General features: G+C 45.6%; 2 protein-coding genes across 2 annotated transcripts in view; both read right to left on the bottom strand.

Moving 5' to 3' along the window:
• Window positions 1-5649: 5649 nt before the first annotated feature.
• Window positions 5650-116941, bottom strand: LOC143960199 (uncharacterized). Its single transcript, XM_077468524.1, has 7 exons — window positions 116813-116941; window positions 84769-85122; window positions 44637-44735; window positions 37968-38038; window positions 37765-37876; window positions 32926-32956; window positions 5650-11012 (listed from the first exon to the last, which is right to left on the bottom strand). The coding sequence occupies exons 1-7, from the start codon at window positions 116859-116861 to the stop codon at window positions 10943-10945; spliced, it is 786 nt and encodes a 261-aa protein (XP_077324650.1). The 5' UTR covers window positions 116862-116941; the 3' UTR covers window positions 5650-10942.
• Window positions 116942-138662: 21721 nt separating this feature from the next.
• LOC143962229 (sialic acid-binding Ig-like lectin 12) overlaps window positions 138663-144179 on the bottom strand; it is a 124543-nt gene continuing 119026 nt past the window's right edge. The window contains exon 8 of the mRNA XM_077471560.1: window positions 138663-139010. Within this exon, the coding sequence (XP_077327686.1) occupies window positions 138956-139010 (55 nt within the window). The 3' untranslated portion in view covers window positions 138663-138955. The remainder of the gene's footprint in view (window positions 139011-144179) is intronic.

Below are 144179 nucleotides of genomic sequence, written 5' to 3' on the forward strand. Positions count from 1 at the left end.
CACTGACTTTTAAAAGTTCCTTGGTGTGGGCCTTTTTCAACATGTGTGCAGCAGATCACACCATTGTTGTTTGCAACCTATGTCTGAAGCGGATCAAGCGTGGCCAGAACAGCAGCCGCTTGGGTACCACATGCATGACCAGACATATGACGACCTGCCATGCAGTCCATTGGCAACAGCACTTGAAAGACCCACATCAAAGAAAAAGGAAGACTTCTCCTTGCTTCTCATCTGGGATCTCCAACTCTACTATACCTCCAGTCCTCTCAAAAACCTGCACTGAGAGCAATGAAGGTATAGCAATAGGTGTCTCAAGTACTTGCAGCCAATCTGCTAGCAGTACACCACCATCTGATTTTAGCAGGCAAATTTCCCTACCCCAGTTGCTGAACCGTAAAAAGAAATTCGGTCCCAGCCATCCACATGCACAGCATCTGAATGCTAGCTTGGCCAAATTGCTAGCACTGCAACTGCTGCCTTTTTAGCTGGTAGACTCTGCCCCTTTCGTGAATTTGTGGAATCTGCTATACCTCAGTGGCAGGTTCCAAAACGCCATTTCTTTTTACGTCTCTCTACTGGTATGTGGAAGGCAATGTTTTGGCCTCGTTGGACAGGACCATTAGGAGTAGGGTGCATATTACCCCTGACTCATGGTCCAGCAGACATGGGCAGGGACATTAGCTTTCCTTCATGACGCACTGGGTAACTTTGCTGGCAGCTGGGAATGATGCAGGACAGGGTTCATAAGAGTTGGAGCTTGTTCCGCCACCACGCCTCCAAAATGCTAGTGGTGATTCTGCCACAGCTCTCTCCTCCACCCCCTCCTCTTCTTCTTCCTCTATGGCCTCTTCTGCAGATTTGTCCCCTGAACCAGCGGTGCTTCGTAAGGTTTCAAGGGGCTATGCAAGCAGTCAGGCAAAAAGATGCCATGCGGTGCTTGAGTTGGTCTGCTTAGGGGAAAGGAGCCACACTGTGGCAGAGATTCTGTCAGCTCTGCAGGGGCAGGCTCAGAGGTGGTTGCAGCTTCAGCCAGGAATGGTTGTATGCGACAGTGGCACCAAGCTTCTCTTGGCCCTCCAAAAGGGACACTTGACCCATGTTCCATGTTTGGAACACATCTTGAATTTGGTGCCGCAATGGTTCTTGAGCAGGTACCCAGGCTTACAGGATCTCCTGAGGTAGACCAGAAAAGTCTGTGTTCATTTCTGCTGGTCATGCCAGTGCTCGGCTGGCTGACATTCAAAGGGAATGCAACCTGCCCACCAACCGCCAATTTGTGACATGCCCACCAGATGGAACTCAACGTTGGCAATGCTGCAGCTGCTGCATGTGCAGCAGAGGGTCATCAATGAGTGCATGTGTGAGTATGGCACCAGGACGGGGTCAGGGGAGCTTGGCTTCTTTTTGCCACACCAGTGGCTACTGATGAAGGATGCATGCACTGTTCTTTCACTATTTAAGGAGGCCACAAGGATGGTAAGCAGCGACAAAGCATGCATCAGTGACAATATTCCTCTAGCCTTCCTGTTGGAGCACAAACTTGGTGGAATAATGGACAGGGCATTTGAGGCAGAACAGCGAGAGGAAGAGGAGGACTTCCTTACCTCTCAAGGCCCTCTTTATCCAGATAGCATTCCTGCGGGCCCGCCAAACACAAACAGCAGCAGTCTTCAAGGGATCGTTTTCTGTCCCCAGAAACCCAAGGAGTTGTACGTGGCTGGGAGGAGGTTGTAATGGATCATGTGATCATTAGTGACCCAGAGGACTCAGAATTGAATGCCTCTGCAAATGTACGCATGACCTCCCCAATTCTGCAAAGCCTGCGAAAAGACCCTAGGATTTGTGGTATCAGGGAGAGGGATCATTACTGGCTGGCAACCCTTCTTGATCTACGTTACAAGGGTAAGGTTGCTTCCTGCCTTCGCAGAGGGAGCAGAGGATGAGAAATCTTCAGGAGGCCTTAAAGAAAGGTTTGTGCAATGCATTTCCAGACCCTGGGAGGTTACAATTTCCTGGTGCTAGACAACGTGTTGCTGAGGCTTTGTTTAGTCAGAGGAAGAGCGGTGGAGAAGGTGGCCGGCTGACTGATGCCTTTAAACAATTTTTCAGTCCTCAGCGCCAAGGTCTGATCGGTTCAAGCAACCATCGCCAGCACCTGCATTACATGGTGCAGAAATATCTAGGGACTGCATTATTCAATATGTAATTGAGCTACTGGCCTGTCCTGCATCCAGCGTTCTTTCTGAATGCACATTCAGTGCTGCTGGAAGGTTTATAACGGATCCTAGAGTGCACCTGTCCACAGACTCCGTTGATAGGCTCACATTCATAAAAATTAATCAATCTTGGCTCAGCAGCTATCAAGCACCTGATGCTGATGAAACTGATTGGATTTTCTATAGATGTGGAATCCCTTGAAGACTGCCTATGCTGACTATCCTATTCCTCCTCAATCTTGATGATGCTATCTTCCAACAATATTTTTGGATTAGGGTACCACCACCACCACCCAAGGGCCAATTTTTCTGCCCCTGTTTAATGGAGCATGTAATTAAAATTTTTGATCTAATATTTCACAGCAGCACCCATTCTTGCACCCAACAAGAGTATCTGTGAGAGGGTTACAGTGTTGTGGCACCACCACCACGGCCCAATTTTTCTGCCACTGTTTAACAGGGGCGTGTAATTAAAATGTTTGATATAATATTTCAACTTAGGGCCTGTTCCTGCACCCCAATAAGAGTATCTGTGAGGGGTTACAGTGTTGTGGCACCACCACCACTACCACCACCCATGGCCCAATTTTACTGCCCCTGTTTAACAGGGGCATGTAATTACAATCCTTGATATAATATTTCACAGCGGGGCCCCGTTTTTGCGCCCAACAAGATTAACTGTGAGGGCTTACAGTGTTCTGGTACCACTACCACCAAAGGCCCAATTTTTCTGCCCCTGTTTAACAGGGGCATGTAATTACAATTTTTGATATAGTATTTCACAGCAGGGCCAGTTCCTGCACTCACCAAGAGTAACTGTGAAGGCTTACAGTGTTCTGGTACCACCAACACCTAAGGCTCAATTTTCTGCAGAGCATATAGGGCAGGCTGTATAGTATATATACTGCTGTTCAGAGTATATAGTGCCTGGGGGCCCCCCACACCATATTTTTTTTAAATTTGGGTGTGGGGTTCCCCTTAATATGCATACCAGACCCAAAGGACCTGGTAATGGACTGGGGGGGAAGACCCAATGACGTTTTTTTCAATGATTTTCATCTATGTTGCCGAAACCCGACAATACATTACAACCATGAGCAGTTTTAAATTACTTTTTTTTCCTTTAGAAATATTGTTCTAAACACAAGAAAATTTAGCTACTTTGCAGGCACACTATAGACACCCCCCAGGCACAATATTTAAAGGAATATTTCATTTTTATTGTTTCACTTTAAGCATTAATAAAAAAATCACTGCTCCCGAAAAAACTGACATTTTTAAAACTTTTTTTTGCATTGATATATGTCCCCTGGGGCAGGACACGGGTCCCCAAACACTTTTTATGGCAATAACTTGCATATAAGTCTTTAAAATTAGCACTTTTGATTTTTCAGGTTTGTGTCCCATGACTTTAACGGTGTTCGTGTGTTTGAACAAATGTTTTACCTGTTTGCATGTTCTGCGGCGAACCGAACCAGGGGGTGTTCAGCTCATCTCTACTGAAGAACTAGACACAGTAATAATACATCAGCAATTCATCCAAGAGTTTCTTTTTTTTGTCAACTATTTTTTTCTGTCAAATGTTCTGCTTGTTCCCCATGCAAAAGTTTAAAGTGCATGTCAGAACAAAATTTAACATATTCAGTTCACCTCTGCAATATATGTATTTTTTTCCCAGATACAGTAAGCATTGTCACCCCATAACTGGTAGTGCCTGAATAAGGACCTTCATGGCAGGATCACCAGGTATTACTTTAATAAAAAATGTGTATTTAAAAAGATTGTAATAAAGCTTTTGAAATACTGTAACATTATTTATATCAAAGATTAAAGCAAAAAAACCAGAAAGATAAAAAAGAGCTGGTTATATTAATAAATGCACGAAATATAACAGGACATTAACATTTACTGATAACTACAGAAGAGATTGTTGATCCAGGGAATATCTGATTGCCTCCTGGGGAAATCAGAAAGGAATTCCCTCCCATTGCAACAAATTGGACCATGCCTATTAGGTGTTTTTGCCTTGCTCTGGATCAATTTTGGTTATAAGCAGGGCTTGAGTCCTGCGGGAACGTGTGGGAACGGCGTCCCTGCACTTTTTCACAGCGGGAACGCTGTTCCCTTTGCAGGACTAGAGCCGCATGTGCCGAATGAGATGTATGCAGAGTAGCGCAGGAAGCGCCTGTTTGTAATAGGTTCTTTCTCTTGTCACTCAGCGCTGTTCGCTCCCTGGCGGCCCCTCCTCTCTTCTTGTCTATCCCCATTGGCTTGTGATATCATCTGGGATAGACGAGAAGAGAGGAGGGGCCGCCGGGGAGCGAACAGCGCTGAGTGACAAGAGAGAGAACCTATTACAGACAGGCGCTGCGTGATATGAGAGAGAGAACTTACTACAGACAGGCGCTGCGTGATATGAGAGAGAGAACTTACTACAGACAGGCGCTTCCTGCACTACTCTGCATACTGGCAAGTAAGATCCCCCCATGTGCCCCCTGATGTGCCCCGTGCCCTGAGTGCTATGTGCCCCATGCCCTGATGTGCTATGTGCCCCATAATGTGCCCTGATGTGCTATGTGCCCTGATGTGCCATGTGCCCTTATGTGCTATGTGCCCTGATGTGCTATGTGCCCCGTAATGTGTCCTGATGTGCCCCATAATGTGCCATAATGTACCCCAATGTGCCATGTGCCCCGTGCTCCCTGATGTGTCATGTGCCCTAATGTGTCCCATGCCCTGATGTGCTATGTGCCCCATGCCCTGATGTGCTATGTGACCCATAATATGCCCTGATGTGCTATATGCCCCATAATGTGCCCTGAAGTGCCCCATACCCTGATGTGCTATGTGCCCCGTGCCCTGATGTACTATGTGCCCCAATGTGCCTCATAATATGCCCTGATGTGCTATGTGCCCCAATGTGCCCTGATAAGCTATGTGCCCTAATGTGCCATGTGGCCTGATGTGCCCCACGCCCTTATGTGTCCTGTGCCCTGATGTGCCCCATGCCCTGATGTGCTATGTGCCCCATAACGTGCCCTGATGTGCCCTAATGTGCCCCATGCCCTGATGTGCTATGTGCCCCGTGCCCTTATGTGCCCCATGCCCTTATGTGCCCCGTGCCCTGATGTGCTACGTGCCCCATAATGTGCCCTGATGTGCAATAATGTGCTCCGATGTGCCATGTGCCCTGTGCCCTGATGTGCTATGTGGTCTGATGTGTCCCATGCCCTGAGGTGCCCCGTGCCCTGATGTGGCCCAATGTCCAATTTTTTTTTTTGGTGGGGAAGTGGATCTTGGGTGGGAGTTCCCACACTTTTTTCCCCAAGACTTGACCCCTGGTTATAAGGTTCACAGTATGGAGGTTTTCTATTTATTTATTTGTTCTATTGGTTGAACTAGAAGGACTTCATTGTCTTAATTTTAGCCTGACTAAACACAACATACGTGTTACATATGTAACTATATAATATTTAGGTATATGATGACTTAGTTTACATCTACAATAATTGTGCCTGTTTATGAATCATAGTGTGTAGTAAGGGTTTCCTTATATTATATAAGTGTTATGCCGCGTACACACGGGCGGACTGTATGGCGTACTTAGTCCGTCATACAATCCGACGGACAGTCCGTCATACTTTCGACTGAACGGACTTGACCACACACGGATGCACAAACAGTCCGTCGAAAGCTTGCGCGATGACGTGTACAGCACGTACGACGGGACTAGAAATATGAAGTCCAATACACAGCAAAGCACCCTTCCGCCGTGTAAATCCTTTCTGAGCATGCGCCATTCTTAGTCCGTCGAACTAGCCTACTGACGAGCGGATTGTCCGAAAAATTTTGAAAGTACGGCGGACAAAATTTGGAAAAATCCGAAATACTTAGTACGCCAGACTGCACGCTGAAAAAGTCCGCTGAAGCCCACACACGAGCGGACTGTCCGCTGAAATGTGTTTCGACGGACTAAGTACGCCATACAGTCCGCCCGTGTGTACGCGGCATTAGATTCAGAACATATTTACCGGTAATTCATATTTATTGTTTGTTATGTAATTGTTATTGGATAGCGTAATCCTTTCCAACGCCCTGATTACCAAGGACCACATTTTTTTTTATCCCATTTAACACTGAGAATACAGAAAAATACCAGTTGGTCTACAAGAAATCTAGTGTGCTCCAAACTTCCTGTTTACGATGACAACACAATGGCATTTCTGCACTGAAATATTAACCAGCATTGTCAGCCCTGACTGTTGAACTACAGAACTAAAACAAACAAAATCTGGAGGGGGTAAAATAGGTTTGGGGGTAAATTTGGGCAATGCCTGGAAATACACTTTAGTTGCCAGTTGGAATTCTGTCTTCACTTTTCTTCTTCTTCAAAGTATAACTTCATATATAAAAAATTAAAAAAAAATTTTTTGGGCAGAGAATTGAAAAAAAAATCAGTAAACACAGATTAAATACACATAGGGATCGATTAAAAAAACACTGTTGGACAAATGTGACAAGCATTTGACCATACTAGTTGAATTCTGATCGTATTGCCCCTAATACAGTGATTTCCTATGATTGCCAGCTTCAGCTAGTGGCCACATGGGGTATCTTTTACCTGAAATACCTCGCTCAGAAAAATACCGCATTATGGGCACTAGATGGAGCTGGCTGCCTAATTAAACAAAATACAGTCAGAATATGTCAAAGATGGGCAAAGATTTGTCACATTCATCCAAAGCATTTTTTTTTATAAATAGACCCCATAGTATAATTAACTGAAATGTGTCTCTATTTATTTATTACAGGTACTTATATAGTGCAGTCAATTTACGTAGGGTTTTACATTTGTATTGTACATTCAAGTCAGTCCCTGCCCTCAAGGAGCTTATAATCTAAGGTCCCTAAGTCACATTCATACATACACATAGAAACAATTTAGACAGGAGCCACTTAACCTACCAGAGTGCGGGAGGTAACCAGAGTACCCGGAGGAAACCCACGCAGGCACTTTGAATTTCTGTTTTTCTTGTAACAAAGTAAGATTTCACAGATAATTATCATTTCCATCCAATCTTCTTTTCCCATTGACAGAAAATTCTGGGATAACATTACAGTATGACAATGCAGAGTTTTGCAGTATAATAAATACCCTGTGCCCTGCTACCAGAAATATTTCTAAAGTGGGTATTTTGTTGCCAAATACTGAAAAGAGTTTATATTAAAAAAGACAATCTTTATAGATTGTATTTCTTTCCAAGTAGTATGTGACCAAAACATTGTTTCTGCATTTGGGCATGTGGATAGTGACAACAGTGGACAATTCCTGTCTAAAGTGTGTTGAAACCATCACTTGTAGTCCCCAGCAGAAGTCATGTGACAACACAGAAGCACAAGCTGAGACAAAGTATACCTTACAATATTTTCAATATGACGCTAAGATCAAGAATACTGGGGCATGACCTTAAACTAGCAGGAGGAAGGTTCACTCGTCTTAGAAAGTATTATTTTACCAAAAGCGTTATTGATGCTTGGAATAGACTTCCAGGAGAGGTGGTGAGTCAGTCATCAGTAAGTGGATTCAAACATGCTTGGGATTAACATAGATCTTTACTCAGACAAAAACAGTAAAAAAAAAAAAAAAAAAAAAAAAAAAAAAACTAAAATAAAAATGAAATCAAACCAGAAAAAAATTAAAAAAGGGTTGAGTGGATGGATGACTTGATCTTCTTCTTCTTCTTCCATCACCCTTTTAGAGCAGGAAACACCTGAAGAAGGACTTTCATGACCATGTATGATAGTGGAAGCTTAGTTTAGCATGCTAACTTAAGTGATTAGGTTTACATTTACTTTAACTATTTTTCTGTGGTGACCCAAGACCCAAGACCGTTTTTTTGGCCAATATAAAGGTAACGTTGGTGTGAAAATCTGCAGGACTTTTGTACTTCATTGAGCTTTAACTTAAGCACCCATAATCTCTATCTAGAACCACATTTTTGTTCAGTGAGGTGAACGGCGTTCACATCAAACAGAACACTGGTGCTTCGGGGAAGTTTGAGAACTTACTGAAAAATACATGTGAAAGCACATGCTGAAAAACATTGGATTCACAGTGAGTCACAGCGTTGTGCAACACAATCTATAGTCTTTTGTGAGAAAAAGGACAGTTCTCTTTTTCATATAATTTTACTGACAAAACTGTCTTCTTTTCTTTTTTTAAGAGATCCTGTAATCAACTTAAAAAAAATGCAGGTAAAATCATAGAAAAATTAAGTATTGTGCCTCTGAACCTAGCAAAATTGAATAGTCAGTTCCCTAGCACAGCCCTATCCCTCCTTGCATGTCATAGCCCTCACCTCTTCTGGAAGTGTTTAATTACTGTCTGTGCTGACCCAGCTCCTCACCTCCTTACATAACTGTTAATGTAACAGTTGGGCAAGGAGCAAATAGGAATACTATAGACAGGGCCATCTTTAAGGCAGGGCAAAAGGGGCAGCTGCCCTGGGCCCTGTCATTGTTGTGGGGCCCAAAGCAGGTGTCTAATACTTGCCAACTAACCTGGTTTAAATTCCTTTGTTCCTAGTAACTTCCTCATGGATCCCCTTTCTGTGTTTCTAGGAAGTGAGGGGAAATATTTTAATGGCCACACAGACATTTACAGAGTCCTCACTCTTTTCCAGAGGCGTTTTTGTGTTGGGTGGAGCCTTGCCCCACTCCACCTGTCCAGCTGCTGTCACGATTAGAGCTAGCAATTGTGGGTGTGCTAGGTATTCGCCAGAAGGAGTGGGCCATGGGCGAAGATCATTGCTTTGGGTGGCAGGCTGTGCACTTCCTCGGCCAAGAACCAGGCTTCCTGCATGCCATTTTCAAACCACTCCTCCACAAGCCGCTGTGTACTATCGGGAAAAATCTGGTAATAAAATACTGTTTGCAAAGCTTGTTTTTCTATTTCATCCCAGGGTGCCCCAGGTCTTTCATAATCCTAGTCATTCTCACATTGTGTTTTTAGATTTTAATTGTAAAGCCAATAAAAGACTTGTTATAAGTATTGCTAATGTTTACATATTGCTTATACTGTTTAAATATTGATTGTCTCAGTTTGTAATAGGCGTTTCTGTCATATTTCAGGATGCCAGTAAAAAATGTGCCCCATCAGTACATTTTTCAAGTTTTGTCAGTACAAAGAGATGGGAGGTTTACAGCAAGAAGGAGTGGGAAGCGCCACCATCTAAGTGCAGTTAAAGCACAGTTCCGCCCACATTTTTTTTTTGGCACCTGTTCTGCTGCTATGAATTAAATACTCAAAAGCGTGTTAGTAATAAATTTGCCGTTCAAGTACATCTTTTTTTAAATGCACTTACCTTTGTTTTCTGCTTCCTGAGTGCTTCCATCTTGACTGTGGGCATGTGAAGCCCACTAGAACTCTGTTCTGGGACAAGGTGCTGCTGGGTACCCAGCATGCACCTCCCGATCTCACGCTTGCATATTCTACACAGGGTATAGCACAGGAATAGTATCTTGTTGCCATCACAATGGGTGGCGATGGAGGAAGTACCCACCTCATTGTTATGGCAATGCAATCCTGTGACGATGCCCACTGACTCCTGGAAATGATGACACGCATTTCCAAGGAGCAGAGGCGCCGATGGAAATGAAGTACATCGCCACGGATCCGAAGGGAGGCAGAATACAGGAGACACCCTAGCAACAAGCCACAAACAGTAAGCAAACAAAATAAATAAAAAAAGTTGCCAAATGTTGCCCAACTTGCAGGAATGTACTGACTGAGATAAAGATTAAATTATGGGTGGAATTCCGCTTTAATCTGAAGTAAAAACAAGGATGTACCATATAAAGGTTGCACTCACGTTAATTACAAGTGTTAAAAGCATGTTGACAGCCCTTGAAGTATGTGCATGAGGGAAGCACGGAGGGTCGGACCAAGGCTGGTGCCAGCATGAGGCTGCTTGGGCAGCCAACTTAAGGCACGATGGAGGGGAGGGGGAAGTAAAATGCACATTCGTCTGTGTAGACAAAATTCCTTGCACCGGCCCTGACTAGGAGGGTATTGGTGCATCCTGGCACCTTAAAGCGGAGTGCCAGCCTTTGAAAAAAAAAGTAAAAGTCAGAAGTTACAAATACTGTAGCTGCTGACTTTAAATATAAGGACAATTACCTGTCCGTGGATCCCACAATGTCAGCCCCCCCGAAGCTGATTCATCCAGTGGCTCGCGCTGTGGTTTCTGAACTGCCCCATCATCTACTGGGGCGAACACAGGTCCCAGAAGCCAGTGGGGGGGAGGGGCCGATGCAAATGAGGAGATGACGTACTTTGCCACGGTGGGGTTATGACAGAAGACCTGCAGAAAACCCAAAAAATTACAAAGCGGCAAATACAAAAAAGAATATCCAAAAATGGGGGGGGGGGTTGCTCAATTTAGCCTCTGCTTTAAGTTGGTTACCTAAGCAGCCTCATGCTGGCACTGGCCCTGGTCAGACCCTCCATGCTTCCCTCACACATGCACATACTTCTAGAGCTGTCAGCCTCCCATCTCTTTGTACTGACAAAACTTGGAAAAATTACTAAATGGAGCATATTTTTTACTGACATCCTAAAATAAGACAGAAACGCTTTCACCATCTTGTGGAAGCCTGGAGAATATGTTTAATACTATCTGAGTGAGCAGAAGTTTATTTCAGCAAAGGATTCTGGGGAATGTCCATCAATCTTCAGTATAAATGTTCTCCTCTGCCGTGATCCCTGAAGCAGCCAGTTCTGTCATTGGTCCAGCACTGTAAAGGGAGAGGGACACTATGTATTACATGTACACTCAGAATGAATTTGTGTTTGTTTTTTTCACAGTTGCTTTAATGTTATCAGTTTCCATATTCACTCCTTAAAGAGGAAGTAAACCCTTTCAAACCACTTTGACCTACAGGTAAGCCTAGATTAAGGCTTACCTGTAGGTCCAAGCAATATCTCCTAAACCTATATGGTTTAGGAGATATTTGCCCGAAAATGGGCACCGCTGTCTACGGCGCATGCGCCGTAGACAGCGGCGCGCAGGCGCACTAAATGCGGCAAGTCCAAGAATGGATTTGCCTAATTTGTCGACTCCCGTGCGCATGCGCTGGAGTGACGTCATCGCGGCTTCGCCGAATGGCAGCGGCGGAGCTGCGAGACGCGACTCCCGTGCGCATGCGCAGGAGTGACGGCTTCGCCGCTGTGATTCGTCGGAGCTGCGAGACGCCACCAGCAAGATGGATGCGGCGGACTACAGGGGACAGCGGCGACTTCGCTGGCTCCTGTGTCAGGTAAGTGGCACATAATGAGCTACTATGCGATGCATAGTAGTCCATTATGCTTTACCTTTGCAGGGAAAAAAAGAGGAAGTAAACCCATCAGGGTTTACTTCCTCTTTAAAGTGGTTGTAAACCCATTACAACAACTTTATGCAACAGGTAAGCCTATAATAACATATCCCCTGTCCCTTGCATGTGCCGATTACATTGGGACATGCGCACTGGGGCAAACTGAAGCAATGGGACGTATGTGCCGTTGCTTCAGTCTGTGTGCCGTTACCGGTGGCTCCCATGCACATGCGTGGGAGTGACATCATCACGGCTCCGGCCAATCATAGCGCTGGAGCCACGATGCCCGGAAGTAAGCCCCAGGATAGATGTTACTGGCTGGAGGGGGAGACGAGGACTGCTGTAGGGGCTTTGTTCTCGGGTAAGTAATTCATAATGAGCTAGTATGCTATGCATACTAGTTCATTATGCCTTTGTCTTGCAGGGTTTATTTTTTTTATTTTTTTTTACCAGGGTTTACAACCACTTCAAAGCTGACTGTACAGAAATAAGTAGCAGCATAGCATTGTGCTTTAACACCTGGCTGCCACACATATGTGTACAATCAACACTGCTGTTTTGCACTGGGATTGCATTCATTTGGCACAGTAACTATGCTGTCACCAACAGATCCAGGTCACTGTTTAAGTTTGGAAACTGTGAATATACTCCTGATCATATGATCTGATCAATTTTAGGAACAATATATAGTATCTGCTAAAAATGTATCCAAATTTTCCGGTCCAACCAAAGACTAGAGCCCTTGTTGGCTTTTTACTACTATTCTGGGCTCCATTAGAGTAATGTACGCTCAATTTCTGTTATTATCTTGGATGCTATGTCTTTACCAGACGAGAAGTAAGGGAACATTCCCAACATTAAGCCCTGGTTCACACTTATTCAGGCTTACCCATGGTGCCAAAAGCACACTAACTCCCTTCTACAGGCATTCACAGACAGGAGGTGGATCTTATAGCATTTAATAGGATCCTAGTTTTATTATCTAACCTGCAGCAGAAAAAGAATTAGAATCTGATCAGTTGCTATGGGTAAACCTCTGCTGTCCTTAAGGCTAGGTGCACACTCGCAGCATTTCCTCTTGATAGAAAATATGAAATAGTGCTGGCAGCATATATTATTCAATACACATCTTGATTAGTGCCATATACATCAATGTGTTTGTGTAATACAGAATCAAAATACAAAATGATATATAATATAATATGCACAAATCTATAAAGTGCTTGGTGCTTATATGAAAAAAAGTGCAATGGTGCTCCAAATTTTGCAAAATGTGAGGTGACTCCTGCTTCGGTGACCCCACTCAAAGAAACAATGGACCCTCAGCTTCTCAGTCTGGGATCAAAAAGGCAGTGATATATTGATGTGGGGATGTGTAGGATGGTTCCTCAAAAATACTCTTCCAAGAGGTTACTTTACAACAGAAAGGATACGCCACACTTGAGTGCTGCCATGATGGACTACAAGGGAAGGTAATCCACAAAAAACACCAGCAGGCACAGTGTGAACGATGCAACCAAAGGCACGTCTCAGCAGGATCAAGTCAGAGGCAACAGGTGTCCTTCCAACATCAAGCTCTCTTCAGCTCTGATAGCAACACCCATAAGCAAGCAGGAAGCAGCATTATGTCACTTCCTGAAGACGCCAATCATGGCGAAACATATGTCGGAGCAGAGGATCCGTCACTTCCTGGTCCTAACTTGATACTCCATACTATGCTTTGTCCTCTGGAGCAAGACGTGAAACGCACCCCTTCCCCAAGGGATTAGCTGACTCACACACGCTGATTACACCTAGTGCCAGCCCAGGCACTTCAACATGTGAGTGTAACTGCTATTGTTGCTGCTGTTTCATTTTGTTTATTAAAAATTAATACACTATGGGACTTTTATCCATGTCTCCTGTGGAGTAATTTTTTACATCCTAGTTCCGCCGTGAGCGATCAGTGGAGTGGATTTATGCTATTAGTGGAACCAATCTGGTGTTCCAAAAGTACTTTTTGACCATACTGTAAAAAGGGGTCAAACATCTCTGGTGAATTGCCTGTATACTGAGCACTTGTGGTGAAAGAACTAGAAGTTTTATCTCAGAGCATTTCGATTTGGTGTTGGGATTTATGACTTATGGACTTTTTGCTTGCTTTTATGACAATTCATTTCACTAGTGTACACATTTATGATTGATGTATTGCCATATATTCTTTGTGAAAAGTTTTGTATGAACATGTATAGCGTTGTATCCTTTATTCCAATATTTTACACAGTTTAGTGATTTGTTCACTTTTAAAGGGGCAGCTGTTATATGTTCTTATCCCCACAGGGTACCATTATTGGTACATATTTTTAATTTACATCTCTTTTCTATTTTGTATAGGGAGTCACCTTTAGGCTGCCAATCCTTTTTTCTCCTTTCTTCACACATTGCTGGTCACTTCATAATTTATCATGGAGGTGTTAATTACATTACCAATAGAGATATTAACTTGCATCAGTGTTTTCAAGAGACCTTGGCACAAAGTATAGACCTTGATTCTGCATTCAAGCAGATATTCAAAGTCATAAAGAAACAAATACAAATTTGGTGGGGCCTCACCACATTAGAATAATACCTCAAAGAGGAAATCACCCCAAAAAGCCTCAGATGCTTTGGAGGATGAAAATCGAATCAAAGAATGGAGCCAGTTTTTCAATCAGTGTGAAAAGAAGTTAATGGGAATTATAATTGGTAGAAGGAAATACAAATTACACTTATTGGAACCAGCTGAACACACTTAAAGATAGGGTGGCACCTTTCTCTGATACCCCAGAGTATTTAGCTAAAACTGAAAAACTTCAGCATTATCTTAATAAGCAAGATAATGAAACTAAGAACAAAAACATTTAAAAATATCAATGAGATATGAAGGACTATAAAGATAATAGGATCTATAAATGGCAGGATTCCACCATACCCAATGGGGGGAGATGAGGGGACCCTCCAACTACCATCCACTTCTGGTACTGGTCCCTACCCAGGTAAAATACAGGGAAAGAAAGGGAATAAAAAAGCTATGAAGGTACATTATCCACAAACATCTTATTGTGGGGAAGGAGAGGCAGAACCCAAATTTTGGGGAAAGACCTCACCTCGTACTCCCCAATATAGAGTTCCCACCGACAACTACTATGCACCTTATTATGACACCTATGCGTCTAGGTCTAGACCGTATCAAGATAGTCAGAGGGGAATTTTGAGGGGGCATGGTAAAGGTAGAGGAAGGCCGCCCTATAATACACACTATACCCAAGGGGGAGGGGGTGGAGGGAGTGGAGAGAACCATTCAAAATTGTGCAGTCATAACATCCACAGAGGGGGAATCACCATCCCCACCCACAGAGGGGGAGCCAGTACTCCCACCCCTTCCCGAGCACCCCTCGTCCGGCCGAACACGCAGGAGAGGATACAGAGGGGCAGAAAAGAAAAGAAAAAGAGAGGTCTAACTACGGGCATTTTCAAACTCACCGATATTTCATTCACTGAGGAGGAACTTCTCATTCTCAATGAGGGTTTTAAATTTGCTCCAGCCAAGTTTTTGGATAAGTTTGAAGCATTCATTGACCTGGAAAAGATTGCCAGGAAATTGAAAGTCACATTTTTTTTTTAAGAACATTCCAGTTCCGACAACACAATGGTTCGGCGGTGTCACACCCATGAATTCGCTTTTAATCCCAAAAACATATCCCATAGGTTTATAAAAGTCTTCAAGCACATGGTACAAGAGGATATAAGGAATATCCCTTTTACCAAAAAAATAAACAGTCTAGAGACGCCATCTCGAAATTAGAACAAAACAGGAATATAGTTATTAGACCGTTGGTCAAGGAGGGGTTTGGTTATCCTAAAAATGGAGGATTATATTGCAGAAATGCAACAAATAGTACAGGATACAGCCACTAACAAAAAAACTCCCGGGTGATCCAACAGGTAAATTAAAAGCCCTCCCTTTCCAAGCTGATAGAGAAAGTGTCTTCAAAAGGTACATTTAATAAGAAAGAAGCAAAATATTTATTACCCAGAGTCCCAAAATCCTGGTTATCTATCAAATTTCCAAGATGCATAAGGATAGGTTTACTCCCCTAGGCAGACCCATTGTCAGTGGGAGCGATTCCCTTTACTCTCAGTTAGGCTAATATATCAATATTTTTTTACAGCCTATAGCCACTAGGAGTAAAGCATACCTAAAGGATAGTAAAGATCTTATTAATAAGATTAAGGAAATGGTGATAGGAGAGCACATGTTGTTGGTCACAGTGTATGTTGAATCCCTATATAACAACATCATACAGTAGGATACCCTCAATGCCGTGTTATGGGCATTGAAGAAGTATTCTCTCCTTAAAACCCCCCAAAGAAAATTCTTTGTGGAGGCTTATTGAGGCCGTGTGTGTGCTAGTCTGCCGTACTTTTGAAATGAATGGACTTTTCCCGCACGGAACAGACTTTTCCTGTTCATTTCGAGCGCGGCTCCAGGTAGCCGGGACCAGCGAAGGAAGCGTCGCTGGCCCCGTCACCTGGACTTAAAGGGGAAGCCCTACGCCTAAAAAATGGCGTGGGGGTCCCCCCAGGTTCATATCAGACTCTTATCCGAGCACGCAACCCGGCCGGTCAGGAAAGGGGGTGGGGGCGAGTGAGCACCCCCCTCCTGAGCTGTACCAGGCCGCGTTCCCTCAACATGGGGGGGTGCTTTGGGGAAGGGGGGGCCGTGCGGCCCCCCCACCCCAAAGCACCTTGTCCCCATGTTGATGAGGACAAGGGCCTCTTCCCGACAACCCTGGCCGTTGGTTGTTGGGGTCTGTGGGCAGGGGGCTTATCGGAATCCGGGAGCCCCCTTTAATAAGGGGGCCCCCAGATCCCGGCCACCCAAACCTATGTGAATGAGCATAGGGTTACGATGTACCCCTACCCATTCACCTGTGAAAAAAATCTTCGTCATGCCTGCTTGTCATTGTGGCCAGAGACAGCGACGAGGCAACAGCCCAAGAAGAGAAGAACAGAAGGCGGCGGCGACAGAAGACTGGGCCACCACTTGTAAAAGAGCTAGAAGAAGGCGCGGAGGCCAGGCAAGAAGAACCGAAGAGGGGGACAAGACCCCCGAAGAGGGGGACAAGACCCTCGAAGTCGGAAGAAGAGGGGGCGAAGAAGAAGAAAGCCGGGCTCCTCCGCTAGTAAAAGAGCTAGCAAAAGAGCTAGCAAAAGAGCAGAAGATAGCGGAGGAGTCTGGCGAGAAGACCCCCGAAGACGGAAGAAGACCCCCGGAGCTGTGCAATAAACTATTTTAACCCTTGTGTGTTGTGTTTTTTTTTACAATTTTTTCACAGGTGAATGGGTAGGGGTACATTGTACCCCATATTCATTCACATAGGGTGGGGGGCCAGGATCCGGGGGCCCCCTTATCAAAGGGGGCTCACGGATTCCGATAAGCCCCCCGCCCGCAGACCCCGACAACCAACGGCCAGGGTTGTCAGGAAGAGGCCCTTGTCCTCATCAACATGGGGACAAGGTGCTTTGGGGTGGGGGGGCCGCGGGTTGGAGAACAAGGCATGCTAAATACCAATAGGGAAAGGATCAGCTGCAGAGATACTATAATCAATACTGGTGACTAGTCCTTTGCCCTCTGTTGGCCAATTGCAGTCCCCTTTAAAGTAGAAGGAAAGACTACATAATAAAATACCTATAAAATGATCCTTCTCCTTTGCTCTGATTCTCTCTAGGGATGAGCTTGGGTTAGGTCCCAACCAGGTTCTGTTATAGAATAGAATAGATATGTAGGCAGTATATTCAATACCCAGTAGCTGCGCGCATAATACATAGCTATATTAGCTCAGTGATGTTGACCTAACATGGCCATGTGCCCATATTAAGTAGTGAAAAATCTCCCACCAACAGCTCATTGGCCTAGCAATGCTGGTACCTTCCAGAGAGAAAACTGTGTTTGGACCTAACTTAAGCTTACCACTAGGAATGAGCTTGAACATTGGGTGTTCGCCCGCTCACCAAATTTAGAACATTATGGGGTGTTCGTGGGAAATTTGAGGGCCCGCTGAACACCCCATAATGAACGGCGAGACCATCAATGCACTGCGAGATCGCAGTGCATTGATGGCTCCTGACCTGCATGCTTTGGCTAATCACAGTGCGCTCTGCTGTGAGAGTCCACACCTCACACTATGTTAGGCTTCTTACATAGCAGTCGTACATAGTTTTATGAATGAGAGCAGCAAAATGACATTTGTAAAGGAAAAAAATGTAATTTAAAGCTGCTCATTACTGTACTGTATTACCGGATCCCGGCAATATAGATAAAAATAATTGACAAAAATGGCATGGGTTTCCTCTTCATTCTATTACCAGGCCCTTTGCATGGAAGAAGAAAGGAAGAAAAACCCACCAGGGTTTACTTCCTCTTTAATAGCCCACTTAAATTGGCAAGCATTGTGGAGGGATGCAAAAAAAACTATTTGGAGATGTCCTTTTGTATTCAAGAAACTCACTTTCATGCTTGCAAAGCTTCAAATTGTTCCCATAAGCTTTTCGGCATATTTTTACGGCAAATGCTGATGTTAAAAAGTGGGATGTCCTAGTTTCAATTAAAAACGTTGTGTCCTTTAGGCTGCATGGATCCCCATGGAAGATACACTTAGGTCCATATATATTTGGGCACAGGCACAATTTTCATACTTTTGGCTCTGTATGCCACCAAAATAAAATTAAAACAAAACAATCCAAATGAATTTGAAGTACAGACTTTCAGCTTTCACATCAAGGGTGTGAACATAAATATCAAGTACAAATGTTAGGAACTGCAACTATAATTATACACAGTCACTCCATTTTCAGGGGCTCAAATGTAGTTGGAAAAATGAATATAATCATAAATAAAATATTCATTTTAATATTTTGTTGAGAATCTTTTACTGACAATGAATGCCTGAAGACATGATTTTTTTACCTTACCAAAGCTGGAATACTTACCTTTTTCTGACAATTTGCACACATGGAGACACCCCAAATATCCACTGGAGCACCTGTGTGGGACACCTTAAATAGTTTTTGTTCTGGTGTCCCACACTAGTGCTCCTGAGTCCAGATGTATAAACAGCTGCTGAGTGTCCTCTCCTTACATTACACTGAATCAAGCTTGAATTTCATTCTAGTTACAAACACATGTAGGCAGCAATGTCCCCAGCTTATTTTTACACAAATAGGCATGACCAAATGTATTTAAGCTGTATCTGCCAAAACATCCTATTTAATGAGCGAACGATGTTTACGATTACTGATTACTGTGCCCACGAACATGAAAGTCGTCATTTTAATCTGTACAACAGTAAAGAAAATCACATGGCGCAGCATGCAAGTAATAATCATAATAGTAACACAGGACAAATATTACTTTTTAGAAACACTTCCTTGATCCTTCTATACTGATCCTGCTCAGGTCTGACCAGCGTTTCCTCGATTGCTCCTTGGATCGTTGTACCCCAAAATTCCTATGCAGACTCTTCACAACTGTAGTCATGATCTTGGCCTTTCTCACATTACACCTATACCAGTCCTTAAAAGGACCTTTATGGACCTAATAGTAGCTAGCTAGTAGCTAGTGAAATGCAGACTGTCCCTGCTCCAAACACCAAACTGTCCCTCCCTAACGACAGCTGCAGAATCGGTCAGCAGCACTGCATGCAGTGCACTATAATATGATTTCTATATTTGAAAGAAAGCATATTATAAGTGTATTACAACCCTATATACTGTACACCTATACCAGTTCTTAAAAGGACTTTTGGGGACCTAATAGTCCCTGCTCCACACAGCGTCCTTTCCCTACACTGACAAAAGACAGAATGTAAAATGGCCACCAGATCAAGTCTATTTATAAGGTAGGGGGTATGTCCATGTGCTGAAATGTCTCAATTGGCTGTCCTGTACTCCATGATGGATGTGTCATGGGTCAAAGTTCTTCACAATGTAAACGAATATGTCTGCCGCGAACAGCGCCTGAAGTCCACCAGTTTGGCGAATCGCGAACGAGCAAAGTTCGCCGCAAAACCGTCCGCCGGGCGAACCGCAAGGCCATCTCTAGTCCTGATCTCTGGGAGTCCTGGACCCGATTGTGATCACTATTATATGGACTCCTCGGGATTCCCACAGACATGATGTGTGTCCTGGGGGCAAAAAACCTTCGCAAATTCCAAAAGTTTCTACAACGTTGCCTTCATATTTATTTTGTTACAAAGAATAAATGGATATTTTATTTTCGGAAAATACTGGCCAATGTGTTTTTCTTCAAAAAGGACAATTTGTTTGTGAGTAGGCAGGTACATTTCAAAAAGACAATGTCAAATTAACAAGGGACACCAACCAGCCTCCTTGAGGTTAAAAAATACAAGATAATAATGTTATTGCGGTAACTTGACACACAAAAAATAAATAAAAAAATAGGGAGATCAATAGAAACTAATTTTGCAATAATCCCCCCCAAAAAAGGAGATCTTGATGAAATAAAAAAAGAATAATAAAAAAAAGATGACTCTAAAAAATAATTCTAAACATTATTCTGGAGATCTGGCTTTAAAAAAATAAAAGATTATTCATTTATATGAGATCACGAGAAATAATAAAGAAATACGTTTGTGAGAAAACAACTTCATTATTCGAGCATTATAAAGCACAAAAGAATGCGCTGCATTAAAAGATCACAGAATTTGCAGCGTGAGGAATGTGCTATCTCCATTCTGAATGCTAGTTTTACCAGACCGAGCACTTCTGTCTTGTACTTGCTTCTGCACAAGCATAGTTTTTGGTACGTCGGAACAGTATACAGACGAGCGGGTTTCTCGATAGTAATTAGTTCCGTCAGAGAAAATTAGAACATGTTCTCTAAGTCCATCTGAATTTTCAATGGAAAAGTCAGATGGGCATACACGCGGTCGGAATATACGATGAAAAACTCCCATTGGACTTTTTCTGACGGACATTCCGCTCATGTGTAAGCGGCATAAGTGTATTGAAGTGGATTCTACTATATAGTGTTTGCTCACTAAATTGACATCCAGTAAGGGGGGAATCTCCTGGTTTTACAACTACTTGCAACCTAAGGGTTATTTCTCTAAAACATCTCATATGTTAAAATGGGAAAAAGACCATAGCATATGTAGCGGCCATAACCCGTTGCAGGGCAGCCTTGACTTATTGTGCTTACCAGTTACCTTCTCTTGGCCTGCTCTTCTTCTGCTCTTTGTCTAGGGGTTCCCAGGGCTGATACCCAATGACTTGAACACTGACACAGATGAAGTCCTCTTTAAAAGGGTTTATTTTGCAGCAACAATTTTCAATAACAGTCTCTTAGGGAACAGAGGGCATGGGTGAAGAACTCAGGCACCTTGAACTGCAGGTGTAGCAAAGTCTCTATTTCCACCCAGAGAGTAGCCACTCGCAGCTGGGTACTTCAAGCCTTAACAGATCTCTAGCCAGAGATCATGGCAGTCAGTACGTTGACTCAAAACTTGAACAATCAACTAAGGGTGAACAGGAACCTTTTTCCTCCGTACCTGGAACGTTTTCCATCTCCTCAATGGTACTGGAAAATTCTGAATTCGTCAATGTCCTTCCCAACTCAGTAACCAGGTACTTCCCAGGATGCCACTTGCCGGCCCTCCTCCAAAGAGTCCTCCCCCGGTCACTTCCATGAGCTGTGGTGCCTCTCTAAGCCAAGAGCAAACCCCTGACTAGGGATGAGCCGAACACCCCCCGGTTCGGTTCGCACCAGAACTTTCGAACGGACCCCAAATTCGAACGAACTTTAGAACCCCATTGAAGTCTATGGGACTCGAACGTTCGAAATTAAAAGTGCTAATTTTAACGGTTAATATGCAAGGTACTGTCCTAAAAAGGGTTTGGGGACCTGGCTCCTGCCCCAGGGGACATGGGTCAATGCCTAAAATTTTTTTAAAAATGGCCGTTTTGGCGGGAGCACTGATTTTAATGACGATTAAAGTGAAAAAAAAAGTGAAATATTCCTTTAAATATGGTGCCTGGGGGTGTCTGTAGTATGCCTGTGAAGTGCCACGTGTTTCCCGTGTTTAGAACAGTCCCTGCACAAAATGACATTAAACGGAAATAACACCATTTAAAACTGCTTGCGGTTTTAATGTTATATCTGGTTCCTGCAATATGGTTGAAAATCATTGAGAAAAATGGCATGGGTAGCCCTCCCTGCCCATTACCAGCCTATTTGGGTCTTGTACGCATATTAAGGGGAACCCTGTACCCATATTAAAAAAAGGAAATGCGTGTGGCCCCCAGGCCCTATATACTCAGAACAGCAGTATACAGGCGGTGCAAACAAGACAGGGACTGTGTAGGTTTGTTGTGTTAAGTTGAATCTGTTTGTAATTTTCAACTGGTACATTTTTAAAGTGTAGCTCCAGTCAAAAAAACTATTTTTAAGCTTTTTAGAAAACATAGGGAAGGGTTATCACCCCTGTATAATTTGTTTTGTCGTCCATCTTTTTTCATCTCACTTGCTGTTGTCTCCTTCCGTTTGCAAGTAGGAGATGTTTGTAAATTGGATGTTTGAAAGTAGGGACCTGCCCTATATGCTCTGCAGAAATGGCGGAACAAGGTGTTGGTTTTGCCACAACATTGTAAGCCCTCAAAGTGGAGCGCCCTGCTGTGAACGATTATATCAAGAATTGTAATTACATGCCATTGTTGAACAGTGGTAGAAAAATTGACCTTTGGTGGTTGTGGTGCTGGTGCCACAACACTATAAGTCCTCACCATTACTCTGGGTGGGCACAGGAAGGGGCCCTCCTGTAAAATATTATATCAAGAATTGCAATTACATGTCCCTGTTAAACAGGGGCAGAAAAATTTGGCCTTAGGCACTGTTGCTGGTGCCACCACACTGCAACCTCTGCCATATACTCTAGTTTTATTGCAGGAATTAGCCCTGCTGCAAAGCATTGCATCAAAAATTGTAATTAAACACCCCTGTTAAACAGGGGCAGAAAAATTGGGCCTTAGGCACTGGTGCTGGTGCCACCACACTGCAACCTCTTCCATATACTGTAGTTTTATTGCAGGAATTAGCCCTGCTGCAAAGCATTGCATCAAAAATTGTAATTAAACGCCCCTGTTAAACAGGGGCAGAAAAATTGGGCCTTAGGCACTGGTGCTGGTGCCACCACACTGCAACCTCTGCCATATACTCTTGTTTGATTGCAGGAATTAGCCCTGCTGCAAAGCATTGCATCAAAAATTGTACTTAAACGCCCCTGTTAAACAGGGGCAGAAAAATTGGGCTGATGGCATCACCCAGAACCAGAAATGTTCTTCCGACATATCAGCGGAGGAGGAAGAGGATAGACAATCAACATAACAGGACAGTCACTCAGCATCAGCATAGGCAGTCTTGAAGGGATGTGAAATTTAAAAAAAAATTATTCTGTTACATCAGCTTCAGGTGCTTGGTAGCTGTGGGTGATCCAAGACTGATTCATCTTGATGAAGGTCAGTCGATCAACTGATTCGGTGGACAGGCGCACCCTGTGATCGGTAACAAAGCCACCAGCAGCACTGAAGGTGCGTTCCGAAAGAACGCTGGATGCAGGACAGGCCAGTAGCTCAATTGCATACTGTGCAAGCTCTGGCCAGTGATCCATCCTCAAGACCCAGTAAGCCAGAGGATTTTCGGTGGGAAAGGTGTCCAAGTCTGACCTTGCCCCTAGGTATTCCTGCACCATGTAAATCAGACGCTGGCGATGGGTGCTGGAACCGATCATACCTTGGGGCTGCGGACTAAAAAATTGTCTGAAAGCATCAGTCAGACGGCCACCTTCTCCACCGCTCCTTCTGACCGATGCCTCAGCAACACGTTGTCCAGGACCAGGAGTTTGTAACCTCCCAGTCTCTGGGAACGCGTTGCACAGACCTTTCTGCAAGGCCTCCCAGAGATGTCTCATCCTCTGCTCCCTCTGCGATGGCAAGATAAGGTCGGCAACCTTACCCTTGTACCGTGGATCAAGGAGAGTGGCCAGCCAGTAATGGTCCCTCTCCTTGATCCGAAGAATACGAGGATCCTTCCGCAGGCTTTGCAGGATCAGGGAGGCCATGCAGCGTAGGTTAGCTGAGGCATTCGGTCCTGAGTCCTCTGGGTCACTAAGGACAACATGATCCGCAGCTACCTCCTCCCAGCCACGTACAAGTCCATGTGTTTCTTGGGACTGTAAATCATCCCTACAAGACTGCTGCTGCTGAGTGCCAGCCTCCACCTCCATGCTGACACAATCATCCTCCTCCTCCTCTTCCTCCTCCTCATCCTCTTCCTGTGTGATGGGTGGCACAGCAGGAACACTGTCTGGATAAAGGGGGCCTTGAGAGGCAAGGAAGTCCTCCTCTTCCTGCCTCTGTTCTGCCTCAAGTGCCCTGTCCATTATTCCACGCAGCGTATGCTCCAAGAGGTGGACAAGAGGTACAGTGTCACTGATGCATGCACTATCACTGCTCACCATCCTTGTGGCCTCCTCAAACTGTGACAGGACAGTGCATGCATCCCTGATCATGCCCCACTGGCGTGGTGAGAAAAAACCGAGCTCCCCTGACCCGGTCCTGGTGCCGTAGTCGCACAGGTACTCATTGATGGCCCTCTGCTGCGTGTGCAGCCGCTGCAGCATGGCCAAAGTTGAGTTCCATCTGGTGGGCATGTCACATATAAGGCGGTTCTTGGGCAGGTTCAACTCCTTTTGGAGCTCAGCCAGCCGAGCACAGGCATTAAATGATCGGCGGAAATGCACACAGACTTTCCTGGCCTGCTTCAGGACATCCTGTAAGCCGGGGTACCTGCCCAAGAACCGCTGCACCACCAGGTTAAGGACGTGAGCTACACAGGGCACATGGGTCAGTTGTCCCTGTCGGAGGGCGGAGAGGAGGTTGGTGCCATTGTCACAAACCACCATTCCTGGCTTAAGCTGGCGTGGCGTCAACCACCTCTCGGCCTGCCCCTTCTGAGCTGACAAAACATCTGCCCCAGTGTGGCTCCTGTCCCCCAAACAAACCAGCGCAAGCACGGCATGGCATCGTTTTGCCTGCGTACTTGCGTAGCCCCTGGAACACCTACGAAGCACCGCTGGTTCTGAGGACAGAGCACTGGAAGAGGCCATGGAGGAAGAAGAAGAGGAGGGGGTGGAGGAGAGAGGTGTGTCACAACCAATAGTAGCATTTTGGAGGCGTGGTGGCGGAACAACCTCCAACACTACTGCACCTTGTCCTGCATCCTTCCCAGCTGCCAGAAGAGTGACCCAATGGGCCGTGAAAGACGGGTAACGTCCCTGTCCATGCCTGCTGGACCATGAGTCAGCGGTAATATGCACCTTACCGCTGACCGCCCTGTCCAGCGAGGCAAGGACATTGCCTTCCACATGCCGGTAGAGAGGCGGAATCGCCTTCCGTGAGAAAAAGTGGCGTTTGGGGACCTGCCACTGAGGAACCGCACATTGTACAAACTCACGGAAGGGGGCCGAGTCTACCAACTGAAAAGGCAGCAGTTGAAGTGGTAGCAATTTAGCCAAGCTAGCATTCAACCGCTGGGCATGTGGATGACTGGTAGTGAACTTCTTTCGCCGGTCCAGAAGCTGGGGCAGGGACATTTGCCTGCTATAATCGGACGTGGGTATACCGCTAGCAGAGTTCCCGGAAGCACTTGGCTGTGACACACCTAATTCTACACCTTCATTCCTCTCAGAGCAGGTTTCAGAGAGGACTTAAGGTCTAGTGGGGTTGGAGATGCCAGCTGATGAGGAGCAAGGAGAGGTCCGCTTTGTTCTTTGGTGTGGGTCTTTGAGGTACGCTTGCCAATGAGCTGCATGGCAGGTCAACATATGTCTGGTCAAGCATGTGGTGCCCAAGCGGCTGATGTTTGAGACATATGTTGCAAATAGCAGCGGTGCGATCTGATGCACTCGTCTCAAAAAAGGCCCACACCAAAGAACTTTTAGAATAACGCGCAGAGGCAGCGCCCTGCACAGGCGGAGCTCTGCGGTGTGATTCAGTCGGTGTGCTGCCCCTAAGCTGGCCCCCGGAGGGCATCCTGCCTCGTTGGACATGTGCCTCCTCCTCCTCCTCCTCCTCCTCCTCCTCCTCCTCCTCTCTCCTTCCAGGCACCCATGTGGAGTCAGTGCCCTCATCATCCCCTCCCTCTTCATCGCTGTAGCAAACCTGGCAGTATGCTGCAGCTTGTGGAACGTGACTGCCAGATTGCTGTCCTTCTTGAGCATCCCCTCTCTCTGCGCTCACGCTACTGCCTTCCTCTAGCTGAGTGTCATCATCAGAGCCCACAAAACACTGGGCATCCTCCTGGAGCATGTACCCAACACTGTGCTCAAAGAGTTCAGGAGACTCCTCAGGAGGACGTGGTGGGTCTAGGGAAGGAGTCACTGATGATGACATTGAGAGGAGGGAAGACGATGCATTGGCAGCTGCTTTGCTAGTACCCTGAGACTGGGTGAGAGAGGATGAGGAGGATGAAGAGGGCTTGGTCATCCACTCTACCAAGTCGTTGGCATGTTGCGGCTCAACATGTCCAGCTGCCGAAAAGAAGGACAAGTGTGTCCCATGGCCACGTGCTGATGACAATGCACCGCGTCCACGACCAGCACTGTTGTCTCTAGACACAGAGCCTGCTTGCCCTCTTTTATCGGCTTGCGCCTGTCTGCCTCTCCTTGCTGGCCTTCCAGACATGGTAATGGCCTGAAGGGAGTTGGGTAAAAAAGCAGTTGGGTAGTGTATATTGTGCTAGAGGCACACAACACCCACTAACTCCTGCAGATGCCTTTATTATAGAACACCAGAGATAAAGGGGTATATACAGATGTATACTGTGCTGTGCTGGAGGCACACACAACTTCCAATAACTCCTGCAGATGGCAAGTGGTCTCAAATAGAGAAGAGCTATGTAGGTGGATATAGCGGTATGTACTGGGTACAGAGCACGCAGACAGCACGCACAAGCTCCTAACACTACTGACTGCAAGCTCTATTATAAAAGATAGATCACTAGCTATATAGGTGAGGTGAATATAGCGGTGTATACTGCGGTCAGGGCACGCAGACAACAACCACTACACAACAGCAAGATCGAAAATCGGCCGAAAACGATCGGTGTGTACTGTGTTGAAGGTACACAGAACACCCACTGCTTCAGACGCCAACACACTACACAAGGCCGCCGCGCTGGCGGCCTTATATAGTGTGGGACGTGCACTACACAGCCTGAGCTATGATTGGCCACAGGCATCCTTGGGGTCACAGTGCATGCTTGGCCAATCATGAGCCAGCAATGCACTGTGCCATCGCAGTGCATTGTGGGCCGTGAGCGCCACACGATTTTGGCGCGAACGGACCAAAATGTTCGGACTTCGCCGAACGGATGAACAGCCGATGTTCGAGTCGAACGTATGTTCGACTCGAACACGAAGCTCATCCCTACCCCTGACACTTTGAATCCTCCCTCAGTTACTGTGCCTCGGACCAGCAGGTTCTGAGACTCGGGAACAGATGGATCCCTACCCAAGACCAGACAGGTCTATCAGGGGCCACCAACAGGAACATGTTGCGGGATGTTGAACACCCCCTGACTGGGACCCCTCACGGGGCCACCCCGGTCATGGAACCAGACCAGACCCCACGGCTCTCACGAACACCTCTCCTCCTCACGTGACCCGCACCCCTGAAGTACCCCTTCCCAGACTTCTCAGCAGGCCCCGGCACTCCCATTGATTGGCTCCGAGAAGGCTGATACCTAAACATCCAACCAGACCTGGTTCTGACCTGTCATGTGCACCTCACTGCTCACATGACCAGGCTGAACTTCCAAACACAGCCTATCCAGACTGGTGTTAAGGCCTACCTACACAATTAACCCTCAGAACCCCTATTGTTCTGAGGCAAAAACTAAATTTACATGCGTGTGACATTTTATCCAAAATGTCATCCATACACATCCCCCCCAGTTATTCAGACGATGTCCCCATCATCTAGGTAACAACTAGGGTAAAAATCCTACACAAAAACTAAGTAGTGTCTGAGTTCTTGTTTTTAGGTGATAGGAAAGGGAAAGAAGGGGAAAACATGTTTAAACATTAACACTTATCACAATGTCACGTTTAATGCGGTATGCATACCACCCAACTAACTAATCTAAAACCCCCCCGGATTCCTCCGGTGATCTTGATAGCCGATCTCGATGTACCCTGAAAAAGAACATAATGCAAAAAGGCAACCCTGTACACTATACACTCTGGGTTATGAAGGGCAAAATTCCGGCGTTGTCACAACGGAATTTCCTCCTTCACAAGCATGTGAAATATCTTTCCTAACACACTCTAATCACTGGTGAAAGGAAAAGTCTCTCCGCACTACCACTATTTTCTGCCGACTCACGCCACCTAGTGGTCAGAGCCACTGTAACTACAAGTCCTTTAACAAGCAAACATGTTGGGCCAAAAGCCTGAAGAACTTGACGTGCATTTTGCAGTAGAACTACCTGTCTAACTACCCCAGAGTCTTTGTGGATTGCAGAAACACTGAAAAACTTAAAGACACGAGAAAACTCTTATCCTTTTCTTTCTGCAAACCTATCAAAAACTTGACTCCAGGAACAGCTCACCAATAGAACCTTGGGTCAGGTAGAGTCAGATCTTTCCCTTGAGCATCAGATGATGTCAATACTACGAAACGCGTCAGGGTGGTAGCACACGTTCGCAGCATAGAGGAACTGACAGGAGGGAGGAAGAGACGCACAGCTTTAACCGTGAGCTACTAAGTGGTAACGGCCATTAGCGGCTGATGCTATTATTTCCCCTGAGACTGTGATTAAGAACTATGCACGCTGAGTGAACCAATGCTTTAAAGAATTAACTTTGTGTGAGTGCAACATTTTTACTTAAATAAATTGTGTTTTCATAAGACAGTATTACGCTATGTTTGTTTCCCGTAATTGCTTCTTTCGGAGATCTTGAATCACCCGGCACTTATGCAGTGGATGGGATCCAGCCGATGAGTAACATCTGAAAGCCCGTGCAACCAAGCACATCCGATCGTGTATGCAGTGGATGGGATCCAGCCGATGAGTAACATCTGAGAGCCCGCGTAACCAAGCACATCCGACCGTGTATTTCCTAGCGCAAACGAACCGGATGAAATCGAGCGGATGAGGAGTATTTTCGAAGAGCCTATGTAACCAGGCATATCTGGTAAGAGCATTACTAAGGGGGGGTTACCCCAGTCTTGAGATTGTACCCCAGCAAATTCGGGATCTCTGTTTTTTCATGTTAAGGGAGGATTGCATCGTACACTCCTCTTGATTTATACCAGGACATTTTGTTTTAGTTTTGGCTTTTAATTTTATTTCCTGTGGATGGACTGTAATAGATATCCTGGTTCAACTTGTTTCCTGAAACTATCCCAAGTACTCAGTACAATTTAGATATATGGACAGTGTTCATGGACAATATTGGGATTGTATGGTCACATTTGGGAAAATAGAAATATTCTTTCCATAGAACAATAGGTTGCACTAGCGCAATTTGTATATAATTTCTTTTCTTCTATTGAATATTATGCGCTGTTTTTTCTACGGGTGAATTGATTTATCCATCCACCTCGCAGATTTTTGTTTAATGTTTTCTAGTGGTTTTATTGATTTAATACCTTTTAGAACAGCTGCTTAAATTCCACAACTCCCAGGTAAAAAGCATACTCTTTAATGCTAAGCGCCTTTTATTTGCGTGGTTAACGGGCGGAGGTTATCCGAAGCAAAGGCACACATTTCATCAACTGTAGTGATGAAGTAACTGGCGCTCTCTTTATCCGGTCAGCATATTATGATTTTGTCACTGTAGATGTGCCGACCGTAGCTCCAGTGTAGCAAACAGTCCCATAATCCGTTCGGCACGTCTCATATGAAAAATATTTCTTACGGTGACTCTGAGACCTTTGGACAGTCCCAACATTTTTCTTATGTCACCTTCATAATATCCATGACTTTACCCAACACAGGAGAAATCAAGTCCATACTCTGTTGCCGCCCTCTTAATAAAAGTCTCAGGGGCTTAGCGGCCCCATAATTCTGGGCAGTGTCCATGCACCGGAAACAGTCTATTTAATATTAAAGAGTTTAAAAGTCTAAGACTGTTACTTACGGCAGCTTCGGCTCAAAGTACCAGTCATCCCCCTCGTCGGAGCCAGGCTCCGCTGGTGAGGCAGGCGAAGAGTCTCCAGCAGGCAGATAGTTCACCATATTAATTCTGGTGGTACCCCATGGCTTGCATCTGAATACCTTCACCCATATGTCTGGCCTCTGAGTGCAAGAGGCAGGCTTGCCTCTGCGATGATGGGGTTTCTCATTCTGTTCCTCCGCCTGTACGGCCCACGCTGAAACGTTGGCCTTCTTCCGTGGAGCCTCATCCACAACCTCGGCAAAGGTTCCCCGGGCTTCAGAAAGAGCAGGGTCATTTCTAGTAGCTGGACCCCCGGAAGACGACGATGGTGTAAATTCAACAGTCTCTTCCGTGATGACACCCGTGGCCCAATTGTAGCGAAAGGCCCGGGGTGGAACAACAGGCTGCTCCACTTGGAACACATAGTTCCCGCACTTGGGGCATCTCGAGAACGGTCGGGGATTGGCAACCAGCCCATTACACCTTCCACGTAACATCCAGAGGGCCTCAACTTCCCCTATGTTTCAACTGGATGCCAGTATCCGTGACCTCCGTACCTGGCATCTGCACACTCGCCAGACTCCTCGCTATAGAAATCCTGGGTCCAGGCACTAACTGCGCATGCAAAGGCTGAAACATTTTTAGACTTTTCTCCAAACTCCAAGAAAACAACCTCACTCCTTCCTTCCGCTACACACACTCACGCGGTGCCTCGTGCGGGGAAAAGATCAGCCTAGACTCCTCCCACTGGGCGCTGGCTCCTGTGTATTTTTGCAGGCTTTTGATACAGGCTCCTCCCATGCTTACGCACCTCAGTGAAAGTCTCTCTAAAATGATGCTGATCTTTGTGGCGCAGTTCCAAAACATTCTTCACCCTGTGTTCCAAGGCCCTGTGAGGTAACAGTAAATCCTGGACTACGAGCCCCCACATGTAGCGGCCATAACCCGTTGCAGGCCGGCCTTGACTTTTTGGGCTTACCAGTTACCTTCTTTTTGATGCAAAACTCAGATTGCCCTGTGTGGATGTCAGCTCATATATTATATACCTTCCATCTTTCATCACAAGAAAGAATATTTCCCATTGTCATCTCTAATTGACTTTATATCTCCACACAGAGGAGTTTGGACTCTTTTTTGTTTATTATAGGTTCATTGTTACTTCGATTGGCCTCTGTCATATGACCATATATGTTTTCAGCACATCTTTGTGCCATGGACACATGAGTTTACTCACCATTTTTTATACACCTAACACTTTTAGTGTATTCTGATATATTTGTATTATTACATATCACATATCACACATTGGTAGAACACTCACCCCACAGGTGATTCTTGGAGGTGTTCGGTCATTCCCCAGCGCTGCATTTTTTATTATTATTTATTTCACATACAATTTGTCACATTGTTGATGCTAGCTGCTGAGTTTATGTAATTTACTTTGGGTTATCATTAGCACAACATTTTCTACATTATATTTTGATATATAGTATATCACAATATAAACAGTCTATAGTGATTTCCTGATGTATTATGTCTATGCTGAAGACAGTATGGCCATGTTGGTACTTTACTTCATATCCTTTGGAAGTGTAGATCTCTTTGTAGATTTTGGGGTTTCCTTTTCCCTTTCATTTTTTCCCATCCTATCACAGGTGGCGAGGGTACTTACCTCACTGACTTTGCTAAGTCTTACAATACCCTTCCAGTCCATTTCTAGACGATAGTCTCACATATTTTGTGACAATACAGTAGTTAACGCATGGAAATCCACTACTGTATCTAATATTTTGGATGTTATATGTAGGGTAAACGCTCATTATTTTTATGAGAAATATCTGGCATTTAGTAACCAAGGCCTTAAAGTGTTTCTTGCCAAATGGGATCGGTGGGATCAGATGTTCAAAATTTCTGAAATGGGAACATGTTGATGAATGACTTTATTCAGAGAATAACATACATTCTTAAGGTGTTGGTGCACACTATTGTAGTTGTAGTTCTTCTTATTGTTTCGTCTGTATGTTATGGGCACGGCTTCTGACATTTGAATAATGTTATATATTAAATATTTTGTACATTCTATCCTATATATGCAATCCTATTTCTTAAAAATTTGTAAACTGACCTTTGTTTAAAGCCTGGTACACACTAATAGTTTTTTTCTCCATTTAACCCAGTGGTTAAAAAACAAAAAAAAACAAAAACGGAAGCGCTCAGGAGGAGCTGCTGTACTAAAAATGCAATGTTAGTACATCAATCTCCCCTGCTGAGCTATTGTGGTCAAACAGAAAGATGACCCCCCAGCCAGCACACACCAGTCAGTGTTCTCAGCCAATGGATAAGAGCGCTGATTGGGTTCTGATCGTCAGACCTTTTTCGGTCATGTCCTTTCGACAGAAGCTGACTTCTGACTTGTCCTGCTACCGTACACACAGGTGAACTTACATAGGACCATCTCCTCATCCCCCCAATCCCACTGACCTGGAGTCCGGCGATCACCTGCACTGACACATGGGGTCGACACTTCACCATTCCAGGGCTTAGAAATCCCCTGCGGCTCAATCTCCTAAATGTACCTCATCAGGAGGTACGTATAGAAGCATTCTAGTTGGACGGCGCTGTCTCATGGGTGGCGCTGTCTAATCAGAACCTGCATAGCCTGTCCTGTCACCGCAGGCGAAGAGGAGAGAAAGCCACTGAGATTTTAAATCCCCGGAATGGTAAATCGGCGATACGATCTTTCAGAATAGGAGATAGCCAGACTCCAGGTTAGTGGGACCAGGTGCGATGGGAAGGGGCTCCAGTGTAAGTTCACCTTACAGATTTTCTGTAAAGGTGAACTTACACTTTAAGGATAGACGTGACTTACTACTGCTATGTCTTGTACTTTGTTGGATATTATTTGCTACTCTTTTTGTAAGTGATCTGATTGCATAACTATGACTTAATACAACTACTTGAAAGAAACTTGTAGGACAATGTCACATTAAGCTGATTTAAAAAAAAAAGCTTTGGTTGGACACAAGCTATTGATACATTATGTTAATTATGTTCAATTCCTGTATCTTGCAGCTTACCTGACAACTGGAGTCTTATATTTTGTCTTATCTGTAAAACATAAGAGAATACAGTTAAGATTTACCCCCCTTCATGACCAGGTCATTTTTTGCGATATGGAACTGTGTTAAGCCGCGTACACACGGGCGGACTGTATGGCCAACTTAGTCCGTCAGACAATCCGACGGACAGTCCGTCCTACTTTCGAATGAACGGACTTGACCACACACGGATGCACAAACAGTCCGTCGAAAGTTTGCGCGATGACGTGTAAGCACGTACGACGGGACTAGAAATAGGAAGTCCAATACACAGCAATGCAACCTTTCGCCGTGTAAATCCTTTCTGAGCATGCGCCATACTTAGTCCGTCGAACTAGCCTACTCACGAGCGGATTGTCCGCTGAAACCAAAGTACGACGGACAATATTACGGAAATTCCGAAATACTTAGTCCGCCAGACTGCACGCTGAAAAAGTCTGCTGAAGCCCACACACGAGCGGACTGTCCGCTGAAATGTGTTTCGACGGACTAAGTTGGCCAGACAGTCCACCCGTGTGTACGCGGCTTTACTTTAACTGACAATTATGCGGTTGTGCGACGATGTACCCAAAAAAAAATTGATGTTGTTTTTTTCTTTTGCTTTCTTCTTCATCATCACCGCCTTCTGGGGGTCTTCTTCCAACTTCGGGGATCTTCTTCCAAATTTGGGGGTCTTGTCCCGCTCTTCGGTTCTTCTGCTGGGCCTCAGCTATCTTCTTCTAGCTCTTTTACTAGCATTGGCCCGGTCTTGTTGCTGTCGCCGCCTTCTTCTTCTTTGTCCTTCTTCTCTTCTTCCGATGTTGACACGCCGCTCTCTCTGGCCTTAATGCCAGGGATGTGTTGCACGGTGACTTATATAGGCATGAGGGGCGGGGTCACCGGGTGATGTCACATGGTGACCCTTCCCCTTATGATGTCACAGTCCCGGAATGCTAGGACTGTGACACCATAAGGGGTGGGGTCACCATGACCCCACCCCTTATGCCTATATAAGTCGCCACACAACGCGTCCCTGGCATTAAAGCCGGAGAGAGCGTTGTGTCAACATTGGAAGAAGAGAAGAAGAAGGAAGAAGAAGAAGAAGGCGGCGACAGCGACAAGACCGGGCCAACGCTGGTAAAAGAGCTGAAAGAAGATAGCGGAGGCGGCAGAAGAACTGAAGAGCAGGACAAGACCCTCGAAGTCGGAAGAAGACCCCCAAAGTCAAAAGAAGACCCCTGGACGGCAGCGATGACGAAGAAGAAAACCCAGCGAGAAGACCCCCGAAGTCGGAAGAAAACCCCTGGAGCTGTCTCATAAACTACTTTAAAAACCTGTGTTGTGTTTTTTTTTTATTAACACTTTTTCCCCTCAGGTGAATGGGTAGGGGTACCATGTACCCCATATTCTTTCACATAGAGTGTGGGGCCAGGATCTGGGGGCCCCACACTCCACATATGTTCCAGTCCTTACAGAGACACCTAGCTGCAAGCATCTGCCATTAGCCACTGGGACCTGCTCTTCTGATTACTGCATCCAAGTACCAGCCTGTTCCAGTTCACAGATCTTCCGCTGTCATCTGACATCCCGGTTAGGAAGATCCTGCCTAGTCCAGCAGCAAGCAAGACCATTAGGCACTTGTACCACTCTGTACTCCTGCGCTACCGGTCTACGCTATCAGGGGCTCAGAGTCAGAGGTGTAAGAGAGGCCTTGCTCTGCATATCCGGCTCTTCTACCAGGTATACGACAGTAAAGACAGCCATGTCTCAGCAAGGAACCTCTCCCCTGGATGAACTGTGCCAACATTTGGCAGGCCTCACACAAGCTGTCACAAATCTATACCCATCTTGAGGAGCGTGTCCAGACCCTGTCATCACCCTCCACTGCTCCCGGTTATGCTTCTTCATCTTATGCTGGAACACCTGCTGCACCCGCAGCCATGATGTTACCACCATAGCCTAGAGTTCCTACTCCTGAAAGATCTTCTGATGACTGCAGAAAATTCAGGGCTTTTTGCACTACCTGTGAATTATACTTTGCCTTACAGCTGGGCACCTTTTCACTTGAAACGACTAAAGTAGGATTTATCATCTCTTTGCTGCAGGGTGAGCCCCAGTCAAACTTCTTTGATTACATGGCTCAGCTCTATAAAGACCCTCAGCGAACCCCCACCACAGAAGCAGCACTATACACACACCAGGCTTTAGGTGCTGGAGTTCCAATACTAATTGGAATGACGCTGCCTTCCGCTACCAGTTCCGCATGTGTCTTCCAGAAGCCCTGAAAGATTAGTTAGCTGAGTTGGTGTTCGACAATCTCTGGATTCTCTCATTAATCTGTCCATCCAGATTGACCAAAGGTTGAGAGATCAGAATTTTTTTTTTGCCCTGTATGGATGTTACCAAATGTTGCAAGTCCACCAGGCCCAGCTCCTCCAGAACCCACAGGACCTGCCCAGCTAAACTCCGTAAGTGCCTGTCTATTTATTCTGCCAAGCCTCCAGCCCTGTCAAGTGACCCTTCTCACCTAGCTCTTACCATTCTGTTTCAGCTTCCAGGAAGAACTATCCAGGTTTCAGCCATAATTGAAAACAAAAGTTATTGGCGCACAAATGAATAAAACCTTTTGTAGAGAACGCTTTGTCCAAATGTTAGGTTAATTGTTGTCTCAAGGAGGACCTGTAAATAGTCTCAATATGCAGCTGCTAGACCACTTTGGACGTGGTGGAAGAAAGCAGAAATTGAACCATCAGAAGGACAGCGCATCAGAGAGACTCATAGTCTGATGTAAAAAGCATAAAGACAATTTATTAAATGAGAAAGATAAAAGACTCAATAAAGGACGTTTGATCCTCCTGGGATCTTAAAACCTTTACATCAGTCAATCACGACAATAAAACAACAGTTGCTTGATGACAAATTAGCCCTGGCATCTTCTATTCGTGACTTTGAGACGTTGGTGACTACAAGGCTGTGTTACCAATGTAGTCTATTGTGCACGTAGATAAAAGGACTGTGGGTGATTAACTTCCAGAGGCAGGGGGAACCAGTAGAGTTCATATGAACTTCATATGAGTCTCTCTGATGCGCTGTCCTTCTGATGGTTCAATTTCAGCCATAATTGACTTGGGGGCCTGCAGCTGCTTCATTGATGTGTCCTTTGCCACTGAACATTGGGTACCTCTGCGACCCAAGGCCCAGAGACTTTCAGTTAACCTTGCAGAAGGCTCCTTTATCAAGTCTGGGCTAGTCACCCAAGAGACCATCCCACTGCATGACACAATTGTCACTAATCATAAAGAACTGCTACGCCTGGATGCCATTCCCTCACCCCTGTTTCCCATCATATTCAGCATGCCATGGCTACAGGCACATAACCCATGCATAAATTGGGCCACAAGGGAGATCCAGTTTCAGTCACCCTACTGCCAACAGCACTGCCTACAAGAACTCTCATGTTGTCCACCATCCCTGTTGTGTATGGACTCTGATTCCGAGGCATGTATGCATATCGGGACTTTCTGGATGTTTTCAGTAAGAAGGGGGCAGAGACCCTTCCTCCCCATAGGTCTTATGACTGCTCAATTGAATTACTCCCTGGGGCCGAGGTACCTTTTTGGAAGAATTTTTCCCTTAACTGTACTTGAACTTGTGGCCCTAAAGAAATACATTGACAATAGTTTGAGGAAAGGATTTAATCGCCCGTTAACCTCTCTGCCTGGGGCAGGCATTTTCTTTGTGGAAAAAAAGGATCATCCCCCCATTGTCCAGTGTTGACTATCGTGAACTCAATAAAGTCACAGTCAAGAATCTGTACCCTCTAAACCTGGTGCCTGAACTGTTTCAAAGGCTTAGGGCAGCAACAGTCTTCCTGAAATTGGATCTTCTAGGGGCATACAATCTGGTATGTATACGTTCAGGTGATGAATGGAAGACTGCATTTCGTAGATGATTTGGGCATTTTGAGTACCTGGTAATGAATGCCCTTTGGACTGTGTAATGCCCCTGCTACATTCCAGCATCTTGTCAATTACATTTTTCAAAATTATCTGTATCTTTTTTTCATTGTATACACTTTCATGTAACCCTTATGAAACCTGCAATTCCGAACGTATTCCCTGGATGGAATACAGGCCCACTGGAGCCAGTTTTAGTTGATGAGGAAGAAGAGTATGAAGTTGAGGCAATTCTGGATTGAAGGGGAAGGAGAAATCTATACCAATACCTGATTAAATGGAAAAACGATGGGCCTGAGGAGAATTCATGGGAACCTGAGAACAATGTCCACACTAAGAGACTCATCCAAGTACTCAATCAGCCCCATCCAGAGAAGTTGGCCCAGTTGGGCAGCTAGAGGCTGCCCATTAGGAGGAGGCAAGGTCAGGAAGGGCTTGCCAGCAGACAAGATGGCTCCCTCAGGCAGTTTCCTGTTCCACGGATTCCACATAGGATGGGTGCACGAGCACACGTTAATGTACCTTGACTCCTGCCTCCGCATCTGTACCGATCTCGCCTGTGTATGACCCAGCCTGTCTAACTCTGTCTGTGTTCAAAATTGTCAACATTTTTGGTCTTTTTGTTTGTTTAGCAAAAAAATAAAAAAAACTGTGGTGATTAAATAGCACTCAAAAAAATGATAAAAATTGTGTTTGGGCACAGTGTTGCATGACCGTGCAATTGTCATTCAAAGTGACACTGAAAGCTGAAAATTGGCCTGGGCAGGAAGGTAGTGCCTGGTAGTCGAGTGGTTAAATACAATTTGATAGCTCTTTATAACATTGCATAGGTGCTAGATTAGTTTGACATATCACAATTACAAAAAAAAGAAATGGTACTCACTTCTGTATACTATTACAGTTGTAAATGCGATTGCTATTAGGACAAGGATGGGTATTAGGATATATAATGTTCTTGTATTACTTCGGACCTCAGCATTTAGCGGTGGGTCTATCTGAAACATTACCAATAGTTAACTTAAGATGAGAAGAATAAATTCTTGGGAATTATTAAGACAATTTAATTAGTTTTTGAATACAAATTACCATCACTTGAGTCATAGGAGTAGGGCTGGAATTGACAGAAGGGAAGGTTTTGCAGTCACCATCAAAATTTTCTAAAAACATGAAAAAGAGCAAGAAAGGGTTTTACATTAGCAATAATCTGGAATGTTGTGTAGACTCTATGACTGTTCCACCTATCTTGTCCCAGGTTCTCTTTCCCACTAATGTCAATGGCAACCAGGCACACAGCAGCATCATCCGCACTTCTGGCTCAATGAGTAGTCTAGGGGTTTAATTTAGTTTTTTTAATTCTCTTTATTGAAAAATATTATGATTTAAAAGTACAAAACAGAGCCATTGGGGCATTCTCCTGCTAATTGGTGCACATAGCCATGTGTATAACAGAATACAACTCACAACTTAAAATTACAACCTACCATAAATATCTAAACTCCAAACACACACCGCTCAGGCTACATAGGGTAAGATTGCGATAGGGAATACTGTTGTTCTGAGGACCTTCTTTCCCTCCTAGCTATCAAAACTAGACACTAGGAGTAGTACATTTCAAGTATTGGTACATTGACTTCTGGGCTTACACAACCACTTACATATCCTAGGTATAGATCTCAGTTCCCTACGGCGACAAGTAGATATTCAGGAGATCTAGCTAGAATGATTCACTAAGGTCTGATCATCCACCATGTATTCTGAGTCTGTCCACAGGTGCCAAACGTTTTTGTATTTCTTGGGACATACGTGAGATAAGTATGTTGCTTTATAAAGGGGTATCACAGCATTGACTGGCTGCTTCCATGATGATAAAGTAGGGGGCCTAGCTGACTTCCATTTAAGTACTATGTCCTTTCTGGCATAAAATAGGAGAATGCTTATTAAGGTTGCTTTAGCAAACGCCAGTGACTCCCCCAGTCTAAAGAGACAAGCACTGACTGTCAGAGGGATAGATGTATTAGTTAACCCACCAATGAATTGGGTCACCTCTTGACAATAATCCTAAATCTATCTAAATCTACCTAAATCTATCCACATAACAATCCTAAATTGTTATGTGGACAATCCCAAAATATATGTGTGAAGCCTGCAGGAGTACCAGAGCATCTCCAGCATTTAGCCGAGGAGGCTGGGTATATGCAGTGCAGGTGTTGTGGCGTGTAGTAGAGCCTGTGTAGAATTTTTGATTGAATCAGCTTGTCTCTAGTTGCAACCAATGACTGAAGTGGGTAATCACACGTCTTCCCAGTCTTCACTGTCCAGTTCCTGCACCTCCACCTGCCACAAACCACGCAGACCATCCATTCCAACCTGAATGAATGGCAACATTGCTTGGTATATTTGGGATAATAGTTTTGATAGATTGACATCTCCCAATAGGGCCTCCAGGTTATCCTGCTACACCTGAAGCTGCAGGGATTTGAATTGTGATTCGAAGGCATGATGGAGCTGCAGGAACCTGAAAAAGAAAGATTTCGAAAGTTTAAATTTATGCTTCAGTCTATCAAATGTGAATAGCCCAGACCCATCACATATGTCTATCAAATATTTAATGTCTTTACTAGCCCATAGCCCCGGGTCCTGTAATGAGGGGAATTCCTGTAACCTTGGGTTGCACCAAAGTGGTGTATTAGGGGACCATCAGGCTTTTTCCAGGCTGAGTTCAATCACAATATGCCATGCCTTAATAACTGTTTCATAGCAAGTGTTAAGGGTGTATAGGAACCCCCCGACCCCCTATACTTTTGGTAATATAGCGTGTGTATATGTATACAGTTACATAGTTATATATAGTTATATATAGTTACATAGTTAGTAAGTAGTTAGTAGACACCAGTCCATCCAGAGTGAGCGTGGGTGTGTGTCTACAATTGTCCCTATCCCTGTATGTTGTGTCTCATTAAGATGCTCATCTATTATATTATTATTTTTTATTTAAAGCGGGAGTCCACAGGGACTCCGCATTTTTTTTTTTTTTTTTAAAAGCCAGCAGCTACAAATACTGCAGCTGCTGACTTTTAAAATAGTGACACTTACCTGTCCAGCGCGCCCGCGATGTCGGCACCCGAAGCCGATCTCTAGATCGTCTGTAAGGTGCTGCCGCCGCCATCTTAGGTATGGGAATCAGGAAATGGAGCCTTTCGGCTTCATTTCCCGGTTCCCTACTGCGCATGCGCGAATCGCGCTGCGCAGTAAGGACGGTCCCCGCTGCCTCTGGGATCTGTGTGTTTCCCAGCAGGCAGCGGGGCACTTGCGGAAAGGGGCGTAATCTACGCCCCTTTCCGCAGAGAGCTATCCCGGAAGTGGGTGCAGAATACCTGTACTGTACAGGTATCTGCACCCCCCTCCCCCCTGAAAGGTGCCAATTGTGGCGCCGGAGGGGGGGAGGGTTCCGATCGAGCGGAGGTCCACTTTAGGGTGGACCTCCGCTTTAAGGTACCCATATAGTGCCATCAGTTTATGCAGCTCCCAATACATACATCGCATACTCACATCAGTCCCTACCCTCAAGGAGCCCACAATCCAAGGTCCCCAACTCACATTCATATACTAGGGCCAATTTTGGACAGTTGACCTATCAGAATGTCTTTGTAGTGTGGGAGGAAACCCACGCAGGCACAGGGAGAACATGCATATTTTTATCAAAGTTGATTAATGCAGGATTCTATTGTCCCTTACCAGATTTACAATTTTCGATATTATGCAGTCTGATGTAGCTCTCAGACCACTTCTATATACAACTGATGACTACTTGTTTTCCTGTGTCACAATGCAGACAAGTGATGTGTAGAGAGGTTGGTCAGGGGCCACCAAAAGGGTAAATTTTGTCTAATTTCTGGACTTGGACTTTAAAGCAGCCTATAGATCATGCAATTTTCATTGTGGAAGGAATAAGAAATTCCTTGATTCCCTCATCAGTCAGAAGGCTTCACACAAAACCATTGTGTTATGTTAGCAGGGAGCCTTCCCGGCAGTGATCACATAAAAAAACTGTACAGCCTGGTTGTACTGAAGTCAACCTCAGCACAATCTATGTGCCCAAAGATGAATCGAAATTTGTCTCGCTACTGCTGAACCAGCCGAATTTCGATCCCTCCATGGCCGGCTTAAGTCACTTATTCATAAATACTTGTTTGCTGTGACTTTGCCCCTGTTCACACCAGTGCAACAGCCCATCGCTGGCAATGGAACTGTCGCAGCAATTATAAAAAAAAATGGTTCTTGCACTATTCAGTTGCATAGACTTCTGTTAAATGAAGTCGCAAGCCACAATGAAATCGCATTGATGTGCAGCTTTGAAATTGCACTCAAGTATCGCAATTTCAAAGCAGCACTGGTGTGAACCAAGCAAAGGCGGCTCTAGGCTTTGTGAGGCTTTAGGCAAAGCTTAGGCATGAGGCCCCACTCACACCCATAATGGGAAAAATTATTTAAGCAACACAAATTAACTGTATAAGGAGGTTACAGCATAGGGGAGGGTAAGTGGACACAGTACAAGGGGCAGGAGGGTACTGTCCAGGGGGAGCAGGAGGGCACAGAACAGGGGGAGGGTAAGTGGACACAGTACAGGGGGCAGGGTGGTACAGTAAAGGAAGGAGAAAGAGGGCACAGCACAGTGGGAGGGTAAGTGGGTACAGTACAGAGAGCAGGTGTCAGGGCTGGGCTCAGCTCTTCGTTCTCTGAGCTGGCCGCTCAGCTGTCGGCTAATTGCCAGCTCCTATCTCTCCACACTTACTCAGCTGTTGCTGATATCCTGCTCATCAGTCCTGCTTATTTAAGCAGTCCAGTCCAGAAGAGCTCTGCCTTCACCTTAGTCAACATCACAGAGACGCTCTCCTGCATTCCTGTTAAAAGACTTGCTTGGCTGATATCCCTTCTGGCTCCAGATCCTGCTTACTGTTTTACTACGCTCATCTCCATCTCCCTGATGTTTGGCTTGTCTGACTATCTGTTTCGGTTCCTGAACTTTGGCTTTTGACTACTTTTGTTCTATTTACTTTTATTATTAAACAAGTGTGATTTAACTGTACTTCTGTCTCAGCCTGATTTCATGGTTTGTGACAGCTGGGGGATACTGTACAAGGAGAGCACAGCACAGGGGGAGGGTAAGTAGGCACAGTACAGGTAGCAGAGGGGTACAGTACAAGGGGAGCAGGAGGGCACAGCATGGGGGGAGGGATCAGTGGGCACAGCACAGGGGGCAGGAGGGCACAGTACAGGGCAGAACAGGAGGGTACAGTATAGGAGGGAGTAGGAAAGCACAGCTCAGGGGGATGGTAAGTGGGCACAGTACAGGGAGCAGGAGGGTACAGTAAAGGAGGGAGCAAAAGAGCACAGCACAGGGGGAAGGTAAAGTGCCACAGTACAGGAGGCAGGAGGCTACAGTACAGGGGGGAGCAGGAAGGCACAGCACAGAGGGAGGGTAAGTGGGCACAGTACAGGGGGCAGGAGGGTAAAGTAAAGAAGGGAGCTGGAGGGCACAGCACATTGGGAGGGTAAGTGGTCACAGTACAGGGAGCAGAGGGGTACAGTACAAGAGGAGCAGGAGGGCAGAGGGTACAGTAAATAAGGGAGCAGGGGGGCACAGCACAGGGGGAGGGTAAGTGGACACAGTACAGGGGGCAGGGGGTACAGTAAAGGAGGGTACGGGGGGTAAGTGGGCACAGTACGGGGAGCAGGAGGGCACAGCACAGGGGGCACAGTAAAGGAGGGAGCAGGAGGGAACAGGGGGACGGTAAGTGGGCACAGTACAGAGAGCAGGGGATACAGCACAAGGGGAGCAGGAGGGCATAGCACAGGGAGAGGGTAAGTGGGCACAGTGCTGTGGGTACAGTAAAGGAGGGAGCAGGAGGGCACAGCACAGGGGGAGGGTAAGTGGGGACAGTACAGGGGCAGGGGGTACAGTACAAGGGGAGCAGGAGGGCACAGCACAAGGGAAGGGTAAGTGGGCACAATACAAGCGGTAGGGGGTACAGAACTGGGAGAGAGCAAGTGGGCACAGTACAGTGGGCAGGAGGGTACAGAACAGGGGGAGCAGGAGGGCACAGCACAGGGGGAGAGTAAGTGGGCACAGTACAGGGGGAGCAGGAGGGCTGAAGGAAGGATGATCCTTACATCAGAGTACTCACTGGGAGGCAGGAGGGGCTGCATAGATGGATGGATCAGGCTGCAGGGCTTGCTGGGCTTCATACTTCCCACCCCCACAACCCCTTCTCGTAGGCAGAACACTGTTGGGGAGTGTGGGCAGGGCAGACACAGGAGGAGAGGACGAGAGGAGGAGGAAGCAGCTCTCTCTCCTCTCCTGTCTGGCTGTGCAGGCAGCAGGGGGAGGGGGGAAGTGTCAGCGCTGGCTCTGCTAAGTGGCTCCCCCAGGCTGTGATCCGGAGCTGTCGGTGAGCTTCGATAACACGGTAAACTAGTCCCACTTGCATCCCGCTGTCTCTAAATGTAGCAGTGAGCGGACTTGGGACTGTGCTAAAGGCGGGGATCCCAGCTACCAGCAGAGGTGGCTCTTTAATTAGGCAAACTAGGCGGCCGAGAGGCCCCTGTGAGTGTGAGGCCTTAGGCGACCACCTAATTTGCCTATTTACAGAGCCGCCTCTGGAACCAGGGCTAAACCAGGAAACTGGTATAGTTAGAAAGACAGCAAAAGCAGCCCTTTTATTTCCTTTAGGGAAGGTGCACTGCAATTATCTTCTCCAGGGGCGTAACTATAGGGGGTGCAGCAGTCACGACCGCAACTGGGCCCTGTGCTGCAGGGGGCCCATGCAGCCCCCTCTACATATGGCCGGCAGCAGCATATGCAGCTAGGGGTATCAGTGCACCATGCACACGGGTGGCTGGAGGTGGAGGGTGACCAGCAGAGCTCCATGCTCGACTATCGTACTGGCTGCTCTTTAGTTGTGCATTCCCCGCATGACCTTTGTCCACGGCCGGCTCCTCAGAGTACCCCTCTCCTGCTCCATGCATTGCCGCTCAGTCCGATGTCTGTTCTCCCCAGCCAGAGTCCTGCCCCCCCTGAGTCCAGCCCACACTGCACTGCATACTTCTCCCGGGTAAACAAACTTTAAGCACACAGATGCAGTGCAGCCCTATGAGAGATGGCTCCCCGGAGGACACTGCAGGCTTGTCTGCCAGCCCCCCTCCACCCCCGTCATACACAGATGATGAAAGGTCTTTCTGGGAGATATGCTGATCGCCCGTCCAGCACACTGGATGGAGCCCAGGCCAACATGGATGAGTGCGCGGCCTGCAGCTTGGTCATGGTAAGTGAGAGGACCCCATCCCCCACACACCATTACATACCCCCTCCATCTCCCCCTGGGGACAGGGACCCCCACCTCCCCTGGGGACAGGGACCCCTTCTCACCTGGGGGCAGTAACTTCATCTGCCCTGGAGAAAAGGACCTCATCTCTTCTGGGGACAGGGACCCCATCCTGCTTAGGGACAGGAATGGGGCACCTAAAAATAAAAATAATAAAAATAAAAATACTGATACCAGTGGTGGAACTACTGGGCTCACAAAGGTCATACCTGTGACCACTCCCTGGAGTTCCACCGCCGGACTCGGATGGAAGGGCCCTGGCTGGGGTTCAGGGGGGCCCTTCATGGTTTCTTGCATCGGGGCCCTGAAGGTTCTAGTTACGCCACTGATCTTCTCTATATTTGAAAGTCAGTTAATTGAAAACACAACCTACCTGAGCATGTAGGATCATCTGTTTCTGTCACTGGGAGGTCACTTGTCCCTTTGTGTCTGTCTCTGTCATTGGATTCTGTGCTAGTATCTGATTTACCTCCTGAAATAACAATAAAAAAAAAAAACATGCTCAAATGTTCACCAAAAAAAAATATTCAGTATTCTTAAAAATGTACCCTTTGTCTTAAATTCCTCCTGAAAAAAAAGCAGCCTTGCAGTGTTTGGATGTCTACACATGGTGTATTTTTACAGGCAAATATCATACATAAAATGGCAAATATCATACATAAAATCATAAAATATATCAAATGCATGTAATCTTATGGGAAGCTTGTTTATTCTTTTCGTGTTATGTTTTGACAGGTACCCAGCTCCCACTTCCACGGATGCCACCTAGGCGACACCTTCTCTCCCCATCCTCCCTTCAAACTTCTGTGACATGTCACAGGTCCCAGAAAATTGCTCGGCTATTCAGAACAGCGCAGCATGACTCACGCATGTGCAATGCGCACCTGGTTGTAAAGCCACAAGCTGTCAGAGCGGGGTGCCCACAGTAGTGATGCTGGCGGAGAGGAAGGGGAGAGGAAGGAGGCTTCGGGTGGCCGCATCGCTGGACTGTGGTACAGGTGAGTGTCTGTTTATTAAAAGTCAGCAGCTACACTTTTTGTAGCTGCTGACTTTTAATAAACTGAAAAACGAGTGGAACTCTGCTTTGATTTATCAAATATTGTCTCTGTTACCAATTGTTCTTTGTGAAAAAAAATCAACTATTTTAAAGGAAAAAACAACAACCCTGCCACTGCAAAATAAAGACCAAAGAAAAGCAAAAAACAACTCAATTTAGTCAATTGGTAGTGTCCTACTAGGAACACAAACAGATGTACTTTACCACTGTAATTCACAAAATTAGAACATAGTTTCATAACGGATCCTAATCAGTGAAGTCTCCTGATGCTCTCCCTACAGAAACGTATGCACGCTGACACTACATGGACCAAAAATCGGTCATGCTAGAAAACCAGCATTAGATCAGCACTTGCAGCCGATGGGAGCAAGTGCAGATTTGTGTATTCTAGCAGAATGGAGGAGTCCCCCATCAGCATACAATAGTGCAACAGGGGAGATCCCTGCATCACACATTGTTTGTAATAATGCAGGGATCTGAAAGTTTATTTTTTATTTTCTTTCGTTCAGCACGTTGGTTGAACAAAAAGTAAAGATTGAATGTGTATACCCTACTCAGCCAGCCATTTTAAAGGGGAGGCTGCTGGGTTATGCAGTTTGGCCATTATTGGCTGTTGTGGTGTCTGCTGAACGCAAAGGATTCAAAGCCTACTGTTCTTGTGGCTCAGGGCATTATGGGTATAAGCCGCATTTTGCTAATTGCAAATTTGCTCCAAATCCACCTGTTTCTTCAATCTTAGAAAATTACAACAAATTAATTGCTGAGCAAATCTGAATCACATCCCTCTTGCTAATAGCCAGTGGCTTCCCTCAACAAGTTTTATTGAGTGTAGGAACACAAGAGGTTTATTTTGTGTTCAACGTTACATTACATCAAGAATAACTAAGTCCCAATTCCACATTCAAAGCTAAAGTATAACCAAACAATTTTTTTTTTGTCCCGCAGTTTCCCTCTTTTCATGTATTTTTGGGGGGTTTTGGATAGCGTTAAAGGGGTTATAAACCCTCAAGATTTTTCACCTTAATGCATTCTATGCATTAAGGTGAAAAACCTTCTGTAGTGCAGTACCCCCCCAGACCCCCCTTTTACTTACCTGAACCGATTGTTCCATCGACGGAGATGAGCACAGCAGCTCCAGCTCTCAGGTCCTCATTGGACAGATTGATAGCAGCAGGAATCATTGGCTCCCGCTGCTGTCAATCAAATCAAGTGACATGGGAGCCGGGGGCCTGGCCGAGTCCTGCACACTCGGAGGACCCTATTGATTGGCGTATCCCCCACACGTGGAGCAAACCTTTTTAGAATTTATATATACAGGTAGGCTCTAACTATTTACCATGACAGATATGTTCATGGCCAAGTCATACCATTCACCAAAGAAACTTAGTATCTCAGTTTCCTTATGTTTTTAGATGGCCTTTTTCTTGCTGCCCTGTAATGATAGGATTCCTTTGAGGCTCTGGCTCCAACAATTTTTTATGCTTTTCAGCAATCATACTTGAAATCGGAAGGCCTACAGGTGAGTGGTCTTTGGGCCTCAGTATATATATATATATATATATATATATATATTCATATATATTTATTGACCTATGTTAGACTATTTGTAGCTTTTTTGATCTTTGAACCCTGACTTAGATTTCTTTCCTTGATTCCATCAGGCTCCCCATAATATACTTTAGGGGAAGATGGGTAGACACATTGAACTACAAATCAGTTGAAAGACAACCATATATTCTCTTCCTTTTCCTTTACCAAGTATACTGTGTAAAAATACAGCAAGCTTAAGGCTGGGTTCACACCGCTGCGGGGGGAGAACCGGATGTGATTCGCACAGCAAATCACATCCGATCTCCGTAGCGCTGCGAGTTCAGCCATACAGATAGTATGGCTGAACTCGCAGCGCTCCCGCAGCAAACTCGCACGGGACCCTTTTTTGGGTCCGCAACGGAATCGGATCGCATGGGGGTTCACACCATGCGATCCGATTCCTGTGCGAGTCGGCAGATCGCACTGCGATATGCCGACGGATCTGGGGGTGTCATTAACATAACATTGACACCCCCAGCCGTCCGCATAGGGCAGTGTGAACTGCCGGCGGGAGGTGTGCGATGCGGGAAAACGCCGCGGATTCGCGGCGTTCCCGCATCGCAGCAATGTGAACCTAGCCTTAAGGTACGTTCATGCGCATCTATGTGCAGTATCATATTTGGATAGATTATCTTGAGATGCTGTGCATAGACATTAACTTTAATTTCATATACTGTATATTCTCAATATCTCCTCTCACCCACAGTGATGCCACTGGGTATTCATGTCTGTGGTTCCGTGCTAGTCCCATACTAATCAGATTTTCTTTGTTGCTTTCTCTTTGTAAATACTGCGCCAAGCTAGTGTCAATAAGCAATAACAAATAAAAATACAAATAAACAGTATATAGTACCAAAAAATCAATATTGAGACATAAATCGATCAAATCAATATAAAATAAAGTGCCAAAGTTCTAAGTGACATAATCAATTAATACAATAAAACAAACCAAAAATGGAATTAAAGTCCATATGACATGCTTTAAATCTTGCTGTGCTGATAAAGTGCTATAGTGCTTGTGGAAATCAATAAAAAATGCGTAGGAATTGCAAATGCAATCAGTACATATTGCTTACATCAATTGTGTTTTATGATTTTCAACAGTATTGATGTAGTGTATTTCATGCTGGTCCAGCATTTCAATGTTTTTATACATACTTTTTTGTGACCATTACTTTTTGATACTACTAAACTTTAAATTTGAATCTTTGTTTCATGATCTCTGCCTTTAAAGGCCTTCTCTGAGTAGAAATCTTTATTCTCATTGAATAGAGGAGTGTTGGCCATTTAATTGCAGACATATATCACCTCCAGGGCTGAACTGGCCTACCGGGATACCAGGAAATTTCCTGGTAGACTGCCTGCCCTGGGGCCATTTTGAGCGGCTGCAGCGGCACCCACGGCTGATCCCAGAGCTGTGGGCTGAGGCAGAGGGAGGGAGCCGGGGCTTCAGTGCCAGAGTCCTCCCCTCCCTCCTCCTCATGTACATGATCAGTCAGTGTCACAACAGTAGCGATCTCCCACTGTGTCATTTCATGGGCACTGATCAGGCTGCTTTCATGAGAACTGGTAAGGCTGCATTTCATGGGCGCTGATTGGGATGCATTCAATGGGCACTCTGATAAGGCTGCATTTCATGGGCGCTGATCAGGATGCATTTCATGAGAACTGGTAAGTAGGGATGAGCCGAACCCCCCCCCCCCCCCCCCCCCGTCAGGTCTTGCAAACAGGCAAAAAATTCACAAACACCTTTAGAGTCTATGGATCACGAACATGAAGAATCAAAAGTGCTAAATTTAAAGGCTTATATGCAAGTTATTGCCATAAAAAGTGTTTGGGGACCCGGGTCCTGCCCCAGGGGACATGTATCAATGCAAAAAAGAAAGTTTTAAAAAACTGTTGTTTTTTAAGGAGTAGTGATTTTAATAATACTTAAAGTGAAACAATAAAAATGAAATATTCCTTTAAATATAGTGCCTGGGGGGTGTCTATAGTATGCCTGTAAAGTGGCACAGTTTTCCCGTGTTTAGAACAAAACCACAGCAAAATTACATTTCTAAAGGAAAAAAGTCATCTAAAACTGCTCGCGGCTGTAATGAATTGTCTGGCCGTGGCAATATAGATAAAACTCATTGGAAAAAACGGCATGGGTCCTCCCCCCAGTCCATTACCAGGCCCTTTGGGTCTGGTACGAATATTAAGGGGAACCCAGAACCAAAATATACAAAAAAAATTGTGTGGGGGTCACCCCAAAATTCATACCAGGCCCTTCAGGTCTGGTATAGATATTAAGGGGAACCCTGTGCCAATTTTTTTTTTAATGGTGTAGGAGTCCCCCCAAAATCCATACCAGACCTTTTAGATGCTCTCTGCGCTTTCAACAGAACCCTGAGACTATCACAGAGCAGGTGCATTTATACAGAGACTTGATTACACACAGGTGGATAGTATTTATCACCATCAATCATTTAGGACAACATTGGATCTTTCAGAGATCCTCGCTGAACTTCTGGAGTGAGTTTGCTGCACTGAAAGTAAAGGGGCCGAATAATTTTGCACGCCCCCTTTTCATTTTTTTATTAGTTAAAAAAAGTTTCAAAAATCCAATAGATTTCGTTCCACTTGACAATTGTGTCCCACTTGTTGGTGATTCTTCACAAAAAATAAAAATTTTATATCTTTATGTTTGAAGCCTGAAATGTGGCAAAAGGTTGAAAAGTTCAAGGGGGCCGAATACTTTCGCAAGGCACTGTATATAGCTGAGGCCGGGGCCTACCGGTGACGTAAACGGGTGACCCCACCCCCCTCTGAGGACACATGACGCTGATCGGGATGCATTTCATGGGCACTCTGGTAAGGCTGCATTTCATGGACGCTGATCAGGCTGCATTTCATGAGAACTGATAAGGCTGAATTTTCTGGGCGCTGATCGGGATGCATTTCATGGGCACTCTGGTAAGGCTGCATTTCATGGGCGCTATTCAGGATGCATTTCATGAGAACTGGTAAGGTTGCATTTCATGGGCACTGATAAGGCTGCATTTTATGGACACTAATAAGGTTGTATTTAGTGCAGCATATGATATGATTTATACTGCACTCAGTCTGGCGCCCCTCTGTTCCCATTTCTACACAGAGCCCATCTCTTCACTCTAAGGGAGCTGCCTCCCAGATGCTAATCATACAAGATCTCGGATATTATATAATTTTATGTTATCACCATATCTAGCGCCGCTGTTCACCCCTGTTTTTACTGTATTTAGTGGGTACTGGTAAGGCTGCATTTGATGGGCACTGATAAGCTGTATTTGGTGGGCACTGGTAAGGCTGCATTTGGTGGGCACTGGTAAGGCTGCATTTGGTGGGCACTGGTAAGGCTGCATTTGGTGGGCACTGGTAAGGCTGCATTTATGGACACTGATGAGGCTGCATTGATGGACACTGAAGAGGCTGCACTGATGGGCACTGATGAGGCTGCGTTGATGGGCACGGGCATAATACATCCTTCAAATGTGCTTTAAAATGCATGGTTTTCCCTTTTTTGATCAAGAAAAAAATGGCACTATACTGGTGTAATAATGCAATGGGGCTGGTATGAAATTATTTCCGGGGGTGGCATTAAATTATTTCCAGGTCTGGTTTTTATTCCCAGTCCGGCCCTGATCACCTCCAATTTTTTGATAGCTGTCTGTGTCAATGGATGCAGCGGTATGACTCGGGAGCGTGCCGGCATGGGTGTCCCCTTGGAATGCGGGCCTCTGAGGGGGCACTCGATGCAGGGAGCAGACAGGAAAACCACTGAAGGACCCCAGAAGAGGAGGTTCAGGGCTACTAACATGTTTGTTATAAAAAAAAAAAAAACCTTTACAATCACTTTAAGAGGGAATAGAACTGGTATATATACTGTAATTTATACTGTAGATGCTATACTGTAATAGCAGTGATCAGCCATTAATAGTGGGACTGTGATAGGGTGGTGGGAAATCTGGCAGACACTGGCTGGGAGTGACACTAATACAGTGTTAATACTGTACACTGACAATGTACTAATGACACTGGTTTGGAAGGGGTTAACATCCAGGAGCAATCAATGAGTTAACTGTGTGCCTAACAACGTATAATGTGTGATGCTTTTACTTTCTAATTTCTACGTTTTTTCTCCCTGCTTTTCAGCGAGAAAAAGGAGCCAGATCAGCCAGATCAGCCAGGCAGCCAGATGTACACAGAGTTCTTTGCGTTTGTATACACTCCGTGTGTGACTGGGCACAGCCAATCAGCAGGTTTCAGCGAAAATCATTGGCTGAATCTGCTGCCAAACTCTTGCTGTGGGTAAGCCCAAAAGAAGGCAGGCAATGTACATGATAATGACTGTACCTGCTGCACTTTCACAGTATATTTACTGTGAGCGGTTGGCATGTGGTTAAAGCGGATGTAGCACTTCCACCGACTCGCGCCAGGGTGGCCAGCACTGTGTTTCTTGCTGGAAACTTCCTGACATTGCCCCCTCCTAAAAGGCAGCCACCGGATGCCCAATTGGGCCAGCTTCTCAGCATGGGATCTCTTGAAGGATCGCGTTAGTGCTTTAGCATGAATATTGCTTTCAGACTCCCAAGAGTTATCTCCCGGCCCATACCCTTTCCATTTTATTAGAAACTGAATCTGGTTGTACCTACTTCTACAATCAAAGATTGTCTTCACCTCAAATTTCCCCTCTCCATTAACTATTACAGGCTCCGGTGGACCCATACTCCGTTCAGGGAAGGGATTCGGTACAGCAGGTTTCAACAGATTCACATGAAAAACAGGGTGAACTTTAAGTGCATCAGGTAATTCTAGGTCATAAGCTATGTCATTAATTTTCCTTTTTACAGGAAATTTAGGACCCAATTTTCTTGAGGGGCAAGCCATTTTCAAGTTCACTGTAGATAACCATACCTGGTTGCCAGGCACTAAGGTGAGTTCTCCTCGTTTTTTTCCTATCAAAAATCTTTGTATTGTACTCCTGTGTTTTGATCATCGTTTCTTGTAAACAGTTTGTTGTTATTCAGGAAAAAAAGTTATTGTTTTCGGAAACCACAGGAATTGAGCATTCAGGTATGGTACTAGGCAGGAAGGACGAGTAGAAGCCATAATTAGTGAAGAAAGGGGTTTGCTTGATGGCAGAATGGGAAGAGTTGCTGTAAGCAAACTCAGCAATAGGAAGTAAAGGGACCCAGTCGTTTTGTGAGAAGGAAAAAAGCAACGGAGATACTGCTCCAGGGTCTGATTGGTTCTTTCCGTTTGCCCGTTCGTCTAAGGATGATATGCAGAGGAGAAGGCCAATTCAATTTCTAGGGTTCCACACAGAGCCTTCCAGAACCTGGAGGTGAACTGGCACCCTGGTCGGACACTATGTTAGCTGGAACACCATGGAGCCTTACAATTTCTTTAATGAAGTTCTTTGCAGTCTCCACAGCTGAGGGTGTCCCTTTCATAGGCAAATAATGGGCCATTTTGGACAGCCTGTCCACTACCACAAAGATGGTGGAGAAACCCTCTGCCGAGGGAGGTTCCACAAAGAAGTCCATCTTCTAGGGTCTCTCTGGAATGGGCAATGGCTTCAATAGCCCCCAAGATTTTACCTTGCTGTTCTTGCTTTGGGAGCGGGTGACACAAGACTCCACTTAACTTTTAAAGTCCCCTACCGCCTGAGGCCACCAAAACGTGCGTTGTACCAGTTCGCCCATCTTCAGGGTACCGAAGTGTCTGGCCAGTTTGTGGTCAAGACACAGCTATCCTTAGGTACCACGATTTTACCCTCATGCCATAGTAGACCATACTGTGCCTGTAAGCTGGTTTCAGAAGATGAAGCAATCTCAGCAGAAGCCCATTTGATTCGGGATAGGAGATTCTCCTGTAGCATGAGAAAGTTGAGATCTGGTTGCCTTCGATAAGAGTTGGCAAAGACAAGCCTGATTGTGCGTCAATGGACTCGGTAGCTGGATGCTCTCCTCCCTGCCATCTCCACTATTCCTGCACAAGTTTTTAAGGAGTAGGGGATGCTGGGGGCTTTAATGCCAAAGATGTCAAAGAAGGTTGAGCTGGCTAATGACTTGTTACCTTGGTCATCCAGAATTGCGTAAAGCTTAATAGCTTTGTCTTTTTGGCCTGCTAGATAGACTCTGACTTGGCAGATTTTGGAATAAGACCTGCCACCTATGACTCCTTTGCAGACCTCTGTACATTGTGAAGTGATCCCTGGTGTAGTTGTAATATGCTCTTCCTCCCGCCATGTTCACTAGTGCTGAAATTGTGTTGTAAAGTCCATGGAGCTGGCCCAGGATGTAAACCTGTGTTGTGATCTGAGCTATCACATTCTGTGCATTTTAAACTGACCTTACAGTCCTTAGCGAGGTGCGATGTTGAAGAGCAGCACCTGTAGCAGATGTGGTTCTCCTTGAGGAAGGCCTTGCCATCCTGCAGGGTTTTCTCTCTGAAGGCTCTGTATTTTAGGAGAGGATGTGGCTTCCAATGCAAGGGACACTGCTTACCAGGATCTTTGACCTTTGTCTCGGAGTTAGAGAAGTTGGCAGACCTGTGAAAAGAATCTGGAGGAGTCACGTTAGTTTTGTGTACTGCTACTGGAGGTTTGCGAGGGTTAAGTCCTAAAGGAACAGCACATGACAATGTAAAATCAAAACTTGGATAATTTCTTGTTTTAGCTTGTTGACACACAAAGTCCACAAAAACAGAAAAAGGAGGGAATGGAACATCATGCTGTCTTTTAAATCGAGATCCATGTGTAATCCACTGCTCTTGCAAGTTATAGGGTAACTTTTGTAAAATGGGGTTGACACCTCTGGCTGTGTCAAGGAATGCAAGTCCTTGTAAGTCCCCCTCGGATTTAGCTACTTGAAGTTCCATTAGCAAGTCACTTAGCTCCCTAAATTTCTGGTAGGCTTTGTTAGGTATTTTGGGGAAGTTATCAAGTCTTTTGAATAGTGCGCTTTCTACTGCTTCTGCTGAACCATAACATTCATCAAGTCTATCGCAGATCATTTTAAGACCAGTGTCTGGGTAGTTTATATTTATTGTCCTGATTCACTCGGCAGACTCATTTCCAAGCCATTTGATCAGGAGGTCTATCTCTTCACTGCAAGACAAATAAGTCTCTGATGGCATTTTGAAGGGAAGACCGCCAGGCTCTGTAGCTTTCAGGGCAGTCATTAAACTTTTCAAGTCCTTTGGTGACTAACTCCCGTCGTGCAAATAACCTTGCAAAGTCTATGGTGGCTTGGTTAGCCTGCTGTATGTTGCCGTGGAGAGATGGCTGTGTGTAGTCATACCTTTTGAGGGTGTCAAGCCGACCTCTGTCATACCATTCTGACTTGGATGTTGGTTCTGGAGGACAATTAGAAGCGTCTGTTATCTCACGTTTACGGAGTCTTTCATAGGAGGCGTCACTTTGCATGGATTTCTCCTGTTTGCAGGCTTGAGACTTGTCACTGACTTGCGGCAATACCGCGTAGTGTCTTTGGCTTGTCTCTTTGACGCCATCTTTGTCGCTGCTTTGCTTAAAATGTTGATTGATGTAATCTGAAGTTTGTTGTAAAGAATCTTGAGTTTCAGCTTCTGGGTCGAGAATATTGCTGTGTCTGCTGCATTCACTTCTCGGGTATACAGCTGCTTCCTTCTCTACAGTGAGTTTCTCTAGGGTTATTCTAGGAGGGCTTCCTCGGCCTCTAACTGTGCCTTTAGCCTCACTTTCTCCTATTTGATCTGAATTTCTTGCTCAGCAAAGGCTGCTCGGGCCTTGGCAGCTTCAGCTTTTGCATGTGCGATAGCGAGTGCATTGCTTGCGGAGGAAGATCTGGAGGAGCCGAAACTTGGAACCTTGTCTTGAGTGAGGATGCCTGGCTATGTGACATGTTGCTTGCAGGAATGCTTGACTGTGTAGAGACTGCTGTATTGCCATATGCAGGTGACTGCACTGACAGGGTAGCAGGCCTCTGTGTAGTCACTGTCCTAAATCCCTCTTGCTGGATAGCCACTGTTTCACTGTTCTGTTCTCACTTTAAACTTTGATCCTTTCTTGTACTGTGATCCAGTGTTACCTCTATGTTCTGTTTGCTGTTATACTGCATATTGTACATGGTGACATATGTTGTTGAACAGTATTTAATATGTGGTTTGCTATATATATATCCTCTCTTCAATAACACTAACTGCATTTTTATATACACAATGACACTTTTAATATATTCAGTCATACCTAGCAACTTTGAAAAGTTGTCCTATTACCTCTGCATTTTCTTTTCCCAGGCTTTCACAAGCCCAGGCCAATGTAAACATTATTTTGTTTACATTTAGCTTGATTGCTGTCTGCACTGCAGCATGTAGACAGACACAGTTGTACATCATGACTGAGAACACGTAAGGCATCTGTTTTACATACCTACTGATTGAATCAAATGCTAAACCGATGTTTTCACTGTCAGGAGTAGGGATGAGCTTCGAGTTCGAGTCGAACTCATGTTCGACGCGAACATTGCCTGTTCGGCGAACAGAGAACAATTTTGGGTGTACGCGGCAAATTCCAAAAGCCGCGGAACACCCTGTACAAGTCTATGGGAGAAATCTAAAGTGCTAATTTGAAAGGCTAATATGCAAGTTATTGTCCTAAAAAGTGTTTGGGGACCTGGGTCCTGCCCCAGGGGACATGGATCAATGCAAAAAAAAGTTTTAAAAACTGACGTTTTTTCAAGAGCAGTGATTTTAATAATGATTAAAGTGAAACAATAAAAGTGTAATATTCCTTGAAATTTTGTACCTGGGGGTTGTGTATAGTATGCCTGTAAAGTGGCACAGGTTTCCCGTGCTTAGAACTGTCCCTGCGCAAAGTGTAATTTCTGCAGGAAAAAAAGTCATTTAAAATCACTCGCGGCTATAATGAATTGTCGGCAGAGAACAGTCATTGAAAGTAATTGATAAAAAAAAAAAAAAAAAAAAAAAAGCATGGGGTTCCCCCAAATTCAATTACCAGGCCCTTTAGGTCTGGTATGGATATTAAGGGGAACTCCATGCCAAATTAAAAAAAAATGGCGTGGAGTTCCCCCTAAAAATCCATACCAGACCCTTTATCCGAGCACGCAACCTGGCAGGCCGCAGGAAAAGAGGGTGGAACGAGAGAGCGCCACCCCCCTCCTGAACCGTACCAGGCCACATCCCTCAACATTGGGATGCTTTGGGGGTCTGTGACCCCTCAAAGCACCTTGTCCCCATGTTGATGAGGACAATGGCCTCATCCCCACAACCCTGGCCGGTGGTTGTGGGGGTCTGCGGGCAAGAGGCTTATCAGAATTTGGAAGCCCCCTTTAACAAGGGGACCCCCAGATCCCGCCCCCCAGTTTGAAATGGTAAGGGCCTACCATTTCACAAAGAAAGTGTAAAAGAATGTTAAAAAAGACACACACACCTTTGCAAAAGTCCTTTATCAAAAATGAAAAAAAAGATTCCAGCGGTGGTAATTAACTCTTGCTATCCAGCGACGGATGATTATCTCTCCGGGGTCCAGCGGTGGTTGATCTGATCCAGCAACGGGTGATCTCTCCCTCCAGCGCAGCGCATCCATCCTCTGTCTCCACTGGCGGAGACACTGTGGGGATCCCGGCAGCCTGATATTTCTTATATTAGGAGGGCGGGGCCACCCATCACCTGACCCCGCCCCCCTCTGACGCAAGTGGGAAAGTCTGGCTTCCCCAATGATGTGTGGGTGACCCCGCCCCCCCTGATGTAACGCAGGTTTCCGCTCTCTTGTCCCACCCTCTTTTCCTGCGGCCTGCCAGGTTGCGTGCTTGGATAAAGGGTCTGGTATGGATTTTTAGGGGGAACTCCACACCATTTTTTTAAAAAAAATTGGCGTGGAGTTCCCCTTAAATATTTAGGGGGAACCCCACATAATTTTTTTTTTTTAATTTTATGCATGTTCCCCTTAATATCCATACCAGACCTGAAGTACCTGATAATTGAATTTGGGGAAACCCCACGCTTTTTTTTTTATCAATGACTTTCAATGACTGTTCTCTGTATTACGGCAATTCATTATAGCCGCGAGTGATTTTAAATTACTTTTTTTCCTGCAGAAATTACCCTTTGTGCAGGGACAGTTCTAAGCACAAGAAACATGCGCCCCTTTACAGGCATACTATACACCCCCCCCCCCCCCCCGGTATGAAATTTAACCACTTGCTTACTGGGCACTTAAACCCCCCTCAGTCCCAGACCAATTTTCAGCTTTCAGCGCTGATGCACTTTGAGTGACAATTGCGCGGGCATACAACACTGTACCTTTTTAACAGGCAAGAAACAGGAAGTGGGATGTATATATATTTTTTAGCAAAAAGCCTAGAGAATTAAATGGCAATTGTTGCAACTTTTTGTGTCACACAGTGTTCACAAAAGCAGTTTTTCAAACACAATTTTTTTGCAAAGAATACACATTAATGAAATTTTAATGCAAAGAAACACAATATATATAGCCACATTTTTGGTAAAATATAAAAGATGATGTTACGCTGTGTAAATAGATACCTAACATGTCATGTTTTAAAATTGCACGTTCTTGTGGAATGACGAAAAACCACAATACTTAAAAATTTCTGTAGGCGACGCTTACATTTTTATTACAGGTTACCAGGTTACAGTTATAGGAGATCTAGCACTAGAATTATTGCTCTCGCTATAACTCTCAAGGTGATAGCTCACATGTGTGGTGCGAGCACAGTTTACATATATGCATGCGTGACCTAAGTATGCATTCGATTCTATGCACTACATTTTTTATTTTGATTTAGATTTTTTACACAGTCCCTTTAAATTTGATTTTGATCACTTTTATTTCTATCACAAGAAATGTAAGCATCCCTTGTGATAGAAATAAGGGATGGCAGGTCCTCTTTATGAGAGAGATCTGGGGTCTATAAGATCCTAATCGCTCCTCTAATTTGAAATCATCAGTTAAAAAAGAAAAAAAACATTGATCTTACACTTTCACAAAAAAAATAAAAAATGTGTTTACATCTGCCTTAGACCAGAGATAATGTCATGAAGTGGCTCTGGTTCTCTTAGATCACAGAGGTGAGGAGAGAAGGTCTGGTCTCTCCTCTGTGGCCAGGCACGCAAAGAGAGCTGGATTGCTTTCCGGGCTTGCTGGTGAGACCGGTAAGCCAGAGAAACACTGGCGAGCAGACGGGGGGCGGATAGTGTAGGCATAGCCAGCTGAAAAGTAAAAAATACCAGGGTTGTGGCTGATATATACATAGTATCTTGAAGTGGTTAAACCTTTAATGCAAACTTCATTGACAATCCCCCAATCCTATGTGACAGCTAACTATGGAATGCACATTGTGCGCCAAGAAAATCCCTCAATGTTTTAATTTTTCTCAGTCCTAGTCATTTCTCTGTCAATACACCATCAATACTACATCACAGACTGCAGACAGAAAACAATGTTTGCACCATCCTGCAACTGTGATGACCGCACTGAAAGAACAGGGGAGGAAAAAGGCACAAGATAATAGGTTAGTCATACAAATAAAAAAACTCAGAAATTGGAGAACAGATACGGTCTGTAGGTGTAGTTGCTCAAGTTCCCCAGAACTGTTACCCAACTCTAAGGGAAATGCTTGTCTTTTTTTATTGTCTTGGGATTAGGGCTGCCACCTGTCCGGGATTCACCCGGACAGTCTTGAATCATGTGTTTGGGTTTTTAGGTGGACTGAAACCCGGACACATTGTTCAGACTGCGCTGTGGCTACCCAAGTAATCAAGATAGACACACAGAAATAGGGTGCCATCTGGGAGCTGCAGGCAGCTGTCTGGGGGCAGGTTTGGCATCACTTAGGGGGCAGTGTGGTGATGTCATCAAGGGCAATTTGGCCACACACAATATTCACTGCAGCACGGTATGTGCACTGCATTACTACTCTCCTTGGGGCACCCAAATGTGTCCCAGGTTGCTAAAGTGTATGGGTTTGGTTTAAACAAAAGAAAGTGATTAGATTAATGTACCATAGCGATGTGAGTAATGTTTCTTAGACCTTATTTCTATGTATAGTTGGGGATGTCAAGGTGATACATATCTTATTGTAACTTTATAAATGTTCCGATGTTAATCTAGCTGGCACATGTGCATGCGTCAAAAAGGTTCCTTAAAACATTTTATTTTTAGAATGGGTCAGGGGTTGGGAGGAAGTGAAGGTCACATGTTTACCATTGCCTGGAGATAAGCTTTAATATTCCCTTTCACATCTGCTTTTACTAAACTTAAATTTGCTCCCATATTGTTCTAATAAGGGATGGGCTCCGGCGTGTTCGCACAGCCCTGCCTGGAAGTCAGCACTGCACTGCGCTAATTACAGGCAGTAAGACATTTTCCTGGTGCGTGGCTGCAGAGATCGGGAAAAGTCTCACTGCCTGTGATTAGCGAAGCACAGTGCCGACTTCCTGGCGGGCTCTGCACGTGGGCTGTGCGAACACGCCGGAGCCCATCCCCAGTCATGATGCATGGGTGTGCTGTCCCTTCAGTGCATATGCGCTGGTGATGTCACCGTCTGCATTCTATGTGAATATCTCCTAAACAGTGCAATTTTAGGAGATAGTCAATGTACCTACAGGCAAGCTTTATTATAGGCTTACTGTACCTGTAGGTACAAGTTAAAAAGTGGACTTTACTTCCACTTTAAGACCCCTTTCACACCAGGGCGTTTTGCAGGCGCTATAGTGTTAGAAATAGCGCCTGCAAAACGCCCTAAAGAAGCTGCACCATTGTGTGTAGTGTGAAAGCCCCGAGGGCTTTTACACTACAGCGGTGCGCTGGCAGGACGTCAGAAAAAAGTCCTGCCAGCAGCTTCTTTGGAGCGGTGAAGGAGCGGTGTGTTTACCGCTCCTCCACCGCTGCTCCCCATTGAAATCAATGGGGCAGCGCTGTAATATCGCGGGCGCTAGCGGGGGGGGAAAAACGCCCCGCTAGCGTCCGAAATGCGCAGCAAATCTGCCGAAAATCCAGTGGTAAAACGCCGCTAAAAATAGCGGCGTTTTACCGCCCACGCTATCGACGGTGTGGTGTGAAAGGGGTCTTAATCACCGGTATCATAAGCAATTCCCATGTCTATGCAATTGGCCATGTCTGTACAGATGTAATCTCCAACAGGATATTGACCCCTGCAATCTGCATTAATACTGATTTCTGAAATCTGCATTAAATATTATTGACCACTGAAGTCTGCATTACTTATTCCTGATCCTGCAACTTTGCATTGCAAACTACAGACTTCTGCACTCTGTTACTGTACTTTCTTAAATTAGCACTTATTACTCGCTGTTTTTTTTTTTACTTACTGTGTTACTTACTTCCCCGGCAGCATCCCATGTTACTTACTGCTCCTGCTCTCTGCTTCACTTAATACTGACCTCTGAACTCTACATTACTTACTACTTACAACTCTTCATTACAAATGACTGCCTTCTGCACTTTTCTTTACTTACTCCGGACCCCTGTATTTTGTCTAACTTACTACTAACATCTGAACTATACATTACTACTGTCCACTAAACTTTGTATTACAAATCACTCTTCTGGTTAGGCTGATAAGCTAAATTTAGTTTTTGACTTCACTATAGTCAGTGGAGTCTATTGTCTGTGTCTGGTCAGGGTTTTCTAGCTAGGTATTTGATGGGAAAAAACTTTTAAAAAATAGGGCAAGTAGAGTCAAAGAACCAGTATGAATATTTATCATGCTCCAGCAAGTCCCTGGAAGGAGGCATTCAGAAGGTGGCTGGGAAGGTGATACATGTTTGGGGGCCTTTCCAGAGTGTTCTTCCCTCTCCAGGGAGGGTTCCAGTTTTCCTGGGGCTGCTGCCCCTGGGAGATAGTTTCTGAGATTGGAAATTGCAGTCTGGGCCTCAGCAGGAGATGGGCTGAGAGCCTGGAGGAGACTACTAATTGATTTTTTTCTGGAGGACACAGTCCTGAAGTGCTGGTCTGGAGATTGATCCTTTTTCTCCCTCACTGAGGATCTATCTGTGGAAGCTGGGTGGCAGACAGCTCCCTGAACATTGTGAGTAAGATCTGATATGGGACTTTATTGTGTGCTCGCTCCAATGGGGATGTTCTGAGTTTGTCCTTCCATTAATTACTAATACAATTTTTTAGTATCCTGTGACCACAAACTCCCTTCCTATTAAAGTTTTTTCAGCAATAAATAGTAAACAGACATCCCCTAGATGGAGCCATTATTGTTGGTGTACATGAGACTGTGCTTGTGACTGGCAGCCTCTGTACTAACAAGGGAGACATAGCATAGTTGCCAACATTGTAAAAAAAAAAATTCGGGACACTTTTTTGGCAGTAGGCGGAGTTGTATTAAAATCAGGGGGCGGGGCATGCGGATATAGGTGTGGCATAGGAAAAGGTGAAAATGTGTTGCAGCAAAATATGGATGGGGTTTACGTAAATAGTGGGCGTGGCTTACATGGGCCTGGCTCGAAGGGGTGTGGTTAGAGTCTGAGATGAATGCAGGATGGAATTGCATACACACAAACACATTTACGGATAGGAACTTTTTCCGACTGAAAAATTGAGAAAATGCTGTCAATCTTTTGCTGCCCGAATTTCCAATGATGTGTACGCAGCATTAGACATTGTCTTGTAATTAATAACAACATTGTTAGCCTGATGTGTAAGCTTTCATTTGGCCATTGAGTTTCTTGATCTATTAGACTCACAAGGCAATGGCTTGCTTTTGTCAGCCTGCAACTGGGCATGATGCTACTGGCAGGATTTACAGGTAAATAACTCTTTCCAGCAGAGTGACAGAAAAATGACTTCCCATTTTCATATACTTTTAATGACTTTCCTACTCCCTTTGTCATCTTTAAACCTGGTTCACACCTATGCATTTTTTAGTATGTTTTCAGTTTTGCAGAAACACACTACAAACAGTCTATTTAACATGGTTTCCTATAGATGTAGTTCACATCTTTATACTTTATGGAAAGGGCCAGGGATTTGTTTCTGCTTTTTTGTTTGGAATATGCAAACCACAACCTGCTTAGGTGTGAATCAGGCCTTAAAGCAGAGTGCCACACAAAAATGCTTCTGCTTTAAGAGAGGTGACCCCTTGACATGCAATTTGGCATGTAATTTTTTTTGGGGGGGGACCCTCTTTTTAGAGGGTCCTAGCTCCCACTTCCTCCCAGTGTACCGCAGCACCGATAGGGAGATCACCTCTTCCCCCTCCCTCTCAGCAATCATCTGGGACATGTCATAGATCCCAGATGATTGCCAGGCCAGTCACGGCATGTGTCAACTGTGACTATGTGAACCTTTCAGTGTCACCTATAGAACACTGAAGATCACTGCAGAGCGTCATCATCGTTACTAGAAAAGTCTAATAATTTCTAATAATAATTTCTCACAAACACAATGCACAGTCATAATGAAACAAGCTGTGTGATAGTAATTACTCATGAAAATGTCACTGTCCTGCTCTGAAATGTCATAGTTATGTGGAGAAAGGTAGAGATAGACAGTCTTCCAAGTCTGAAGAACAGCATTATATTGATGATCAACAGCTCTCTAAGTCTGAGGTACAGATACATGGAAGGTCTACCTACCTGAGAAGAAAAGAACTACCGGTAAGTAAACATCCAGAAACAACAGAATTTCATCCAGCCAGTCATATATATATATATATATATATATATATATATATATATATATATATATATATATATATATATAAACAGTATGTATACAGTGCATCTGGAAAGTATTCACAGCACTTCACTTTTTCCACATTTTGTTATGTTACAGCATTATGCCAAAATGGATTAAATTCAATATTTTCTTCAAAATTCTACAAACAATACCCCATAATGATGCCATGAAAAAAGTTTGTTTGAAATCTTTGCAAATTTATTCAAAACACAAAATTTAAAAAAATCACATGTACATAAGTGTTCTAAAAGTTTTTCCTAGAAGCATCAAATAGCTAGCTAGAGCACGGCGGTCCCATTTCCCAACTGGAGGAAGACACTGGAGGGGCTAGATGGTCCCCCTCCCTTAAACCTTCAAACTTTTAACCATCTAAACAAGCCTATCTGCTCTTTGCTCCACTGGAGAGGTTAAAGGAATTGAGAAACCGGCCACTCTAAACTAAGAGATTATGGTGCAAAATCATCGTCCGCTTCTGTTTTACACTATATAAGCTCCTATATAAGTAAAAGTGTATCAACATGGCTACAATCTATTGGAGGTGGAACTGGACCTGCAGAACTGCTGCTAGTGCTTGATTCTGCCTCTTGTCGCCATGTCTAGATTCTTGTGTTGCTCTCTTATCCGATTCTACATAATCCAATTTGCGTTTTGAAAAGAATTTACGGAAAAAAAAAAAGAAGGGGATCATTAAGTACTCTGCTCATCACCTGGCTACATCACTTGATTGCACCCAAAAGACTTGCCACAGCACCAGCTCTATAGATATAACCCCACGGCACCAGATCCACAGCACATGAAATAACCCCACAGCACCAGATATAGATCCACTGCACAAGATAAAGATCCAGAGCACCAGAAAAACAGCATCACCAACTATAAAACCACAGTACAAGATATAAACTCAGAATGCAAGGTTCAGGAGTGCGCTGTGCTCAGAATGCAGGGATCAAGAGTGCATTGCGCTCAGAATGCAGGGATCAAGAGTGCATTGTGCTCTGAATGCAGAAATCAGGACTGCATTGTGCTCAGAATGCAGAAATCAGGGCTGCATTGCACTCAGAATGCAGGAATCAGGAGTGAATTGCGCTCAGAATGCAGGAATCAGGAGTGGAATGCATTGCACTCAGAATGCAGGGATCAGGAGTGCATTGCACTCAGAATGCAGGAATTTGTCTAAATTGTGCTCAGAATGCAGGGATCAGGAGTGCATTGCGCTCAGAATGTAGGGATCAGGAGAGTGTTGCACTCAGAATGTAGGGATCAGGGGTGTGTTACGCTCACATTGCAGAGTTTAGGAGTGGGTTGCACTCAGAATGCAGGGATCAGGATTGTGTTGCACTCAGAATTCAGGGATCAGGAGTGCGTTGCACTCAGAATGCAGGGATCAGGAGTGCGTTGCACTCAGAATGCAGGGATCAGGAGTGCGTTGCGCTCAGAATGCAGGGATCAGGGGTGTGTTATACTCAAATTGCAGAGTTTAGGAGTGGGTTGCGCTCAGAATGCAGGGATCGGGGGGAGGTGGGGGGTGATATGAAGGGTGCTACAGGACACTGTTATGGGGGTGACCCTGCCCATAACAGTGTCCTCTGCCCCGTTCACATCACCTCCCCCCACACACACACAGTGGTTTCTTCTGCCCCCCCTTTACCCTATAGCAGTAACCCCCCCCCCTCCCTCCCCTCCCATAGCACAGTGTCCTACCTGTTTCCACAGTGGAGGCTGGGAGGCAGCACAGTTATGGACAGAGGGCGGGAGCTGGCAGAGTGACTTTTCATACTAGCAAGCTGGCGATTGGTTGCTTAGAACCACCCTGTGTGCTAGAAACCAATCACCAGCGGTTTAAATTAAAAAGTTTGTGGGAGTAAGTACAGCTCCTCTTCCCTCCCTCCGTCCTGAGCTGTACTTACTCCCGGTCTCTGCTGTTCACTGATGACAGTGGTGGAGGAGGATAGAGGCGGTATGGCGAGAGAGAGACCGTGACATAGATGCCATGGTGAAGCCACCCACTGAGGAGGCTGGGATGGGAGGCAAGGACTGGCACATAGAAAGTGGGGGTCGGCGGCGCTGAAACCTGTTTGAGGTGGACTAAGATCGTCAGGCTACCGACCCTGTTATAGTGAGTACTGAAAAAATTTCAGTCTTGTGGAGGAAACCTGGAGAATGGGCTGTAATAACAATTCAGATTTTTTAAAAACCACAAAAAAGTATAGGCTATATTTATATGGACTGGTACGCCTGGCCTGAGCAACTTCCAATACATTATGGAGCTGAATGATCTCTTATATAACAGATATATCTTTTAAGCCTAGAGAATGTACATCTTTTATATTGCAATACATCTGTTATGGTAGTGGTGCTGGTGCTCAAAGATTTTGAGGGGGTGCAAAAAAGTTTAATAAAAAATCATCAATTGCTGCCACTGTGCCCATCAAATGTAGCCACTGTGCCAAACGTTGCCAGTGTGCCCATCAACCGCTACCAGTGTGCCCATCATGATTGGCGGAGAGGCGGTTTAGTGTTAGGAAAGTGAATAATCATTCGCTTTTCTAACACAGCTGAGTGACTTGCGAGCGCCCAGCAAGGTCACCTTTTTTGATGTCTATTAGAGCCTATGGCTCTAATCAGGTGCTTAACCACTTGCCACCCAGGCCAATTCTGACATTTCTCTCCTATATGTAAATATCATAATTTTTTGCTAGAAAATTACATAGAACCCCCAAACATTATATATGTTTTTTTTATTTTTTTTTAGCAAAGACCCTAGAGAATACAATAGCTGTTGTTGCAACTTTTTATCTCGCACAGTATTTGCGCAGCAATTTTTCTAACTTTTTTTGTGGGAAAGAAACAGTTTTGTGCTTAAAAAAACAAAACAGTAAAGTCAGCCCAATGTTTTTGCATATTTTGAAAGATGAAGTTACGCAGAGTAAATAGATACCTAACATGTCACGCTTCAAAATTGCACACACTCGTGGAATAGCGCCAAAGTTCGGTACTTAAAAATCCCCATAGGCGGCGTTTGATTTTTTTTTTACTGGTTACATGTTTTGAGTTACAGAGGAGGTCTAGGGACAATTATTTTTCTCGCTCTAACGTTCACGTCAATACCTCACATGTGTGGTTTGAACACCGTTGTCATATGTGGGCGGGACTTATGTATGCGTTCTGCGTGCGAGCACACGGGGACAGGGACGCTTTAAAAAAAGTTTCTCTTTTTTTTATTATGACACTTTTTTAACCACTTGCTTACTGGGCACTTAAACCCCCCTCAGTCCCAGACCAATTTTCAGCTTTCAGCGCTGATGCACTTTGAATGACAATTGCGCGGTCATACAACACTGTACCCAAATGAAATTTTTATCATTTTTTTCCCACAAATAGAGCTTTCTTTTGGTGGTATTTAGTTACAGCTCGGAGTTTTATTTTTTGCTAAACAAACAAAAAAAGATGCAAAAAAAAATAAAATAATAATCATGTTTTAATAGTTTGTTATAAAATTTTGCAAACGGGTCATTTTTCTCCTTCATTGAAGTGCGCTGATTAGGCGGCACTGATAGGCTGCATTGGTGGGCACTGATGGGCTGCATTGGTGGGCACTGATGGGCTGCATTGGTGGGCACTGATAGGCTGCACTGGTGGGCACTGATAGGCATAGTTAAGGCGGCACTAATAGGCACAGATAAGGCGGCACCGATGGGCACAGATAAGGCGGCACTGATGGGCACAGATAAGATGGCACGGATGGGTGGCACGGATAAGTGGCACGGATGGGTGGCACGGATGGGCACTGATAGGTACCACAGATAGATGGGACTGATGGGCACTGATAGGTGGCACTGATAGGTGGCTCTGATAGGTGGCACTGCTGGGCACTGATGGGCGGCACTGCTGGGCACTGATGGGCGGCACTGCTGGGCACTGATGGGCGGCACTGGGGTGCAGCACCTTTGAGGCAGATTGGGTGGCACTGTGGGTGGCACTGTGGGTGGCACTGTGGGGTGGCACTGTGGGTGGCACTGTGGGTGGCACTGTGGGCACTATGGGCACTGACGGGGGCACTGACGGGGGGCACTTACTTTTGCTTTTATTTTACTTCAGGATGGCACTGCGGGAGGCAGGTGGGCACAGGCAGGTGGTCCCTTGTATTGATGGCCGTGATCGGGACTGATGTCCCGATCACGGCCGCCGGTGATCAGCTTTTTTTTTCTCTCCTCGCGCTGTCAGCGCGAGGAGGAATAATAGCCGATTACCGGCTCCGTTCTATCACATGATCAGCTGTCATTGGCTGACAGCTGATCACGTGATAAGGGGTCGGGATCGACCCCTTGCACGGATCGGTGATCAGGCGAGTCTCATAGACTCGCCGATCACAGAGCGCGCCGCGCGCGCCCCTCAGGGGGCGCGCAGGCCGCTCGTAACCGGGACGACGTCAATAGACGTAGTCCCGGAAATGTAGGTCCGCGCTAATGCCGTCATTTGGCAATAGCGCGGATCTGAAGTGGTTAAAAAAAATAAAAATTTTGATCACTTTTATTGTTATTACAAGGAATGTAAACATCCCTTGTCATAGGAATATGACATGACAGGTCCTCTTTACAACTTCTGTCTGACTCACCGATCGTAACGGTGAGTTGGTAGAAGCACCAGAGGGTGGCGGGAGGGGGGGGACCTCCCCTCTCGCCTCCTGTAATAACGATCAAGTGGTGGAACAGCCGCTATGATCTTTCTTATGCTGTAGGAAATCGCTGTTTGAAAACAGCACTATCTGAATGATCTCTGTAGCTACAGGCATCATTCAGATATACCCACTCAAAGTCGGTCACGTCATATGACGGCGGGCATGAGGCGATTAAAAAACACCCCCTGTCGCTGTAATTCAGGCGTCCTGCACCCAAAAAGGGTCCGGGCGCCTGAGTAGGGGGTGGCAGAAGCGCCCATAGATAGATTCATGCAATGTATGAATCTATCTAAAGGTGATAGAGGAGTGGCAGAAGAGAGGGGGCGGCACTCCCGTGCGCCCTTAATGCAGGGGCCGCCATTGTGTCCTGGCCATATTTTGATCTTGATGAAAACAGGCTGGGTATGGACTGGTCTGGTAGCCTGGTCTGAGTGGTAACTTACAAAGTGAAGAAGACATGAACAACATATCAAGATAATACACTATCTTTCCAGAAAATCTAGCAATAAAGCAATAAATCAATCAAAATGATTTTCCTCCTGGGAGTCCTGGGCTCCTGGCTGCTAACTGCTGTTACCTGTGGTTTCTTGCTGTTCTTGTTGCCTAGGCACGCACAGGCACAGCACAGCAGGTAGTAGAATATAACTGGGCTGGGTGGCTCACAGACTGCCAGTGCTAGGCCAGCATATCACTCGGCTCGTGGGCAGCTTGAGTGGGTGGATCCACAACAACACGATGAGAGTGACAAACCTACACTACACAGGCAGCCAATCAATGAAGAGGAGGGAGGAAAAGCAGAGAGCAGCCAGCAGAGAAACAGTCACAGATGTAGGAAAAAAAGTCAGTGGCGGCCGCGGCAGACATTAAACACAACACACAGGTGACACAGCCAAGTAGCCAACAACACCTGATGATTCCGGGGGGGGGGGGGCAACTGCCCCACCTTGCCTGTATTTGCGGACGCCCATGGTTCAGATGTTAGTAGTAAGTTACACAAAATACAGGGGTCCAGAGTAAGTAAAGCAAAGTGCAGAAGTCAGTTGTTTGTAATGAGAGACTGCCACCTCTAGTCCAGGGGCCGGGGGCCTCTCCATAGAGAGACTGCTATCTCCTGTCCAGGGGCCCCTACATGGGGAGACTGCCACCTTCAGCCCAGGGGCCGGAGTATCCTCCATAGAGAGACTGCCACCTCAAGTCCAGGAGCTGGGGGCTTCTCCATAGAGAGAATGCTACCTCTTGTTCAGGGGCCCCTCCTGTTGTAGGGTGATATTAGAATGGAAAGCCCAGGGGATAGTAAATCGGTGCAGTGTGCAGTGACAAGAGTGCAGAAACCTTGTGTTTCCCTTTAGTAATGTAGGGTTAAGATGCCCGCCTGGTGGATATGCCCCATATGTAGTCTCACCTGAGCTGAGCCCAATTCGGCTCTCCCCTCCTCCTCCGCAGCAGGCAGGTGTCGGTCATGACCTGGTAGTGTGAGTGCAGGGCGGCATGGGCGCTGCCTGTGTGGTAAAGGTATCAGACACAGTGGGGCTCAGGGGAGTGGGTGAAGAAGCAGATGGAAGAAGCTCTGGCCCCTGACCCCCAGCATGCACTGGCACAGCAGCAGCAGCAGCAGTGCCCCCTCACAGATCTGAGGAAGGGTACAGAAAAATTTCTGCAGCATTGAAGGTGCCAATTAGCACAGTGGCCTTCATCATCTGTAAATGGAAGAAGTTTAGAACCATCAGGACTTTTCCTAGAGAGGGCCGCCTGGACAAACTGAGTGATTGGGGGAGGAGGACCGGAGACAACCCAATGGTCACTCTGACAGAGCTCCAGTGTATCTGTGGAGAGAGGAGAATCTACCAGAATAACAACCTTCTCTGCAGGACTCCACCAATCTGGCCTGTATGGTAGAGTGGCCAGATGGAAGCCACTCCTCAGTAAAAGGAACATGACAGCCCGTCTAGAGTTTGCCAAAAGGCACCTGAAGGACTCATGAGAAACAAAAATTCTCTGGTCCAATGAAACAAAGATTGAACTCTTTGGCCTGAATGGCAAGCATCATGTCTGGAGGAAATCAGGCACCTGGCCAATACCATCCCTACAGTGAAGCATGGTGGCGGTAGCATCATGCTGTGGGGATGTTTTTCAGTGGCAGGAACTGGGAGACTGGTTAGGATTGAGGGAAAGATGAATGCAGCAATGTACAGAGATATCCTTGATGAAAACCTGCTCCAGAGCGCTCTGGACCTCAGACTGGGGCAAATATTCATCTTACAACAGGACAACGGCCCTAAGCACACAGTCAAGATAACAGAGGAGTGGCTATGGGACAACTCTGTGAATGTCCTTGAGAGGCCTAGCCAGAGCCCAGACTTGAACCCGATTGAACACCTCTGGAGAGATCTGAAAATGGCTGTGCACCAATGCTCCCCATCCAACCTGATGGAGCTTGAGGGGTCCTGCAAAGAAGAATAATAGAAACTGACCAAAAATAGGTGTGTCAAGCTTGTAGCCCTCGGGCTTTCACACTACAAACAATGGTGCAGCTTTTTTAGGGCAGATTGCAGGCGCTATTTCTAACACTATAGCGCCTGCAGAATGCCCTGGTGTGAAAGGGGTCTAAAAAGTGCTGTAGTCATTATTCGACTATATCGCAGTTGTGAACAGGTTCTTAAGGCCAAAACACACTGAAAAATAGATTATGTGTTTTCATATAATTTAATGACTTTCCTACTCCCTTTGTCATCTTTAAAGCCTGATTCAAACCTATGCATTTTTTGTGCTTTTTCAGTTTTGCAGAAAAACACTACAGTCTATAAATTAACATGGTTTCCTATGGATGTACAGTAGTTCACATCTGTGCACTTTATGGAAAGAGCCAGGGATTTGTTTCAGTTTTTTTCGTTTCATAGACTTCAATGGTTCAAAAATGTGTATTAAAAAAATGCAAAATACACCTGGAATATGCAAACTACAACCTGCACAGGTGTGAATCAGGCCTTAAAGCGGTTGAATAGTCAACATTTTAACTTTTACCTACAGGTAAGCCTATAATAAGGCTTAACTGAAGGTAAAAAAAATATCCCGCACAGGGGATTCTCGGCTGAAAGCCCGGCAGACGACGGACCTTGCCGGAAAGAAGTCTCCCACGCATTTGCATGGGAGTGACGACATTGCGGATCCAGCCACTCATAGCGCTGGAGCCCCAATACCCGGAAGACACGCAGAGGCAACATGTCAGCTACCTCGGCGTGGACCAGGTGAGATACTGATGCCTCGTTCTAATGTAAGTATTTCATAATGAGCTAGTATGCGGTGCATACAAGCTCATTATGCCTTTTGCCTTACAGGTTTAGAAGAAAAAAAGTGTCAGTGGGTTTACTACTGCTTTAAGTCCTCTTCTGGGCTTGCAGACAAACAACAGTCATACAACAAGGGGTGTCAACTGTGATTATGTAAACCTTTCAGTGTCACCTATAGAACACTGAAGATCGCTGCAGACCGTCATCATCGTTACTAGAAAAGTCTAATAATTTCCCACAAACACTTCGGAACAGTCATAATGAAACAAGCTGTGTGATAGTAATTACTCATGAAAATGTCAATGTCCTGCTCTGAAATGTCATAGTTATGTGAAGAAAGACAGTCTTCCAACACTGAAGAACAGCATTATATTGAGGATCAACAGTCCTCTAAGTCTGAGGTACAGATACGTGGAAGGTTTACTTACCTGAGAAGAAAAGAACTGAAGTAAACACCCAGAAACAGCAGAATTTCATCCAGCCAGTAATGAGAAGGTTCTTTTCATATGTTTTAGAAAGTAGCCTATATGTAAAGAGGAAGTGCTAGGGAAAGATGTAGAAGTGTAATATATATATATATATATATATATATATATATATATATATATACACACACACACACACACACACACACACACACACACAGTATTTCTACAGCGCATCTGGAAAGTTTTCACAGCACTTCACTTTTTCCACATTTTGTTATGTTAGAGTTACAGCATTATGCCAAAATGGATTAAATTCATTATTTTCTTCAAAATTCTACAAACAATACCCCAAAATGATGATGTGAAAGAAGTATGTTTGAAATCTTTGCAAATTTATTAAAAATAAAAAACGAAAAAAATCACATGTACATAAATATTGACAGCCTTTGCTCAATACTTTGTTGAAGCACTTTTGGCACCAATTACAGCCTCAAGACTTTTTGAGTATGATGCTACAAGCTTGGCACACCTATTTTTGGGCAGTTTCTACCTTTCTTCTTTGCAGGACCTCTCAAGCTCCATCAGATTGGGCGGGGAGCATCGGTGCACAGCCATTTTCAGATCACTCTGGGCAGGTTTTCATCAAGGGTATGTCTGCACATTGCTGCATTCATCTTTCCCTCAATCCTGACTAGTCTCCCAGCTCCTGCCACTGAAAAACATCCCCACAGCATGATGTTACCGCCACCATGCTTCACTGTAGGGATGATATTGGCCAGGTGATGAGCAGTGCCTGGTTTCCTCCAGACATGATGTTTGCCATTCAGGCCAAAGAGTTCAATCTTTGTTTCATAGGACCAGAAAATATTGTTTTTCATGGTCTGAGAGTCCTTCAAGAGGAAGTCAACCTAAAAAAAAATTATTAATAGCCAACAGCTACAAATACTGCAGCTGCTGACTTTTAATAAATGGACACTTACCTTTCCTGGACTCCAATAAAGTTGTAGAAACATCTCAAGGATGATCAGTGGAAACAGGTTGCACCTGAGCTCAATTTTGAATGTCATGGCAAAGGCTGTGAAGGCTGTATATATTTTAAAGGTAGGCAAGGCTTACAGGGAAGTCTTTGGCAGAATGGACAAATTAACAAATTTGCTTAGCCGTGTTGGCCAGTTGAGTGAAGCACCAGGCAGGGGCACAGGAACAGTGCATTGTACACTGCATGGAAAAGGCTCAGCCAGAATGGTGGGCACTCTATAGAATGAAGTAGCTATGTGACACCAGAGCAGTCAGGGTTGCCAACCATAAATTTACAGACAGTTTGTACAAATAATTGATTTTTACAACTTTCCGTAAATGTCCATTACGAACATTTTCTGTCTGAAAAAAATAAGGGCATTTTGGCAGAGTATAAACAGGCACCTCTGCCAAAAGACACTGGGAGTGTTGGGCAGGCGCTGGCCGTGGAAGGAGCAGGCAACTGCATTTCCTAATACTGCTCCTCTAGCCCCCGATGCAGCCCTGTCATGGGGTTGATCTGTTCTCTGCCTTTCTATAACTTCACTACCAGTGGGGGCACTGCCGCTGCTGTCCCGGTGCATGCTGGGGGTCTGGGGCCAGGGTTCCCACCATCAGCTTCTTCGCCCACTCCCCCGAGCCCCACTGTGTCTGATACCTTTATCACACTGGGAGCGCCCCATGCCACCCTGTGCTCACACTGCCAAGCCGTGACTGACACCTGCCTTCTGCTGGGGAGGAGGAGGGGAGATCTGAATTGGGATCAGCTCCGGTGAGACTACGTATGGGACACACCCACCGGGCGAGCATCTTAACCCTACATTACCAGAGGGAAACACAAGGTTTCTGCACTCCTGTCACTGCACGCTGCACTGATTTACTATCCCCTAGGCTTTCCATTCTAATGTCACCCTACAACAGGAGGGGCCCCTGAAGAGGAGGTAGAATTCTCTCTATGGATCAGCCCCCGGCTCCTGCACTTGAGGTGGCAGTCTCTCTATGGAGGGTACTCCGGCCCCTGGGCTGAAGATGACAGTCCCTTTTTGGAGAGGCCCCTGGATTTGAAGTGGCAGTCTCTCTATGGAGGGGACCCTGACCCCTGGGCTGGAGGTGGCAGTCTCTGTATGTATGGGCCCCTGCTGGAGTTAGCAGTCTCTCTATGGAGAGACCCCTGGTCCCTGGACTGGAGGTGTCAGGCTCTCTATGGAGGGGACTCCGGCCCTTGGGCTGGAAGTGGCAGTTTCCCTATGTAGGGGCCCCCTCCATAGAAAGACTGCTATCTACAGTCCAGGGGCCTCTCTATAGAGAGACTGCCATCACCAGTCCAGGGGCCTCTCAATAGAAAGGTTACCACCTCCAGTCCATGGGACCCTACATAAAGGGATTGCTGCCTCCAGTGCTGGGCCCCTCCACAGAGAGTCTGCCACCTTTGGTCCAAGCCCCCCCCCATGATATTAATATTACATCTTCCAGGCCAGAGATTCCTCACATTAACATAGCAGATAGAGGTAGGTGGTCAGGGGGCGGTTCTGTTTAATTGTCCTCTTTTGAGCCACTGCCACTGTTAGACGCTATCTGGTGAAATCTATTGCACTCCGTGGCATGCAGAGCAGAACTTGTTTTTCAACTGTCCCAGCGGGCTGATAATTTGTCATGCTGTGTTGACTTTTTAAAGTAGAAGTTCACTCTAAAACTAAAATCTCTAAATGTACTTGCATCCACAATCTAAAGGTTCGTATACACTATAAGAAAATTGGGTGAACATTTTTGTCTGAGGAACTTACAATTTTCGTATAGTGTGTACACAACTTTCTACAACTGATTCTGACCTTCTGAAATGAAAATTTCCGAAGGGGCAAGTTCAAAACTTTTTCTCGTACAGGAACAGAAGAACGATTTTCATTTAATGTGTACCGTTTTCGCATGAGAAAAATCAGAAACTAAAGACTGTGCATAAGCAGAAACAATAAACAACAAACAAAAAGCCTTTGTCTACGAGAATTTTCATACGAATTTTCCTTCATCGGTTCTGGTTTGCTGTGAAACAACGAGGAAAAATCGGAAGATCGTTCACCTGATTTACTTATAGTGTGTACCCCACTTAAGACTAACCTATCTAACCCTGTAAAGAAAAAATAACTATACATAACTTTTCTGAAGCCTCTCTGGTCTGGTCCCAAGTTGAGCTGTCTGCAACTTCTCTGTGGAGGCAGCCGACACTGGAAGCCCCATAGTAACTCTATGAGCGACGTCGCTTCCTAGGCATTTCCCAGCTGACAAAGGTATGTATAGTGATTTTTTTTTTACAGGGCTAGATAGGTTAGTCTTAGATTGTGGATGCAAGCAGATTTAGAGATTTTAGTTTTAGAGTGAACTTCCACTTTAAACGCTTGCCGACACCTGAACGACTCCATATCCTGTTCCCCAAAATACATTAAAATATCACACTTAAATTATCCTATTGATTTGATATATCATAAATAGTCAATTAGCCTGATATTTTATACTTTATATATTAATAATAAATGAATTAATCATCTTAAAAATCCATGATGCTTGTGGTATCCCCAATTTATCTCTTCCAACCAAATAATATTGGCCTGTATAATTATACATATTATCTTCCCTACTAAATCAGTCTTCTTTTGCAATATATCCCCTATATATAATTTATCATCATCATTATATTATTATTTATATATTTTTCTCTTCCTCCTTTTATTTACCTTATTTTTAAAAATTGTATTTTATTTGTATTTTTTCATTATTTTCTCCTTATTAAATTTCCATTTTGTATTTTAGTAATTAATTCAGCTTATTTATCTATGCAATTATGTCTATTAACCGGCTGTGTGAAACAATCCTGCTCTCAATATAAATGCTTCCCCTGCTGCTCTGGCCGTTAGAACTCAGGAAACAACGGCATTTTTTACAAGACTCATACTGCTATGCTGAAGCCTCTAGTGCAGGGGTGTCCAAACTTTTTTCAAAGAGAGCCAGATTTGATGAACTGAACATGCTCGAGGGCCGACCATTTTGCCTGACATTCTTTGAACCATTAAAATTCGGTCTAAGTGTGTTCGTCCAAGCACTAATACACTACCCAACAAGAATTCTCATGCCTTTGTGGCTGTGTGTGGTGAAGAGATGAACTCAAGTGTATTATTTGGATACACCGTATTTTTTGGGGTATAACACGCACCTTCACTTTAAGAGGGAAGCTTCAGGAAAAAAAAAAATTATTTTAAATAAAGAACTGAAGCAAATTAAGGGTCAGTGCCCATCTGCAGACCCACCATTGCCAGGAACGCAGCGCCCACCATTGCCAGGAACGCAGCGCCCACCATTGCCAGGAATGCAGCGCCCACCATTGCTAGAATTGCAGTGCCCACCATTGCCAGGAATGTACCCACCATTGCCACGAATGCAGCCCCACCATTGCTAGAAATTCACTCACCATTGCCAGGAATGCAGCCCCACCATTGCTAGGAATTCAGCGCCCACCATTGCTAGGAATGCAGCGCCCACCATTGCTAGAAATTCACTCACCATTGCCAGGAATGCAGCCCCACCATTGCTAGGAATGCAGCGCCCACCATTGCTAGGAATGCAGCGCCCACCATTGCTAGGAATGCAGCGCCCACCATTGCTAGGAATGCAGTGCCCACCATTGCCAGGAATGTACCCACCATTGCCAGGAATGCAGCCCCACCATTGCTAGAAATTCACTCACCATTGCCAGGAATGCACCCACCACTGCTAGAAATTCACTCACCATTGCCAGGAATGCAGCCCCACCATTGCCAGGAATGCAGCCCCACCATTGCACGGAATGCAGCCCCACCATTGCACGGAATGCAGCCCCACCATTGCACGGAATGCAGCCCCACCATTGCACGGAATGCAGCCCCACCATTGCCGGGAATGCAGCCCCACCATTGCCGGGAATGCAGCCCCACCATTGCCGGGAATGCAGCCCCACCATTGCCGGGAATGCAGCCCCACCATTGCCGGGAATGCAGCCCCACCATTGCCGGGAATGCACCCACTATTGCCAGGAATGCAGCCCCACCATTCCTGGAAATGCACCCACCATTGCCAGGAATGCAGCCCCACCATTGCCAGGAATGCAGCCCCACCATTGCCGGGAATGCACCCACCATTGCCGGGAATGCAGCCCCACCATTGCCAGGAATGCACCCACTATTGCCAGGAATGCAGCCCCACCATTGCCGGGAATGCACCCACTATTGCCAGGAATGCAGCCCCACCATTGCCGGGAATGCACCCACTATTGCCGGGAATGCAGCCACCATTGCAGCCACCAATGCCAGGAATGCAGCCACCATTGCCAGGAATGCAGCCACCATTGCCAGGAATTCACCCCCAATTGCTAGGAATGCAGCCACCATTGCCAGGAATTCACCCACCATTGCCAGGAATTCACCCACCATTGCCAGGAATGCAGCCACCATTGCCAGGAATTCACTCACCATTGCCAGAAATGCAGCCCCACAATTGCAATTGCCAGGAATGCAGCCACCATTACCATCAGTGCAGCCATGGAGGGCAGGACGAGCGCCAAAGACATCCTACAGGAGAATTTCCTGTTTACACAACGGCCCCTTTAAGAGAAAGTCCCGCCTCCTCTGATGGACAGAACAGTCGTCCAATGGCAGAGATGGGACTTCCTATTACAGCTGCCATGTACACAGGAAATTCTCAGCCTGTGTGCACGGCACTCGTCCTGCCTCCTCCCTCCATGGCAGCTGGACTATATATCTTTTGTGACCCCGGCGCTGGGAGATCGCCGGGGGCCACAAAAGATGTATATGTTTAAATAACCAGGCGGGCCGTTCAAAACCGGGCCGTGGGCCGCAATTGGCCCGCGGGCCGGACTTTGGACATGCCTGCTCTAGTGCCTAACATCTTTAATGGCCGTTCCAGCAATTTACCATCTTCGCTCCTCCAGACAGAAGTGGCTGTGATTACCTTCCCCTCCGCTATAGCTTATGCCTGACTACTATGTCATTTTGTGAGTAGCCAATTGGCTGTGTGCTTTTATCATATTAAATGGTATTTCTTTTATATGCTACATTGTGTTTGGCACACTTCTTGTCTTTTCTGCATAGAAAAAAGTAATAAATATTGTGTTTTTTATCAAAATTGTTGCTCTTTTTTTGTTTATAGCGCAAAAAATAAAAACCGCAGAGGTGATCAAATACCACCAAAAGAAAGATCTATTTGTGGGGGAAAAAAAATGATCAAAATTAATTTGGGTACTACGTCGCATGATCGCACAATTCTCAAAGTGTGACAGCGCTGAAAGCTGAAAATTGCCCTGGGCAGAAAGGGGTGTAGCCTATGTGGCTACAGAAGATTGTACCATTAAACTACAAAATGTGGTACCATGTTGAGTTTTACAGAAAGCAACAAACTTTTGCATACTCTAGCTCCCTCCCTCCCATGGTAAGAACCTTATACTATTTGTTTTAAGGAATAATAAGGTTACATGACTTTAGCGTAGCTCCCAAATGTCCCTGATTTAGAACAAAGAACCTCTGTCCCTCTTTCCTCCTCATTTGTCCCTCATTTTGGTCTGATCTATATAGTTGCACATAAAAGGCACTGCTTAGCTATCAAAAAGTGTTTCCCAGTAGACATGAGCAGTTTGTTTAGTTCCTAATTGAAATTCATACACATTATTTTGTTATTTGGATATATCCGAATCTCCAAATTGCAATAGTAACAAAGTTAACTAATTCAAAATAATGAAACAAAATTTCGGACGAAATTCAAATAGTTTTTGACTCGAATTTGAATAGTTTCCGAACCTAATTTGAATAGTTTTCGGATCGAGATCGAATTTCTGAAGACAATAAAATAGAATAGAAAATAAAGGAAAAGAATAGAATAGCATATAAAAGAATTTAAAAAAAAGAATAGAGTAGAAAAACTATAACCATTTCCCAAAATTTGAATAGAATGAATTTGAATAGAAAAGAATACATTAGTTGAGGTCTACTGATATATCGGCCGATTATTATAAAAATTAGGCTGATATTTAACACTGACCGCCGTTCCTCCTCCCTTCTCCACACTCAGCGCTTGATGCTTGCCAGAGCCACCGAGTGTGTGAAACTCACACGTAACTGAGAGAGGGGATAGAGAGGATCTGTCAGAATTAAGCTTGATGTCAGGGGTGGGCGGGACCTGGCTCGGGTGGACGGGACCGAGCAGCTATCATCCAGCCAATGGGATGGGATCTGGGCGGGCCGCTACCTGTATATGGCCCCACCCCTTTTCTTAAGCAGCTCAATCATTGGCTGGTGTTTGATAGATGCTGGGTCCCGCCCACCTCATCCGTGTTCCCACCCACCCCCCACCCACCCCGTCCCTGACATTAAGCTCAATTTGACAGCTCCTCTCTGTTACTTGTCAGTTTCACACACAGTTACACTCGGCTCAGTGTGAAACCTGCCAGTGCCAACCAGTGTCACCCGTCAGTGCCAACCAGTGCCACCTGCCAGTGCCAACCAGTGCAACCTGCCACTGCCAACCAGTGCCACCTGTCACTGCCAACCAGTGCAACCATCAATCAGTGCCACCTGCCAGTGCCAACCAGTGCCACCTGCCAGTGCCACCTGCCAGTGCCACCGCCAATCAGTGCCATGTGCCACCGCCAATCAGTGCCACCTGCCAGTGCCAACCAGTGCCACCACCAATCAGTGCCACCTGCCAGTGCCAATAGTGCCACCTGCCAGTTCCAAACCAGCGCCACCTGCCAGTGCCAACCAGTGCCACTGCCAATCAGTGCCAACCAGTGCCATCTGCCAGTGCCACCTGCCACTGCCAATCAGTGCCACATGCCAGCGCTACCTGCCAGTGCCATCTGTCAGTTCCAAACCAGTGCCACCGACCAGTGCCATGTGCCAAGCAGTGCCACCTGCCAGTGACAATCAGTGCCATCTGTTAGTTCCAAACCAGTGCCACCAACCAGTGACACCTGCCAGTGCCAACCAGTGCCATCTGCCAGTTCCAAACCAGTGCCACCTGCAAGTGCCAGCCAGTGCCACCAGAAAGTGCCAGCCAATGCCACCTGCCTAAGCCAACCAGTGCCACCTACCAGAGCCAACCAGTGCTATCTGTACTCAGGACATGAAGTGTGTGGTAGAGTGGAGTGGAGTGCAGGAGCAAGCAGGGAGGGGTGGAGTGGGTGAGTTTTTTTTAAATCGGCCTAAAATATTGGCCACAAAAATCGGCATCATATATCGACCATCGGCCGCCCCAATTTCTAAATATCGGCATCAGCCAGAGAAAAACCTATATCGGTCGACCTCTATACATTAGAGTAGAAAATACAAGAATTTAATTGACTAGAAGAGAATAGAAAGAAAACAACCATTTTCCAAAATTACAATTTTGAATAGAATAAATTTGAATTAGAATACAATAGAAAATAAAATAGAATAGAATAAAAAATAGAACGGAATATAACAGTTTTCTGAAATTTGAATTCGAATTGAAAAAATTTGAATTGGAATAGAAAAGAATAGAATAGAAAAAAAACAATAGAATAGAATGGAATAGAAAGAGTATAACCATCTTCCAAATTTGAAATTTCTATTAGAGTAAATTCGATTCGAATGCAATTCGAATGGAAATTGAATTCAAATTGATTCAAATTTTCCGAATTTGTTCAAATTCAATTCGACCAAATTCGGAAAATTCGAATTGATTAGATTCTTATAAATGAAACAAATTCCGAGAATGAATTAAATGAATTTAACTAAACAAATTTATGTAAATAACCAAATCGAAACAAAACTGAACCCCTTTTTTTTGTTCTGCACAAGTCTATTTCCCAGTGCTTAAAGCAGGCATGTCCAAAGTCCGGCCCGCGGGCCAATCGCGGCCCACGGTCCGGTTTTGAACGGCCCACCTGGTTATTTAAACATATACAACTTTTGTGGCCCCCGGCGCTGGGAGATCGTGAATTTCTAGCAATGGTGGGTGCATTCCTGGCAATGGTGGGGCTGCATTCCTGTTAATGGTGAGTACATTCCTGGCAATGGTGGGTGCTGCGTTCCTGGCAATTGTGGGTCTGCAGATGGGCACTGACCCTTATTTTTCTTCACAGTTCTTTATTTAAAATTTTTAATTTTTTTTTTCCTGAAGCTTCCCTCTTAAAGTGAAGGTGCGTGTTATACGCCAATAAATACGGTGTATCCAAATACAGTGGTGTGAAAAAGTGTTTGCCCCCTTCCTCATTACCTGTTCCTTTGCATGTTTGTCACACTTAAGTGTTTCGGAACATCAAACCAATTTAAACAATAGTCAAGGACAACACAAGTAAACACAAAATGCAATTTGTAAATGAAGGTGTTTATTATTAAAGGTGAAAAAAAATCCAAACCATCATGGCCCTGTGTGAAAAAGTGATTGCCCCCTAAACCTAATAACTGGTTGGGCCACCCTTAGCAGCAACAACTGCAACCAAGCGTTTGCGATAACGTGCAATGAGGCTTTTACAGCGTCCTGGAGGAATTTTGGCCCACTCATCTTTGCAGAATTGTCCTAATTCAGTTACATTAGAGGGTTTTCGAGCATGAACGGCCTTTTTAAGGTCATACCACAACATCTCAATAGGATTCAGGTCAGGACTTTGGCTAGGCCACTCCAAAGTCTTCATTTTGTTTTTCTTCAGCCATTCGGTGGTGGACTTGCTGGTGTGTTTAGGATCATTGTCCTGCTGCAGAACCCAAGTTCGTTTCAGCTTGAGTACACGAACAGATGGTCGGACATTCTCCTTCAGGATCTCTTGGTAGACAGCAGAATTCATAGTTCCTTTTATCACGGCAAGTCTTCCAGGTCCTGAAGCAGCAAAACAGCCCCAGACCATCACACTACCACCACCATATTTTACTGTTGGTATAATGTTCTTTTTCTGAAATGCAGTGTTCCTTCTACGCCAGATATACTTGGACACACACCTTCCAAAGAGTTCCACTTTTGTCTCATCGGTCCACAGAATGTTGTCCCAAACGTCTTGGGGATCATCAAGATGTGTTGTGGAGAAATTGAGACGAGCTTTGATGTTCTTTTTGCTCAGCAGTGGTTTTCTCCTTGGAACTCTGCCATGCAGGCCATTTTTGCCCAGTCTTTTCCTGATGGTGGAGGCATGAACGCTGACCTTAACTGAGGCAAGTGAGGCCTGCAGTTCCTTGGACGTTGTTGTGGGGTCTTTTGTGACCTCTTGGATGAGTCGTCGCTGCGCTCTTGGGGTAATTTTGGGCGGCTGGCCACTCCTGGGAAGGTTCACCACTGTTCCATGTCTTCGCCATTTGTGGATAATGGCTCTCACTGTGGTTCGCTGGATTCCCAAAGCTTTGGAAATGGCTTTATAACCCTTTCCAGACTGATAGATCTCAATTACTTTCTTTCTCAATTGTTCCTGAATTTCTTTGGGTCTCGGCATGATGTGTAGCTTTTAAGGATCTTCTGGTGGACCTTACTGTGTCAAGCAGCTCCTATTTAAGTGATGCCTTGATTGTGAACAGGTGTGGCAATAATCAGGCCTGGGTGTGGCTAGAGAAATTGAACTCAGGTGTGGACAACCACAGTTATAGTATGTTTTAACAAGGGGGGCAATCACTTTTTCACACAGGGCCATGATGGTTTGGATTTTTTTTCACCTTTAATAATAAACACCTTCATTTACAAATTGCATTTTGTGTTTACTTGTGTTGTCCTTGACTATTGTTTAAATTGGTTTGATGTTCCGAAACACTTAAGTGTGACAAACATGCAAAGGAACAGGAAATGAGGAAGGGGGCAAACACTTTTTCACACCACTGTAATACACTTGAGTTCATCTCTTCACCACACACAGCCACAAAGGCAAGAGAATTCTTGTTGGGCCGTGTATTAGTGCTTGGACGAACACACTTAGACCGAATTTTAATGGTTCAAAGAATGTCAGGCAAAATGGTCGGCCCTCGCGCATTTTCAGTTCATCAAATCTGGCCCTCTTTGAAAAAAGTTTGGACATCCCTGGCTTAAAGCTTCCATCCTATTTCTAAATTGCTGCATTTGTAAATTTCAAAAGCCAGTATAAAGGAATAGTAGTGGTAAAAAAACAAAAACAAAAAACACTTGTGGTTTTATCTTATCTTTGTTTTGTATAATTCTCCTTTAATGGGTGTTTGTTTTAGGCACCACTTTAATTTCATCATTTACATTCTCTCAGCCTCATTCTGACTTACAGCAACTTAACCGCACTGAACTGAACTTCCCCATATAAAACACTGCATGGAAGATAAAAAGCATGCACTATCAACATCATTCTGTGACTAATATTTGCAATAAGGTGATCTTATTGTAGAGTCCCACGTCTACAAACTATGGTAATTTTATTGGAATTTACGCAGCTTTTACTTTGACTATTTATCTCATTTCTTGAGGTGATAAAATGGCAGGGCAGTACTACCCCCCCCCCCCAATTACCCCTTTTTGGAAAGTAGACACCCCAAGGAATATTACATTTTTAAAAAAGGACAACAAAAAAATAAAAATGTATTTTGCACAAAGTTGTCACTAAATGATATATTGCTCAAACATGCCATTGGTATAAGTGGAATGACACCCCAAAATTCATTCTGCTGCTTCTCCTGAGTATGGGGATACCACATGTGTGAGTCTTTTTGGGAGCCTAGCTGTGTACAGGACCCCGAAAACCAAGCACCAATTTCAGGATTTCAAAGAGCGTAAATCGCTAATTTCACTCCTCACTACCTATCAGTTTCAGAGGCCCTGAAATGCCAAAATAGCTACCCCCCCCCTAATGACCCCTGTTTGGAAAGTAGACGTCCCCAAGCTATTTGCTGAGAGGTAAGGTTTTTTTTTTGCCTTTATTTTTCAAGTAAAAATCACATCACACGAACCACAGCAAAAAGGAGAATATGGAACAAAAAATACTGACGCGTTTCGCACTGAAATCAGGGCTTACTCATCAGCTATGAGTAAGCACTGATTTCAGTGCGAAACGCGTCCAAATTTTTGTTACATATTCTCTTTTTTGCTGTGGTTGGTGTGATGTGATTTTTACTTGAAAAATAAAGGCACAAGTTACTTCAGATTGCATCCGGAGTGTGGCTGTCCAGAGTTTCTTTTCTCCCTGTCTATTTGCTTGTGCAATTAGCTAGCACCTGGGACTCCCTTTGCCTGGAAATCAAGCCGTCTTTCTGGTGGATTGACCTGGAGCAGTGGCTCTCTCTTTTTCATATCTAATTTCTGGACTATTGGCAGCAGAGAACACAGACATATGATGAACTGGGTCAGTGGACCAATATGAGAATGTCTTTAATGCATTACCATATCAAACAAGTTCTCACATGGATTATATACTGTGTATTAAACTAAAAAGATGGACAATTAAGTAGGATAGAGGAATTTGGCATCAAAAGAGGGATGGCTGGGAGCTATGACCTGTAGTGTACAGGCAAAGTAACTAAAATGAGTTCTAAGGTCAAGTTAACCACTTGCTGACCAGCCGCCACAGTTTTACTGCGGCATAATGGCACAACTGGGCAAAACGATGTTATGTTATGTCCCTTCACCCTGCGGCTACTAGGGGCACATATGCTGCTCGCCCCCAGAGCCGATGCGAGTGACACAGCGAGAACTGTAAACTGTCTGTATAAACACACAGGTCCTGGTTCTCTGAGGGGAGAAGAGACAGGTTATGTGTTCATACAAAGTATGGACAGCAATCTGTAATCTCCCCTAGGCAGTCCCATCTCCCCTTCAGTTAGAACACACACTAGGGAACACATTTAACCCCTTGATTGCCCCCTAGTGTTAACCCCTTCCCTGCCAGTGACATTTTTACAGTAATCAGTGCATTTTTATAGCACTGATCGCTGTATGAATGCCAATGGTCCCAAAAATGTTTCAAAAGTGTCCGATTATGTCACAGGTCATGATAAAAATCGCAGATCGCTGCCATTACTAGTAAAAAAAATAATAATAAAAATGCTATAAATCTATCCCCTATTTTGTAGATGCTATAACTTTTGCGCAAACCAATCAATATATGCTTATTGTGTTTTTGTTTTTTGTTTTTTTTACAAAAAATACGTAGAAGAATGGACTAAACTGAGAAAAAAATTGCTATTTATAAAAAAAAAAGGGGGATATTTATTATAGCAAAAAAGTACAAAATATTGTGTTTTTTTCAAAATTGTCGCTCGTTTTTTGTTTATAACGCAAAAAAATAAAAACCACAGACATGATCAAATACCACCAAAAGAAATTTCTATTTGTGGGGAAAAAAAGAACGCCAATTTTGTTTGGGTGTAACTTCGCACGACCGCGCAATTGTCAGTTAAAGCGAAGCAGCGCGAATTTGCAAAAAGCGCGGTAGGCAGGAAGGGGGTAAATACTTCCGGGGCTGAAGTGGTTAAATGATATGTAAACCTTAATAATGAGCTTCTCCTATTAGTCCCTTTTGGTCAAAAAAATGGCCCAGTCATTCAGCAGCCAAATCTTCCGGGCTGAAGCTGTTAAAGACATACAAACATAATGTTGGTTACTCCGGGGTTGTCTGCAGATATCACAGCAGATTTATTGGAGTTGATGTCGGACAGATTAGTTTCCGTCAGTTAGTTATTTATAGAATCATTGTACTTACTTTCCTGAACCTTCACGGTGTAAATGTTCTTCTTGTCATTGAACCATCCAGAGATCTCCACTCTGCAGCAGAATATTCCTCCATCTTCCTTTGTCACATTAGTGATGGTCAGGGACACGTCCCCTCGCTTAATGTCTCCCAGTATTTGGTATCTATTAGATGTCGTCTTAGTCACTTTGCTGCCATCAGTCTTGATGATTCCATTATCACAATAGGTCTTAAATACAGCTGTACAGCCACCTCTTCCCCAGCACATGGAGGTTCTTCCATTATCAGTAACAGAATATGTGCAGTGTAGAGTCAATGTATGACCTTCTACAGTCCAGATTTCTGGTTCTCCTGACACCAATACACCTGCAAAGATAAATCAATATACAAATCATCTGTAACTCCAGTCAGAAAAACAAAAACCTGTTTTCTGCCAATGACAGCAGCCATTGTCCGCGTGAGAAACATTTCCCACCTGTACTCTGGGACCTGTCCCAGGAATCCCCCCCCCCCCATACTATATGACTGCTTTACACCAGACTGACAATTACATTTTATTGTTTCTGTACTGATACATCTGAACCTCGTATGTGGAGCCTAAACACCTAGATGTAGAGGGAAGAAATCAACATCACTCCATTTAGGAGGTGTTTAGTAAATGGAAATATTGACCAAAGAAGTTAATATATTTGACCAGAGTTCCCCTTTAAGTTACAGCCCTTAACCCCCGGACCATTTTGCTGGCTAAAGACCAGGGCACTTTTTGCGATTCGGCACTGCGTCGCTTTAACTGACAATTGCGAGGTCGTGCGACGTGGCTCCCAAACAAACTTGGTGTTTTTTTCCCACAAATAGAGCTTATTTTTGGTGGTATTTGATCACCTCTGTGGTTTTAATTTTTGCGCAATAAACAAAATAAAGAGCCACAATTTTGAAAAAAACACATTATTTTTAAATTTTACCATAATAAATATCCCCCGAAAATATATATAAATTTTTTTTTTCCCTCAGTTTATGCCGATACATATTCTTCTACATATTTTGGTAAAAAAAAAAAAAAAAATCGCAATAAGCTTTTATTGATTGGTTTGCGCAAAAGTTATAGCGTTTACAAAATAGGGGATAGTTTTATGGCATTTTTATGAATACATTATTTTTTTTACTAGTAATGGTGGCGATCAGCGATTTTTTTCGTGACTGTAACATTATGGCAGACAAGTCGGACATTTTTGTCACATTTTTGGGACCATTGTCATATTTATACAGCAATCAATGTTTTACAAATGCACTGATTCCTGTGTAAATGATACTGGCAGTGAAGGGGTTAACCACTCGGGGGCAGTGTAGGGGTTAAGTATGTCCTGGGGAGTGATTCTAACTTTGGGGGGGCGTGACTATGTGTGACACGTCACTGATCTCTGCTCCCGATCACAGGGAGCAGAGATCAGTGACACTGTCACTAGGCAGAACGGGGAGATGCTTGTTTACATTAGCATCTCCCCGTTCTTCCTCTCCGTGAGACCATCGCACAGAGCTTCCTGCGTGCGCCCCCAGGCTGCCCCTTAAAGGGCAACATACAGGTATGCTAGTTTGCTTGTACAAGCTCTTTTTCCAACGTATATCGGTGTGAGGCGGTTGGCAAGCGGTTAAAGTAGAACTTAATGCAAAACATTATTTTTTTTCATTTGAACAGAGTAAGTGGTAAGTGAGGGAATCATTATTTGTCACCAGAACTTGTGTCCCTGTCAGAAGATTTCCCTGCTTTTCCTGTTCTGCTGACAACCCACAATTTGGGCTTTTCTTTTACTTTTGCCCTCAATGAGATAACAATAAACAGCACAATTAGAGAGGGTGAATCTCCCTAATGGCACACAGAGATCAATGAAAAACCGACAGGTCTTCTAAACTCTCTCTATCTAAAACAAACAAAAAAAATTTTTTGCCTTTAAATTGTAATATTTTGCCTGGCACTATACTGTATATGCTTATATATAGCTGTCCTCAGACAGTGGCTAACAAGGCATATTGTCAGGTACAGGTGTAACCAGAAACACGTGGACTGCCAGAGAGAGAGCTCATAAACAGGGGCGGACTGACAACTCATGGGGCTCCCAGGCAAAAGGAGATCCTGGGGCCCCCTGTCCCTGCCCATGTGTCCCCCCCCACACTCAAGCCACACCCACATAATTTTCCATCTACATATTGCACTGTCCACACTACGTACGTTTGTCACAGAATTTCTCTGCACTATGTTCAATATAAATGTTTATTATAGAATCTAACGAAAAATAAACTTACATTAAAGAAACTGCAACAATGGTACATTTCCAAAATGAAGGATTTCATAAATGAACACAATATAACTGGTGCAACAAATGTCTCCTTAGCTAAACAGTTTGATACAAAAATAAAAAGCTCTGTCCAGCATGTTACAAAATTATGACCCTAGAATTGCTCTTACTCCAATGTTCCCGACGATACCGTACATGTGTGGCGCCATTATTGTTTACATACATGTGCTCGTCCTACACAAAGCTTCTCATATAGAGCGTGTGCAGGGGTCATGGGTGCCCTTTACATTTTTTTTTTTAAATCCTTTTTATTTACTTTATATCATTTTCACTGCCCACCAATGTAAGGGGCATTCTTCTCACTAACCACCAATTTTTCTTTATTAAAAGTTTGCAATCAATAAGCATAAAAACAATATATATATATATATTACATAAGTATATACACATTTACATAAAAATGAAAATAAATATAGCTAATCTGCTCTCAAAGACTTTGTAGCAAAAGCAAAAAATCTCAAATAATCATGTTATTACTGGGGAAGATAAATCTTACAACAACTCACACCACTACACCAGACAAACCTGCGAGGTCAAGAAACAAACCCGCACCCATTATGCATGCAGCCCTTCTTCAAAAAGAAGATACTAACCAACAAAAGCTAAGGGAGTGAAAGAAGCAGAAACCCAGAGATGGGTAGTTCACCAAAGGCAGGTCTGATATTCCTCCACGCCCTTTTCCAGACCACCCAAGGCTCCCTGCCCTTCTCAAGTCCCTACATTTTCCCAACCTCACCAAGAATATCATGCACCACCACCTCAACAGAGAGGACTTTCTTCTGCAGGGTAATCTGGTACCATGCATTCCATGTGAAGTAACGGACAATTATACTAACTAGAAAAAGTGTATCGAAATAAAAATCCCAGCGAGTCGGGAATGCCCCGTACACCCACTCCGCATAACTCACGCAATAGAAAAAGGGGATGCCTAGAGCCCTCCCCGCCCTTTTATACACCTCTATGTTAAAGGGACAATGCAGCAAAAAGTGGTCCATAGACTCCACTTTACCAACACACTCCGCTCTAGGACATTCCCAATCATCCACAGGGCGATGCTTCAAGTTCCCTCTCACATAGAGCCTTCCATGGAAAGTGAGCTAGGCTTGATTGCTAAACTTCAAAGGGATTCTTTCTAAACTAATTAAATGCAACCTCTCCCTCATTACAGAGCCTGGGCAATCCCTTAAGGCCAGTGGCACACTGAAAGCAGAGCTCAAAATCCTCTTCTTCAGAAGATTCCTGGGGAGGGACTTGATATCCTCCACTGTCACCTGCCACTGTTGAAGTATTTTCAGACACAGGGCAACATAAGTCGGAAGCTTGCCATGTCAGACTCTCAGACTTTTCACTGGCCCACCATCTTCCCAGCATTGCAGAAAAGGCCTAAAACAAGATTGAAAAATACCCACCCATCCCGGCAGGTTCTCTGCTAGCACGTTACCAAGATTGTACATTAAAAAGAGAAGAGAAAAGAAAACTATTGGGTTGACCATTCCTAGGCCACCCTCCCACTCTCTTCTAGATAGCTATTATAAACCTATGCTAAAAAGTTCTGGTAAGGATCAGGCAAGTGATATTTTCCATAATCCCTCTCCAGAACCAAGGAGGCATGCTGGTGATATTCACACTTCCTAAAGCCGCGTACACACGTAGCCGTCTGTCCGACGTACTTAGTCTGGAGGACTTCCCGCCAGACTGTCCGTCGGACTTTCCAAATGGGCTACTTGCCCCCACACGCCACTTTTTCAGCCGACTAATACGGTGTACTAAGTTCGCCGTACTATCCGCCCTACTTTTGAAATGAACGGACTCGCCCACACACGTGGAGGAAAGTCCGCTCATTTCGAGCGCGTCTCCAGGTAGGCGGGGCCCGCCCCCTTACGATGTCACAGTCCCGGAGGATGCTGGGACTGTCGCCATGTGACATGAACCCATGTGACATGAACCCATGTGACATCAACCGAAGACCCCGCCCCTTGTCCCTATATAAGTCGCCGCGTGCCTGGTCCCCGTCATTGTGAGCGGAGGACTCGGCGAGGCAACATCTGAAGAAGAAGAAGAAGAGAAGAATGGGCGGCGGCGACGGCGACAGAAGACCGGGCCACCGCTTGTAAAAGAGCTAGAAGAAGGCGCAGTGGCCTGGCAGAAGAACCGAAGAGGGGGACAAGACCCCCGAAGTCGGAAGAAGAGGCCGGCGGCGAGGAAGAAAGCCAAAAGAGCTACAAGAAGATAGCGGAGGAGTCCGGCGAGAAGACCCCCCCGAAGACGGAAGACCCCCGGAGCTGTGCAATAAATTATTTTATCTTGTGTGTTGTGTTTTTTTTGTACTTTTATTTTACAGGTGAATGGGTAGGGGTACATTGTACCCCATACTCATTCACATAGGGTGGGGGGCCGATATCCGGGGGCCCCTTATTAAAGGGGCTCCCAGATTCCGATAAGCCCCCCGCCCGCAGACCCCGACAACCAATGGCCAGGGTTGTCGGGAAGAGGCCCTTGTCCTCATCAACATGGGGACAAGGTGCTTTGGGGTGGGGGGCTGCGCGGCCCCCCCTTCCCAAAGGCACCCCCCATGTTGAGGGCACGCGGCCTGGTATTCGGCGTTGGGGTTCCCCTTTAAGTCCATACCAGGCGGTGGGGCTCCTTCGCGGGCTCCTTCGTGGGCCCCGCCTACCTGGAGACCAGCTCGAATTGAGCGAACTTTTCTCCGGGCGGGAAAAGTCCGCTCATTTTAAAAGTACGGCGGACTGGCACACACACGGCCGGATTGTCCGCCGAAATGCGAGTCCGGCGGGAAGATGGGAGTGTAAAACTACATTCTAAGTCCGCCGTACTTTCGGGTCAAAAAAGTATGCCGGAGGCTACACACGGGGGGGATTGTTTGGCGGACTTGAGTTTGCCGGACTTTTCCACCCGCTTGTTTGATCGTGTGTGTGCGGCATAAGAAGAAACTTCACCTTAGAGATCTCCCCTGGATCTCCTCTACACAAGACAAGATGATCAAGCTTCCTCCGCAAATGCTGGTAGGCAATGTACATACCAAGCTGCTACTTCTTACTTATGGCCTTGAAAAGTCCAATTGCCCTTTGTTTCACAAGTTCCCACCACTTTGACTTACTGCTACAAACGTCTAGAATAGAAACCTGTGCCTGAAAAAAAATCCTCAAAGGATTGTCTTACCTCTATATCTTCCAGGAGAGCCGATTTCAGTTTCCAGGTACCCCTTCCCCTGGGTGGAGTGTCTGAGGCTTTCAGAGTCCCAGACAGCATACAGTGGTCAGAGGACTCCACCGCCCTAAACTCAAGAGCCAAGAAAGCAGAGTTCTTCTTTAAAAAAAAAACGATATATCCTACTCTGACTATTCCCTCTCTGAAATGTGAATCCCGTGCTGCCAGTTCAATGCTCAATATGCATTTAACAGGTCTGCTTGTCTCACCATATCTCTAAAGCCGCGTACACACGGGCGGATTGTATGGCCTACTTAGTCCGTCATACTATCCGACGGACAGTCCGTCATACTTTCGAATGAACGGACTTGCCCACACACGGCACTTTTTGAGCGGACTAATACGGCGTACTAAGTCTGCCATACTATCCGCCCTACTTTTGAAATGAACGGACTCGCCCACACACGCGGAGGAAAGTCCGCTCATTTCGAGCGCGTCTCCAGGTAGGCGGGGCCCGCGAAGGAGACGTCGCTGGCCCCGCCGCCTGGTATGGACTTAAAGGGGAACCCCAACGCCGAAAAAAATCGGCGTGGGGGTCCCCCCCAAGTCCACAACAGACCCTTGTCCGAGCACGCTACCCGGCTGACCAGGAAAGGGGGGCGAGCGAGCGCCCCCCCCCCCTCCTGAGCCGTACCAGGCCGCGTGCCCTCAACATGGGGGGTGCCTTGGGGAAGGGGGGGCCGCGCGGCCCCCCCACCCCAAAGCACCTTGTCCCCATGTTGATGAGGACAAGGGCCTCTTCCCGACAACCCTGGCCGTTGGTTGTCGGGGTCTGCGGGCGGGGGGCTTATCGGAATCCGGAATCCTATGTGAATGAGTATGGGGTACAATGTACTCCTACCCATTCACCTGTAAAATAAAAGTACAAAAAAAACCACAACACACGAGATAAAATACTTTATTGCACAGCTCCGGGGGTCTTCCGTCTTCGGGGGTCTTCTCCCTGGACTCCTCCGCTATCTTCTTGTAGCTCTTTTGCTACGGAGGAGTCCGGCTTTCTTCCTCGCCGCCGGCCTCTTCTCCCGACTTCGGGGGTCTTGTCCCCCTCTTCAGTTCTTCTGCCGGGCCACCGCGCCTTCTTATAGCTCTTTTACAGGCGGTGGCCCGGTCTTCTGTCGCCGCCGCCGCCCCTTCCGTTCTTCTTCTTCTTCTTCTCCTTCTTCTCCAGGAGATGTTGCCTCGACGATCTCTCCGGCCGGAATGCCAGGGACGCACTGCGCGGCCACTTATATAGGGACAAGGGGCGGTGTCACATGGCTTTATGTCACATGGGTTGGTCACATGGGTTGATGTCACATGGGGACTATGACATCGTAAGGGGGCGGGGTCACCATGTGACACCAACCCATGTGACATAAAGCCATGTGACACCGCCCCATTGTCCCTATATAAGTGGCCGCGCAGTGCGTCCCTGGCATTCCGGCCGGAGAGATCGTCGAGGCAACATCTCCTGGAGAAGAAGAAGAAGAAGAAGAAGAACGGAAGGGGCGGCGGCGGCGGCGACAGAAGACACGCGGCCTGGTACGGCTCAGGAGGGGGGGCGCTCGCTCGCCCCCCTTTCCTGGTCGGCCGGGTAGCGTGCTCGGACAAGGGTCTGTTGTGGACTTGGGGGGGACCCCCACGCCGATTTTTTTCGGCGTTGGGGTTCCCCTTTAAGTCCATACCAGGCGGCGGGGCCTGCGACGTCTCCTTCGCGGGCCCCGCCTACCTGCATACCCGCTCTAAATGAGCGGACTTTTCTCCGGGCGGGAAAAGTCCGCTCATTTCAAAAGTACGGCGGACTGGCATACACACGGGCGGATTGTCCGCCGAAATGCGAGTACGACGGACAGTATTACGGAAATTCCGAAATACTTAGTCCGCCGGACTGCACGCTGAAAAAGTCCGCTGAAGCCCACACACGAGCGGACTGTCCGCTGAAATGTGTTTCGGCGGACTAAGTAGGCCAGACAGTCCGCCCGTGTGTACGCGGCTTTAGAAAAACTATCATAACCAGGCCTGGACTGGGACAAAAAATAGGCCCGGGCATTTTAGACTGAGCAGCCTGGGGGGGGGGGGGGGCGGCGGCGCTTTGTGGGTGCGGTTGATGATGGGATGGGGGGTTCCAGTACCTTACCCCCTCCCTACAGTGCAGACCCCCTCCCTACAATACAGAACCCCCACCTACATTACAGACTCCCTCACTACAGAAGCCCCCCTAAATTACAGAACCCCCCTACATTACAGAACCCTACTACATTACAAAACCCTCCTACATTACAGACCCCCCCTATAATACAGACCCCCCTACATTACAGCCCCCTACACTACAGAACCCCCGTACATTACAGACCTCCTACACTACAGAAGCCCCCTAACAATACAGAACCCCCCTACATTACAGACCCCCCTACATTACAGACCCCCTACTCTACAGACCCCCTCCCACAGTACAGACCACCCCCTATATTACAGAGCCCCCCTACAATACAGACCCCCCACATTACAGACCCCCTACAATACAGAACCCCCCAAATTACAGAACCCCCACATTACAGACCCCCCACATTACAGAACCCCCTTACATTACAGAACCCCCCACATTACAGTACCTCCCCACATTACATTACCCCCTACATTACAGTACCCCCCTACATTACAGAACCCCCCTACTCTACAGACCCCCCACATTACAGACCCCCCACATTACAGACCCTCCCTACATTACAGACCCTCCACTACAGAACCCCCCTACATTACAGAACCCCCTACATTACAGACCCCCCTACATTACAGACCCCCTACCTTACAGATCTCCCCTACATTACAGAACCCCCCTACATTACAACCCCCTCTACATTACAGACCCCCTCCCACAGTACAGACCACCCCCTATATTACAGAGCCCCCCTACAATACAGACCCCCACATTACAGACCCCCACATTACAGACCCCCCTACAATACAGAACCCCCCACATTACAGACCCCCCACATTACAGACCCCCTACATTAGAGACCCCCCTACAATACAGTCCCTCTACACTACAGACCCCCCTACATTACAGAACCCCCCACATTACAGAACCCCCCACATTACAGAACCCCCCTACATTACAGTACCCCCCTACATTATAGAACCCCCTAATACAGAACCCCCCTAATACAGAACCCCCCTACTCTACAGACCCCCACATTACAGACCCCCCTACATTACAGACCCTCCACTACAGAACCCCCCTACATTACAGACCCCCTACATTACAACCCCCCTACATTACAGACCCCCCTCCCACAGTACAGACCACCCCCTACATTACAGAGCCCCCCTACAATACAGACCCCCCACATTACAGACCCCCCTAAAATTCAGAACCCCCCACATTACAGACCCCCACATTACAGAACCCCCTTACATTAGAGACCCCTCTACAATACAGACCCTCTACACTACAGACCCCGCTACATAACAGACCCCCCTACATTACAGAACCCCCCACATTACAGAATCCCCCGCATTACAGTACCCCCCTACATTACAGAACCCCCTAATACAGAACCCCCATACTCTACAGACCCCCCACAATACAGACCCCCCTACATTACAGACCCTCCACTACAGAACCCCCCTACATTACAGACCCCCTACATTACAACCCCTCTACATTACAGACCCCCTCCCACAGTACAGACCACCCCTTACATTACAAAGCCCCCCTACAATACAGACCCCACCACATTACGGACCCCCCTACAATTCAGAACCCCCCACATTACAGACCCCCCTACATTACAGAACCCCCTTACATTACAGAACCCCCTTACATTAGAGACCCCTCTGCAATACAGACCCTCTACACTACAGACCCCCCTACATTACAGACCCTCTACATTACAGACCCCCTACACTCCAGAACCCCCTAACAATACAGAACCCCCTAACAATACAGAACCCCCCTACAATACAGAACCCCCTACATTACAGACCCCCCACATTACAGACCCCCCTACATTACAGACCCCCCTACATTACAGACCCTCCTACACTACAGAACCACCCTACATTACAGATCCCCTACATTACAACCCCCTCTACATTACAGACCCCCTCCCACAGTACAGACCACCCCCTACATTACAGAGCCTCCTACAATACAGACCCCCTACATTACAGAGCCCCCCTACAATACAGACCCCCCACATTACAGAGCCCCCTAAAATACAGACCCCCCACATTACAGACCCCGCACATTACAGACCCCCCCACATTACAGAACCCCCTTACATTACACCCCCCCTACAATACAGACCCCCCTACAATACAGAACCCCCCTACAATACAGAACCCCCCACATTACAGACCCCCCCCCACATTACAGACCCCCCCTACATTACAGGACCCCCACATTACAGAACCCACCCCCCACATTACAGACCCCCCCACATTACAGAACCCCCCGACATTACAGAACCCCCTACATTACAGAACCCTGCTACATTACAGACCCCCCACATTACAGAACATCCCTACATTACAGTACCCCCGCTACATTACATACCCCCCCACATTACAGAACCCCCTAAATTTCGGACCCCCTACAATACAGAAACCCCCCCTTCAGAACCATAATGTACCTTGAATCAAAGCAGGACTGCATGTCGAGTCCCCTCCCCCTGTGTAGACATAAAGGAGGAGGGAGAGGCGGCTGCTACACTTTGCCGAGCCGAGACTGATCAGAACCGCGGCCACCGTGCCAGAGAGAAGGGGAACGTTGCGGGTCCCGGCCCCCTGATGAGGTGTCACTCGAGTGCGCCGAGGAGGCTCATACGCACCCACCCTCCACTGCAAAGCACAAATAAAGCACTTAGTACACCACTGGCCGAACATCAGCGGTCGGTGTTAGAACATCGGTCCTGCGTGTCAGAGCCCGCGGCCGGCTCTGCATATCCCAAGGATGCAGACATGCGGCCCAGCGGCCCAGCAGCCTGGTGGCCCCCGGCCCACCGGAGAAAATGCCCGGTCTGCCCTATGGCCAGTCCGGGCCTGATCATAACCCAGCCTGTCTATGGAGCCTCTTCTGTCTTCAGGCCTAATTATGGTGTTAAAGTAATTTCCAAAGACAACCTGCTGGGACGTAAAAAGGAAGGGCTTGATCTCTGTGAGGAGGCATTTTCTTCCCCATATTGACTACGGTCCATAGATATTGATCAGGCACAGGTCCTGCCCCCTAACAGAGATGTCCAGGACCATGCATCTCCCCATTTCTACATCAATTACCCGCCGGCACATTACCATATCGGTTTTAAAAAGGACCACAACTCCGCTGCAGGGCTCAGCTGCAAGAGACCAAAAGGAGGGGCCGCATCTCCACTCCCTTTTTGCTAGATGTACATCAGCCAAAGTATTGAGCCAGGTCTCTTGCAAAAATAAAATCTCGGCATCAAAAATAAGGCAATCTCACAAGCTCTTGCAGATTTAATGCTGGCGACATTAAGGGTCACCACCTTTATCGGAGTGGGAACTGTCATCAGGATGATTGGGGAAGTCGTTTTATAACCTTTACCGCACTCTCATCACCAGTAACAGCTCTCTTTAAACTACCTGATTCCCCCTCATCCATGGATGATAAAGAGAAAGATATATCAGACCAGGGGTGGATCCAGAGTCTAGTCTCGGGAGGGGCACTGCCAGAAAATATGTTTTTTTGCGGGCAATTTATCAGGGCAATGGCTGGTGTTGGCGCTTCAAACATCATGGCACCATAGTTGTTATGGTGTCAGGCTGATTGAATAGCATTATTTATATTATTACAGTACAATATAAAATAAAATGGTTCAACTCACCATAATGCAGAATCAGTGGGAGCCCTGAGTGTGTCACTTGCCACGTCACCTGCCACACATTGTGGATTGTCCACTTGCCACGTCACCTGCCACATGTTGCAGATTGTCCAGTTGCCACGTCACCTGCCGCATGTTGCAGATTGTCCACTTTTCACGTCACCTGCCGCGTGTTGCAGATTTTTCACTTGCCACGTCACCTGCCACATGTTGCAGATTGTCCACTTGCCACGTCATCTGCCACACGTTGTGGATTGTCCACTTGGAACGTCACCTGCCACACGTTGCAGATTGTCCACTTGTCACGTCACCTGCCACACGTTGCGGATTGTCACTTGCTCCAAGTTCCGACATGACTCACTGACGTCACTCCTTGCTAGACGCCAGGTGGCCCAGGCGTTAGCAACAAGTGCAGGGAAGAGGCTCCACCCACCTGTTCTTCCTGGTATTAGTTGAGTCTCTCTCTCTGCGCCGCTGATCGGCTGACGTGAGAGAGACTCAGCAGAGGCAGCAGCAGAGAATGTGAGACATGTCATGCCAGTCAGTGGCAGTGCTACTATTTCGGGGGGGGGGGGGCAATTGCCCTGTTGCCCCCCCCACCCGGATCCACCCCTGTATCAGACATCCTATCACCTGACAAAACTGAAAAAGTGTTACCAAGAGGAACCCCTGCTGGGTCCGACTCTGAGGAAGAAATTACCACTTTGCTTATCCTCTTCTTTTTCTTCCTCCTAAACTTCTCCCACCCCTCATCATCTGAATTCCTCTCAACAGAGGGTGAGACATGGGATATGGACCCCTTTCCATCAGCCCCATCCCCAACCAGCACACCCACATCCCCCTGACCACGTTTGCATTGGTGAGGGACAGGGACTGGAGGCTGAAAAGGAAGATCTGCTAAACTTGCCCCCCCAGCAGCTTCTGCTAGTCTGGAGGATCTACGTACAGAAGAATTCGGGACTACCACAGAGGGGACAGACTCATCGACCACATCTCTAGGGCAAACAGAATCCAAAACAACAGATGTAACAGACACAGGAGGGACAGACTCAGGGTCCACATTACTAGGGGAAGCAAAATCTGAAACAACAGATACAGGAGGGACAACAACAGTTTCAGCGGCCTCATCCTCCTTATAAAGCCTCTGCAGCTCAGCCTCCAATCCGGGCAAGTTATGTAATGCCTCCAGGCACTGACTATAGGGATGACCAAGCTTTTGGCACAAATTGCACTGAATTTCAGTACAATCCTTAGCCAAATTATCCAGATCCGGGAATAGTGAGCATTTCTTACGGATACAGGTTGATGCAAAATGGCCCTTTTCACCACATTTATTACAGACTTTAGGCTGACCCTGGTAAAAAATGGTCAGCCTATCCCTCCCCAGAAAAGCTGAACAGGGAAGGTGTTGAACTACATTACCCAGCAGCACCCCCAATTTTAGTGACACTGTCCAGGCTTCTGTCCTTATTCCATGCTCATCAAGGACCTTCTGCAGTGGAGTGAGGACCTCACCATATCGGCATAGCCATACTATCAAATCAGCCTGTGGTATGGATTTGTAACGCACCAGGATCGTCAGCGATTTTATCAGAGGCTGCCTCGAAATCAAATTTGGCACCAAGCCACTCCACTGCGGAAGGCCCCTGCACCTCCTATATCGCTCGCGAAATAAATCCAGACCCTCAGGCTTGACAAATCAAATTCATAACTCCCCACTGAGCAAATTAATGCCGCGTACACACGGTTGAACTGTTTGACGTACTTAGTCCGTTGAAACACATTTCAGCGGACAATCCGCTCGTGTGTGGGCTTCAGCGGACTTTTTCAACGTGCAGTCCGGAGTACTAAGATTTTCGGATTTTCCAAAAATCTGTCCGTCGTACTTTGGTTTCAGCGGACAATACGGTCGTCAGTATGCTAGTTCGACGGACTAAGAATGGCGCATGCCCAGAAAGGATTTACACGGCAGAAGGGTGCTTTGCTGTGTCTTGGACTTCCTATTTCTAGTCCCGGCGTACGTGCTGTACACGTCATCACGCAAGCTTTCGACGGACTGTTTGTGCATCCGTGTGTGGTCAAGACCGGTCAGTGGAAAGTACGACGGATTGTCCGTCGGATTGTATGACGGACTAAGTACGTCAAACAGTTTGACCGTGTGTACGCGGCATAAGGCAAATATATCCAAGACTTTAACCACTTTCAGACCGGACCATTTTGCTGGTAAATGACCAGAGGTCTTTTTACACTTTGGCACTGCGCTGCTTTAACTGGTAATTGCGCGGTCATGCAATGTTGTACCCAAACAAAATTTGCGTCCTTTTCTTCCCACAAATAGAGCTTTCTTTTGATGGTATTTGATTGCCTCTGCGATTTTTATTTTTTGCGATATAAACGTAAAAAGACCGCAAATTTTGAAAAAAAATGATATTTTCTACTTTTTGTTATTAGAAAAATCCAATAAACTCAATTTTAGTCATACATTTAGGCCAAAATGTATTCAGCCACATGTCTTTGGTAAAAAAAAAGTCAATAATTGTATATTTATTGGTTTGCGCAAAAGTTGTCACATCTACAAACTAAGGTACGTTTTCTGGAATTTACGCAGCTTTTAGTTTACGACTGCCTATCTCATTTCTTGAGGTGCTAAAATGGCAGGGCAGTACAAAACCCCCCCAAATGACCCCATTTTGGAAAGTAGACCCCCTAAGGAAATTGATAAGAGGCATGTTGAGCCCATTGAATATTTTATTTTTTTGCCTCAAGCGATTGAATAATGACAAAAAAAAAATTTTTTTTTTTTTTTTACACAAAGTTGTCACTAAATGATATATTGCTCACACATGCTATGGGCGTATGTGAAATGACACCCCAAAATAAATTCTGCTGCTTCTCCTGAGTACGGGGATACCACATATGTGGGACTTTTTGGGAGCCTAGCCGCGTACGGGGCCCCGAAAACCAAGCACCGCCTTCAGGCTTTCTAAGGGCGTAAATTTTTGAGTTCACTTCTCACTACCTATTACAGTTTTGAAGGCCATAAAATGCCAAGATGGCACAAAACCCCCACAAATGACCCCATTTTAGAAAGTAGACACCCCAAGCTATTTGCTGAGAGGCATGTTGAGTTCATGGAATATTTTATATTTTGCCACAAGTTGCGGGAAAATTACAAACTTTTTTTTTTTTTTTTTTTTTTTCACAAAGTTGTCACTAAATGATATATTGCTCACACATGCCATGGGCATATGTGAAATGACACCCCAAAATAAATTCTGCTGCTTCTCCTGAGTACGGGGATACCACATATGTGGGACTTTTTGGGAGCCTAGCCGCGTACGGGGCCCCGAAAACCAAGCACCGCCTTCAGGCTTTCTAAGGGCGTAAATATTTGACTTCACTCCTCACTACCTATTACAGTTTTGAAGGCCATAAAATGCCAAGATGGCACAAAACCCCCACAAATGACCCCATTTTAGAAAGTAGACACCCCAAGCTATTTGCTGAGAGGCATGTTGAGTCCATGGAATATTTTATATTTTGCCACAAGTTGCGGGAAAATTACAAACTTTTTTTTTTTTTTTTTTTTTTTCACAAAGTTGTCACTAAATGATATATTGCTCACGCATGCCATGGGCATATGTGAAATGACACCCCAAAATAAATTCTGCTGCTTCTCCTGAGTACGGGGATACCACATATGTGGGACTTTTTGGGAGCCTAGCCGCGTACGGGGCCCCGAAAACCAAGCACCGCCTTCAGGCTTTCTAAGGGCGTTACAGTTTTGAAGGCCATAAAATGCCAAGATGGCACAAACCCCCCCCAAATGACCCCATTTTGGAAAGTAGACACCCCTAAATTTAGGGGTACACTAGTGAGACTAGGTAATAAATGGCGGGTGCCCTGAAACTATAAAAAAATAACTAACCAACCAGCGTCACCTGTAACAGTTATATGGTGATCACTGGTGAAAGGGTTAACTAGGGGGCAATCAGGGGGCTTTATGCGGTAGTATATGGGGGTCCCTGGCGCTATAAAAAGCTGCGGCGAACCTAAATACCTACTTGCCTAACTAGCGTCACCTGTGACACTAATACAGCGATCAGAAAAACGATCGCTTATTAGGCTGGGTTCACACTGGAGCGATGCGGGAACGCCACGAATGCGCGGCGGGTTCCCGCATCGCATGCCTCCCGGCGGCAGTTCACACTGCCCTATGCGAACTGCTGGGAGTGTCAGTGAAATGTTACTGACACCCCCAGATCAGTTCGCATATCGCAGTGCGATCTGCAAACTCGGATCGCATGGTGTGAACACCCATGCGATCCGATTCTGCTGCGGGCCAAAAAAAGGGTCCCGTGCGAATTTGCGGCGGGTGCGGCGGGTGTGGCGGGTGCGGCGAATGGCTGAACTCGAATCGCACAGAGATCGGATGTGATTTGCACTGCAGTGCGAATCACATCCGTTCTCAAACCGCTGCAATCTGAACCCAGCCTTAGTGACACTGGCGACGGGGGGTGATCACGGGGTTAAACCTTTATTGGGGGGGTTAGGGGGGTACCTTAGAACTAAAGGGGGCTAACCCTAACTGCCCTAACAGTTATTAGTCACAAATGACACCCGCCGGGTGATCAGGGGGTTAAACCTTTATTAGGTAATAAATGGCGGGTGCCCTGAAACTATAAAAAAATAACTAACCAACCAGCGTCACCTGTAACAGTTATATGGTGATCACTGGTGAAAGGGTTAACTAGGGGGCAATCAGGGGGCTTTATGCGGTAGTATATGGGGGTCCCTGGCGCTATAAAAAGCTGCGGCGAACCTAAATACCTACCTGCCTAACTAGCGTCACCTGGGACACTAATACGGCGATCAGAAAAATGATCGCTTATTAGGCTGGGTTCACACTGGAGCGATGCGGAAACGCCGCGAATCCGCGGCGGGTTCCCGCATCGCATGCCTCCCGGCGGCAGTTCACACTGCCCTATGCGAACTGCTGGGAGTGTCAGTGAAATGTTACTGACACCCCCAGATCAGTTCGCATATCGCAGTGCGATCTGCAAACTCGGATCGCATGGTGTGAACACCCATGCGATCCGATTCTGCTGCGGGCCAAAAAAAGGGTCCCGTGCGAATTTGCGGCGGGTGCGGCGGGTGTGGCGGGTGCGGCGGGTGCGGCGAATGGCTGAACTCGAATCGCACAGAGATCGGATGTGATTTGCACTGCAGTGCGGTGCGAATCACATTCGTTCTCATAAACCGCTGCAATGTGAACCCAGCCTTAGTGACACTGGCGACGGGGGGTGATCACGGGGTTAAACCTTTATTGGGGGGGTTAGGGGGGTACATTAGAACTAAAGGGGGCTAACTCTAACTGCCCTAACAGTTATTACAGTCACAAATGACACCAATGCAAAAAAAAAAAAAAAAAAAAAAAAAATGACATTGGTGTCACTGTGACTGGGGGGCAGGGGTAATTGGGGGGGTGATCGGGGGGTAAAGGGGGGGTGTGAGTGTGCCTGGCATGTTCTACTGTGTGTGGGATGTGTTGGTGCAACTCACTGATCCGCTCTCCTCCGTGTCGGAACGAAAAATACCGACACGGAGGAGAGAATACATCACTTCCTCTCCTGTGTTTACATTACAGGAGAGGAAGTGATGTCACCGGGGATTTCTATTCGTCGGGAGCGATCGCGAGGGGGTGGCCATGAATGAATGGCCGTCCCCTCGTCCGGGATCGCTCCCGAACGAAAACCGACCGCCGCAGGCACCGGGCGGGGGCCCGATCGGGCCCCCGACCCGCGGGAGGCAAATCACGTACATGTACGTGCTTATGCCTGCCCGTGCCATTCTGCCGACGTACATCGGCGTTAGGCGGTCGGCAAGTGGTTAAACCCGATTTCCAAAACCAGCTCAGCCACCCTCCCCCTTACTGGTGGAGTCTCCTCCCAGTCCCACTTCAACTGAACCACATTCCTCCTCCTGTATCCACCAACCATCCCACCACCAAACCTCCCCAAATTGTGATCACTAACATTTAAAAATTCCCTCCATCCTCCTTGTTGCGACTCCCCAAACCTTCTAAAAACATTTGTGTGTTTTGAATCATCTGACACATTTCTAACAGATATCGATTGTACAGATTTGGTCTGCACAATCCATGAGTCTTTCCTCTGCTGAGCAGAGAGAGAAATTTCATTTTTATTTTTCCCAGCAGTATTAACCCCTTCAACACCACCCACCACATTCATTGTTTTATCATTATTGTCATTCTTAATACTTGCTGGCATATTCATAGTTCCTGCAGTCTTCCCAACAGTCTCTGTTCTCACTGCTGTGCTGGTGGAATCTTCAGCTGGCCTGTTCTCTTCCATCAGGACAGGACTTTCAGCAGGGGATGCAACAGGTTAAACATCTGTAGCGCCGGCTCCTGAAGAGCACGCGCTATGTGTTTTGTCATTTAACTTTTCCCTTGAACCGCAGTTTGGTCTTGGATTTAATTACTCTAAATTTTGACCTCAGCACCAGTCTGGCTGGACTGCATGGTGTTCTGCCTGACCATAGGTGGCGCTTTTATCCCTGGCAGGGTTTAGAACGCAGTCTAGTTGGGTGCATTAAGGTTACTCTTTCTCGGAACCAGCCCAGTGGGAGTGTCACTCTTGCTGTGCCTTCTGGGAGAGGGTACTTAAGGTGTTAAGGTGCGGATGTCACCAGGGCCGTCTTTAATATTGATTGGACCCTGGGCAAGAATTTTCTTGCCCCCCCCATGCAATTTCACTCTCCACCTGCTCTGAGACATACAATAAATAGCAGCTAGACTTAAAATAAATTTACTGTATCAGATCAGGCAGCGATTGTGATTGGTTGTCATTGGTTACAGCATATCATTACTGCTTAATGCCTGGTTGCTAGAGGTTACAGTACATATTACGGTTCACTGATTAGTTGCTAGCGGTTACAGCAAATTATTTCTGCTTGTTAATTGGTTTCTAGAGATTAATGTGCAGTAATACTGCCCACTGATTGGTTGCTAGAGGTTACAGCACATCATCTCCTCACTTCAGGGGAGCATGATACACATATGAATGCCACCTTTATTTACATACCAATGCCGCCGGCCGCAGCTATTTACTTAGTAATGCCATCGCTATTTACATATGAATGCTGGTTATTTACATGTAAACACAGGGTCTGCAGGTGAGTCATCTGTACACAACAATAGGGCAGAGCTGTGCAGCATTAGTACCAGCACTTTACACTGAGATATCGGGACACAGCACAGGACTAAAACTTCAAGGGACAAGGGAATTTAAACTGGGATAGTTGGCAAGTATGAGGCAGCTGCTTTGGGCCCCACAACAATGGCAGGGCCCAGGGCAGCTGCCCCTTTTGCCCTGCCTTAAAGACGGCCCTGGATGTCAGGTGTTTCAGGGTTTCGGTCCAGAAGTGCTTTCTGACTATTTGGTTCTGGTCCTGACCAGCCCCCGGGGCTTCCATGGCCTGGTTTGTGGATCCACCTGACTCCAAGTCTCGGCGCTGGCGAGCCAGAGGCAAAGAAACTGAAGGAAGGATTCAGAGGTGGTCCAGTGCCATCTGGTGGAGAGGCCCAGCAACTGTGAAGGTATACAGGGGAGGACTCTTCGGGAGAAGGCCACGCAAAGGTTGTCTTCTCAGCAAGAGTCTTGACAAGTGTGGTATCGCCAGACGTTTATGCACTGCAGAGGCGGTGAGCTATGTCATCCCTGCCTGCAGTTGATGAGGCTATATGAGAGGACTCGGGTGCCGGCTGGGATTAAAGAGCGATCATGGAGCCATGAAGATGATAGCAGTGACAGGCGCTCCAGCCGCCTCTCCTCCTGGGGAATTCAGCAGAGGGGCGGGACCACAGTATACATCCATGCCACGGGGAAAGCCAGTGAGACAGCTGCAGGCTGCAGAGTGAAGACAGAGTGGAGTCATGTCGGAGATAGTCAACTGACCTGCCTTGTGTGCAGCAGAAGGTCAGTGTGTAATCACAGCAGATTAGTGTGTCTATGATCACCAGGCAGGCTGACTGAGAATTCCTTCTTGCCCAGTGACTGTCTACCAGGTGCTATTCCCTAGTACACTGATATCTGTACGCTGAGTCCCACTAAGCGATTAAGCCCTCTCTCCTCTCCCGTCTGTATGTGGGGGGAACTGTTAGTGCTGGCGTTGGGCAGTGTGAAAGAGAGTGTAACAGACACTCTCAGCTTAGACAACTGCAGCCAGCAACCTTGCTGGGAGGCCATAGTCCAGTCTGAATAATGTGTCCAGGTTTCAGGCAGTCTGAAACCTGGACGCATGGTTCCAAAGCCAAACTGTCCGGGTGAATCCCAGACAGGTGGCAACCCTAGGGAGGCCCTGGGAGGGATTCCCCTGATGACACGGGGCCTAGTAAGGAGGAGGTGGAGGACCTGACTCTGGGTCCAGGCCCTGATGGGGATACAAATGTCTTCAGTCAGAAGATTATCAATCGTTTTAGGGTGATTGTAAGAGCTGAAGAAAAATGTAAAGTTTTGAAGGCTGAACACAAATGCTTCAGAGCCAAATACTGCCAGGCCTGGAGTAAAAATCGTTTGGCCATGGAGCCTGAGTTGCAGTTATTGGAAGAAAAGGTAAAGACACAATCTTTATTATTGGAAAAGTGGAGTGTTTAACCAGTTCCCGACCAGCGCACGCCGATGTACGTCAGCAGAATGGCACGCGCAGGCATATTGGCGTACAGGTACGTCCATTTTTATATGCCACCCTGCCATTGCGCGCGTATCTGCGATCTGCGTGCGTCTATTTAACGCTGGATGCCTGTGGACTGGAACAAATCCCGATGGACCCGTATGCCTGTGGCCAGTTGCAGCGCCATGCGCAGTGCGTGTCCATGACAGGACCTCACACAATTTTTATTTTATTTTGTGCAGGGTTCCCCTTAATATCCATACCAGACCCATAGAGCCTGACAATGGACTGGGGGGGACCCATGCCGTTCTTTTCAAGGATTTTTATGTATATTGCCGGGATCCGGCAATACATTACAGCCACAGACAGTTTTGAATGACATTTTTCCTTTACAAATGTCATTTTGCTGTCTCTAATTCATAAAACTATGTAAGGCTGCCATGTAAGCAGTCTAATATAGTGTGGGGTGTGGACTCCCTGAGCCATGATTGGCCAAAGGCACCCCCTGGATGCTTCAGTTTTCTTGGCCTCTCCCCACACGCGAGACAGCACAGGACCACCCCTGGATCAGTAGGCCCCATCTCATTTGCGAAGGCCTCTCCCCACACGCGAGGTGCAGGACCATGCGACGCAGACCCCAGGCCAGGAGGGCCATGAGGTCGGGATAGCGGATCCCGGAAAAAGAACCACCAAAAATGGCGTTGGTGCCTTAACCACTACAGCCCCGGACCAATAAACACCTTAAGGACCAGAGGTCTTTTTACAATTTCGCACTGCGCTACTTTACCTGGTAATTGCGCGGTCATGCAATATTGCACCCAAACGAAATTTGCGTCCTTTTCTTCCCACAAATAGAGCTTTCTTTTGATGGTATTTGATTGCCTCTGCAATTTTTATTTTTTGCGATATAAATGGAAAAAGAGCGAAAATTTTGGAAAAAAAATATATTTTCTTCTTTTTGTTATAAGAAAAATCGAATAAACTAAATTTTAGTCATACATTGAGGGCAAAATTTATTCAGCCACATGTCTTTAGTAAAAAAAATGTCAATAAGCGTATATTTTTTGGTTTGCGCAAAAGTTATAGCGTCTACAAACTAGAGTACATTTTCTGGAATTTACACAGCTTTTAATTTATGACTGCCTATCTCATTTCTTGAGGTGCTAAAATGGCAGGGCAGTACAAACCCCCCCCCCCCCAAATGACCCCATTTTGGAAAGTAGACACCCCAAGGAAATTGCTGATGGGTATGTTGAGCCCATTGAATATTTTTTTTTTGTCCTAAGGGATTGAATAATGACAAAAAATAAATAAAAAATTTACAAAAAGTTGTCACTAAATGATATATTGCTCACATATGCCATGGTTATATGTGGAATTGCACCCCAAAATATATTCCGCTACTTCTCCCGAGTATGGGGATACCACATGTGTGGGACTTTTTGGGAGTTTAGTCGCGCACGGCCCCCCGAAAACCAATCACCACCTTCTTGATTTCTAAGGGTGCAAATGTTTGATTTCACTCCTCACTACCTATCACAGTTTCGAAGGTCATAAAATGCCAAAATAGCACAAAACCCCCCAAAATGACCCCATTTTGGAAAGTAGACACCCCAAGCTATTTACTGAGAGGCATGTTGAGTCCATGGAATATTTTATATTTTGCCACCGCCTTCAGGATTTCTAAGGGCATACATTTTTTATTTTACTCCTCACTACCTATCACTACCTATCACAGTTTTGAAGGCCATAAAATGCCAAGATGACACAAAACCCCCCCAAATGACCCCATTTTGGAAAGTAGACACCCCAAGCTATTTGCTGAGGGCCATGTTGAGACTATTGAATATTTTTTTTTGTCCCAAGGGATTGAATAATGACAAAAAATAATTTTTTTTTTTTTTTTTACAAAAAGTTGTCACTAAATTATATATTGCTCACACATGTCATGGTTATATGTGGAATTGCACCCCAAAATAAATTTTGCTGCTTCTTCTGAGTACGGGGATACCACATGTGTGGGACTTTTTGGGAGCCTAGCTGCGTACGGGGCCCCGAAAACCAATCACCGCCTTTAGGATTTCTAAGGGTGCAAATTTTTGATTTCACTCTTCACTACCTATCACAGTTTTGAAGGCCATAAAATGCCAAAATAGCACAAAACCCCCACAAATGACCCCATTTTGGAAAGTAGACACCCCAAGCTATTTACTGAGAGGCATGTTGAGTCCATGGAATATTTTATATTTTGCCACAAGTTGCGGGAATAGTACAAACTTTTTTTTTTTTGCTCAAAGTTGTCACTAAATGATATATTGCTCACACATGCTATGGGCATATGTGAAATGACACCTTAAAATACATTCTGCTGCTTCTCCTGAGTACAGGGATACCACATGTGTGGGACTTTTTGGGAGCCTAGCCGCGTACGGGACCCCGAAATCCAAGCACCGCCTTCAGGATTTCTAAGGGCATTAATTTTTTATTTCACTCCTCACTACCTCTCACAGTTTTGAAGGCCATAAAATGCCAAGATGGCACAAAACCCCCCCAAATGACCCCATTTTGGAAAGTAGACACCCCAAGCTATTTGCTGAGGGGCATGTTGAGACCATTGAATATTTTTTTTTTGGTTTCAAGGGATTGAATAATGACAAAAAATAAAAATATTTATTTTTTTACAAAAAGTTGTCACTAAATTATATATTGCTCACACATGCCATGGTTATATGTGGAACTGCACCCCAAAATACATTTTGCTGCTTCTCCTGAGTACGGGGATACCACATGTGTGGGACTTTTTGGGAGCCTAGCTGCGTACGGGGCCCCAAAAACCAATTGCCACCTTCTGGATTTCTAAGGGCGCAAATTTTTGATTTCACTCCTCACTACCTATTACAGTTTCGAAGGCCATAAAATGCCAAAATAGCACAAACCCCCCCCCAAATTACCCCATTTTGGAAAGGAGACACCCCAAGCTATTTTCTGAGAGTCATGTTGTCTGAACAAAAAAAAAGAGATTGATCGGTGGGTATGCCCACCATTAGAATACCTCCCTTCATCCACCCACTTCTAATGATGGACATACATGCACCATTTATATATGCCGAAGCATGGGGGCATCCTCCCGCAAAAAAGTTATGCCGCGTACACACGGTCGAACTTTTCCACGGGCAAGCATGCATTGGAATTTCGACCGTATGTATGCGGCATTAGGAGCAAAATCGCTCCTCCACCCCTTATGCCCCCATGCTTCGGCATATATGCTCTTTTTTTTTAACTGTAGTGGTGAAATCACCTCCTACAGCGTTGGAGTCGCGGCTTTATGTATCGTGGGAGCAAACGCTGTTGCTGTCAAGATAAATAAATCCACGCTGCAACTGAATGGCGTACCTGCTAAGCAAATTATGGTTAACGTTAAAACAAAGTAACATTACAGTATAACAGTAAAATCTTACCATACCATACCTGCAAAGCAAATGCCAAAAAAAACAGTAAAAAATAAAACATTTTTTAACACAACCTGTGCCTAAAATATATATATGCCGAAGCATGGGGGCATCCTCCCGCAAAAAAGTTATGCCGCGTACATACGTTCAAACTTTTCCACGGGCAAGCCCTCCGTCGGAATTTTGACCGTATGTACGTGGCATTAGGAGCAAAATCGCTCCTCCACCCCTTATGCCCCCATGCTTCGGCATATATGCTCTTTTTTAACTGTGGTGGTGAAATCACCTCCTACAGCACTGGAGTCACGGCTTTATGTATCGTGGGAGCAAACGCTGTTGCTGTCAAGATAAATAAATCCGCGCTGCAGCTGAATGGCGTACCTGCTAAGCAAATTATGGTTAACGTTAAAACAAAGTAACATCACAGTATAACAGTAAAACCTTACCATACCGTACCTGCAAAGCAAATGCCAAAAAAAACAGTAAAAAATAAAACATTTTTTAACACAACCTGTGCCTAAAATATATATATGCCGAAGCATGGGGGCATCCTCCCGCAAAAAAGTTATGCCACGTACATACGTTCAAACTTTTCCACGGGCAAGCCCTCTGTCGGAATTTTGACCGTATGTACGCGGCATTAGGAGCAAAATTGCTCCTCCACCACTTATGCCCCCATGCTTCGGCATATATGCTCTTTTTTAACTGTGGTGGTGAAATCACCTCCTACAGCACTGGAGTCACGGCTTTATGTATCGTGGGAGCAAACGCTCCCAGAGAGAAGAGAGAGAGAGAAAGAGAGAGGGAGAGAGAACAATAAAACGACAACTATTTTTGGTTTTTATATTTTATATATTTTTTTTTTTTATATACACTTTTTTTTGAACTGTAAACTGTAACAACTGTAACATTTCGGGTCTCTCAAAATGCGATGGCATCTTGGGAGACTGTGAAATGCTGTACCCTACGCTAATACTTCACTAGTGTGTGGTAGCGTTCAAAACACTCACCAAGGCAAAGACCAGGATTGCCAGGACAGCGTGGACAATAACAACGGGTGTCACGCCTAAATCCGCGCTTGGTACAGACACGACATATTTTTTGGGGGGCTCGTTGGGTAGGGGTACTCGGGATGGCATAAGAATAATGCCTCTCATGCAGCCGGCTTACTGCATTTGGTTGGGAATGGTGAGGTGCAGAACCGTCTGGATACAGAAGCTCTGTGACAACCTCTCTTTGGAAGAAAAGAAAGGTTAAAGTCCCGTCTGAAGTTTTGTATAGCACAAAAGCATTCAGCAAAGCCAATGGAAATAAGTAAGCAGACACTTTTTTGTACCAGCGTCTTGCCTTACGGGAAGCTAGATACGGCGCCAACAACTGGTCATTGAGGTCCACCCCTCCCATATTTTTGTTATATTCGTGGACACAGAGGGGGACCGTCGTGTCTGCATGAAGGGAGGTAAGAACGAAAACATTCTTATTATCCCTCCACTTCATAGCGAGCAAATTATTACACCGATAGCAGGCTCTCTCCCCCAGCCTAAGACGGGAATCTACAAGCCGCTGGGGAAAGCCCCGGGGATTAGGTCGCACGGTGCCACATGCTCCAATCTGATTATCAAACAAGTGACTAAACAGTGGCACGCTGGTGTAATAATTGTCCACGTACAAGTGGTACCCCTTTCCGAATAAGGGTGACACCAATTTCCACACTATCTTGCCAGCGCTTCCTATGTAGTCAGGGCAGTTCTCCGGCTCTACGTAACTATCTTTACCCTCATAAACCATAAAGCTCCATGCATAGCCTGTGGCCCTGTCACAGCACTTATAGAGCTTGACCCCGTATCTGGTACGCTTGCTGGGAATGTACTGTTTGAATGACAAGCGACCAGTAAACTTAATCAGGGACTCATCAACGCAGACAACTTTTTGGGGAGTAAACAAGTCTGCAAAACGTTGGTTGAAGTGGTTTATGAGGGGCCGAATTTTGTAGAGCCGATCGTATTCAGGGTCTCCACGATAACGACAAAGTTCATTGTCACTGAAGTGCATGAACCGCAAGATCTGCTCATATCGTTTCCTGGACATGGAGTTAGAGAACACGGGCATGTGGTCAGTCGGATGCGTGGACCAATAAGCCTGCAACGTCATGAATAAAAATCAAGTGGCGTAAAATCATCTGTATCCACCTGAATACCGGGTTGGGCAGTGAATGGGGGAAGTACTGGTGCTGCAGGAGTGGTGGGCACCCAATCAGGATTGGCGAATTCTGCAGGAAGGGCACTATGGGAACGACGGGCCTGTCTTCGTCTTCTTCTTGGTGGCAGCGGGACACTACTTGTGCTTGCCACCTCGCCAGCTTGAACTGCACTTATGGGACTCGCCACGTCACCACGTGATACTGCAGTGCTGGATGTACGTCCAGGGTGTACTAGGCCGCTGGTGCTTGCCAGTTCACCAAAAGGATGAGCGGCGCTAGTACTGGCTCTATACTCCATACGAGGGACTTGCGGTTCCTGCACCTCAACAACATCAGAAGATCGGGGTCGGGTACGCCTGACGTTAGCAGGGACCTCTTCTTCGTTGTCAGAGCTATCTGACATGGAGGCACTGTCCTCTACAGGTTCGTATTCTGAGCCTGAATCTGACAGATCAGTGTCTTCCTCTTCACTATCTGTTATGCTCAGAAACGTGTGGGCCTCTTCACTAGTGTACCTTCGCTTTGCCATTTTGGGCTCTAAATTTAGGGGTACACTAGTGAGACTCACAGGTAAAAAAGCACCTAGCCTGTCAGCGACTGTATAAAACGCTACAAAAAAACTGTTAGCGATCGCAGGGATCAAGCCTGACTCTGCGAACGCTGCAGTTTTGTGTGTTGTGTTTTGTAAGTGACAGTGATCGATCGATACTGCACTTGGGTGGGCTGGGCTGGGCGGAGGGGCAAAACGCAGGTGCTAGCAGGTATCTGGATTGATCCTGCTAACAATGCGTTTTTTTAGAACCCTAAATTGCTGGGCACGCTAGTATAGCTCTGATCAGATCAGGTATTGATCTGTTTGGATACTATACCACTAAGGGAGGTGTATGCTTTGCGCGTGGGTGTTAGCGGTACTGGCACTAACCTAGCACTGCCTGGGGCGACGCAGACCCTTTCTGACCCTAAAACCGAATTTATATCACCCGCCGGGTGATCAGGGGGTTAAACCTTTATTAGGTAATAAATGGCGGGTGCCCTGATGCTATAAAAATCGAACTACCTAACCAGCGTCACCCGTAACACTTATACGGTGATCACTGGTGAAAGGGTTAACTAAGGGCAATCAGGGGGTTAAAACCTTTATTGGGTATTTATATGGGGGTACCTGAAGCTTTATAAAAACCTGACGGGGAACCTAAATAACTAAATAACTAACTGGCTAACCAGCGTCACCAGTGACACTTATACAGCGATCGCTGGTGAAAGGGTTAACTCTAGGGGCAATCAAGGGGTTAAAACCTTTATTAGGTTATATATCGGGGTACCTAACGCTATAAAAACCTGGCGTTGAACCTAAAAGAAAAACTAGCTTCCTAGCGGGACCAGTGACACTAATGCAGCGATCAGAAAAACGATCGCTTAGTGACACTGGTAAAAGGGAGTGAAAGGGTTAACTGGGAGGGCAATCAAGGGGTTAAACCTTTATTAGGGGGAGGGTAGGGGGCTACCCTGGACCTAAAGGGGCCTAACACTAGCTGCCCTGACACTTTTTACAGTCACAACTGACACTAAATGTAGTGATCAGTAAATAAATGAACACTGCAATTAGTGACACTGTGACTGGGGGGGGGGGGGGCGGGGGTCGATCGGGGGGGTGATCGGGGGGTGACTGGGGTGAAATGTGTGCCTATGTGTACCTATGTGTCAGCGGACTGTTGGTGCACTTACTTGTATGTCTTCACTCCGCTCTGTCCGGTCAAAAAGACCGCCACGAGGAGTGTGACATCACTTCCTCCTTCCTGTGTTTACATTTTCACAGGGGAGGAAGCTTGTCATTGTCCAGGAGCGATCGAGAGGGGATGGCCAGAAACCAACGGCCATCCCCTCATCACGGATCGCTCCTGCAGCGAACCGGACCGCCGTATCCAGCGGGAGGGGGTCTGATCGGACCCTCCACCCGCTGGAAGGCAGGCACATACATGTACGTGCTTGTGCCTGCCTGTGCCATTGTGATGACGTACAATGGCAATACGGCAGTCCTTAAGTAGTTAAATACCCTCTCCCAGAATGCACAGCAGAGAAGCCACTGCCACTGAGCTATTTCCGAGCAAGAAGTGGTATTGATTACATCCAGCCTGCTGCATTTTCACACCTACCAGCGGTGACAGCGACACCTACGGTCAAGTGGGAACCAGTGCAACCCAGCTGGACTGGCACAGAAACCAGAAATTTTGGGAAAAATTTGTCTGAGCCCAACTACAGCTTCAGACAACTAAATTTAAAAAATATTAGCATCTGCTCATTAGGAGCAGGGCACTACACAAAACAGCAAAATCCAGCAGGAGTTACAGAGTATAAAAGAGAAGAGAGGCGCCTCTAAAACTTTTTCACAGAAGGGAGTTTAACAAGAGACATGGCAACCTATTAATATTAGAAGAAAAGAGGTTTAGTCTTAAACTACGTAGAGGGTTCTTTACTGTAAGAGCGACAAGGATGTGGAATTCCCTTCCACAGCGGAGAGCATCGGTAGTTTCAAAAAATTATTAGATAAGCACCTGAACGACAGCAACATACAGGGATATACAAGGTAATACTGACATATAATCACACACGTAGGTTGAACTTGATGGACTTGTGTCTTTTTTCAGCCTCACCTACTATATAGCTAAGTGTAGCAATACTGCTACACTTAGAGATGCCTCTCTTCTCTTTTATACTCAGTTGGGACATGACACTACTTGTATATCAAGACATCACTTGTATATCAAGTCAAAATGTATTTTAAAATGTTGCTTGTCTTGCAAAACGCTCTCAAACCAAGGTTTTACTGCGTTCTTAACAGCATCCAATTCACATAATATGTTTATGTGACTGGCATTCAATGGCGCCAGTTAACACATATGCGGGACGGTTGCAGTGCAGTTTTGAAAAGGGTCCTGTGCATTTTAGGGCTTGTTCACACTTGTTTGGAGGTCGGTGGTTTTCTGCACGAGAATAACACCATTCTTCGCAAGGGCACACGGAAAATAATTATTTTCTTTGTACCCTGTTCATACTTAAACACAGCCTTTTGAGCTGTGGTTCAGTACAGAAATCTGCAACATGTGAACATTTTTCCATCCTGTACTGCAGCTCAGTTTAAGTAAATATATATATTTTCTGTTTGCAGGTGGTATATTCACTTAAAGGGGCAGCTTCACATTTAAAGGGGTTGTAAAGTAAAATTTTTTATTTTTTTAAAATAACAAACATGTCATACTTACCTCCACTGTGCAGCTCGTTTTGCACAGAGTGGCCCCGAACCTGCTCTTCTGGGGTCCCTCGGCGGCTGTCTCTGCTTCCTCCCGCAGGTGCTTCTCACGTTAATGCGAGCTCCCTCGCATTGGTGAGAAGCACTGTGGGCGCGCTCCCGTGATACAGCCGGCGGCTATAGCCGCTCGCTGTATCACAAGGCCCCGCCCCCCGGCGCGCTGCGTCATTGGATGTGATTGACAGCAGCGCGAGCCAATGGCTGCGCTGCTTTCAATCCATCCACTCCAGCCAATCAGCGGCCAGGCTGAGCGGCGAAGAGGACGGCGGGGGCGAGCGTGGGATTTTCGAGGGGTCAGGTAAGTAAAACGGGGGGACTGGGGGCGCGGGCAGTGTGAGATGTTTTTTCACCTTAATGCATAGAATGCATTAAGGTGAAAAAACATTTACCTTTACAACCCCTTTAATTTCTACAATTTATGTTGGCTCATATTTTTATTTACAACTTTTTCACATTGACGGATCAGTGTCTGAATTGCATTGCATAGAAATGAATGAAATGCCAATAGGTGTATTTTTTTTTTTCTGGAGATAAATGTTGCACTTCTAGCTCAGCACATTCTTCAAATATATATGGTGAATATACCATTAAGAGATCTTCTATAAAGGGACCTATACATTACTGTGAAATATATTAGACAATGTGGCTACTTAGAAAATCTTGCATACATTTGTTAACCATGGGAATGGCACTAAACAATGCCTTGAAAAAGTATTTATTCCACTTGAATTTTGCCACATTTTGTTATGTTACAACCAAAAACGTAAATTTATTTTATTGGTATTTTATGTGAAAGACCAACACAAAGTGACATGTAATTGTGAAGTGGAAGAAAAACGATAAATGGTTTTCAATTTTTTTTTTACACATAAATATGTGAAAAGCATGGCATGCATTAGTATTCAGCCCCCTTTTACTCGGATACGCTTAACTAAAATCTAGTGCATTCAGAAATCACCTAATTATTAAATAGAGTTCACCTATGTGTAATTTATTCTCAGTATAAATACAGCTGTTCTGTGAAGCCCTCAGAGGTTTGTTAGAGAACCTTAGTGAACAAACAGCTTCATGAAGGCCAAGGAACACACCAGAGAGGTCAGGGATAAAGTTGTTGAGAAGTTTAAAGCAGGGTTAGGTTATAAAAAAATATCCCAAAACATCTCATGGAGCACTGTTCAATCCATCATCCAAAAATGTAAAGAGTATGGCACAAGTGCAAACCTACCAAGACATGGCCATCCACCTAAACTGACAGGCCGGGCAAGGAGAGCATTAATCAGAGAAGCAGCCAAGAGGCCCATGGTAACTCTAGAGGAGCTTCAGAGATCCACAGCTCAGGTGGAAGAATCTGTCCACAGGACTATTAGTTGTGCACTCCACAAATCTGGCCTTTATGGAAGAGTGGCAAAAAGAAAGCCATTGTTGAAAGAAAGCCATAAGAAGTCCCCTTTGAAGTTTGCGAGAAGCCATGTGGGGGACCCCAGATGATGTCCTAGGGTGACGAAACGCGTCGGGAGAACCTCACTGCTGTAACCATTTGACAAAAGCGCTATATATGCTACAGGAATGTAAGTGTGATACCATTTGATTAATAAAATTAAGAATTTTACGGAATTACGCTATGTTGGTTCCCTTTTTCCATCCCGTATGATCGTCTTTTGGTGGAGTGTGATCTGCTCTTTGGAGGATATTGTTACATCGCGTATGGTTTGGAGAATTTTTTGCTGCAACCTGGCATATATCTCACGATTTTCCGGGGATCATCCAATCCATTCACAATAAAGCTTTGCTGATCCTTCAGGTATATGCCTGTTTGGATCCAAGGCATCTGGTAAGCCTTGATTTTTATTCACGGTGGTGGTAATCACGCAATTGATGTACTCTGCACGTTTTTGGACTTTTTGATGGACTTTTTTCATCCACTTTTCATGTACAAAAAGGAAGGGAAGAAATTGTAGTTGTTCATTCTTTTCACGGATAATATTAGAAGGACTTTCTTATTTTGAGTATATTATGTATATGTACACATAGAAGCATTATGGATGTCACATATATCACATGCTTTGTATATACGTTTGTATGATTATCATATTTAGCGCGGCAATTTTCTTTGCTATAAGCCATGTGGGGGACACAGCAAACGTGAAAGAAGGTGCTCTGGTCAGATGAGACCAAAATCAAACTTTTTGGCTTAAAAGCAAAACGTTATGGCGGAAAACTAACACTGCACATCACCCTGAACACCATGGTGGTGGCAGCATCATGTTGTGGGGAGGGTTTTCTTCAGCAGGGACAGGGAAGCTGGTCAGAGTTGATGGGAAGATGGAAGGAGCCAAATACAAGGAAATCTTAGAAGAAAACATGTTAGAGTCTGCAAAAGACTTGAGACTGGGATGAAGATTCACATTCCAGCAGGACAACGACCCTAAACATACAGTATACTGTACCTAATCACTAATCTGCTAAATGTTTTAACATGTACTTCATTTCAAAAGTAATTTTTAATATTTTTAAATCAGCTGTCTTTATTAAAACAGTGCCTGGTGATCCTGCCAAAAGCTCCTTTTTCCTCTACTTCCTGCTAAAGCTTGACAACACTCTGCCTTTGTCTCCTACCAGTGTTGTCACACACTCTCCCAATGGAGACTACAAGTGTCTGTACTGATGGGCATTCAACTGCTGTGACCGTTAGGAAACCTTTTCTGAGAAATGCAGAAAAAAACCCAATGGAGTGTATACATGTAGATATGACATGTCCACAAAGTAGTTGCATAAAATCAGCAACACTGAGATACAACAAATAATGGAAAAAAAAGGTAACATAAAAAAGATATGTGTATAAAAAATGGCATTTGTTCATATGCAGTTCTTTAGCGAACAAAATGTCCTTCAGTTAAAGTTTACATATACTTTAAGAACATTACATCTCATTTTGGATGCTACGTGTTAATGGCCTCACACTGTTTTCTAAGCTCACAATGCAGGGCCATGAGAGATGGAATACGTACCTGGGAGTAATAAGATGAGAGCGAATATCCATTGATAATATGGACCCATCCTGAGTGCTGCTAGTGTGAAGTCTGGGTTGTCTAACTCGGTATGTTATAAACACTAGACGACCACACATGAGAAGGAAGTGACCACAGGAAGAATATAACCATGAAACATATTCTTGTAGATAGAGAAGTGGGTCACTGCCACAAAGTAAGTTGGAGGAAAGTCGCAGGCACTCTTAAAGTGTATCTAAAACTTAGCATCCATTTTCTTTTTTATAGGCTATTTTTACTGTATTTTCAACTAGTGCCAGTAGCATACTTCCAGTCCTAGGATGACAACGCCTACTTACTCTTCTGTATCAGGGCAACAGAAACAAGATAGAACATTGTATACAGTACCAGCCCCTCTGCTATTGTTCATAACATAGAGGGTGTAGTTCTGTAGTCCCCTGAGATAACGCACAATAATGTAGTTGATACTGGCAGGATTAACAGATATATTTTCAAATTTACCAAACAGATATACCTAGAGCAGGGGCGTCAATTTAATCGTAGGCCACATCAGCAGTATAATTGCCCTCATAGGGCCAGGGTGTGCTACGTGCAGGGTTCAGGAGTGTGTTACATACAGAGTGCAGCGTTCAGGAGTGCATTATGTACAGAGTGCAGGGTCCAGGGGTAACCTATGTACAGAGTGCAGTTTCGGGAGACACTTAGAGCAACCTGTCCCTTGTAAATACAGAAGATGTCCAAGGGGCAGCATAAGAGGAGGGTGGGAGCTGGAGGTGGCGGAATGGAGTTCCGCCATGTTCCAACTGCAAAACTGGGTGCAAGGGCCACATAACAAGGCCTGGCTGGCCTTATTTAACCCATGGCCTTGTGTTTGACATATGTGACCAAGAGGGTTTCAGCAGTCTGTTTTACAGACCAAAAGGGACTAATAGGAGAAGTTCATTATTAAGGTTTACATATCATTTAACCACTTCAGCCCCGGAAGAATTTACCCCATTCCTGACTAGAGCACTTTTTGCGATTCGGCACTGCGTCGATTTAACTGACAATTGCGCGGCTGTGCGATGTGGCTCCCAAACAAAATTGACGTCCTTTTTTTTCCCACAAATAGAGCTTTCTTTTGGTGGCATTTGATCACCCCTGCGGTTTTAATTTTTTGCGCTATAAAAAAAGAGCGTCAATTTTGAAAAAAAGCATTATTTTTTACTTTTTGCTATAGTAAATATCCCCCAAAAATATATAAAAAAAGTTTTTTTCTCAGTTTAGGTCGATACGTATTCTACATATTTTTGGTAAAAAAAATCGCAATAAGCGATTATTGATTGGTTTGCACAAGTCATAGCGTTTACAAAATAGGGGATCGTTTTATGGCATTTTTATTAATAATTTTTTTATTTTTATTGTGACTGCGACATTATGGCAGACAGATCGGACATTTTTGACACATTTTTGGGACCATTGTCATTTATACAGCAATCAGTGCTATACAAATGCACTGATTCCTGTGTAAATAACACTGGCAGTGAAGGGGTTAACCACTAGGGGGGAGTGTAGGGGTTAAGTGTGCCCTGGGGAGTGTTTCTAACTGTGGGGGGCATGGCTACGTGTGGCATGTCACTGATCTCTGCTACCGATCACAGGGAGCAGAGATCATTGACACGCGACCCGACTCACGGAGCTTGCCGAAGGCGCATGTGCGATCGCTGGCCACCTCTTAGAAGGCCACATACAGGTACCTTAGTTTGCCTGTACGAGCCTTTCTGCCGACGTATATCGGCCTGAGGCGGTCAGCAAGCGGGTATGCTTTCACTAAGATACAGTACATAGAGGGGTACAGTCAAGTGCCTGCTGTAGAAACTACTAGTTGCCTGTCTTCAGTCACTGAGCCAGAACAAGCATGTAGCTAATGAAGTCAAAGGAAAATGTTATTCCCTATTCCGCATATTTGTTGGCCAATCGTTGTGGTCACCTGACCATCACACATAGCTCTGAAAACTATTTCAAGGGTTCCTCCTTAGTAGAAAAAGACTTCATTATACTCATTGTAAGGCCTAATGTACATGGGACGCTGAGGCAACCTATTCCAAACTATTTTTTTGACATCTTGAAACCGGCATTTAAAAACGTCCGTTTAGCTATGTTTAGTTGCGTTTAACGGTACTGTCGTTTAGCCGCCTTTGGCATCTGAAGCCCTCGAAACATTAGCGTCGGAAATAATTTTTGCCTTCAAAGAAAAGCCTCTAAACGCAACTGCCTAAAAATGACATTTAGGCCCCTTTCACACTGGGGCAGTGCGGGCGTTGGCGGTAAAGCGGTGCTATTTTTATATGGTATTCGGCCGTATCATGGTATAGCCACGCTGCCCCATTGATTTCAATGGGTAGGAGCGGTGAAGGAGCAGCGAATACACCGCTCCTTCACCGCTCCAAAGATGCTGTCCTGCTAGCGCACATCTCCAGTGTGAAAGGAGCCACTTTTTTCAGGCGCTATACAGGCAGGGCCAGATTAAGAACATCATGGGCCTGGTGCTGAAGATTTTGGTGGGGCCTTTTATAAACAATAAATAAAAATGCAAACTATTTTTTGTTATAAAAAATGTAATTATAAAGAGAGAGGGAGGATGAGAGAGAGAGAAAGGGGATGACAGAGGTGTGAGGGGTAAGGGAGGGAGGATGAGAGAGAAAGGGGGGATGAGAGAGAGGGGATGCACATGAGCATGTGTGGGAATGACATCAACGCAGCCTGGCCAAGGCAAGTGACCAAAGGCACAGAACCCAGAAGGAAGACCGGGTGAAGATGGAAGTGCCCGGGCCCTGCCGGACTGATCACAGCACAGCACTGGAGGGCTCAGTCTGACAATTTAAGTGTACCCTAATGTGCTAATATGCTGGGCATACTTGTACATTATGGCATAACCTACCTCAGGGTCTCTAAAAAGTAGTAATGTTAGAAAAGTTTACTATCGCTTTAATATCACAGGAGTCTCTCATGGGGCCCCCTACTGACCCTGTGGCCCTTGGGCAGTGCCTATGTGCATAGTTGTCAACATTTCAAAAATATTTTCAGGGACGCTTTTTTTTACAAGTGCTATATTTAGAGTAGCTGACATCCCCTATGTTCCTCTATACATCACAATAGTAATTACAAAATTAAATAAGTACTAATAATGGGGCAGAACAAATATGAGGACTGTGAGATTTCCTTTAGTTGAACTAACAAAAGTGTGCCCATTCTAGAGCTGGTAACATTGAGGATATTCAGTATAATTTTAAAGAACAGTTTTTGTGGGTAAGAGGCATAGGGGAGGAGTATGGATGGTATAAAAGTGGGAAGTATGTGCAGGCGAGGGAGAGGAATGTGGAGGGTCTAACAGTACGCACTATGTACATGAGAAGAGTGCAGAGGGTATGGCAGAAGGCACTATGTACAGGAGAGGAGTGTGAAGGGTATGACAGTGGGCAGTATGCACAGCAGAGGACTGTAGAGGGTATAAGAGAAGAGTGTGGAGGGTATGACAGTGAGCAATATGTACAGGAGAGAAGTGTGGATAGTAGGACAGTAAGCAGTAATTACAGGAGAGGAGTGTGGAGGGAGGGTATGATGGTGGGCACTATGTATAGGAGAGGAGTATGGAGGGTATGAATGTGAGTAGTATGTACAGGAGAGGAGTGAGGAGGGTATGACAGTGGGCACTATGTATAGGAGAGAAGTGTTGGAGGTATGACAGTGGGCACTATGTATAGGAGAGGAGTATGGAGGGTATGACAGTGAGTAGTATGTACAGGAGAGGAGTGTGGAGGGTATGACAGTGAGCAGTATGTACAGGAGAGGAGTGTGGAGGGTATGACGGTGGGCACTATGTATAGGAGAGGAGTGTGGAGGGTACGACAGTGGGCACTATGTACAGGAGAGAAGTGTATGACAGAGGGCACTATGTACAGGAGAGGAGTGTGTAGGATATGACAGCGGGCGTTATGTATAGGAGAGAAGTGTGGAGGGTATGACAGTGAGCAGTATGTACAGGAGAGAAGTGTGGAGAGTATGACAGTGGGCACTATGTATAGGAGAGGAGGATGAAGTAATCTGGGAAGGAAAAATGTAAAGGTTTGTGGAAGGATGTTTAGGGACTGCGTAGTGGTTAAGCGGGCCATACATGGATTGAAATTACACCAATTAAGCAGAGACCAGCCATAGTCGATCTATGTATGGGCTAGCTGGGTTTACACAAGTCAACCTATTAGCCGACTTGAGTACAACCAGCCTGTCAGGTTTTCCCCAAAACAATCAGTGCTGCCAGCTATAGTTAGCAACACTAATCATTGTATTCACTGGCAGAACACAATAACACTGCGGGAGTGATTGCCCCATTCACAGGTCAGCAGGTGATAGAGGGAGTGGGGAAAGGCTGGGGAGAGATACTGGTCAGTCCCTGGGTAGGCACTGGTTGGTATGAGAGCCAGATACACACAGGTTACATACGCCACGATTGTTAGAGCGAGAGCAATAATTCTAGCACTAGACCTCCTCTGTAACTCTAAACATGTAACCTGTAAAAAAATGTAAAGCATCGCTTAGTACACAACAAAAAATCGTGCTAACTTTAGTGTTTTTTTTTATGAATGAAACAGTTTCTTTCCAAAAAAAAGTTTGAAAAATTGCTGCGCAAATATCATGTAACATAAAACGTTGCAAAGACCACCATTTTATTCCATAGGGTGTCTGCTAAAACAATATATAATGCTTGAGGGTTCTGAGTAATTTTCTAGCATAAAAAAATGATGACTTTTACATGGAGGAGAGAAGTCTCAGAATGGGCCTGGGTGGCAAGGGCTTAATTATCATAAGTAATATACAAATAATTATTATCAGTCTGCTGCAGAGTGTTCCAGCTTGTATTTAAACTGGCCGCTCTGTATGTAGCTTCTGACAGGCTGCGCAAGGAGCCCCGTATCTCCGGAACCATAGAAGATAGCAGCCCCATATTTTAACCAGTGCTGGAATGGGTCTTTAGCTACCTACCCATCCTGATCGCTGAGCTACAATCCCCGACGTTTTTTTTTTTTTTTTTGGGCAAATGGGCCTATCTTGAGAAAGGGGCCTGGAGCTGCAGCTCCAATAGCCCCTTTGTTAATCTGGCCCTGCCTCTGAGAGTTACAAGGCTCATATAGACCATATGCACAGTGTGGTCATATCCCTCCGGTGAGAGCACATCTGGTGGAGGGATCACCGATCACTGAGTTTTCTGGGCAATGGTGGTGGAAACAGGGTTGACCCAAGACATTGTGGTGCCTGGGTCCAAGAATGAAATGCTGCCTCCACCCAAAAAAAAAATCATGCCCACCAAAAGGTCTCCACATCCATTATTTTGAATCATGATAATTAAAACTAAAATTAAATTGATCAGGAAGTCAGATTTACAGGAAACAACATTTTGTCTATATGTAAAATTATATGACATACTATTATGTTCAATTCCAAGGGGCGGGATAGGGAAGTATAGAGAAAGGCTAGGGTAGTATATGGACAGGCTATGGTAGTATAGGGATGGGCTAGAGTAGTATATGGATGGGCTAGGGTAGTATTTGGACGAGCTAGGGTAGTACAGAGACGGTCTAGGGTAGTACATGGACAAGCTAGGGTAGTACATGAACGGGCTAGGGTAGTACATGTACGGACTAGGGTAGTACAGGGGTGGGCTAGGGTAGTATATGATATTTGTATCAGTGGTAGTGCTGGGGAGGGATGGGATCATTGGCAGTGCTGGTGGGGGGATGGGATCAGTGGCAGCACTGGTGGGGGGATGGGATTAGTGGTAGTGCTGGTGGGGGATGGGATCAGTGGCATTGGTAGGGAGGGATGACGATAAGTGCCAGTGCTAGGGAGGGATGGGGATCAGTGCCAGTGCTATGGAGGGATAGGGATCACCCCACTGCTAGAGAGGGATGGGGATCAGCGGTTGTGCTAGGGAGGGATGGGGATCAGTGCCAGCGCTAGGGAGGGATGGGGATTAGTGGAAGTAGTAGGGAGGGATGGAGATCAGTGCTAGGGAGGGATGGGGATCAGTGGCAGTGGTAGGGATGTATGGGGATCAGTGGCAGTGCTAGGGAGGTATGGGGATCAGTGGCAGTGCTAGGGAGGGATGGGGATCAGTGGCAGTGCTAGGGAGGGATAGGGATCAGTCCAGTGCTAGATAGGGATGGGGATCAGCGGTTCTGCTAGGGAGGGATGGGGATCAGTGCCAGCGCTAGGGAGGGATGGGGATTAGTGGCAGTAGTAGAGAGGGATGGAGATCAGTGCTAGGGAGGGATGGGGAGTAGTGTCAGTAGTAGGGAGGGATAGAGATCAATGCTAGGGAGGGATGGGGATCAGTGGCAGTGGTAGGGAGGTATGGGGATCAGTGGCAGTGCTAGGGGGGTCAGTGGAAGTGCTGGGGGGCAGTGACACTGCAGGGAAGGTCAGTGGCAGTGCTGGAGGAGGGGGGCCAGTGGCAGTGCTGGGGGGCAGTGGCAGTGCTGGGGGGGCAGTGGTATTGCTGGTGGGAGGGGGGTCAGTGGCAGTGCTGGGGAGGTCAGTGGTAGTGCTGGTGGGGGATGGGATCAGTGCCAGTGCTAGGGAGGGATGGTGATCAGTGCTAATGCTAGGGAGGGATGGGGACCAGTTAGGGTTGCCACCTGTCTGGGATTCACCCAGACAGTTCGGGTTTGGAATCATGCGTCCGCGTTTCTGACCACCCAGACACATTATTCAGACTGGATTATAGCTTACTATCAGGGTTGCTGGCTGCAGTTGTCTAAGCCAACGGTGTCTGTTTCACTCTCTTTCACACTGCCCAAAGCCAGCACTAACAATTGCCCCCCCCCCACACACACACACACACACACACACATACACACACACACACACACACACACACACATACACACTCATACTAGAGAGGAGAGAGGGCTAGATCAGCTCCTCTTCCCACCGCTGGGAGGAGGGGGCCAGTGGCAGTGCTGGGGGGCAGTGGCAGTGCTGGGGGGGGCAGTGGTATTGCTGGTGGGAAGGGGGGTCAGTGGCAGTGCTGGGGGGGTCAGTGGTAGAGCTGGTGGGGGATTGGATCAGTGCCAGTGCTAGGGAGGGATGGGGATCAGTGCCAGTGCTAGGGAGGGATGGGGATCAGTTAAGGTTGCCACCTGTCTGGGATTCACCCAGACAGTTCGGGTTTGGAATCATGCATCCGGGTTTCTGACCACCCAGACACATTATTCAGACTGGATTATAGCTTACTATCAGGGTTGCTGGCTGCAGTTGTCTAAGCCAATGGTGTCTGTTTCACTCTCTTTCACACTGCCCAAAGCCAGCACTAACAATTGCCCCCCCCCACACACACACACATATACACACACACAAACACACTCATACTAGAGAGGAGAGAGGGCTAGATCAGCTCCTCTTCCCACCGCCTCTACCCCTCTGTGTCTGCCCGCACTCCAATCCCTGGCACTGTGCCTCAGAAAAGGAAAGTGGGGGCCAGAAATTTGAAGTCCAACAGCCTCAGATACATATGGATGAGAGGTGCTGACTACCAAGCGGTGAGTGAGCTCACCATCCATCCCTGTCTGTGACTGAAGTCTCCCCTCTTCTCTCTCCTGCCTCTGAGTGAGTACAGTAAGGGAAATCCGGGTTCTCAGAGCACCCCTTACATCAGAGTTCCCCTTTACGTTGTCTGTGATTACCACCACACCAGTTCCAGTGTCCCTGATCACCGCCATACCAGTGCAGTGTTGCCTCTGCCTGTACCAATCCTGACTTGCTTATTGACCATGTTTCTGCCTGCTGCCTGGACCGATCCTTTGCCTGTTTGCTGACCATGTCTCTGCTTGCTGCCTGAACTGACCCATCTGCATGTCCTTCTGACTAGTGACTACATTCCTGTGAGACACCAGGACAGCGAACATGGCATTCCTAGGGGCAACCATGTACCAGTAGGCTAGGCTTGCTTGGCTTATATGAACTGGGACTGCTATAGTTGACGCTACAATAAGATATATTTCCTGATCACTTGTATAGAGGTGACCATTACAGTACATTGGTTTTGACACAAATGGTTGATTTGTGTGATACACAAGATACAATGTCCGGTAAATAATCATACTTAAAAATGCTCAAACATGGGGTATCATCATACTGAGGAGGATTAGTAGAATGTATTTTGGGGTGCAATTCTAAGTAAAAAAAAAAGAAGTCTACAAAAGACTCACCATGCCTCTTAAAAAATACCCTGGGGTGTTTACTCTCCAAAATGTGGTCATTTTGTGGGTGTTATACTGTCCTGGTGCTCAAGGACCTCCAAAAAATCTGATAAGTAGCAGGAAATTAGATGTGTCATTTATGCCCCTAGAAAGCCTGAAGATGCTCCTTGGACTTTGGGCCCCTCTATGTGGCTAAAGTCTCACATGTGGTATCAGGAAAATTAGCAGACTGTGTTTGTGTAATTCTAAAGCCGCGTACACACGGGCGGACTGTCTGGCCAACTTAGTCCGTCAGACAATCCGACGGACAGTCCGTCATAAGCCGCGTACACATGGGCGGACTGTCTGGCCAACTTAGTCCGTCAGACAATCCGACGGACAGTCCGTCATACTTTCGAATGAACGGACTTGACCACACACACCACTTTTTGAGCGGACTAATACGGCGTACTAAGTCCGCCATACTATCCGCCCTACTTTTGAAATGAACGGACTCGCCCACAAACGCGGAGGAAAGTCCGCTCATTTCGAGAGCGTCTCCCGGTAGGCGGGGCCCGCGAAGGAGACGTCGCAGGCCCCGCCGCCTGGTATGGACTTAAAGGGGAACCCTAACGCCGAAAAAAATCAGCGTGGGGGTCCCCCCCAAGTCCACAACAGACCCTTGTCCGAGCACGCTACCCGGCCGGCCAGGAAAGGGGGCGAGGGAGCGCCCCCCCCTCCTGAGCTGTACCAGGCCGCGTGCCCTAAACATGGGGGGGTGCCTTGGGGAAGGGGGGGCCGCGGGGCCCCCCACCCCAAAGCACCTTGTCCCCATGTTGATGAGGACAAGGGCCTCTTCCCGACAACCCTGGCCGTTGGTTGTCGGGGTCTGCGGGCGGGGGGGCTTATCGGAATCCGGGAGCCCCCTTTAATACCGGCCCCCCACCCTATGTGAATGAGTATGGGGTACAATGTACCCCTACCCATTCACCTGTAAAATAAAAGTACCAAAAAAAACACAACACACGAGATAAAATATTTTATTGCACAGCTCCGGGGGTCTTCCGTCTTCGGGGGTCTTCTCGCCGGACTCCTCCGCTATCTTCTTGTAGCTCTTTTGCTAGCGGAGGAGTCCGGCTTTCTTCCTCGCCGCCGGCCTCTTCTCCCGACTTCGGGGGTCTTGTCCCCCTCTTCGGTTCTTCTGCCGGGCCACCGCGCCTTCTTATAGCTCTTTTACAGGCGGTGGCCCGGTCTTCTGTCGCCGCCGCCGCCACCGCCGCCTTCCGTTCTTCTTCTTCTTCTTCTTCTTCTTCTTCTTCTTCTCCAGGAGATGTTGCCTCGACGATCTCTCCGGCCGGAATGCCAGGGACGCACTGGGCGGCCACTTATATAGGGACAAGGGGCGGTGTCACATGGCTTTATGTCACATGGGTTGGTGTCACATGGTGACCCCGCCCCCTTATGATGTCATAGTCTCCATGTGACATCAACCCATGTGACCAACCCATGTGACATAAAGCCATGTGACACCGCCCCTTGTCCCTATATAAGTGGCCGTGCAGTGCGTCCCTGGCATTCCGGCCGGAGAGGCACCCCCCCATGTTGAGGGCACGCGGCCTGGTACGGCTCAGGAGGGGGGGCGCTCGCTCGCCCCCCCTTTCCTGGCCGGCCGGGTAGCGTGCTCGGACAAGGGTCTGTTGTGGACTTGGGGGGGCCCCCACGCCGATTTTTTTCGGCGTTGGGGTTCCCCTTTAAGTCCATACCAGGCGGCGGGGCCAGCAACGTCTCCTTCGCGGGGCCCGCCTACCTGGATACCCGCTCGAAATGAGCGGACTTTTCTCCGGGCGGGAAAAGTCCGCTCATTTCAAAAGTACGGCGGACTGGCATACACACGGGCGGATTGTCCGCCGAAATGCGAGTACGACGGACAGTATTTCGAACATTCCGAAATACTTAGTCCGCCGTACTGCACGCTGAAAAAGTCCGCTGAAGCCCACACACGAGCGGACTGTCCGCTGAAATGTGTTTTGGCGGACTAAGTAGGCCATACAGTCCGCCCGTGTGTACGCAGCATAAGTATGCCTATGCTTGCAGAGACCGTGTGTGAGGAAAGGAGAGTCAAATTGTGCAGGTTCGCAGAGTGCATTTACACATCATTTCTCCCAACTTTTTGAGATGGGAACGAGGGACACCTTTTAGCAAAAGTATATAGGCATAGGACACACCCTTCGCCCCATCCTCTTAACCACCGCAATACAGTGCACTTAGGCCGCGTACACACGGGCGGACTGTTCGCCCAACCTTGTCCGCTGAACAGTGTTTGGGCGGACAGTCCGCTCGTGTGTGGGCTTTCAGCGGACAGTTTCAGCGGACAGTTGGACGGACAAAGTCTTTCGGAAATTCCGAAAAACTGTCCGCTGAAACTGTGTTTGAGCGAACAGTCCGCCCGTGTGTGGGCCTGTCCGCTGTACTTTCGAAATGAGCGGACTGTTACCGCTCGGAAAGTCCGCCCATTTCGAGCGCGTGTACAGGTAGGCGGGGCCCGCGAAGGAGACTTCGCGGGCTCCGCCGCCTGGAATGGGCTTAAAGGGGAACCCCAACGCCGAAAAAAATCGGCGTGGGGGTTCCACCAAAGTCCACACCAGACCCTTGTCCGAGCACGCTACCCGGCCGGCCAGGAAAGGGGGGCGAGCGAGCGCGCCCCCCCTCCTGAGCCGTACCAGGCCGCGTGCCCTCAACATGGGGGGGTGCCTTGGGGAAGGGGGGGCCGCGCGGCCCCCCCACCCCAAAGCACCTTGTCCCCATGTTGATGAGGACAAGGGCCTCTTCCCGACAACCCTGGCCGTTGGTTGTCGGGGTCTGCGGGCGGGGGGCTTATCGGAATCCGGGAGCCCCCTTTAAGAAGGGGGCCCCGGATACCGGCCCCCCACCCTATGTGAATGAGTATGGGGTACAATGTACCCCTACCCATTCACCTGTGAAATAAAGTACAAAAAAAAACACAACACAGGGGAAAAAATATTTTATTGCACAGCTCCGGGGGTCTTCCGTCTTCGGGGGTCTTCTCGCCGGACTCCTCCGCTATGTGTGTGTAGCTCTTTTACTAGCGGAGGAGTCCGGCTTTCTTCCTCCCCGCCGCCGGCCTCTTCTCCCGACTTCGGGGGTCTTGTCCCCCTCTTCGGTTCTTCTGCCGGGCCACCGCGCCTTCTTGTAGCTCTTTTACAGGCGGTGGCCCGCTCTTCTGTCGCCGCTGCCTTCCGTTCTTCTGTCGCCGCCTTCGGTTCTTCTGCCGGGCCACCGCGCCTTCTTGTAGCTCTTTTACAGGCGGTGGCCCGGTCTTCTGTCGCCGCTGTCGCTGTCGCCGCCTTCCGTTCTTGTTCTTCTTCTTGTTCTTCTTCTTCTTCTCCAGGCGATGTTGACACGTCGCTCCCTCCGGCCGGAATGCCAGAGCCGCGCTGTGCGGTCACTTATATAGTGACAATGGGGCGGTGTCACATGGTATATGTCACATGGGTTGGTCACATGGTGACCCCGCCCCCTTACGATGTCATAGTCCCCATGTGACATCAACCCATGTGACCAACCCATGTGACATATACCATGTGACCCAGCCCCATTGTCACTATATAAGTGACCGCACAGGGCGGCTCTGGCATTCCGGCCGGAGGGAGCGACGGCCGGGTAGCGTGCTCGGACAAGGGTCTGGTGTGGACTTTGGGGGAACCCCCACGCCGATTTTTTTCGGCGTTGGGGTTCCCCTTTAAGCCCATTCCAGGCGGCGGAGCCCGCGAAGTCTCCTTCGCGGGCCCCGCCTACCTGTACACGCGCTCGAAATGGGCGGCTTTGCCTCCGCCTTACGTGGGCGAGTCCGTTCATTTCAAAAGTTGAGCGGACTGTTTGGCAAACAGTTCGTTGAAACAGTCCGCTCGTGTGTGGGCAAGTCCGCTCATGCAAATTTTGAGCGGACTGTTTGCCGAAACTGTTTGACGAACAAGGTTGGGCAAACAGTCCGCGCGTGTGTACGCGGCCTCACACCCCCTTCCTGACTCTCACAGTTTTAATGACAATTACTCAGTCATGCAACACTGTATCCATATGAAACTTGCGTCCTTTTTTCCACGCAAATAGAGCTTTCTTTTGGTGGTATTTAATCACTAGTGAGTTTTTTATTTTTTGTGCTATAAATAAAATAAAAGTAAATTTTGTGAAAAAAAATGCCTTTTTCTTTGTTTCTGTCATAAATTTTTGCTAATTAGTAATTTTTCTTCATAAATTTTGGCCAAAATTTATACTGCTACATATCTTTGGTAAAAATAACCCACATTAGTGTATATTATTTGGTCTTTGTGAAAGTTATAGAGTCTACAAACTATGGTGCCATTAACTGAAATACCTTCCTCCGCCCCCCTCCTCTTTATACCTTTTAACCTAGATCCCCCTTTCTATACTTTCTTACTTTCTCTTATTAGGTCCATAACTCAACTGTTTAATAAACGTTACGGTTAAAAAGGGAAGGGGAGAAAAAAGGGATCTCCCAGATTTTTGGCAGGAGACACATTTCCACTGTATCGCTGTGAGTTTTCTGCACTAAGAAAGGAGAAAGACAAATGTCAGAAAATCCTAACTGATGAAATATACGACATCATACATACATGTTTGTAACTTACCATGTTTTGAGGGATGCGCCCTTCCTATACGAATAAGATACTGTAACCATCTTTGTTGTCATATTTTGTGTGGACCTAATCTACCCCTGTTACTGATAAAAACAAATAAAAAGATATTTGCAAAAAAAAAAAAAGCAAAGAGCTCTTAAGACCTTTGCAATCTTATTGTTGCAAAACATACTGATGGATTTCTAAACTTCTGAATGTTTCAGTGAGCACTGTTGGGGTTATAATCTGCAAGTGTAAAAAACATATTTAATACACACAAAGGGCAGGGGAGAAAGGGAAGAAGGAAAACTGGGGATTTTTATGCGGTGCTAGATATGACAATGGATCTGATAACAATGTACTAAAAATTCATAGAAAAATATTTATTGATATACATTAAAAAACATGACAACATCACATACGATGTGTGAGATTATAAAAAAAAATAAAAAATACACAATGTTACTCAGCGGATGAAATCCCAAAGATACTGGTTGACAGGCTGACAGCACTTATTCCCAACATGTTTCGCAGATTGCTTCGTCAGGGGAATTATGCAACTAACAACAGACAATAATAATAATTAATATATGAACAAAAAATGACATTCACTAAATTAGTAATACATCACTAATAATTTCAAATCAAAAAATAGTGACCTCACAATTAGAAAACCTTGTAAGGTAACAAGCTTAAAGAGGTGTGATCTAATGGGATGGCGCTTACCCACTGTTTGCCAGAAAGACCGCTTGCCGTAAGAAGACAACATGGATGTAAAACAGGGTCTACACCTGACCTAATCAAATCACCAACCGCCTCACCCTAAAGGAGGACATAGATGGGGGTAAGTGCAGTGCTGAGGTAAAGGGGAAAAAATGATGAAGGGTAATTATATGGGGAAAACAATGAAATAGGTATATGAGATGAGTAGAACGAAGAAAACATACTTTTACCATAAACCAGTCACAATCAGATGCTCCTTGTAAGATTTCTGACAGAGGAATGAAAAGAATTATCAGAAGAGTTGTCGAAGAGCCAAGGACCACATGTGGAGAGCTTCAGAAAGACCTGTAGTTAGCAGGTACAATTGTTTCAAAGAAACCAATAAGTAATGCCCTCAACCGCCATGGCCTGTATGCATGCTCCTCGTGCAAGACTCTATTGCTTAAGAAAAAGCATGTTGAAGCTCATTTAAAGTTTGCTGCACAACATTTAGACAAGCCTGTGAAATACTGGGAGAATATAGTCACACATGAGCATTGCATGCGACTAGTTTCTCCATACAGGAGGCGTCTTGAAGCTGTGATTACCAACAAAGGATTGTGTACGAAGTATTGAATACATTTCAGTTAGCGTGTTCAAGGAACTTTTTTTTTTTTTTTGTATGCATGGATTGCATGGGTTGTTATCGACATGTGGTGAAAAACTCATGTCAATAGCACCTTTCGAAATATATTTACCTAGAACAATTGTGGCTTGTTCAATATTTTTTAGAAAAGGTTTTATTCTAGAAAAACAAAATATACAGGTAATCCAGTGAGCTATTATAACTCTATAAAATAACATTATACATACAGTAATGCATTAGGAAGAGTTTGTGTTGCACTGCATCATAACAGAATGAAATAAGTTGATTATGGTTGTGTTGCACTGCACCATAACAGAATGAAATAAGTTAATTATACATTACGCTGTACATATAGTATAAGACCTATATATATATATATATATATATATATATATATATTCAGACAGTGTAGGTCGAAGAATAAGCACAGACCGTACATGTACCTCTAAGGCCCCTAAATGTAATGCTCATCTATCAGGGCCACGCAGTAATCTCATCATGACTAGTTTTTTAGTGCTCAGCCCCCGGGTGCCAAGCCAAGGTGCACATCGTTTTTCAAATGCTTTCATCCTGCCCATATGTTGATATATACCTTTCCATGAGAAGAGTATTTCCCATATTATTCACCCATGTTTTGACAGAGGGTGAGGTAGTAGATTTCCAGCAGGGGAATCATCTTCCTAGCCTGGAACGGAGCTCTGGTGAAAGCTACTCTCGTCATCTCCTCTGGGATCTCCAAACAGACAGAAAATTGGACTTAAAGGAACAATAGTTTGGAAGACCATGTTGAGTGTGGAAAGAACCTCGTTCTGTGAAGTTTTGTGCATCTCCAGAGGAGATGAACGAGATCCCCAGGCATTCTTCCGCATTTGCCACACAATGGATCAGGAAGCCTACCCATTTTTTTAGATTTTACAGGGGTATAGTACACTCTAAGCAAGATGTATAATTGAAACACTTTCTGGGATTCATTGAGGGAGCTTATAGTAACTGACTGGAAAGCTTCCTCCCATTGGTCACCAGTCAGTGAGCCCAGGTCTGCCTCCCACTGGGACATTGCTTTCATAGGATAGCCTTTTAAGAATTCCGTTAGGAGCAAATTATAGCATTGGGAAATATAGCCTTTAGTTTCAGTGGTGGATTGAAGCAGGTGGAAGATGGGTGTGTGTGACGGTGATTACACCCAGTCCATTGCAACTCCCTGGGCCCTAACAGCGTGGTGCAATTGTAAGTAGTAGAAGAACATTGTGGTGGGCAGTGCAAACTTACGCTGGAGATCCAGGAAAGTCAATAACTTCCCATTTTGAAAAATTTAAGATAAATGTGTCATTCCTAGAGCTCGCCACCTGAGTCCCTGATGAAGTTTGGCCAGCTCACAATACATTTCGCCTTATTCCACACCTTTTGAATAAGCATATAAGTGGGCATGTGCTTGTTGGATTTCTGGAACAATTAAGCCTCCAGACCCTCTGGGATGGAATCTGCATTAGTGCTTACAAGCAAGAGGTGGGCAGAAGGTCCATCAGGTGCAGGGAACATGGAGTTAGGTACTGTAATATAGTAGCCTTATAATAAAGCCAAGGATTAGGAAGCACCAGGCTACCATCATCCTTAGGATGCTGTAACTGTTTCAGCTTTATACTAGGAGTGTGGGCATTCTAAAGCAAGCTTTTGAACAGTGAGTTAACCACTCTAAATGTTTTTAACAGGGTGAAAACTGGGGAGTTATGAAGAACATATAAAAATTGGGGCATGATTATCATGTTAATTAAATTGGTTTTCCCTGCCAGGAACATTTTAAGTTTGTTCCAAATAATAATCTTGTTCCTAAAGCGGGTCAATAATGGGTATATATTGAGTTTGCAGTAGTCTGTAAGTGCAGGGGAAATTTGAATGCCCAAATAATTAAAGGAAGATACTACCGGGACAGAGCAGGAACTAGGCGCCTGCTGACCTGGTGTGTCGTCCAGTAACATCAAAGCAGATTTGGTCAAATTAATAGTAAGAACTAAAGTACTTCCCAAAGTTTGTATAGGGATGCAGAAACATCCCCTAAAAAAAGCAGCATGTCATCTGCATACAACATGATCTTTTCATGCATCTCTTCATACCTAAACCCAGACATCTGTAGACTATTACGGATCTGAACTTCCAAAGGCTCAATTCCAATAGCAAAGAGCAAGAGGGACAGGGGACAACCCTGTCTAGTCCCCCTGCCCAACGCGAAGGCGGGTGACATTCTGTCTGATACTCTTATTATCGCTAGGGGTGAATTATAGAGTAAACGGACCCAGGCTATAAAACGAGTGCCAAATCCAAATTTAGATAGTACTGCCCACAATTATTGCCAGCTAACACTGTCAAATGCTGTTGTTGGCATCAAGAGAGAGAAAGGCCCTCTGGCCAGTATTGTCTGCAGGTGTTTGCATATTTAAGAAAAGCTGTCTGAGGTTGGTGGCAGTGGACTTTTGCGCCAGAAACCCTGCTTGGTCAGAACTGATAATGGATAGAATAAACATATTCAATCTTAAGGCCAATACCTTGGCTAGGATTTTTCATCACTTTGGAATAGGGATATGGATCTATACGAACCGGGATCCAAAGAATCCTTCCCCAGCTTAAGCAGTAGCACTACATTGCCCTGGACATGGATGCAGGTAAATAGCCTAAATTGACAGAAGCATTAAAGATCTCTAATAATCTGGGTAAAACTGTATCCCCATATGTAGTATATACCTACACGGGGATACCATGAATGAATGAATGAATAACTTATATACCCTGTTTCCCCCGAAAATAAGACCTAGCGTGATTGTTGGTGATGACTGCAATATAAGCCCTACCCCCAAATAAGCCCTAGTTAAAGTCCTTGTAGGTCTTATTTTCAGGGTAGGGCTTATTTTTGGGGAAACAGGGCAGGGCTTATTTTGGGGGTAGGGCTTATATTGCAGCAATCAGCGACAATCACGCTAGGTCTTATTTTAGGGGAAACAGGGTAGCACTACATATGCAAACTAAATCACCTCAAGGGCCTTTAGCCACCAGTGTCCATCTGGGTCTTCAGAAGAGATGGGTCTTGAGCTTCTTCCTGAAGGCCAGATGGCCATCATCCCCAGGGGCCTTACACGTGGGGAAGGAACAGGCCACCTTCTATAATTCCTCTACTGTGAGTGGTGCATCCAAAGCCAGACGAGCCGAGTGTGACAAAGTGGGTAGAAGTATATCTTGAAGATAGTTAGCCAGCATTTCAGTAGAGTAAGTATCTCGGGAGCTATATAGATCCACATAAAATGAGGCCAGCTCAGTAACAATTTGCTCAGAGTCATTCACCACTCGAACCGTGGAGGAGCGGATAGCTCCAATGGCAGGAGAAGACTATTGGGACCCGGCAATTTTTGCTAGCAGGCGACCTGTTTTCTCCCCTCCTCATAAAATGCATTTTTTGTAAAAAAGCATTTCCGCTCTGCAGCGGAGGATCTCAACCGATCCAGGAAATCCTGTACAATATGCAAATTTTCCCAATGTGTTCTTATATAAATCAACCAATATGATAAATATTAAAGTGCAATGTGCAGATATTGTTCATATAGTGTCCTTATGAAAATCAATCAATGGTGAAAAAATCATGCCAATCCACTATAAGCATAGTGAATAAACAATCTCTCCACAATTATCCACACGTATATGTGTTTCTCAAACTCTTTGTCCTCCCTCCACCTGTTGTGCCCTCACCTTATAGGCCTGAAAACAAGCCTGTGTGTATTATACTTGTATAACACACACAGGGAGATGTCCAGAGGAAGTCATAAAGAGTGACAAAACTAGTAGGAGGGACCTGAGAGGCTGACGAACGTGGAACCAGGAAGCACCATTCTGAGTGGAACAGAGGCAAGGAGTACTGACGCCGGGGCTGCAGAGTTGGTTGAGAGGTGACATATTCGTCTTAGCACTGGTGTTACAAGTATAATACACACAGGCTTCTTTTAAGTTTTAAAATGTGAGTGCACATTTGTTGTTTTTTTTTTTCTTATATTCAAAAAGGTCATAATTATAAAAAACTATTGCCAGATCTGATTGCTTTGCATGTGGTTGATGTGATTGGAGTTCACGAGCAGCAGCAAGGAGGTTTAACCCTTTGATTGACCAATGTGACTGGAGTTGCCGGGACCCGAGAGCCGAGGAACGGGTCGGCCTACGGCGGCCGACATCGCGGGCGCCCTGGACAGGTAAGTGCTTATTAAGGCTGGGTTCACACTGCTGCGGCTACGAGAACCGGATGTGATTCCCACCTCACTGCAGTGCAAATCACATCCGATCTCTGTGCGATGCGAGTTCAGCCATACAGATAGTATGGCTGAATTCACATCGCACCCACCCCAAACTCGCACAGGACCCTTTTTTTGGTCCGCAGCAGAATCGGATCACATGGGTGTTCACACCATGCGATCCGATTCCTGTCCGAGTTTGCAGATCGCACTGCGATATGCGAACTGATCTGGGGGTGTCATTAACATTTCACTGACACTCCCAGCAGTTCGCATAGGGCAGTGTGAACTGCCGCCGGGAGGCATGCGATGCGGGAACCTGCCGCGGATTCGCGGCGTTCCCGCATCGCTGCAGTGTGAACCCAGCCTAAAAGTCAGCAGCTACAGTGTTTGCAGCTGCTGACTTTTAATTTTTTTTTTTTTTTAAACCGGCCCTCCTCTTTAAGTATTCTTGGCATTTTCTTTATCTTTCACTACTTTTAATAAATGTTATATTTATAAGTATTTGTGTGATCTCTCTTTGCACATATTGATTTAAAACCTTAAAAGAACTTAAACTATCACGTGACCATGATACAACAACCCTACAACAACCAACGTCCTACAGACTAAATAATAAACACTGATTTGGGTTATTTTCAAAGAAGAAGAAAGATTATTTGCAAAATTTTGTAACAGAAACAAAAAAAACTTTTTTTTTATTCAAACTTTTGTATTTTTGTTTTATTTATATAGCAAGAAAATTTAAAAAAATCAGCCAGATTGGTCCAATCAAATCGGGCGATCAGATTGGTACAATCAAATTAGAGCAATGAGATTTCTCTATTCAAATCGATTGCTTAAAAATGGCCCAGAGTAGGATATACAGTGGTGTGAAAAAGTGTTTGCCCCCTTCCTCATTTCCTGTTCCTTTGCATGTTTGTCACACTTAAGTGTTTCGGAACATCAAACCAATTTAAACAATAGTCAAGGACAACACAAGTAAACACAAAATGCAATTTGTAAATTGGGCTGCTAAGGGTGGCCCAACCAGTTATTAGGTTTAGGGGGCAATCACTTTTTCACACAGGGCCATGATGGTTTGGATTTTTTTTCACCTTTAATAATAAACACCTTCATTTACAAATTGCATTTTGTGTTTACTTGTGTTGTCCTTGACTATTGTTTAAATTGGTTTGATGTTCTGAAACACTTAAGTGTGACAAACATGCAAAGGAACAGGAAATGAGGAAGGGGGCAAACACTTTTTCACACCACTGTAGGTGGACAGATTGAGGCAGACAGTTCTAAAGAAAGAGAGAAGTTCTGGAGAAGTCCTGGAGGGTAATATTTTACCAAACATTTCTCAGACACCTGCCTAACCATCTGACCTCTGGACCATGTCTGGTCAATAAGAGTGGTCCAATCAAATCGGCCGAACAGATTACCCCAGCCAAATCGGCCAATCAGATTGGTCAAATCAAACTGGCCAATCAGACTGGTGCAATGAAATTGGCCGATCAGATTGATCTGACAAAACATTCCTTGGCTTTATTATAACATTTTAACAAAAAGTTTTTTTTTGGTGTATGTAAAATACCTGTTTTGTAGATATTAATGAAACATTACCTCTGAAAGTGTGTATTATTCCTGATGCTTCCATTCCCACTTATGTTTTAAAACTTTTCTTTGTTTTGGATGTAGTATAGAGGGATTAGAACATCTGCCAGATTTTTAACGCTGTCTGCATACCTGTCAGGGAGATTCACCCTCTCCATTTGTCATGTTTAACGTCATCACCAAGAGTGGAAGCAAAAGAAAACAGGTTTAGGGTTGTCCCCAGAACTTGAATAGCGGGGAAATTGTCCTATGGGGACAATAGTTTTGGTGACTACAAGGGATTTCCTAATTTTGGAGGGATTTACTCTCACTTGCTGTTATGGCTATAGGGCAGGAAATGAAAGAAAATCTCCCCAATGGGAGACAGATGGCAAAAGATCCACCTTAACTCACTGCAGTTAAGAAATATTTGGTGTTACATAAACTGTAGAAAGATTTGCTTCTAATGAGTATAGGAACATGAAAATGCGTGCTGTGGGGGAAAGTGGGTGTGGCTTCAATTACGCTAAATATTGAGCATGACTTAAATGGGGTGCGATTAAATAGCGCCTGAGATGACTTACATAGAATGTAGAATGTGGTAATGTTAAATAGGAAAATGTACAGTGGAGAATGAGGGAGCATGGAGATGACTGTGTGTGTTCAGGATGGAGGTGACAGTTTTAAGGTGTGCGTGTGTAGGTTGGAGATGATAGTATGAAAGTGACTGTGTGTATGTGTGTGTGTGTGTGCAGGATGGAGATGACAGGACAGAGGTGTGTGTGTGTGCAGGATGGAGATGACAGGATGGAGGTAGGTGCAGGGCTCAAGTCCTGCGGGATCGCATGGGAACGGAGTTCCTGTACTTTTTCCACAACAGGAACTCAGTTCCCGTTAGTAGCTGACACAGCTCGCAATAGTAAGTGCTGCACACCTGACCATTCAGGAATTGCCAGTAGTACAATAGTAGTACAATACCTGGCAAAGTTTAATGCAGGAGGGATGTTTATGTGGAAATATGTGAAGGGTTGGAATAGCAGTGAGTGTGTGTTGGAGCCCTGCAGAGTTTGCAGCCCCCCAAGCTAACATACATCTCCTAAGCAGGAACACATCACTATCTCCCTAAGCATTCTGTCCAGATAATGTGCAGTTGATTTATGACCTTTCTGTTTAACCCTGTGTTATTCAAACTCTGTTCAATGAAAAGTGTAAACTCACCATATAAACACTCTATATACTGTACAAAATAAAATTCCCCAATAAAGATCAGAACATGATGTTCACATTTGCATGGAAGCACAATTGAATGAATGCTGATTATTCAGAGAATTACCGTATTTATGTTTATTGAGGATTTTTTTTTTTTAATATACTAACAGTTAAGCTTCATACACACAATACGAAAATTGGATGAAAAATACCACTTTTGAAGCATGGTATTGAAGTACGTATGAGCGTATCATTTTTATTTTTTTGGTGGGGGAGTGGATCTTGGGTGGAAGTTCCCACACTTTTTTCCCCTGGACTTGACCCCTGGGTAGGTGTGTGCGTGTGTGCAGGATGGAGATGACAGGATGTAGGCGGGTGTGTGTGCAGGATGGAGATGACAGGATATAGTTAGGTGTGTGTGTGTGTAGGATTATACAATTCCTCTATTCTCTTTCAAACACTTTATGCACTTGAACATACCTTGAACATACCTCCTGAGACCCAGTCTGGGAGGACAGTATGGCAGCTAGCCGACTTGTCAGACTCCACATGCAGCTTTAACTCAGCAAGAAGATTCAGAGCAAAATTTATTGTCATTTATTAAAGGCTTGTCAGGTTACAAAGATGTTTTGAGCATTTAATGAAGGCGAACATGCATCATGGAACAATATGCTTTCTAACTGTATGATAGAAGCTTTTTACTCCATAAGGACACAAACTAAAGTAGCTAGAGTGCATAGGCAAGTAGGGAATGGCAACTAAGCTCTGGTTTACCTAATGCATGAAAAGAATACGAATCAGTGGAATGCACCAAGGCACAAAACATAGTAATAAACAATAAAGCTGGCTTTTGGTGGCAGTACATCCATAATTTTTCAAGGTTCTCCTCCACCAGTTTCTGAAGCAGCAAGTTTTGCCATCGATACAGCACTGCAGAAGGAAAGGGACACACTAAGTAATACATACAATATATACTTTCACCACAATTACTTTCAATTACATTTTAACACTTTTAACAGTTTTCATAGTTAAGGAGTAATTATATTCTTATTCAATTTAGCTATACAGATATGCAAACATACATTATCATCTTACAGTGTCCAAACAAAGTTTTTTTAATTTAGATTTGGACTGAGTGGGGAAGAGGGAAAGCCCTTGTTTTTTTTTTGTTTTTTTTGTTTTTTTCTGCTGTCTTGGGCTTTGTTAGAGATATTTACCCTCATTTACTGTTCCAGTGGCTACTAGTTTAACCAGACATGAAGTGGGAGAAAATCTCCAAAAGTAACACAAGTAAAAATAAAAATGCTTTTTCTAGGAGCCAAGGGGAAGGCTCACGATTTTTTTTTTGTTTACAAACGTTTTTATTGAAGTTGAACATGAATATTCCGGAATGTACAAGCGATGCAAGAACATTCATTATAGGTACAAATGAAAAAGTATCTACAAACATGTACATCACTTATGATTATGCACCAGATGATTGAGTGAACAGTCCATCTGAGAAGTATGGGAGAAATTAAGGTCCATAGACAGACCACATTAAAATAACTTTGAAAGTAACTGAGGAAGAAGATAAAAATAATAAAAGAACCAAAACTCTTGATGTGCACGCAAAATACAGTACCAGTACACTCTACATCCATACAAATTATCGTATCTATTTGCAGAGTCATAAGACAGTCTGGGTCGACCACCTCTATCTTGTGTATGTTTAATAATTACAGTGCTCTGTACCACCGAGGTGGTAACTATGAGGAACTAGGGGTCCTCAAGCCCTGAGCTAAGCAGGTGGGCCGTCCACGCATTCCATTTACGGTCAAATATAGGCATGGAGTCCAGGAGAGTATGATGGATTCTTTCCATTAGTCTAATGGACTCCATACGGAGGAGCACCTGTGACCACGGTACCGAGAGGCCCCTCCAGTTCAGCGCAATTGCCCATTGAATGGCACTGAAGAGGGTATGGATCAATTTCTGTTGTGGGGGGAATGCACATTTGATGCGTAAGAGTATCTGAGATTCCGGTTATCTTAGTGATTAGGTTAGATGTTTTAGCCCATATATGTTTTAAAAGCTTACAGCTCCAAAAGTTGTGTAGGAGTGTGCCCCTGTCCCGACATCCTCTAAAGCATGTGTCGGGAACCAAAGAAAACATCCTGTGTAGACGGTCTGAGGTGTAATACCACCCAGTGTGGAGCTTGAGGACCGTTTCCTTAATGGATATGGAGTATGTACATTTGTGCATGTTGTCAACCATATCTTGCCAGTCTTCCACTGGGAATTCCTCAGCCACCTCCGCCCCCCAGCCCAACATTGCAGTAGATTTGGGGGTTGTGTTGTGATCATTAAGATACCTGTATAGGGTTGAGATGGTACCCCTCTCCCTGGACGCCTCCCCGCACATACTTTCAAACAGTGTTTTTGTGTTTTCTATTGTTGCAGAGAATTTAGCAAGATAGAAGTGCCTTATCTGAAGAAATTGATAGAAAGCAGATCTATCCAAGTTGGAAGGCTCCTGATTTTTATTACTGTCTGTGTCCCTGCCTCAGACTTTCCAGTTTCCTGTCTGGTGTCACCATTATAGAAAGTGAAGGTTAATCTCTCTAATCTACCCTGGATAGCAGTCAAAACCCAGCAGGCCTTTAGTCCTTCACCCACTATTTTCAAAATGTAAAAGAAAATTTTGTCTGACCACGGTACTCACGAGGAGCATGTCCATTGTATAAGCTTCCCTTGCCCGGTATAAGCCGTTTACTACTTTTAAAGGAGCTTTTATTATAAGATGTCCAAGCTGAACAAGGATTTCTAAAGGATCTTATGCTATGAGGAGACCTATAGTGCATAGTATATCTGTCTAAAAAGAAATAATTTACAGAAAATATCATAAATAAATAAATTAATAGACCAAGAGAGCAATTGATGTGTAAACAACAAAGTATCACTCGTGCCGTGATATAAAGCCAGTGATCAAACAAATAAAGTGCCGATGTGCATATAATATTGCTTATAGCAAATAGACATCAATAAATAAAACAATAATGTTATTATCCAAAGTGACCGATATAATAGTCCAGTAGTGGGTAAGGCAGTGAGGGTGTCACAAAAACGATGAAGCTGTAAAGTGGAATTGTGCATTCACAGTGCAATAATCTCTCCACTCCAGTGATATCCACATGCTCACTAGGTACACCAGGTAATTATATTTGGGAAAAGTCCTTTATTTAAAAAAAACAAAAATAAAAACTGTCCCGCAATGTCCATTCATCTTCAATCACAGCGCCCGATGGACCGGGAAAAAATAAAACAAAAAGCATAACAACTCCGCCTCCATGGGAGGCTCCTGTTGACTGAAGCCTCTTCGCGATGACAGCTGTTATATAGCTGAGGGCAGGGCCACATGGTGATGTAAACGGGTGACCCCGCCTTCCTCTGACATCCCGTGGCATCAGAGGGGGCGGGGTCACCAGTTTACATCACCAGGTGGCCGCCTTCAGTTATATATATATATAACAGCTGTCATTGCTTCAGTCAGTGGGAGCCTCCCATGGAGGCGTAGTTGTTGCGTTTTTATCTCTGGTCCGTCGGATGCTGTGATTGAAGATGAATGTAAAACGGGGGACAGGTTTTTTTTTTTTTTTTAATAAAGGACCTGTCCCAAATTGTCTACTGTAATTTTTACCATTTTGACACTTTTTTTGGTGAATGGGTAAGCATACAATGTACCCGATAGCCATTCACATAGGGGGGCTGGGATCTGGGGTTCCCCTTGTTAAAGGGGGCTTCCAGATTCCGATAAGCTCCCCGCCTGCAGACCCCCACAACCATCGGGCAAGGGTTGCAGGGATGAGGCCTTTGTCCCCATCAACATGGGGACAAGGTGTTTTGGGGGGGACCCCAAAATACCCTCCCCATGTTGAGGGCAATATTTCATTTTTATTGTTTCACTTTAAGCATTATTAAAATCACTGCTCCTGAAAAAAACGGCCCGATTTTAAAACTTTTTTTTTGCATTGATACATGTCCTCTGGGGCAGGACCCAGGTCCCCATGATGTTTTTTTCAATGATTTTTATCTATATTGCCGGGATCCGATAATTCATTACAGCCGCGAGCAGTTTTAAATGAGATTGGTTTCCTTTAGAAATGTAATTTTGCTGTGGTATTGTTCTAAACATGGAAAAGATGCGCTACTTTACAGGCAGACTAAGGACACCCCCAGACGTGATTGTTAAAGGAATATTTAATTTTTATTGTTTCACTTTAAGCATTATTAAAATCACTGCTCCTGAAAAACATCAGTTTTTAAAACTTTTTTTGCATTGATAGATGTCCCCTGGGGGAGGACCCAGGTCCCCATACATTTTGGTAATAACCTGCATATAAGCCTTTAAAATTAGCACTTTTGATTTTTCATGTTCGTGTCCCATAGACTTTAAAAGTGTTCGCTTGTTTAAATGTTTTGCCTGCTCGCATGTTCTGGTGCGAACCAAACCGGGGGTGTTCGGCCCATTCCTAGTGGTGAGAAACCTGGGATGTGTGGCCAGGTCAGTGGCTGGTGAGGCACTGGCTAGTGTCAGATACACAGAGGTTATATACACCATGATCGTTAGAGCGAGAATAATAATTCTAGCACTAGACCTCCTTTGTAACTCTAAATATGTAATCTGTAAAAAAATTTAAAGAGTCGCCTATGGCGATTTTTAAGTACTGAAGTTTGGTGCCATTCCAGGAGTGTACGCAATTTTAAAACATGACATGTTAGGTATCTATTTACTTGGTGTAACATCTTTCACATTATACAAAAAAAAAAAAAAAGGTAATCTTTAGTGTTTTTTTATATTCATGATACAGTTTTTTTTTAAAAACACATTTCAAAAATTGCAGAGCAAATACTGTGTACATGTATAACTCATGTAGGAGAATTTGTTTCATCTCTGTGTATCACCTGAGTCCAGTCACTTCACTGGGTATATGTAAGTGTTTACAACCACTTTAAATTGGATATTTGTTAAATGTATTAACATCTATTGTGCTCCTGCCTAGGCAAGAATGAAGTCTGGGACCGACCCCCCCATCCCTTCCTGGATTTTGTGTGTAGCCAGTGCCCTGTATCAACTCGCGGTCCCATGCCAAGCTGGCCGAGGCTCTCCAGTGACAGGAGAGCACACCTTTCAGCATGTGTGGGATTTCTCCCCCTCTCTTTTTTCTCTTAACTGACTTTATGCTAATGCGAGCAGTGCACGCAAGGACACAGGCAGCCGCTCCGCTCCCTTCCCTGCATCCTCATTGGCAGGAACAGAAGAGCCAATAGGCAGCCACCTGTTTGCAGCAAGGAATTATGAGATATGTAGTCCCCATCTTAAATGGCCCCATAGCCTTGTATGGGGCATGGAGCTACAAAGCCCATCATGCTCTGCACTGGAGGGAGTAGTTGGGGACTCCATCTTGTCTCCTGAGGGAAGTCAGTTACCGCGAGGCAGGGGAAGAGACTGGACTCAGGGGAGAAGTGCCTCCCAGTTCAGTCCACCACATTGTTCCAGGTGTCCACAGCCGGTTGGGACATCCAGCCTGAGAGAGCCGGATTCCAGGTGCACATCCAGGCACACCTGCACTGACAGTGTAAAGCGATTGAGTTTGAGGTGATCAGTCAAGTCACCAGAAGAGCCTGCCTATTCCAGGACGTTTGTTGGGCCTTGACCGCAGGATTGGTGAGAGGGCACTTACCCATCTGCAGGAAACAAGGACACAGCACATAGAACTGAGAACCGCCTCACTTTTGCCTAAACTTACCAGAACCTTGGTCTTGTTAATGGCCTGTTAAGCAGTCACAGTGTTGGCCTTGTTATTATATTTGTAGTTGGGCCTGTGGTGTCAGGGGATAAATAACAGAGGTCTGACATAAGAAAAGGTCATTCTTCTACTCTCCTCCTGTCTGGACTCATAGAACCAAATTATGTGGAGGTAAACAATTTGATACAAAATTGCCACTGCTGAAGTGCTTGCCTCTGCTCTTGGGGTTATTCTCAGGTTTGGAATCCCTTGAAAGCAGCCTGAATATAGTATTGAGCTATATTGCTCTTGATCTCAGTTATTGCTCTCC

The sequence above is a fragment of the Lithobates pipiens genome, unplaced genomic scaffold (genome assembly GCF_037356315.1).
Source record: "Lithobates pipiens isolate NorthernLeopardFrog02 unplaced genomic scaffold, aLitPip1_a1.2 Scaffold_8, whole genome shotgun sequence".
Taxonomy (NCBI): domain Eukaryota; kingdom Metazoa; phylum Chordata; class Amphibia; order Anura; family Ranidae; genus Lithobates; species Lithobates pipiens.

What these genes read in the sequence shown, in the direction of transcription:
- LOC143960199 (XM_077468524.1), bottom strand. Translation starts at nt 116,861, where the DNA reads ATGGGTCCATATTATCAATGGATATTCGCTCTCATCTTATTACTCCCA. An exon ending in AACTGTAATAGTATACAGAA is followed by an intron (nt 32,957 to 37,764) that starts GTGAGTACCATT and finishes TATGTTTTACAG; the next exon opens with ATAAGACAAAATATAAGACT. An exon ending in TATAAGACTCCAGTTGTCAG is followed by an intron (nt 11,013 to 32,925) that starts GTAAGCTGCAAG and finishes CTCCCTTTACAG; the next exon opens with TGCTGGACCAATGACAGAAC.